General features: G+C 47.3%; 3 protein-coding genes across 8 annotated transcripts; 1 reads left to right on the top strand and 2 right to left on the bottom strand.

The window, feature by feature from the left end:
- Positions 1–7,582: 7,582 nt before the first annotated feature.
- TTLL5 (tubulin tyrosine ligase like 5) lies at positions 7,583–49,118 on the bottom strand. 2 transcript variants are annotated; one of them, XM_073608887.1, is made up of 31 exons: positions 48,976–49,118; positions 40,577–40,683; positions 40,362–40,444; positions 40,177–40,283; positions 35,683–35,813; positions 33,830–33,912; positions 32,469–32,538; positions 30,846–30,930; positions 25,514–25,615; positions 23,900–23,991; positions 23,713–23,820; positions 23,543–23,624; positions 22,400–22,461; positions 22,231–22,310; positions 22,043–22,150; positions 21,476–21,567; positions 21,271–21,333; positions 20,709–20,827; positions 18,408–18,597; positions 18,224–18,332; positions 18,007–18,153; positions 17,508–17,599; positions 16,927–17,033; positions 16,597–16,686; positions 16,178–16,480; positions 15,677–15,843; positions 13,418–13,542; positions 11,337–11,454; positions 8,101–8,195; positions 7,949–8,019; positions 7,583–7,876 (listed from the first exon to the last, which is right to left on the bottom strand). In XM_073608887.1, exons 1-31 carry the CDS (start codon positions 49,065–49,067, stop codon positions 7,764–7,766), a joined length of 3,393 nt encoding a protein of 1,130 aa, XP_073464988.1. In that variant the 5' UTR covers positions 49,068–49,118; the 3' UTR covers positions 7,583–7,763. The 2 variants fall into 2 exon arrangements, with proteins under 2 accessions (XP_073464988.1, XP_073464989.1); XM_073608888.1 differs by having other exon boundaries at positions 16,178–16,477.
- On the top strand, positions 49,110–57,211 carry ERG28 (ergosterol biosynthesis 28 homolog). Its single transcript, XM_073608892.1, has 5 exons — positions 49,110–49,261; positions 51,635–51,807; positions 52,040–52,130; positions 52,214–52,332; positions 56,973–57,211. The coding sequence occupies exons 2-5, from the start codon at positions 51,675–51,677 to the stop codon at positions 57,062–57,064; spliced, it is 435 nt and encodes a 144-aa protein (XP_073464993.1). The 5' UTR covers positions 49,110–49,261; positions 51,635–51,674; the 3' UTR covers positions 57,065–57,211.
- FLVCR2 (FLVCR choline and putative heme transporter 2) lies at positions 57,164–101,065 on the bottom strand. Of its 5 annotated transcripts, none has more exons than XM_073608889.1 (12): positions 97,448–101,063; positions 96,778–97,374; positions 82,421–82,562; positions 80,926–81,066; positions 77,440–77,507; positions 74,917–75,020; positions 74,545–74,655; positions 74,155–74,260; positions 69,877–69,988; positions 60,393–60,448; positions 58,320–58,389; positions 57,164–57,399 (listed from the first exon to the last, which is right to left on the bottom strand). In XM_073608889.1, the coding sequence occupies exons 2-12, from the start codon at positions 97,348–97,350 to the stop codon at positions 57,341–57,343; spliced, it is 1,542 nt and encodes a 513-aa protein (XP_073464990.1). In that variant the 5' UTR covers positions 97,351–97,374; positions 97,448–101,063; the 3' UTR covers positions 57,164–57,340. The 5 variants fall into 5 exon arrangements, 3 of the variants coding, with proteins under 3 accessions (XP_073464990.1, XP_073464991.1, XP_073464992.1); XM_073608891.1 differs by lacking the exon at positions 57,164–57,399 and adding an exon at positions 59,779–59,879 and having other exon boundaries at positions 58,347–58,389; positions 97,448–101,064; XM_073608890.1 differs by lacking the exon at positions 58,320–58,389.
- Positions 101,066–124,952: the final 23,887 nt, after the last annotated feature.

The following is a 124,952-nucleotide window of genomic DNA, read 5'->3' as shown; positions in this document are numbered from 1 at the left end:
AGCATGTCAGGGCTATACAGTGTATGTGATGAATGGTTGCAGTGTGTGGTGAGACTGTGGAGGACATTAGAGGGCAGAGACGGATGTTACAGAGCTATATAAATGTTTAATATTAGTGTAATTTTGATGGGGTATTAGAATGTAAGTTCCTTTAGTGCAGAGACTGATGACAAGGTTCTTTGTACAGCACTACGGAATATGTCTGAGCTATATAAATGTACAAATATAGTGTGTGATCATGGTGGGCAGGGCTGGTGCTACCACTAGGCAAACTAGGCGGCTGCCTAGGGCGCCCGCCCACTGGTGTTCCTATTCTCTTCTCTCTGCAGCAAGCAACTAAGTCTCAGCATCAGCAGGCAGTTGCAGCTCCATTCACACATTGGGGTTGATTTGCTAAAACTGGAGAGTGCAAAATCTGGTGCAGCTCTGCATAGAAACCAATCAGCTTCAAGGGTTTATTGTCAAAGCTTAATGGGACAAGCTGAAGTTAGAAGCGGATTGGCTACCACGCAGAGCTGCACCAGATTTTGCACTCTCTAGTTTTTGTAAATCAACCCCATAGTGTCAGAGGCACAGCGCTGATGGAAAACTGTGTCTTTGTCCAGACTCCCAAATGAATGGAAGCAAGCAAACATTCATTGATGGGCGCTGGTAGGCTGCATTTGAGGGGTGCTTGTAAACCTGCATTAATGGGTACTGGTGAGGCTGCATTGATGGGTGCTGGTGAGGCGGCAGTGATGGGTGCTGGTGAGGCGGCAGTGATGGGTGCTGGTGAGGCGGCAGTGATGGGTGCTGGTGAGGCTACATTTGATGGGTGCTGGTGAGGCGGCAGTGATGGGTGCTGGTGAGGCGGCATTGATGGGTGCTGGTGAGGCGGCATTGATGGGTGCTGGTGAGGCTACATTTGATGGGTGCTGGTGAGGCGGCATTGATGGGTGCTGGTGAGGCTACATTTGATGGGTGCTGGTGAGGCGGCATTGATGGGTGCTGGTGAGGAGGCATTGATGGGTGCTGGTGAGGAGGCATTGATGGGTGCTGGTGAGGCGGCAGTGATGGGTGCTGGTGAGGCGGCATTGATGGGTGCTAGTGAGGCAGCATTGATGGGTGCTGGTGAGGAGGCATTGATGGGTGCTGGTGAGGCGGCAGTGATGGGTGCTGGTGAGGAGGCATTGATGGGTGCTGGTGAGGAGGCATTGATGGGTGCTGGTGAGGCGGCAGTGATGGGTGCTGGTGAGGCGGCATTGATGGGTGCTAGTGAGGCAGCATTGATGGGTGCTGGTGAGGCTGCATTGATGGGTGCTTCATTACAAAGGTGGGGTATACATGGGCAGGGAAAAGGGGGTGGAGCCAAGGGGGGAGCGTCAAAAAGAGGTTTCGCCTAGGTGGGTGTCAAAAATCCTTGGACCAGCCCTGATGGTGGGATATTAGTGTAAGCTCCTCTACTGCAGTGCCTGGTGTGCATGGAACTGTGTTCTTTGTACAGCACTATAGCCTACAGTGGTGGCATGTGCTCAATTTTCTTGGGGGGGTGTCCGCCCCCAGCCAGCTCCCCCCCGTGTCTCCTCCTGAGTCCTGGTGGTCGCTCCTCCTCCCAGCTAAATCAGGAGTTAGGAGGAGAAACAGGAAGACATCAGCGAATATTAATTTGCTATTGTCACACAACTGAGTGGGCTCGAGGCGCAGTGCTCCGTGTCCAGAGCCCACCCTTGTTGAAGCCTAACTAGAGCCTCAGGCTCTAATCATGTGATTCTAACAAAAAAAAAAAAAAACCCTATGGAATCCATGCGTCTGGTACCCTAAATGTAGATTAGGGGCTGGGCGCCAGGATTAGGGGGGCGGCGCCCCTGTGCCCCTAATGGAACATGTCAGAGCTATATATACACTATATATGTGCAAATATAGTGTGTGACTATGGTGGGATATCCTTTAGTGTAGAGACTGATGACAAGGTTCTTTGAACAGCACTATGGAATATGTGTATAGAAAAGTGCAGCGCGGGATAATAAACCAATGGTTTTACCAAGTGAACATAATATATAAATTTACATTAAAGTGACATACCGTATTTATCGGCGTATAACACGCACTTTTTTCCCCTTAAAATCAGGGGAAAATCGTGGGTGCGTGTTATACGCCGATCCCCGCTATTTTGTGATCTATCGGAGCGATCGCCGCGATTGCCGCCGACATTCACATAGCATGTATTTTTAAATATGGCGCCACGGAGTTCGGAGGGACTCGGCGGCGCTCGTTCAGCTGAACGAGCGCCGCCGAGAACACAGTGACTGGGCGGAGCCAAGATACACATAGCCCAGGGTTCTCGGCTCTTCTCGGCGCCGTTCACAGTCCCGCCCAGTCCCGCCATTGGACCTCTGTTATGTCCATCATAGGGACTGGGCGTGACTGTGAACGACGCCGAGAACCCTCGGCTATGTGTATCTCGGCTCCGCCCAGTCACTGTGTTCTCGGCGGCGCTCGTTCAGCTGAACGAGCGCCGCAGAGTCCCTCCGAACTCCGCGGCGCCATATTTAAAAATACACACTAAACTTGTGTATGTCGGCGGCACTGGGGACAAGGCTGCACTGACCACTGGGGACAAGGCTGCACTGGGGCAAGGCTGCACTGACAATTCTGCACTGGGGCAAAGCTGCACTGACAAGGCTGCACTGGGGCAAAGCTGCACTGACAAGGCTGCACTGGGGCAAAGCTGCACTGACAAGGCTGCACTGGACACTGGGGCAAGGCTGCACTGACAAGGCTGCAGATGGACACGATAAGGCTGCATTGATGGGCATTTAAATGTAAGTTTTTTTCCTTAAACTTCCCTCCTAAAGGTTTTTTTCCTTAAAATTCCCTCCTAAACTTGGGGTGCGTGTTATACGCCGATAAATACGGTATGTATCATAATCAAAAATATCAAGTGAAATAAAATATCAAGTGAAAGTAAAAAAAAAGGGGGAAACTCCAAACATAAATTTATGTGTTAAAGAAATTATGTGTATAAATGTAAAAAAAGTTCATAAATGAAGGTGTCCCCAATGGAGAAACTTCAATACAGGAACCAGGGTCTATTATCTCCGCTTGTACTGCCTGTCAACTTATAGTAGACAATGAAGGCTTACCGGAAAGCCTGCGACCGCCCTTCTCAGGGGGGTCAAAACAGGCTTAGTAGAAAATGCAGGAACACTGTTAGGGATTCCCAGGTGACCATCTGGCATCAGTCAGGAGAAGCTTCCATGATTCATTAACAGGAAATGAGTGCCGTGCACCAAATGGATTACCAAAGAGGCAAGAGTGCACCAATGGGCGACCGTTGAGACAGGAACTGCGCACCAATGGATAACGACAGAAAGTGGAGTGAATATGGGATCTGTGCTTACCATTAACCAGCCACTATATGGCTGATGACCTGGACATGTTTCTTTGGTAGGCCCCCCAGCTGAGATCTCAATGTCTACACAAAGGCTCATTTAGCCCCAGGAACAGAGCCCCTGCACAGGAGTCTCCTCCCGCAAGACTGGACCCAGGAACTCTGCACTCTGCTGCCAGGCCTCTGACTATTAATGGTCTCTCCCTCCACCTTCTGGGCACACCTACCCCCCAGAATTGCCCGGAGTGCCAAGAATATTCAGGCTGATTGATTGCCCTACTCTCCCTCCGACTACAGTATACTTCTAGAAGTCTGTAGAAGACGAGGGGGAGTAGAAGAACAGCAGCCTGTGAAACACTGAACAACCTCAAAGGAGAAGTGTAGTCAAAGCTAATTTGGCTATTCTTCTCCTATAAATCACAAGAATGCAATTCATTCTACACTCTTGTGATTTCTTTTCAGCCATCAGCTGACATCACAGAGCCGGTCCAGGCTCTGAAAAGATCCCGACCATATGATCGGGATCCACCTAGAAGTCTGGACTGACAGCTGGCTCAGCCTCTCAGTGGTCTGCTGAGAACCTGAGCCAGCCTCTCCCGTCCCTCCACAGTGAGCCCAAAAGGGGGAGGGGGAGGCAGAGCAGAGAGCCAGAGACTGACAGTGCCCAGCTCTCTGCTCACAGAATGCTGAGAACTGAGTGATCAGCGGTCTTTGATCGCTCAGTTCTCAGTGGGGACCCAGCAGGGAAACTTGTCCTGAGGGATATTTATACAGTCTAAGAAAAAATGGTTTGGGCTGGTAGTGTGTCGGGATTCATAATAAGAGAGTAATACTGCAGCATGCACCAGTTTTACATCAGTTCAGAGTCTTTGGTGTGAATGGGATCCATAGTACAATTTTGCAGCAATTGTTTTCCTGCTGGAAGATGGAGAAGAGCAAAACTCATTACAGGAAGTTCTTGGCCATCTTCTTATGGGACTTGTCCTGTTTCTTGTTAAAGTCCCTACAGATGTGGATCACGGTATAAGGCTATTTAAACAGATCCACTGACGTTTTGTTGTACAATGAGTCCAGGCAGAAGTTCCTTCATCCAACATCCGCTGGAAGTCTCCGTAAAATGCAGAGAGTGCTGTGTATGTACTGCGTAATCACCAGCAAGTAAAACTGCTGGCACGTTTCCCCCTCCACCCCAGATAGTAAATGCCAGTCCCCTTTCATTGGGCTTTGTCCTTTCACAATCACTGGATAGGTCTGTGCAAATTGTTCTGACATCTAGGCCTGTGTGCTGACACCAGACATACGGCCATTGTCTATTCAGGGGGGCCCCCTTTATCAGCTCCACCTGGAAAACTACATTTCCTCTAACAGAGCCTTCCTTTAATGTCATCCCAAGATGTGATAATTGTCCCCAGCTCTGTACCCCTAACAGCCCCCCTCCATCACATTGTACTGCCAACAGCCTCTCTCTGCACCCCTAACAGCCCCCCTCCATCACTCTGTACCTCTAATAGTCCCTCTTCCTGCATTACTCTTTACTGCTAGCAGCCCCTCTTCCATCACCATGTACCACCAAAAGCCCCTCCTCCATCGTTCTGGAACCCTAGCAGTCCCTCCTTGATCACTGTGTACTGCTAACAGCCCCTGCTGCTTCATCCTATACTGCACCCCTAGTAGTCCCTCCTCCATCACTTTGTACCCCTAACAGCCCCTCCCCTATCACTCTGTACCCCTAACAGCCCCTCCTCTATAACACTGTATCCCTAACAGCCCCTCCCCTATCACTCTGTATCCCTAACAGCCCCTCCCCTATCACTCTGTACCCCTAACAGCCCCTCCCCTATCATTCTGTACCCCTAACAGCCCCTCCTCTATAACTCTGTATCCCTAACAGCCCCTCCCCTATCACTCTGTACCCCTAACAGCCCCTCCTCTATAACTCTGTATCCCTAACAGCCCCTCCCCTATCACTCTGTATCCCTAACAGCCCCTCCCCTATCACTCTGTACCCCTAACAGCCCCTCCCCTATCATTCTGTACCCCTAACAGCCCCTCCCCTATCACTCTGTACCCCTAACAGCCCCTCCCCTATCATTCTGTACCCCTAACAGCCCCTCCTCTATCACTCTGTATCCCTAACAGCCCCTCCCCTATCACTCTGTACCCCTAACAGCCCCTCCCCTATCATTCTGTACCCCTAACAGCCCCTCCTCTATAACTCTGTATCCCTAACAGCCCCTCCCCTATCACTCTGTACCCCTAACAGCCCCTCCCCTATCATTCTGTACCCCTAACAGCCCCTCCCCTATCACTCTGTACCCCTAACAGCCCCTCCCCTATCACTCTGTTCCCCCAACAGCCCCTCCCCTATCACTCTGTTCCCCCAACAGCCCCCCCCTTATCATTCTGTACCCCTAACAGCCCCTCCTCTATAACTCTGTATCGCTAACAGCCCCTCCTCTATAACTCTGTACCGCTAACAGCCCCTCCCCTATCACTCTGTACCCCTAACAGCCCCTCCCCTATCACTCTGTTCCCCCAACAGCCCCTCCCCTATCACTCTGTTCCCCCAACAGCCCCTCCCCTATCATTCTGTACCCCTAACAGCCCCTCCCCTATCATTCTGTACCCCTAACAGCCCCTCCTCTATAACTCTGTATCGCTAACAGCCCCTCCTCTATAACTCTGTATCGCTAACAGCCCCTCCTCTATAACTCTGTACCGCTAACAGCCCCTCCTCTATAACTCTGTACCGCTAACAGCCCCTCCCCTATCACTCTGTACCCCTAACAGCCCCTCCCCTATCACTCTGTTCCCCCAACAGCCCCTCCCCTATCACTCTGTTCCCCCAACAGCCCCTCCCCTATCATTCTGTACCCCTAACAGCCCCTCCTCTATAACTCTGTATCGCTAACAGCCCCTCCTCTATAACTCTGTACCGCTAACAGCCCCTCCCCTATCACTCTGTTCCCCCAACAGCCCCTCCCCTATCATTCTGTACCCCTAACAGCCCCTCCCCTATCATTCTGTACCCCTAACAGCCCCTCCTCTATAACTCTGTATCGCTAACAGCCCCTCCTCTATAACTCTGTATCGCTAACAGCCCCTCCTCTATAACTCTGTACCCCTAACAGCCCCTCCTCTATAACTCTGTACCGCTAACAGCCCCTCCCCTATCACTCTGTACCCCTAACAGCTCCTCCTCTATAACTCTGTACCGCCAACAGCTCCTCCTCTATAACTCTGTACCGCCAACAGCCCCTCCTCTATAACTCTGTACCGCTAACAGCCCCTCCTCTATAACTCTGTACCGCTAACAGCCCCTCCCCTATCACTCTGTACCCCTAACAGCCCCTCCCCTATCACTCTGTTCCCCCAACAGCCCCTCCCCTATCACTCTGTTCCCCCAACAGCCCCTCCCCTATCATTCTGTACCCCTAACAGCCCCTCCTCTATAACTCTGTATCGCTAACAGCCCCTCCTCTATAACTCTGTACCGCTAACAGCCCCTCCCCTATCACTCTGTACCCCTAACAGCCCCTCCCCTATCACTCTGTACCCCTAACAGCCCCTCCCCTATCACTCTGTTCCCCCAACAGCCCCTCCCCTATCACTCTGTTCCCCCAACAGCCCCTCCCCTATCATTCTGTACCCCTAACAGCCCCTCCCCTATCATTCTGTACCCCTAACAGCCCCTCCTCTATAACTCTGTATCGCTAACAGCCCCTCCTCTATAACTCTGTACCCCTAACAGCCCCTCCTCTATAACTCTGTATCGCTAACAGCCCCTCCTCTATAACTCTGTACCCCTAACAGCCCCTCCTCTATAACTCTGTACCGCTAACAGCCCCTCCCCTATCACTCTGTACCCCTAACAGCTCCTCCTCTATAACTCTGTACCGCCAACAGCCCCTCCTCTATAACTCTGTACCGCCAACAGCTCCTCCTCTATAACTCTGTACCGCCAACAGCTCCTCCTCTATAACTCTGTACCGCCAACAGCTCCTCCTCTATAACTCTGTACCGCCAACAGCTCCTCCTCTATAACTCTGTACCGCTAACAGCTCCTCCTCTATAACTCTGTACCGCTGACAGCCCCACCTCTATAACTCTGTACTGCTGACAGCCCCTCCTCTATAACTCTGTACTGCTCCTTCATGTCAGCTATCCCAGCATTGCCTATCCAGGAATATGATCTGGGCACACAATACAGGGTAAAATATAAAATAATTTATTTCCTCTGTACAAGATATAAAATTAATATTTACAGTAAATGAAGCAATCACAGTACACGCGGTATAAACAGACTATGTAGCAGCTGACCAGTCTTGTTTGGAAGGTCTGAGAGGTAAGTCCCTGAACACAGCGCCCTACACCCAGCAATGACTCCCGAGCCTCACGTCGGGCACACCGCTGCATCCCTCCTTCGCTGGGCTCTGCCTGATGTCCTGGCAGGGGCTACTGGTGGTCTGGATCGGGCAAATATAACCTGAGGTGGTTCTGAGGCTCCTGGAAGAGACAAGGCAGTTAAGTTTCCGGTTGGGGTATAATCAGGACTGGACAAAGAGATGGATCCCTTACCTTGTGTGAGCATTCGTGTGTCCGCGCTGAGCACAGGTGCCGCCATGTTCTGTCCCTCCAACACGGATACTCTGCAGAGGAAACATTCCCCATTAGCTGAATACAATAATACCTACATATCCCAGCTATACGAGGCTGGCCTCAGTACCCACCGGACAATGCGAGAGGCTGACAACTTTCGGGCCACATACGTCTTGTGACTGGACGGAGGAGCTGGCTGTAGGTGGCCGCTGTGCTGACCTGGAGGCTGACAGGATGTGTATATACATTATAATTCATGGAGGGTAATGGTAAGTACACATACACTATATTATACATAAAGGAGGCCGGTATGTACACATATACACTCATCGGCCACTTTATTAGGTACACCTGTTCAATTACTTGGTAACACAAATTGCTAATCAGCCAATCACATGGCAGCAACTCAATGCATTTAGGCATCTAGACGTGGTGAAGAGGACTTGCTGAAGTTTAAACCGAGCATCAGAATGGGGAAGAAAGATGATTTAAGTGATTTAAAAAAACTGCTGATCTACTGGGATTTTCACACTCAACTATCTCTCGGGTTTACAGAGAATGGTCCGAAAAAGAGAAAATATCCAGTGAGCGGAAGTTGTGTGGAAGAAAAATGCCTTGTTGATGTCAGAGGAGAATGGGCAGACTGGTTGGGGATGATAGAAAGGCAACAGTAACTCAAATAGCCACTCGTTACAACCAAGGTATGCAGAATACCATCTCTGAACGCACAACACATTGAACCTTGAAGCAGATGGGCTACAGCAGCAGAAGTCCACAACGGGTGCCACTCCTGTCAGCTAAGAACAGGAAACTGAGGCTACAATCCCCACAGGATCACCAAAATTGGACAATAGAAGATTGGAAAAAAGTTGCCTGGTCTGATGAGTCTTGATTTCAGCTGCAACATTCAGATGGTGGGGTCAGAATTTGGCGTACTCATGAAAGCATGGATCCATCCTGCCTTGTATCACTGGTTCAGGCTGGTGGTGGGAGTGTAATGGTGTGGGGGGATATTTTCTTGGCACACTTTGGGTCCCTTAGTACAATTGTACAGATTCATAGCAGCAGGAGCCATTGGTTCCCCTGCTGTCAATCAAAAGCTGTGACATGGGAGCGGGGGATGGGACCGAGTCCTGCTGTCTGTGTCAATAGACGCAGCAGCAGGTCTCGGGAGCAAGCCCATACGGGTGCCCCCAGAAAAAGCAGCTTTCTGTGGGGGCACTTGATGAAGAGGAGGGGCCTGGAGCACCAGCGGGGCACCCCAGAAGAAGAGGATCGGAGCTGCTCTGTGCAATACTATTGCAAAGAGCTGGGAAGTATAACATGTTTGTTCTTATTTTTTTTTAAATCAAACGTTTACAAGCACTTTAATAAACAAGAATGTGTGTGAAAGGTGTAGTCTGTTATGTGGGAACAAGCAGGGCTCTGGGTTTTTTTTTTTTTGCTCCAAGTAAGCTTGCTAGGACTAAATAATGAGATTGTCTTCTGGAATTTCACAGTTTTGGATGTCCATGGGTTAGATAGGTGGGTCTGGCCGGTAATATTGAGGAGTGTGTCAACTAGGGATGCACCAATACCATTTTTTTTTTTTTTACAATGAGTACAAGTATCGATACTTTTTTTTTAGTACTCGCCGATACCAATTACCGATACCTACTGCAACTGTTTTGTTTTAACTTCAGCTGTCAGCAATGGTACAAAGCATTGAAAAGTTATTTAAAAAATGTAATAAATTGATTTTTTAGCGCTTTTTAAATGTTAAATATATGTTAATATATATGTGTAAAAATATTCACTAACAAAGCAAACAAACAAAAAAAAAAAGTTTTAATTGTTTATCGTTTATAAAATAGACGTGAACAAAAGAAAAAAAAGCAGGAAAATAATAATTAAATGGAGGAAAATAGGGAGTCAATTAAGGCTTATTAAGGGGTTAAACAGAGGAACATTTGTTCATCCCTTCGATCTGCAAATGAAGAAACAGAAATATACAAAAAGAAACAATGTTTCTTTTTATTTTAGTGTTTCAGCGGTTGAGCAATGTTGTTTATATATATATATATATATATATATATATATATATATATATATATATATATATATATATATATATATAAACATTGACGGCTTTTTTTTTTTTTTTTTTTGACAGCTCCAATTACCGGACTTCTTTAACACAGGGGAGACCCACTGACAGCTCAAAGAACCGAGCCTGAAAGTATCGGTTTCAGGTATCGGTGCATTTGCACAAGTACCGATACTAGTATTGGTGCAACCCTAGTGTCAACTGTTAATCAGCTTCTTTGCATACATGATAAAAATGGTATAAATACATCATTAAAATGTAAACAATCGAACACTTTCCTTTTGGCTCTTATACGTTCAATAAACTTGAATTATATTTTCATCACACATGACGGTGGTCTGGGTTCCTCTATGACAGATATCACCACTGCTACAAAGTACCATCACAGGATAGATTTAGGGCAAAATATAAGAGGATCTTCTACTGCCTGCAAATATGAAGAATTACTGTCTACTTGCGGATGATTTTAATGCTGTGGTGGTGTTGGAGGCTTCCAGTTTAGGCTCATATGAGGCTTTGAGAAGCCTATTGTATCGCAGTCCAGTTTCCTCTCTCCCATTGACTAATGTATGAAAACGTTGTTGAAAGCTTGGTCTCTCCTGGACACGTTTCTCCACATACTCCCCTTTGGTTTAACCCCGGGTTGTTGGAGTTTCTGTCCATTCCTGATCCACAAATATGGGCTTTGAGGGCCATAAAATACTTAGACCAGATTTGCTTAGAGGAGCAGTTGCAAGCCTTTGATAGTTTAAAGCAAGCCTATGATCTGCCTAGCTCAGACATGCCTTTCAAACACAATTTGATGAACAGCCAGTTGCTCTATATACCTTGGTCCTGGAAAATCTACTTAGGGACGAGTCCAGGATAAAGCCCCTATCTACTATATACAAGGAGTGACTTCCCTCCATTCACGTTGGACATGAGCCCCTTAAAACGAAGTGGCTCTCTGATCTCCCTGAGCTGGATGAAGAAGACTGGGAGGAAATGTGGGAATGTTCCTATTCTCAGTTGGTGTCTACTAGAGATAGACTGATCCAATTTAAGATTCAGCACTGAGTTTACCTTACTCCTGTGCGATTACATAGAATATATCCGTCAGTCCCTGCTACCTGCTGGAGGTGCTTATCAGACTCAGCGGACTTCATTCATATTTTCTGGCGTCTCCATTAATCCAGGTATTTTGGACGGCTGTAATTTCTGTCATCCTCTCGGTCGGTCACTGCTATTCAAGTACATCTTTAGGACACCAATCTGTGGTGTATACTTAGAGGGTGAACTTACCTGGTCCCCACTCTGACTCCGCCCTGATGGAGGCCGATGGTTAGTGCCAGGTAGGTGAGGGTAGGTGTTGGTCTCCACCTCTGAGTCCCATGCCAATTGCACCCTTTGAGTCCCATCCCTGAAAAAGACAGAACCGTGTGATAACTGAAGCATGACATGTAAGCCATGTGCTCCTGTGTCAAGTGTACGGAGTGTGATATGTGGGCCATGTGCTCCTGTGCTCATTGTACTGGGGGCGACACCTGAGCCGTGCTCCTGTGCTCAGTGTACTGGGTGTGACATGCGAACCGTGCTCCTGTGCCCAGTGTACTGAGTGTGACATGTGAGCCGTGCTCCTGTGCTCATTGTACTGGGTGTGACATGCGAACCGTGCTCCTGTGCCCAGTGTACTGAGTGTGACATGTGAGCTGTGCTCCTGTGCTCAGTGTACTGAGTGTGACATGTGAGCCGTACTCCTGTGCTCAGTGTACTGAGTGTGACATGTGAGCCGTGCTCCTGTGCCCAGTGTACTGGGTGTGACATGCGAACCGTGCTCCTGTGCTCAGTGTACTGAGTGTGACATGTGAGCCGTGCTCCTGTGCTCAGTGTACTGAGTGTGACATGTGAGCCGTGCTCCTGTGCTCAGTGTACTGGGTGTGACATGCAAACCGTGCTCCTGTGCTCAGTGTACTGAGTGTGACATGTGAGCCGTGCTCCTGTGCCCAGTGTACTGGGTGTGACATGTGAGCCATGCTCCTGTGCCCAGTGTACTGAGTGTGACTTGTGAGCTGTGCCCATTCCCAGTGTACTGAGTGTGACATGTGAGCTGTGCTCCTGTGCTCAGTGTACTGGGTGTGACATGTGAGCCGTGCTCCTGTGCTCAGTGCACTGAGTGTGAGATGTGAGCCGTGCTCCTGTGCCCAGTGTACTGGGTGTGACATGTGAGCCGTGCTCCTGTGCCCAGTGTACTGGGTGTGACATGTGAGCCGTGCTCCTGTGCCCAGTGTACTGGGTGTGACATGTGAGCCATGCTCCTGTGCCCAGTGTACTGAGTGTGACTTGTGAGCTGTGCTCCTGTGCTCAGTGTACTGGGTGTGACATGTGAGCCATGCTCCTGTGCTCAGTGTACTGGGTGTGACATGTGAGCCGTGCTCCTGTGCTCAGTGTACTGGGTGTGACATGTGAGCCGTGCTCCTGTGCTCAGTGTACTGGGTGTGACATGTGAGCCGTGCTCCTGTGCTCAGTGTACTGGGTGTGACATGTGAGCCGTGCTCCTGTGCTCAGTGTACTGGGTGTGACATGTGAGCCGTGCTCCTGTGCTCAGTGTACTGAGTGTGAGATGTGAGTCGTGCTCTTGTGCTCATTGTACTGGGTGTGACATGTGAGCCGTGTGCTCCTGTGCTCAGTGTAAAGGGTGACATGTGAGCCTCGTGCTCCAGTGCTCTGTGTGCTTTGTGCATATCTCCCAGATTAGTGTTAGGATGTCATCTGAAAGCTGAAGTGCTGATGCATCTTAGATAAGAATTTAAGGGTGTGATCTGGGTGATGTATTTCTGTAATTAGGGTGTGACCTGGGTGTTATGTCCCTAGAATAAGGGTGTGATCAGGACGCAGTGTATCTGTTTTAGGATGTTATCTGGGCCTCATATTGCTGGAATTATTGTGTGATCTGAGTGTTGGGTCTCTGCAAATAAGCCAACAGTACCAGCCAAGATTCTAACCACGTGTTGGCAGGCTGATTGTACCAAAATTGATCAATCCATCCCCTCGGTACAACCAGTATGTTGGATGTTTCATACGATTGTTGCCAGCAGCTATAGCCGCCAGCGATAATCACTGTGTGTTCTCCCGGCGGCAGGGACGGCTCCCTGCACCCCCCAACCAGAACAGCACAATAGCTTTGCGGGAGACATATCCCCATCAACACCCATGGTTGCAGGAAGGAAAATTACACCGTGTATGGCCAGCTTTAGGGTGTGATCTGGGTGATTTTGTCTCCAGATTTAGGGCGTGATTTGAGTGTTTTGTATCTCTTAGCCTGTTAAGAGTGTTGTCCTAATGTTGGTGTTGTGTTGTAATGGTATTGCTTAGATGGTCCTTACCTGGCTCCAGGGTTGGAGTGCTCAGCGGCTGTGTGGATTGCTGTGCCCGAGAGGGGACGGAGTGCAGATCCTAGACGAATCCCACCTCCGGTGACGGCTCTGCTGGCAATGTTCAGGTTGGTGAGCTGAGGGAGAGAAGTTTATATTAACACAAGTAAGGTGGAGCAAATAAACAGAGTAATAGCGGGAAGCCATAGAGTAGTCGAGATATCGCTGGAACTGAGGAAGGATCTCTGCAAGTCTTGTCCTGATTAGTGATCAGTTATTTGTACTAACAGACTTATGGGTTAATATATGTACATAATCTTGAGAGTGATCCCTAATAGGTTAATATGGATACAGACACATTAGAGACTGGCACTGAGGGGGTTAATGCTGGTGTGGAAAGTGGGCTCTATGTACTGGAGGAGCCACCTCACTGCTGTTGGTGTGAGCTCCTGTGGAGTGCCACGATGTGCAGGGACTGAGCATGTTCCTTTGAAGTGCAGGGTGATTGAGGAGATGGTGTGTGTTCCTGTGAAGTGCAGGGTGGTGGAGGGGATGGCGTGTGCTCCTGTGGAGTGCAGCGTGGTGGAGGGGATGGCGTGTGTTCCTGTGGAGTGCAGGCTGGTGGAGGGAATGGTGTGTGTACCTGTGCAGTGCAGGGTGGTGGAGGGATGGTGTGTGTTCCTGTGGAGTGCAGGGTGGTGGAGGGATGGTGTGTGTTCCTGTGGAGTGCAGGGTGGTGGAGGGGATGGGTGTGTGTTCCTGTGAAGTGCAGGGTGGTGGAGGGAATGGTGTGTGTACCTGTGCAGTGCAGGGTGGTGGAGGGAATGGCATTTGTTCCTGTGGAGTGCAGGGTGGTGGGGGGATGGTGTGTGTTCCTGTGAAGTGCAGGGTGATGGAGGGAAAAGCGTGTGTTTCTGTGGAGTGCAGGGTGGTGGAGGGGATGGTGTGTGTACCTGTGCAGTGCAGGGTGGTGGAGGGATGGCGTGTGTTCCTGTGCTGTGCAGGGTGGTGAAGGGAATGGTGTATGTTCCTGTGGAGTGCAGGGTGGTGGAGGGAATGGCATTTGTTCCTGTGGAGTGCAGGGTGGTGGAGGGAACGGCATTTGTTCCTGTGGAGTGCAGGGTGGTGGAGGGGATGATGTGTGTTCCTGTGGAGTGCAGCGTGGTAGAGGGGATGGCGTGTGTTCCTGTGGCGTGCAGGGTGGTGGAGGGATCGTGTGTGTTCCTGTGGAGTACAGGGTAGTGGAGGGGATGGTGTGTATTCCTGTGAGGTGCAGGGTGGTGGAGGGATGGTGTGTGTTCCTGTGCGGTGCAGGGTGGTGGAGGGGATGGTGTGTGTTTCTGTGGAGTGCAGGGTGGTGGAGGGATGGTGTGTGTTCCTGTGAAGTGCAGGGTGGTGGAGGGATGGTGTGTGTTCCTGTGCGGTGCAGGGTGGTGGAAGGATGGTGTGTGTTCCTGTGTGGTGCAGGGTGGTGGAAGGATGGTGTGTGTTTCTGTGGTGTGCAGGGTGGTGGAGGGATGGTGTGTGTTCCTGTGGAGTGCAGGGTGGTGGAGGAGATGGTGTGTGTTCCTGTGAAGTGCTTGGTGGTGGAGGGGATGGCATGTGTTCCTGTGAAGTGCAGGGTGGTGGAGGGGATGGTGTGTGTTCCTGTGCGGTGCAGGCTGGTGGAGGGGATGGTGTGTGTTCCTGTGCGGTGCAGGGTGGTGGAGGGGATGGTGTGTGTTCCTGTGCGGTGTAGGGTGGTGGAGGGGATGGTACGTGTTCCTGTGGAGTGCAGGGTGGTTGATGGGACGGTGTGTGTTCCTGTGCGGTGCAGGGTGGTGGAGGGGATGGTGTGTGTTCCTGTGCGGTGCAGGCTGGTGGAGGGGATGGTGTGTGTTCCTGTGCGGTGCAGGGTGGTGCAGGGATGGTGTGTGTTCCTGTGGAGTGCAGGCTGGTGGAGGGGATGGTGTGTGTTCCTGTGCGGTGCAGGGTGGTGCAGGGTGGTGGAGGGGATGGTGTGTGTTCCTGTGCGGTGCAGGGTGGTGGAGGGGATGGTGTGTGTTCCTGTGCGGTGCAGGGTGGTGGAGGGGATGGTGTGTGTTCCTGTGCGGTGCAGGGTGGTGGAGGGTGGTGGAGGGGATGGTGTGTGTTCCTGTGCGGTGCAGGGTGGTGGAGGGGATGGTCTGTGTTCCTGTGCAGTGTGCAGGTTGGTGCAGTACTGGGACTGGAATCTGGCACAGCCAGGGCACACGCATCTTAATAAGCAGTGCAGTCAGAGATGTTAGTTACCTGCTGGGTAAACTGTCTTAGCTGAGTGAGGTTGTTTCTGCATGCTTGTTTCTCTGCCAGCCGCTGCAATGATGCGGTCACTGCACCCACATTATAGGGGTCTTCCAGCCCTTTCAACGATCCTGCAGAGTTACAGCGTGTCCGTAGAGCACTTGTCTGGGCACTGGCTACACCAAGGAAGATAAAAGGGGACATGTGAGGAGAATGCAGGAAAGGGAAAGAAAAGAGTATGTGGTGTAAAACTGATGGTGCTGACATACTTGCATTACAATGGTGCATTGATAATATAATCACTATAATGTAATGCTATAACTGGGAGCTGTATGAAAAAGTCAGCACTTTGAGCTGCATCTATGAAGCAACCAATTACATTTCAGCTGGTATGCTTTTTGGAAAACAAGTTGGAAAATAAAGCATCTGACTGGTTGTAATGGGCATCAGAGACAATGCGTTTCTCTACTAGGATGTAGTAAGATTGCAGCACACTAGTGAGGTACATACCTGGTCGGGATGAGCTTGGCCGGCTTAGTCTCTGGCTGTAGATTTGGGCAGCACTCTGGAAGGAGGAGAAGGCTCCCAGGGTACAGGTTTGGGACCAGGGTACAGGCTGGACCCCGGGGCCAATGCTGGTAGAATGAGCAGAGTTGGAGGAAGTGTACAATCTGCTTCCTGTGGAGGGAGGACAAGACTGACGTTGATGTGATGGGGACCTGACCACTGATGTGGCACTACCCTCTGATAAGACACTGGTCACAGGAAGACTGGCAGCAGAGATATCAGCAGTCTCAGAGAGCCCGGCTCCTGCTGAGAGAGAGGCAAAAGGGGATTTTAGAAGAGGGGGCCAGCAGTTCAGGGTGTGACTGACATCCAAGAGAAAATGATCTTGTTGTATGGGGTAATATGACAATGTAAGAGCTCACCTGGGACACTTCTAGACTGACTGCCTTCCTGCTGCTGGAGGTTCAGACTGCCATTTTCTGGTCTTCTGTCCATCACACCGTCCAGAGTGCCTGCAAAGGAAGACATGTTAGAAGAGAAAACTGGACAAGTAGTGGATGGGACTATGAGTGGATAGGACAATCAGTAGAAGAGACAATAAGTGGATGAGATAATTAGCAAAAGGGACAATCAGCATAGAGGACAATAGGCTAAAGGGGACAATCAGAGCTTCGGGCAACCAATGTCATCTGTGCACCATAACAATGAGAAGCCTCCCTGTCCCTTCATGAGAGAACTCCTCTATCACTCACCCGGCTGCCTCCCTCCTTTTGGCACACTGGCTGACCCGCCCAGGAAGACACTTGCAGATTTGTTCTTGTGGGTATAAAAGGTAAGAACCTCCTCTAGGTCACACTCACTGAAAGACATGGCACAGCCTCAGAGAGCATACAAGTTGACACATCACAACCTTACAGAGCATGCAGGATGACATGGCACAACCTCAGAGAGCATACAAGTTGACACATCACAACCTTACAGAGCATGCAGGATGACATGGCACAACCTCAGAGAGCATACAGGGTGACATGGCAGTGGCACAATCTCAAGCAGCATTCAGGATGACACGGCACAACCTTAGAGAGCATGCAAGGTAACACAGCACAACCTCAGAGAACATGCAGGATGACATGACACAACCTCAGAGAACATGCAGGATGACATGGCACAACCTCAGAGAACATGCAGGATGACATGGCACAACCTTAGAGAGCATGCAGGTTGACACGACACAATCTCAAAGACCATTGTGGGTGACATGGTAGAAACCCAAACAGTATGCAGAATAACTCAGCTGAGCTCACAGAGGCCACAGTAAGCCAATTATTATTACCTAGCTTCAGATATGAAGGCCTGAAAATCCTCAGGATCCACACCTTTACCTGCACCATCTGAGGAGTCTGGGGAGCTCATCTCACGTGTCTCCTATAAGAAGCCACAACATGAGTGACACAAGAGATACAGAGCATGGCAAGGAGTACAAGACTGGCTACATAGGGAATGCTGGGTATTCAATGTAGAGTACACTATACATTGTAGAACATGGAACAAAATTAGGAGAAGCCTTTGCACAGTAACAGTACCTAATACAGTACAAATAAAAGCATTCCGGATAAAAAGGAACAAGAATTCTATATAATGATTATAGTATACCGGAAAGAATTCTCAGAACATAAAGCTTCAGGTGCTAAGGACAGGAAGAACAGGATTCTGGGTACACAGGATAAGATACAGGAGTGTGTTGCGGGTACAAACGGTGGAATTCAGTGGAGTATTTTAGGTACACAGAGTGGGATACAATAGAGGATTCAGGGTTTTGAACACATGGTCACCTGGTTGTACAGGGTAATGAAGTCACCCAGCTGATTAGCCAGCAGTTGACGCCTCTCCTGGAGCGGTACAGAACGGCCTGGGAGCGTCACACTGACAGATCTCTGCAAGTTACTGGCTGCGCGCTGCAGAAACCTCAACACCAGCTCCTGCAATATGCAACATGAGTCAGGCAATGCCACAGAAATGTTTTATACTTTACCGACACCAGCCACTCACCATCTGCTCCTCCTCTTTGGGTAGAGGCTTTTCTGAGTCCTGCTGTCTCTGGAGGCGGCTCTGCACCCGCTGCAGGTAAGTGGAGAAGGCCCAACGAGCCTGAACCTTGCTGCAAACACAGATCATCATAAGTGTGGGAAGACAGAGTACCATCCGTAATCCGCCAGGTTTTCAGCAGACATACCTCAGGTTTTCCCCTCTCTGTAGGATCTCCAGGATGCTAACCCGAGGAGGGGGTGGGGGAGGGGAAGGGGGAGGAGGCACTGTCTGCTGCTCCAGGGATGGAGGATCCGGCATCTCATCCACCTCTTCTTCCTCAGCTTCATCCTCCTCTTCCTGCTCAGTTGTGGAGCCCTCTGGGGGGTGAGACAGCCCTGTTATAGATATAAGCAATAGATCAGTATACAGGAGAACGCTGTAACAAACAGTTACTCCAAGTAATTTAGGGGGAGGAGCATGCAATATTTAATCACTACAAGGTGTAGGAGGATAAGCCCATGATATGCCATTTGTGTTACAGATGTGGGGGAGGAACTAGCAGCACAAAAATATTATAGGAGGCGCAAAAAGATGAGCCTATGATATCAGAAGCCTGTGATACCCAATCTTAATAAGAACTTTGGGAAAGGAGCCTGTGATAGCCAATCTAAAAAAGGAATGCAGTGGGGGAGCCTGTGATACCCAATCTCAATCCGAACAGAGGATGAGCTTGTGATACCTAATAACAATAAGTGCTGCAGGGGAGGAGCCTGGAATACCCAACCTTCATAAGAACTGCAGGGGAGGAGCCTGCAATACCCAACCTTCATAAGAACTGCTGGGGAGGAGCCTGCAATACCCAACCTGCATAAGAACTGCAGGGGAGGAGCCTGCAATACCCAACCTGCATAAGAACTGCAGGGGAGGAGCCTGCAATACTCAACCTTATTAAAAACTGCAGGAGAGAAGCCTGTCAAACTCAATGTCAACAAGAACTGCAGAGGTATGAGCTTGTGATACCTAATAACAAGAAGTACTGCAGGGGAGGAGCCTGTGATACTCAGTCTCAATAAGAACTGCAGGAGAGAAGCCTGTCATACTCAATCTCAACAAGATCTGCAGAGGTATGATATTGTGATACCTAATAACAATAAGTACTGCAGGGGAGGAGCCTGTCATACTCAGTCTCAATAAGAACTGCAGTGGCTGAGCCTGTGATACCCAATCTCAAAAAAAACTGCAGAGGATAAGCATGTGGTACCCAATAACAATAAATACTGCAGGGGAGGAGCCTGCAATACTCAACCTTAACCACTCGCCAACAAGCCGCCATCGTTATACTGCCGTTATACTCTTTTAAGAGATATAGCAGGAGCCTGCCTGCGCCCGCTGCACGGCGGGGGAGCTGATGCACGTGGCCGGAGGCCGCGGTGTCTGCCGGCCACCCGCGATCGCTCCGCAGAGAGCCAGAATAGGGATCTGTTGATGTAAACAAACAGATCCCCATTCTGCCAGGGGAGTAGAGAGATCGTCTCTAGTGATCAGGAACAGCGATCTCTCTCCTCCTCCAGTCAGTACACTCCCCCCACAGTTAGAAACACCTCCCAGGGAACACATTTAACCCCTTGATCACCACTGGTGTTAACCCCTTCCCTGCCAGTGTAATTTATACAGTAATCAGTGCATTTTTATAGCACTGACCGCTGTATAAATGTCAGTGGTCCCAAAAAAGTGTCAAAAGTGTCCGATCTGTCCGCCGCAACGTCACAGTCCAGCTAAAAATCGCAGATCATTGCCATTACTGGTAAAAAAAAATTATAAAAATTCCATAAATCTATCCCCTATTTTGTAGACGCTATAACTTTTGCACAAACCAATCAATATACGCTTATTGCAATTTCTTTTATCCAAAAATATGTAGAAGAATACATATCGGCCTAAACTCATGAAGAAATTTTTTTTTTCAAATTTGGGATATTTATTATAGCAAAAAAAGTAAAAAATATATTTTTTTTTTCAAAATTGTCGGTCTTTTTTTGTTTATAGCACAAATAATAAAACACGCAGAGTTGATCAAATACCACCAAAAGAAAGCTCTATTTGTGGGGAAAAAAAGGACGTCAATTTTTTTTGGGTACAAAGTCGCACGACCGCGCAATTGCCAGTTAAATAGCACAAAATGGCCTGGTCATTAAAGGGGGAAAATCTTCAAGTCCTTAAGTGGTTAATAAGAACTTCAGGTGAGGAGCCTGTGATACCAAGTCTCAATAAGAAATGTGGGGAGGGAGATTTTTCACAACCAATATCAATAAGAATTATAGAGGAGGAGACTGTGATGCCTAATATCAATAAGAACTGCAGGAGAGGTACACCAGATACTTTGTCTTTCTGTGAACCCAATTGCTCAGGGTCCCACAGAAAAGTAAAACTCCTAAAATCCTATTTGCAAGTAGGAAGGTTTATTGGTCACTTATGTACAGGGCAGCCCAGCTGTGGCTCTACTTACCGGCCCGGCGAACCGAACCATGTTTCCTGGCCTTACGCATCTGTAGTGACAGCAATTTGCGCTCATACAAGGCAGCATGCAGCTTGGGTCTGGTGTCACACTTGTGATTAATGCCCATCCTGTAGGAGAGAGGGAGACAGTCACACTGTGCATGTCTATGAGGTGAATAGGGGACAGTTACACTGTGCATGTCTATGAGGTGGATAGGAGACAGTTACACTGTGCATGTCTATGAGGTGGATAGGAGACAGTCACACTGTGCATGTCTATGAGGTGGATAGGGGACAGTCACACTGTGCATGTCTATGAGGTGGATAGGGGACAGTTACACTGTGCATGTCTATGAGGTGGATAGGAGACAGTTACACTGTGCATGTCTATGAGGTGGATAGGGGACACTTACACTGTGCATGTCTATGAGGTGGATAGGAGACAGTTACACTGTGCATGTCTATGAGGTGGATAGGAGACAGTTACACTGTGCATGTCTATGAGGTGGATAGGAGACAGTTACACTGTGCATGTCTAAGGAATGGACAGGGAGAGCCAGGCTCATACTTACCTGTCCGGGAAAAGGTGAGTGGCGAGCATGTAGTTCATTGATGTTTTATGTTCCAGGAATGAGCTGTATCAATAGGAAAAAATAATATGATTATTATCATATTATTAGTATTAGTATTATTACTAGTATTAGTATTAATATAATACGTTTATTTACCTATCATGCCAGGATGATAGATAAATAAACGTATTATACTAACACTCACCCATAAAGTGACCATGTGTCATGTCTGGGGAAAATACGAACATAACTCCCCCTCCTCGATTCTTCTTCCTGGACTCTGTGCAGTATTTTTACCTGGAAACACAAAGCAGTTATTTGTAATTCTCGATATCTGTTCTTATACTGCATGTATGGACTCTGCACAGTACCACTTTTTTGTCCCGTATGTTGGGTGCAATTCTCAGTATTTCTTCTTATTCTGTATGTATGGACTCTGCACAGTACTACTTCTCTTGTCCTGTATGCTGGGTGTAATTCCCAGTATCTCCTCTTATTCTGTACGTATGGACTCTGCACAGTATCACTTCTCTTGTCCTGTATGCCGAGTGTGATTCTCAGTATCTGTTCCTATACTGTATGCATTAACTCTGCACAGTACCAATTCTCTTGTCCTGTATGCTGGGTGTAATTCTCAGTATTTGTTCTTATTCTGTACATATGGACTCTGCACAGTACCACTTCTCTCATTCTATGTTAAGTGTAATATTGTACACAAATTGCAAGGACAGAATTAAACAGACAGACAGGTGTCCATCACAGGAAAGCTGACCTCTTCAGTAGAAAGCCCCAGGGTGCAGCTTGTGCGATTTCCGCTCTTGTCTCTGCTCCCAGCTTGCAGGCCCATTTCAATGTCACTGGCAGATAGGGGGCGCTGTGTCTGTGAAGGTAATCATTTACCTTTATATAAAGTATGTTGACGGGGCACCGTTTTGATTATTTTTCTCCCACGGCTCTTACCTTTGCTTTAGGAACTCGCTTGTCATGCAGCATGACTCCTCCACGGCCCGGCCTCTGCAGGGGGTCCTGACACTCCAGTCCTGCACAATCAGCACTGTTATTCATCACACCGACAAGAACAACCCCCCCCCCCCCATCATGGACAATAAAGCCGCTATATTATACTCACCAACCAGCGTCAACATGTCTGAGATCATGGAAGCCTTCACTTTTAAATCCAGAGGAGCATCACTGCAGGTACAGCAAGGAAATTACTACTAATCAGTGCTATAGAGAGATACACACTTGGGGCACTGTGCAATCACAAGAGTAACAATATAGAGAGGCGCACACTGGTCAGCTTGGGGCACTGTGCAATCACCAGGGTAACATTACATAGATATTCACGCTGACCAATACAGGGCACTGTGCAATCACAAAGATAATGTTATACAGAGAGACACTGACCAGCAGGGGGCACTGTGCAATCACCAAGGTAACAATACATGGAGACTCACACTAACCAATAAGGGGCACTGTGCAATCACAAAGATGATGTTATACAGTGAGACACTGACCAGCAGGGGGCACTATGCAATCACCAGGGTAACATTACATGGAGACTTACACTGACCAATACGGGGCACTGTACAATCACAAAGATGATGTTATACAGAGACTGACACTGACCACCAGGGGGCACTGTGCAATCACTGGGATTGAGGGGTTGATTTACTAAAACTGTAGAGTGCAAAATCTGGTGCAGCTGTGCATGGTAGCCAATCAGCTCCTAACTTTTGCTTGTTCAAAAGACCTTGAAGCTGATTGGTTTCTATGCAGAGCTGCACCAGATTTTCCACTCTCTGGTTTTAGTAAATTAACCCTAGAAGCTTACGCCTGGTACACACTATTAGTTTTTCTTTTTTTTTTTAAACTGTCAGCCTTGGTCGAAGCTGGTGTACTAATGATCCAATGTTAGTACAGCAAACCCCCCTAGCTGAACTGTTGTGTTCTGACAGGGAGACGCCCCCCCTGCCAGAACACTTTGATCAGCGATCTCTGCCATTGGCTGAGAGTGCTTAACGGCTGCTGGTTTTGCAGCATGCTCAACCCAACAGAAGCTGTCAAAAACCTCCGGCTTCAGTTGGACAGGCTGCCATACACACGGACAGAACGTCGGCCGTTTTTTATTGAAACGGGCATTCGGCCCATGTGTATGGGGGCTTTACAGTCACCATCAGGGGGCACTGTGCAATCACCATGATGATGTTACACAGATAGGTTCACACTCACCAGCCAGAGGCACTGTGACATCACTAGTATTCATACTCACCAGGCCAGTGACGGAGATAGATTAACTTCCAAAAGCCAGGGCTTCATATTGCTGTCAATCAGCACATCAAAGCCATAGAGCTCTGCAGTAAAACTACACAGAATCAGTATTACAGCCCAACGCAGGAGGGCAGCACCACCATTTCTCTCAAAGGGAGGGCATACACTCACCAAAGCAGTTTCCTCTGTTGGCAAGGAGGGATTTACAAGCAGCAGCAATCAGAAGTTCCCCAGAGATAATTGTTTTAATGATCAAATCCTCCACCTGAGACATGAGGCCTGAAACAAGAATATCCAGCATTAGAACCAGATTGGTGTCATATGAGGGTCAGGGGAGGTTTGGGGACTGTCGTGGTACCTGCAGTGTCCTTCCCTTCCTGTTTTAGGTATCGAAGCATTGCGCTCATACTCCATTTATTCCCATAATCCTCCACTTCTGGGTCATCGCAGCTAAGAAAGGACAGGATGAGAGTAAAGAAACAATAGAGGAGGAGAATATAATATAACACATAGGGGTTGATTTACTAAAAGCAAAAAGACTGTGCACTCTACAAGAGCAGTTGCTCCAGAGCTTAGTAAATGAGCAGAAGCTCAGGGGACTTCCATCATCCAATCATGTGCAAGCAAAAATGCTGTTTTATTCTTTTTCTTGCACATGATCGGGTATTCTTTGCAAAGTGAAGCTTTACCTCATTTATTAACCACTTAAGGACCAGCCTCGTTTTGGATTTTAGGCGTTTACATATTTAAAACAGGTTTTGCTAGAAAATTACTTAGAACCCCCAAACATTATATATTGTTTTTTTTTCTAACACCCTAGAGAATAAAATGGCAGTCAATGCAATACTTTTTTCTTATAAGCGCACTTTTTTTGGAAAAAATTCACTTTTTTGAATAAAAAAAATAAGACAACAGTAAAGTTAGCCCAATTTTTTTTTATAATGTGAAATATGATGTTACGTCAAGTAAATTGATACCCAACATGTCACGCTTCAAAATTTCGCCTGCTCATAGAATGGCATCAAACTTTTACCCTCACAAATCTCCATAGGCGACATTTAAAAAAATTCTACAGGTTGCATGTTTTGCGTTACAGAGAAGGTCTAGGGCTAGAATTATTGCTCTCGCTCTACCGGTCGCGGCGATACCTCATATGTGTGGTTTGACCACCGTTTTCATATGCGGGCGCTACTCAAGTATGCGTTCGCTTCTGCGCGCGAGCTCGTCGGGACAGGGGGGTTTTAAAAAAAAAAATTTATTATTTTTATTATTTATTTTACATGATTTTATTTATTTTTACACAGTTTAAAAAAAAAAATTGTGTCACTTTTATTCCTATTACAAGGAATGTAAACATCTCTTGTAATAGAAAAAAGCATGTCAGGACCTCTTAAATATGAGATCTGGGGGTCAAAAAGACCTCAGATCTCATATTTACACTAGAATGCAAAAAAAAAAGTCATTTAAAAAAATGACATTAAAAAATGTGCCTTTAAGACGTATGGGTGGAAATGACGTTCTGACGTCGCTTCCGCCCAACAGTGTCATGGAGACGAGTGGGCACCATCTTAGCCTCACTCGTCTCCAGGCACAGAAGGGAGACAGATGCGATCGCCTCTGCCGCTACCGGCGGCTCCGGTAAGCGGTGGAGGGCACCAGATTGCGGCGGGAGGGGTACGAATCCGCCACAGAGACCACTTTTATCTGAAAGCCGACCGCCGCACGAAAACGGGGATACCGGGGTTATGGCAGCTAGCTGCTGCCATAATGATAGCCGCCACAGTTTGGACTTACATTGGCGTGCGGCGGTCGGCAAGTGGTTAATTTCTGGAGCAACTGCAGTTGTCCTCTGCAAAGTGCACAGTCTATTTGCATTTAGTAAATCAACCCCAAAATCTGTATATACACACACATGTACATACCAACACATATACACTGTATAATGCATGTATATTTCTGGAGCCTCAGGTACCTGACATAGTCACCGCTCTTCTTATTTACACTGTAGTTGGTAAGGTGCATGAACTGGTTTTTGATGTGTTTGGCTGTTCGGTCATAGCGAACTGTGGCAAACCTGCGTAAAAAAAAAAAAAAGGGGGGGGGGGGAGTTCACTGTCAAGCTATCAAAAACAGGATTCTTGTACTTAGGGCAAAAACTTTCTCTTGAAGTTTATTGAGGGAGGAAAGAATTCAGAAACAGGTTATACTGCTGTCTACACTGTTTAGCCTGTCCCGTATAACCCCTTCTCTACCCAGCATGCCTCTGTTTTGCGAGATAGCAATATATGGGTCCCAAGAAAACACTAATTCCCTTCCACAGGCGGTGGTGTCAGCGCGGGGCATTGATAGTTTCAAGAAACTATTAGATAAGCACCTGAACGGCCACAACATACAGGGGTATACAATGTAATACTGACATATAATCACACACATGGGTTGGACTTGATGGACTTGTGTCTTTTTTTGACTTCACCTAATATGTACTATGTAGCTATGTAACTAAGAGTTGGAAACTAATCTTTTTTTACAGTCCGGACATCATAAACGCAGTCCAACTGAGGGGTGGGCAACAGCCAATGACAGCACCAATTACATTTAGAGCAGTATCTGCATGCCAGAGTTGTCTGAAGGAGCCAACTCCCAAATCAAGGATAAATAGGGAGAAGTCCTCTGTAAAGCGGAGGAACTGCCATGATCAAGGGGAGGACAGAAGATCAACCCAATGTTGACGAGGACATCCAACAAAGGCCTGGTCAATACACCGGTTCCAGAAGGAGCCCCCAATTAAGCAGGAATAGTCTGTGCTGGTGAACCAGACGAAAGTTCTGTCTGGGACTTCGTTTTTTAATCAAAGGATCATCTATATCAGTGGTCGCCAACCTTTCGCACCGAATGGACCACTAAACTCACAATTTTGAATCCCACGGATCACTAACATGAATTTTACATGTCTTATACACACAATGCTCCGGCTCTCTGCCCCCCTCCTCCTGGATCACACTGCTGCCTTCAGGGCTGTACACATGGGCCGAATATCACGTGGTATCGGCCCGGTTCAATAGAAACCAGCTGACCTTCAGCTCATGTGTTGCAGCCGGTGAGACAGAAGCTGGCCCAACTTCCGGCTTCTGACGATGGTGCATGACCGAAAAAAGCCTGCTGACTGGCATCCGATCAACACTCTCATCCAGTGGCTGAGAATACTGACCGGTGTGTTCTGGCAAGAGGCGGTTCCCCTGTCAGAACACAATAGCACAATAGCTCAGCAGGGAAGATCGCTGTAGTAAGATCGTGTTGTTTTTACAGGATCTCCTCCCGAGCTCTTCAGTACTTTTTAGTTTAGCCCGCTGTGTTGAATGAAAAACAAAAGTACAGCATGTACCAGGCCTCATAAACACAATACTCCGGCTCTCTGCCACCCCTCCCCCTGCCCCACTCTGCATCACACTGCTGCCTTATACAGACTCATTATTGGATCTCACCTCCTTATCCAGCAATATGCTCGAGCTCTGTGCTCCCTCCCACAGTCTGATCAGCGCTGCCATTGGAAGTCCCCTTCTTCTTCACCTCCTGCTCTCTGCACTACTCCCGGCTCCTCCCTCTGAGTTCACAGGAGCCGGAACTACAGAGGAGTCATCAGGTATCAATGTGCACTGACAGTATTGACTGTTGGGGTGCATTAAAGTGCTTGTAAACTCAGAAAAAAAAAAACTGCAAGACAAAGGCATAATGAGCTAGTATGCATCACATAGTAGCTCATTATAAAAAACGTACCTTAGATCGAAGCTGTTGCAGCAGTCCCCTACATCGCTGTGACCGGCAACATGTCTCCCAGAGTTATTTCTGGGTTCACAGGCTTCGATTGGCCGGAGCTGCGATGACGTCGCTCCCGGTCATGGCACAGCTCCTGAAGAAATAGCACGAGCGAGCCATTTCTTCAATGCACATGTGCCGATGACGTCGGCACATGCGGATACAGTGAATATCTCCTAAACGGTGCAAGTTTAGGAGATATTCACAGTACCTACAGGTAAGCCTTATTATAGGCTTACCTGTAGGTAAAAGTGGTAGTACAGGGTTAACAACCACTTTAAGAAACAACAATGGTTATACATCCGCCACAGGACCATCAGTGGTTTACGGACCACTGGTTAGCAACCACTGTTGTAGATGTCTCTCCTTGAGCTCAGATACCCAGATGCCAAAGGAGAGGCTGAAGGTGACAGAGTCCACAAGAGAGACCATGGCCATAGAAGGGCGTTTCCCAGACACCCCACAAGCCCAAAAGAGAGAGGAAGGGGTAATTTCTATTACAAGTAAGAAAGAGGGAAAGGGCCCACCTAAAAGGTACCGCCTCAGTGGGGGCCTAAGTTGAACCACCTTGCCTGTTGATAAAGTTATGAAGCCTCAGACCCACGCAAGGTCTGCAGGGGTAAAGACCAGCCTAAGGGCCCAGACAGCGGGAGTCCAGAAAAAAAAACACTTTGGGAGGGTCTCCTTAGTGTTCTGCAAAGGAGTTGCCAAGAGAAGCCACTAGGAGGTAAAATCCAGTGCTTGGAATGGATACTTCTGGGGGATGCTAAATGGACAAAACTTTATGGAACAAAAGAACCAGCTCAAGAGGATTCTTGTCAACCTTGTAGATCAGGAGATTCATTGGGAAAGGGATGGGACTCATGGGTGGTAAATAATATGATAAACAGTACCCGAAGATAGAAAACTCCCCTTTAAGTAGGGGTGCAAGTTCAAGAGGGATACAATTATGAAGAGAAGTTCCTGCCAAGGGAGGAACGAGAGTGTGGGGAACTCAAACAGGACTTGGCTGATTGGGAACATTCCTCTTAGGACACTGATGAGGAACAACTGAACAAGATTTTTATTCTCAGGAATCTGGCTTGATGCCTCCAAGGGATGACCTGAGCACCCAAATGCTGGCGAGGTACACTGGCCAGGGACCCAGTTGAATGAATAAACAGAAAAACAGCCCCACATTTAAGCTCTGCAGTCTCATTGAAAAACCGGAATTTGAATAAGCACATGCAATGGTTGCAGTAGAAGAAGGAGTAGGATGGGGTTCCTCTGAATCACCTCTCTCCTACATTATGGCAGGAGCATGGACGGAGGAAACCTGTGGCAGTGGAACCATACTCTGTGACTCTGCGACATATTGCATCTGCTCAGCAGTATTGCAACTAGGTACAAAGAGAGGCCAGGCAACAGGTACAGATGATGGTTTCAGGCAAGCAGTGGAAAAAGCCCAGAGACCCACGTGGTGCTTCAGGAGCAGCAGCAAGATGGTGCTTCCTCTGGGCTGAATTGAGAGAAAAAGAGCATGGAATACGTTGAGCACTCCACCGAACTGATATCAGTACTCATTCCTTCTGCCTTTATTACAGTAAACCGACAATAGTGGAACATTTAAAAAGACCCCCCAAAGGTGCAGCAGTGAGGTAGCTCCTGGGGCTTAAGCCAGACAGGCCTTACTTACTTAAACCATAGAGGATTTATTTTATTTTATATCAGCCAGATAGATGGCTGATCAAAAAAAAACAAAAAATAAATGGATTCCCCCATCCACACATTCGAGTCCTCCCCTCTGTGCCATTGTATTCTCACAGCGGTACTCCCCCTGCTCCCTGCTGTGAGAATTTACTGATCAGCGCTGCAGCCAACTGGCTGTATCTGTTGATTGAATAAAAGTGTCCAACTGTCCCAACTGAGAGGAGCGGATCACTAAACTGACTCCTTTTGAATGGGAATGGCCATAAATGGATCAATATTTAGTCAGTTCCCGCTGAACCGGATAGATTTCAATCCATCTATGGCCAGCTTAAGTGAGTCTTCAGAGACAGGGACACACCTGGGGCTCTGGACTTGGAAAGTGTTTTGCAGCTAACACAGTAAACGCAGGTCTGGCAAGGGCCATAATGGAGAGCCTAACACCTGAAGGTTACATTCCAAGCTAGTCCTGCATGTCCAGTCCAGCGGGGTCCACATATGGCCTCCAAAGCTAGTGCTGAGAAGCTGCCGATCCGGATAGCTGCTTTGTAGAGACGAATCATAACAGAAGTCACCGAGTTACAAACAACACCAGTATTGTGGTGAAAATTGTTATTAAAAAGTCTTCAAGATTGGAAGGCTAGCAAAAAAAGATTCACATTTTGCAGTTGAAGAAAAGGCATCCCACCTCCTAGATCACAAAGAAAACGGAGACATGCTGGTAGTGAAGGGGCTATTCTGAGCCAGGTTACTGTATTTTTGTTTGCCAGTGTCCCAACCACCGATAGGCGGCAGCATAACCCGGCTGTAATAGAATTCCTATGTCCCTTGTAAATTTATCCCTATCCCACCTTTAGGACCTTCCCCAATTTTATATAAAATAGGAGTGTTTGCTTCCTCTCTTTTTCACATAGTTATGTTAATGTTTGGTCAGTACAAAGGTTGCTTGGGGCCTTTGAGTAGTAGTACCCATTTAGAACAGTCCCAAGCCGGTCACAACTTCACTCAGTGGGGGGGAAATTTACTAAAATTAGTGAACACAGAACCTGGTGTAACTGTGCATATTAACCAATCGGCTTCTAGTTTTTTTTGTCAAAGCTTACTTGAACAAGCTGAAGTTAGAAGCCAATTGGTTTCTATGCGCAGCTGCACCAGATTCTGTGTGCACCATTTTTAGTAAATCTCTCCCAATATACTGTATCCATAATCATGCACTTATTGTTATTTACAATGCCAATTGCTGAGTCTACTGATACACCATGTATTTGCCTGTATTTAAAATGGTGGAAATGTTGGATTTAAAAAAAAAAAAGAAAATAAATATTGTTGTGTCCCTCAATGGATAATAAATAAAGAAGGCAAGGGGTGAAAACTACAGAAATAAAAAGCAGGCACTTTGCTGTGTGTGGGGCTTCAGCTTATGTAAGAGTGGTGTGAACAGCAAGCTTTGGCGAAGCATTTGCAGAGCTTTCAGCAGGCTTTGTTGAAGCTTTTAAAGTACCATTTAACTCCAGTTTGTATATGTAAAACACAGATCCTAATGGGAGTGCTGAATCCCACTTTAAGAAAGCTGCTAGCAGGCTTCAGCAGGCTTTCAAGAAGTTGTGAAGCCTGCTAGTAGCTTGTTGAAAGTGGTCATCAGCAATCCCAGTAGGATCTGTGTTTAGCATTTACTAACTAGAGCTGAATGGTACTTTAAAAACTTCAACAAAGCTTGCTGAAAGCTCTGCAAATGCCTTTTCAAAGCTTGCTGTTCACACTGCTCTGATACAAGCTGGAGCTTGTGTGAAACTTGCCATACTTACCTAGTAAGCCCTTCTTCATACAGATAAATGATTAGAGGATCGTACGAGGTGATCAGCACATAGAGGCGGACATCAAACTTAAACCCTAGAGGGGGGAAAACACAGTGAGTTGGGACAGCCGGCTACTCCCCTCCTCACTACCTGCTTACCTACTAGAGCTCTGATCATATGACCCCAGCTCAGATATCACCTATATACCACCCACCCAAGGATCGTTTCCTCATCACCTGCTCAGAGGATTATAAGAACCCTACTCACTTCTACACTACCCGCTCACCTTCCCACCACCCAGAGGATCTTATGACTCCAGCTCATACCTCACATACAGTATATACCACCCACCTGAGGATTGGATGAGGCCCCCCAGCTCATCTCCTCATCACCCCCTAGAGAATCATATGACCCCTGCTCACCCCTCACCTATATACCACCCACCCAAGCATCGTATCCTCATCACCTGCTCAGAGGATTAAAAGAACCCTACTCACCTCTACACTACCCACTCACCTTCCCACCACCCAGAGGATCTTATGACCCCAGGTCATGCCTCATATACAGTATATACCACCCACCTGAGGATCGGATGAGGCCCCCCTGCTCACCTCCTCACCACCCCCTAGAGGATCAAATCACCCCTGCTCACCCCTCACCTATATACCACCCACCCAAGGATCGTATGATCAGGATATGGTGATGATCATATGACCCCAGCTCTGATCATATGACCCCAGCTCACATCTCACCTATATACCACCCACCCAAGGATTGTATTCTCATCATCTGCTAACCTCCTCACCCCCCCCCCAGAGGATCATATGACCCCAACTCTGATCATATTACCCCAGCTCACCCCTCACTTATATACCACCCACCCAAGGATCGTATAATCACCACCATATCCTCCAGGATTGTATCCTCAACAACCACCAAAAGGATTATAGGGACCCTACCTCTACACCGCCTGCTCACTTTCTCACCACCCGGATAATCATATGACCCCAGTTTACCACCTCACCTAATATACCACCCACCTGAGGATCAGATGATGCCCCCCGCTCACCTCATCATCCACTAGAGGATCATATGATCCCTGCTCACCTATATACCACCCACCCAAGGACCTATTACACCCTCCTTCCTGCTCACCTCCTCATCACCAGCTCAGAGGATCATAAGAACCCTACTCACCTCTACACCACCCACTCACCTTCTCACCACCCGCCAGAGGATCATATGACCCCAGCTCACCAATCACCTATATACCACCCACCTGAGGATTGGATGACCCCCATCACTCACCACCTCATCATCCACTCAGAGGATCATAAGAACCCTACTCACCTCTACACCACCCACTCACCTTTTCACCACCCACCAGAGGATCACATGACCCCCAGCTCACCCCTTACCTATATACCACCAACCTGAGAATTGGATGACCCCATCACTCACCACCTCATCATCCACTCAGAGGATCATAAGAACCCTACTCACCTCTACACCACCGCTCACCTCCTCACCACCCACCAGAACATAATTTCACCCCCACAAAACCTCTTCGCCACCTGCATCCTCCTCCACATACAAACCCTCTACCAAAATATGAGGGCTTCTGACACTCACCATCTATGAGTAGAGGGTTACTGACGTAACGAGACACCAGAATATTGTCTTCCAGGCTTATCTGTGAGGGCTGGAAGGGAGACAGAAAGTTGGGCGTCAGTGCAAAACAGGAAAGAGACGCATACTGCAGAACCTGTTAACATATATCTTAAGGCTAAACTTTTTTTAGTTTTGGATAGAGTGGAGAGGGATTAGAACCCCTGTCAGTTTTTATTGAGGTCTGTGTACCTGTTAAGGAGATTTGCCCTCTCTATGGCCTCTTGCACACGGGAGTAAAAAATGCCACATTTTTCACTGATATAAAAATTTGATGTATTGTTGTCTATGGAACAATGCATACAGCTGAGTAAAGATCAGTAATACAGCCATATGTGTGCACCCCAAAGCTCAAACACATATGTGTGTCCATGTGTATCTATACTGACAGTGTCAGTAGGGCAGTGGACAGTGTCAGTAGTATTTATTTGTATTATTTTATTTTTTATTATTTTACTTTTTTTTTTTTTTTTTACAAGTTTTTTAGGAGCCCAGTTAGTGGTAAAATAGCAGGGGTTTAAACAGTGGAAATCTGCACCACACAGGGTGATTAGTGTGTGCCCAGGCACATCTGGCACACCCTGTGCGTATGCCTATGAATACAGCATTGAGTACAGAGCAGTAAAACAAAAATAGAACATTTTACATTTGAGTTCAGTAAATTATATGTATATAAGCACGTTTTACGCGAGTATAAATGAGTATATTACAACTCTGGCAATGAAGAAGCATTTTATTAGTCTATACCGTTACGCACCTTTACGCAAGCCTATACTCAAATTAGTCAAGGTCTTTACACACAGACTGTTTACCATTATTGAAAGTGAAAGTAAAAGAAAATCCTAAATTTTGGGTTGTCCCCAGAAAAGTAAAAAAAAGAGGGGAAATCTTTCAACGGGGACGCTAGTTCTGGTGACCTGGGGGTTCCCACGAAATTCCCTTAATTTGCAGGGGCTTCCTCTCACTTCCTGTTTGGCTATGGGACAGGAAGTGAAGGGAAATCTCCACAATGAGACACAGATAGCGAAAAAAAAAATCTGGCAGTGGTAAAACCCTCTCTTGCTCTATCCAAAATGAAAAAAAAAAAAAAAAAAAGGTTTGAGGATTTTCCTGTCCTCAATAACTAACAACCACAGTGAAAAATCCAAGACACAGGGGTTGGTACACAACATGGAATGCACACTAAGAACAGAGAGAGACAGCTTGGGACGCACAGATTTCTATGACAACTCAACAGAGAGAGAGACGAGAGGGAAGAGCACGGAAGACAGGCATTAGGAGAAAAAGGCCCACAATAACTAGACAATATTGTTACAGTGACATACAGAGTTCACCAGATAGACTCCCCGTCCTCTGGATGATGCCACTGGCTTTACAATCCAAGGGCCACGATCCTTAGAATAAGCATCTGCAGAAAGAGACACTGATGGAAGATTTCCTCACAATTTCTATGTATAAAATCAGATTCCCCATACTCTGCGTCCCCAGCTACTATTACAGTGCCTTGAAAAAGTATTCACACCCCTTGAAATTTTCCACATTTTGTCATGTTATAACCAAAAACGCAAATGTATTTAATTGGGATTTTATGTGATAGACCAACACAAAAGTGGCACAGAATTGTGAAGTGGAAGGAAAATGATAAATAGTTTTCAACATTTTTTACAAATAAATATGTGAAAAGTGTGGTGTGCATTTGTATTCAGCCCCCTTTACTCGGATACCCCTAACTAAAATCTAGTGGAACCAATTGCCTTCAGAAGTCACCTAATTAGTACATAGAGTCCACTTGTGTGTAATTTAATCTCAGTATAAATACAGCTGTTCTGTGAAGTCCTCAGAGCTTTGTTAGAGAACCTTAGTGAACAAACAGCATCATGAAAGCCAAGGAACACACCAGACCGGTCAGGAATAAAGTTGTGGAGAAGTTTAAAGCAGGGTTAGGTTATAAAAAAATATCCAAAGCTTTGAACATCTCACGGAGCTCTGTTCAATCCATCATCCGAAAATGGAAAGAGTATGGCACAACTGCAAACTTACCAAGACATGGCCGTCCACCTAAACTGACAGGCCGGGCAAGGAGAACATTCATCAGAGAAGCAGCCAAGAGGCCCATGGTAACTCTGGAGGAGCTGCAGAGATCCACAGCTCAGGTGGGAGAATCTGTCCACAGGACAACTATTAGTCGTGCTCTCCACAAATCTGACCTTTATGGAAGAGTGGCAAGAAGAAAGCCATTGTTGAAAGAAAGTCATAAAAAGTCCCGTTTGCAGTTTGCGAGAAGCCATGTGGAGGACACAGCAAACATGTGGAAGAAGGTGATCTGGTCAGATGAGACCAAAATTGAACTTTTTGGCCTAAAAGCAAAACGCTATGTGTGGCAGAAAACTAACACAGCACATCACCCTGAACACACCATCCCCACCGTGAAACATGGTGGTGGCAGCATCATGTTATGGGGATGTTTTTCTTTAGCAGGGACAGGGAAGCTGATCAGCGCTGTTGGGAAGGTGAATGGAGCCAAATACAGAGCAATCTTAGATGAAAACCTGTTAGAGTCTGCAAAAGACGAACTGGGGTGGAGGTTCACATTCCAGCAGGACAACGACCCTAAACATACAGCCAGAGCTACAAGGTTTAGATCAAAGCATATTCATGTGTTAGAATGGCCCAGTCAAAGTCCAGACCTAAATCCAATTGAGAATCTGTGGCAAGACTTGAAAATTGCTGTTCACAGACGCTCTCCATCCCATATGACAGAACTTGAGCTATTTTGCAAAGAAGAATGAGCAAAAATGTCACTCTCTAGATGTACAAAGCTGGTAGAGACAACCCCAAAAAGACTTGCAGCTGTAATTGTAGAGAAAGGAGGTTCTACAAAGTATTGACTCAGGGGGACTGAATACAAATGTACCCCACACTTTTCACATATTTATTTGTAAAAAAGTTTAAAACCATTTATTATTTTCCTTCCACTTCACAATTATGTGCCACTTTGTGTTGGTCTATCACATAAAATCCCAATAAAATACATTTACATTTTTGGTTGTAACATGACAAAATGTGGAAAATTTCAAGGGGTATGAATACTTTTTCAAGGTACTGTAGTGGAATATCTCTATCTTGAGAAGTATTCCACAGAGTCTTCTCATAGTACTCAATGGATGGCGACACTCACTACAAAAATCCTGGTATTCTCCAGGGAGCAGATAAGTCCGGGGCAGCAGGCTGAAGTTGCATACACCATGCGTTTGCTGCATACGCTGTACATTCTTATACAAACGATCCTTGCGGGTCAGCTCGTAGGACCTGAAACACACAAAAGTGGATGAGAACACGAGACTCCAGCTTTCTGTCTGCCTGGATAACCAGCACTTTGGAAACAAATAGGGATGTATAATAAAGGATTAATGGAGATTGTAACACTGAGGGTCATGACGCCTTTTCTCTCTCTGATATCCCATATCATTTCTACTGTTCAGCCTCCATAAAATTGTTCAGGTGGCGGCAGGGGTCCCACAGCCAGGAAAATTACATTCAAATATAGAAAGATGGCTGCCCGACATTTCTCCAGCTTTATTATCAGGGCTCTTTTTCAGCTGGAACGTGGGGGAACGCAGTTTGGGCACCTCCAGCACTGAATGTATGTAATGGCAGGGGATAGTAGGGTGTGCTGATGGGTCCAATTATGCCAGCTGCCGGGGGATCTATACCCTCCCCAGCAATGACCCACTAGCAACATAAGACCCCCCCCATCTTATGTTGCTGAGGGGTCAATAGTTGCTGGGAGCGATCTACTGTTGAGGAGAGTTCTATTGTTGCTGGAGGGTCTATTGATGCTGGCTGTTGGAGGATCTATTGTTGCTGGTGGGGTCTATTGTTCCTGGGGTGGGTCTGTTGTTGTGAGGCGATATTTTGTTGCAAGCGGTCTATCAACTTGCTAACCGCTGCGCGCTGATATATGTCGGCACAATGGCAGCGGTGGGCAAATGGGCTTACCTGTATGTCCCCTTTAATTGGCGGGGTTAGCGGGCGTGCGCGTGCAGCGTGACCGTGCCCACGGGACCCGTGGACTCGATGTCCGCCGGTCTCCTGGCGATCGTGACACGATCGTGTCACGGAGCCGCAGAATGGGGAAGGCATGTCCCTGTTCTGCCTTGTGACATGACAGAGATCACTCCTCCCTGTCATTACTAATAAAAAAAATTATAATAAAAATTGCATAAAACTATCCCCCATCGCTGCCATTACTAGTAAAAAAATAAATAAAAAACACCATAAATATATGCCCTATTTTGTAGACGCTATAACTTTTGCGCAAACCAATCAATATATGCTTATTGCGATTTTTTTTACTAAAAATATGTAGAAGCATACATATCGGCCTAAACTAAGGAAAAAATTCGTTTTTTTATATATTTTTGGGGGATATTTATTATAGCAAAAAGTAAAAAATATTGCTTTTTTTTCAAAATTGTCGCTCTTTTTGTTTATAGCGCAAAAAATAAAAATCGCAGAGGTGATCAAATACCACCAAAAGAAAGCTCTGTTTGTGGGAAAAAAAGGACGTCAATTTTGTTTAGGTGCAACGTCGCACAACCGCGTAATTGTCAGTTAAGGCGACGCAGTGCCGAATCGCAAAAAGTGCTCTGGTCAGGAAGGGGGTAAAATCTTCCGGGGCTGAAGCGGTTAATGTTGCTGGGGGGGGGATCTATTATTGTTGAGGGTGTCTTTTACTGCAGGGGGGACCTATTTATGCTTGGGGGGGCTACCGTTGCTGGCTGCAAGGGATCCATTTTACTGCTTTTCTTATTATAATCACCAAATTCCATGCAGACTACTGAGCACCACAAAGCGATACTTGGTTCTGTTTAATCTAAAAAAGAGGTGGTACTGGGAGGTGGGTTGGGGTGGAAACAAGGCATGGTGCTTGGAGGTGGGTAGAGAGCAGAGACAAGGGGGGCCTTGGGAAAGGGGACTTCAGCACCAAAAAGTCCTGTTTATTATTCTGATACAGAGACGGACAAAGAACTTCCTCACTACCCGCTCACTTCCTTCTAGAGACAAAGGCAGCAACACGGTCCTAGGCAAGGTAGTAGCTTTGGTCCCTTATCCCTTTGACTGACATTGATAAGGATTGGAACATGCATGGTTTGAACGGGCCCCACCAGACACCAACTGCCTGAATACATTATCTCTTGTGAGAGGCAGGTGAACAGCTTTTATTCACTGGTTTCAAGTGATATTAAAAGGTAATTCAATTTTTTTATTTTTTAAATAACAAACATGTTATACTTGCCTGCTCTGTGTAATTGTTTTGCACAGAGCAGCCCCGATCCTCCTTTTTTTGAGGGTCCCCTGACAGCCCTCCTGTCTCCTCCTCTTCACCGAGTGCCCCCACAGCAAACCGCTTGCCATTGCTCGCTCCCGAGCCGCGCTCTATGGGGTTCATTTACTAAAACTGGAGAGTACAAAATCTGGTGCAGCTCTGCATAGAAACCAATCAGCTTCCAGGCTAACCACTTCTGCCCCGGAAGGTTTTACCCCCTTCCCGACCAGGCCATTTTTTGCGATACGGCACTGCGTTATTTTAACAAATTGCGTGGCCGTGCGACGCTGTACCCAAATAAAAAATAAAAATAAAATTGACGTCCTTTTTTCCCCACAAATAGAGCTTTCTTTTGGTGGGATTTGATCACCTCTGTGGTTTTTATTTTTTGTGCTATAAACAAAAAAGAGCATCAATTTTGAAAGAAAAAAACAATATTTTTTACTTTCTGCTTTAAAACATACCCAATAATTTTATTTATTTATTTTTTTAATCTAATTTCTTCATAAATTTAGGCCAATATTCTGCCACACATTTTTGGTAAACAAAATCCCAATAAGCGTATATTGGTTTGCGTAAAAAAGTTATAGAGTTTACAAAATAGGGCATATATTTATGGCATTTTTAAATATTTTTTTTATTAGTAATGGCGGTGATCAGCGATTTTTAGCGGGACTTCGACATTGTGGCGGACAGAACGGACATTGAACTGACACTTTTTTGGGAACCAGTGACATTATTACAGTGATCAGTGCTAAAAATATGCACTAACACTGTATAAATGACACTGGCAGGGAAGGGGTTAACATCAGGGGCGATCAAGGGGTTAAGTATGTTCCCTGTTTGTGCTTTCTTACTGTGGGGGCTGGGGGGGGGGGATGGGCTCATTGCATGGACACAGTGAGCTGTGTTCCCGATTAGCAGGAACACAGGATCACAGTGTCCATGCCTGACAGAACGGCAGTCTGCCTTGTTCGCCGTTCTATCTCTGTAGGGAGTGATCACAGGAGGCCGACGGACATCGCGTCCCCCGGACCCCCTGAATGGCTCCCCCTGTGTCCAATTAGCGCGCGATCGCGCCTCTGGTGGCACGCCCCCCCCAGTGGTTATTGAACAAAGTCACGTACAGGTACGTGATTTTGCGCAATAGAGCCAACCTGCCACAGTAAAAATGCGGTAGGCGGTCAGCAAGTGGTACTAAAGTCTCGTTTTTTTTTTTTTGTAAAAATAACAAACATGTTATACTTACCTGCCCTGTGTAATGGTTTTGCAGAGCAGGCCAGATCCTCCTCCTCCCAAATTGCTATGGGGCACCTGAGCCAAGCTGCATCTCCGTGTGTCCATTCAGACATGGAGAAGCGACCTGGCCCCACCCCCCCTCTCTCATTGGCTCAGTGACTTTGATTGACAGCAGCGGGAGCCAATGGTGGAGGGAGAGTCCCGGGCAGCCGTTTCAGCCAACCAGTCTTGTGCAACATCGCTGGATCGAGATTGGGCTTAGGTAAGTATTAGGGGGGCTGAAGCCCCCCCCCCAACACTTAACTGATCCCCATCTAAATCCAGAGATGTTGCATGAGAGCCTCGATTGTCCAAGACTCCCCTCCTGATTGGCTGAGACAAAGCAGCATCATCTGGATCACGATCAGGCTCAGGTAAGTAAAATGAGGGGGGGGGGGGCGTGCACACTGAAGGTTTTTTACCTTCACCCATAGAATGCAGGAGCATGAAAGTTGTAGCTGGTCCAACTGGACATCCCCTGGGCCAGGAGCGCCAGCAAGGGAGCCAAGAAGAGGAGGATCGGGCCTGCTCTGTGCAAAACCATTGCACAGTGCAGGTAAGTATAACATGTTTGTTATTTTTAAGCAAAAAAAAAAAAAAAACTTTCATATGTTAATTAAACAAGCTGAAGTTAGAAGCTGATTAGCTACCATGCACAGCTGTACCAATTTTTGAGATTTTGCACTCTCCAGTGTTAGTAAATCAACCCCATAATGTCCATAAGACATACAGAACTCTCTCCTCACTGGCTGTGATTGACAACAGCGGGAGCCAATGGCTTCTGCTGCTGTCTCTCAGCCAATGAGAAGGCAGAGACCTGGGAGAGAAGCTGCTCTTGTGCACGTCACTTGATCACAATCGGTCTCATGTAAATAAAAAAAGGGGAGGGGCGTGGGAGCTGCATACTGAAGGTTTTTTTTACCTTCACCCATAGAATGCAGGAGCATGAAGGTTGTAGCTGGTCCACCTTGACATCCCCTGGGCCCTAGGCTGCTGCCTAGTTTGCCATGTGGATGATCAGGCTCTGTTATGATGTCACACTATTAATTCCCATCATGCTCATACCTAGGAAAGTGGTTGACTCTCTGGAAGCTCGCCAGATTTCGCAGGAGATGTGGCTTTATGTGTGATCCTGTCCACATGAGGTTAAAGTCGTTACTATTGGCATTGGCCTGGGAAAGGAGACAAGATGTTATTAAAGGACGGTGGTGATGAGGATTACAGAGGATATACAGACGTGTGTGTCTCACCTCCTGGAAGCCATGAGCAGTGAGAATGTTGCGCACCAGTCGGCTGTCTGTACGCACCATCTTGAAGGCCAGGCGGTAACGTTCTGGGGAAGAGAGAGAGAGGTGAGAGATGTCAGGGAACACAAAAAAAAGCTTCAAGGATCCTGACATGGGGACCATGGACTGTTTGGGGCGTAGATCACATGCCTAGGCACTGACAGCTCTGCTGTCCTTACCTCCCACAGTGCGCCATGACGGCTCTTTGGTGAGGATGGCCTCCGGGTGGAAGACGATTATGGGGACTCTGCGAGACGTTCCAGTCCAGAGGATGCGGGGGGATTCCCTAGATGGAAACACAGCAGAGGCAGTGAGACCCCCCGACACTCAGAGATGGCAAATGCACAGAAATTCAGGGACATCGCTGATAAAGAGAACATTTGTTTGGGAATACCTAACAGATGGTGACAGAGAATTAACCAGGGAAGAGGAGGAAAGCACAGGACAAGCTGATCCCTTAATAGGAAGAGTCAGCAGCCCTGATGTTCTCTCCTTTAGAACAGTCAGTACTAGGCCAGCTTCATTAGGGCCTGTGCACACAGGTATCTGTGTGTATCAGAGCTGCCTCTCCCTAAAAAGTCAATATGAATGCAAAAGCAGCTGAAGGCGTTCAGATGGCAAAACATTCTGGATACATCTGAAACAGGTCTTTTTTTTTCTAGCAAGAACGCGGGGGGGGGGGGGGGGGACGCAGTTCCGGCACCTCCAGCACTGAATGTATGCAGTGGCAGAAGATAGTGGGGTGTGCTGAAAGGTTCAATGAAGCCAGATGCCAGGGGATCTATTGTAACAATATGAATAAATGTATAAGCGGCGCACAATCAAAACAATTTAAGAATCTACAATAGCAAATTACAGATATAAAGTGCAAAGTGTATGTGCAATATAACCAACAAGTCCAATAAAATTAATAAATTCAATAGTCTATATTCAGTAGAAAAGTGCAAAAAAATTTTCAAAAGAGAGCAATGTGCAGATAATGCAGAATTACTTCAATGATCAATGGCGAACGTGCAAAAATAAAGTGCAGTACTTTAGTTGAAACCATTGAGAAAGTTACGTGATCTGTGACGCAACTCGTTGGGAAGGAGCCAGGTGACGTACTACTTCTGGTCGTGGCCGAGACCGGTAGTTCATGAATAGATCGATGCTGACCACTGAAATTTTATGTGAGTTACTACTTTTAATATAAGCTTTAATTTATTAAACATATAAAATACAACGGAGTCATCAACGTTTCATTATTGAGGGTGTAGGGTGGCTGGTTTAGCCTAAGAGCATAACGTTTTACAACATCTGAGTTTAAGTCAAACAAAAATCAGAAAAACTGGGGAGACATGAGGAAGGGAGTGGGGGGTTAGCGGGGCACCAGGGTTATCAGGTGAATTTTCTATCGAGTGTAACCATCAAAGTGCAGAAAAAACGTTAGCTAGAGGAAAACATAACAACAGGTTACAAAGGACGTGTTGCACTTTGAATTGGTCTCCATTGTTGGCCATATAAACCATAGAGGGGAAGAGAAGGATATAGGAAACTCAACTGCAGGCAGGGTTTGGTACATTGCACATCACTATTAACAGGCCTCTTCAGTTTCAGTGAGGGCTCCGCTAACTCCAACATCGCAACTTCCAGGCTAGATGGCACAGGGTCTGAGTCTGCAGTATATTTTTGCCACTGTGCCCAGGTACCGTTAAAACGTTCGCTCTTGTCCCTGCACCTCGCCGCCCACTCCTCCGCCTCTCTAATGTCGTCCACCTTCTTAAGCCACTCTGTTATAGTAGGAATCTGTGGGCATTTCCAATAGAGAGGTATAAGCCGTTTAGCAGCGTTTAAGAGATGAGGGAGTGCGCTTTTCTTGTAGTGGCTCAGAGGAAGGGCAGGGAGGTGCAGGAAAAAATGAGCTGGGGAAAACAGGATTTCGATCTGCAGAGCATCTTTTTATATAGGTGCGGGCTTCTAGCCAGAAAGAGCTAACCACTGGGCAGTCCCACCAAATATGGAGGAGTGTGCCTTTCTGGCTACAGCCACGCCAAAAGCGGTCTGTGACTGAGGGGTAGATACGTGATAGAGCTGCAGGTACTCAGTACCAACGGGTCAGAAGTTTGTAGTTAGTTTCCTGTGTCTTGGAGTCTATGGAGCTGGAGTGTACGAGTCTATATCTATGTGTGACCTTTGTTCAGCTGAGAACTCAACTTCCAGATCGCGCTCCCATTCCCATATAAAGGCCGGTTTGGTGACAGCAGGGGCTGATCCCAGAAACTGATATAGTTCGTCAATAAACAATCATTCAACTCAAGTGAAGTAAGAGTGTCTAGCCCCTCTTATAGAGGCACCATGGATCGCAATGAAGTGTTGGAGCTGTTTGTGTCTCCACCAGTCCATTGGAAAGCGTCCATGTCTGTCCCTCAAGGTCTCTAGGGGGATTAACTTGAGTTACTACTTATGATTAAATGTGTTTTATTTGAATTACTACACTATGGAGATCTTGTTTCCTTTCTTATGAGTGTTTAATCGAGGAGAGTGGAGGAGCCCAAGGAGTATTTATTTATCCAGAAGGAATATATTATATCCTCATCCATTGCCATTTTCCTATACCGCAACCTCATGAGATACTGCAAGGAGTGGATTTCTTAATGGTCTGCAGTGACCTGAAGCACCATAGGACCCATTGGGGTCTTTCTTTGAGGAGAGAGGCTGGGGCACACCTGTGGTGGAGGAGATGTTAACCACACATTACTAATATATATATATATATATATAGTCCTATGCTGTAAGGAGGTGTTTTTCTTAGGCAAATGCCGGAGACTCAACACAAGAAGAACGTTTGTTCTCTAGCGTTTTAGAATTCTCCCATTAAAATCAATGCAATTTGGTCCACCACAAAATGGCCGCCAGCCGGATCCCTAATTACAGGGATGGGGATGCTAGGAGCAGAAGCTGTTTGCAGAGACGTCTGCGGGTACAGAGTCGGTCTTCACAGTTGTTCCCGCACCGATCATTCCCGGGAGATCGGGAGGCGTTTGCGGGTGTGCGGGAGCCGCCGCAGAAATGCAGGAGACTTGAGATGTCTGCAACAGACAAAGCAGAACCAAGCTAGGTCTGTAAAAACAGCTAATGTCGGCCTGGCAGGATGTCAAGGCCTATCGTAAAACTGTCACCCTCTCAATTCAGAGAACCAGCAGATACCGGTCGTAAACACCTTAGTGCACATAAAGCTTAAAGCGGTGTTCCGCCCAAAAAAGAAAAAAAACTTAAAAAGCCACACATACTGCAGCTGCTGGCTTTTAACAATAGGACACTTACCTGTCCTGGAGTCCAGCGATGTCGGCACCGCAACTGATCTTTCCATCAGCTGTCGGGTGCTGCCGCCGCTGCCATTGCGGGTAAGGGTACGGGTTGGGTGGTAAATGGTTTGTCTCAAACCTCTAACTGACATATTTGTTGGACAGTTTGGTCTGTTAAAGGAAGTTGAAAAACAACAGACTTGCTGGCAGGATCATCAGGTGAAAAAAAAGAAAAAAAGAAAACGAATGCAGCCATCACATCTAAGAATTGGTAAGATGTAATATATTACATTTTTGTTTTTGAGTTTAATATTGCTTTAATACAGCCATTGGACATATTGGGGTTCCCTGACCCAAATGTATCTTTATGATATCTCTGGACACCCAGGAAGGGAAGACGGTGGCTCTCTGTGATGATAATGATGGTTGGATATCGATTATTACCAGAGAATTACTGTGTGTGGTAATTTCAGAGAGGAAGACATAAAGCCCAATCTCGGCCATCACACTGTTTAGCAATTGGCCTTTCAGGTACATCCTATTATTAATGCAGAGCCCTTCCAGCCTATCAGGGAGGAGATGCTGCATTAGACTTCAGCCCTAGATTGACTTGCAACGTCTTGGACCTGCAAGGCTTTGGACCGACCCTCAGAGCCCTGTTATTCTCCCATAGCCTCCGACATATCCGCAGAGCCCGAAGCAGACCTGCAGAGCCCCGGACAGATCCCCAGAATCCCGGACAGATCTCTAGAGCCTCAGACAGATCAAGCAGGCTCCGGACAGATTTCCAGAGTCCCAGTCCAATCTCCAGAGCCTGGACAGATCTCAGAGTCCTGGACAGATCCTCAGAGTCCTGGACAGATCCTCAGAGTCCTGGACAGATCCTCAGAGTCCTGGGCAGATCCTCAGAGTCCTGGGCAGATCCTCAGAGTCCTGGGCAGATCCTCAGAGTCCTGGACAGACCTGCGTAGCCCCAGACAGCATTTCAGAACCCCAGACCGATCTCAGAATTCCAGGCAGATCTGAAGAGCCCTTAATTGACCTCCAGAGCCCTGGAAAGATCCGAGAATCCTGGACAGATCTCTAGAGCCTCAGACAGATCAACCAGGCCCTGACCAAACAGACCCCAGAGTCCAAGTCAGAACTCCAGAGTCCTGGACAGACCCACGTATGTATCCCCAGACAGCATTTCAGAACCCCAGACCGATCCCAGAATTCCAGACAGATCTGAAGAACCCTTAATAGACCTCCAGAGCTCTGGAAAGATCCCAGAATCCTGGACAGATCCCCAGAATTCTGGGCAGATCTCTCGAGCCTCAGACAGCTCAACCAGGTCCTGACCAGACAGACCCCAGAGTCCAAATCAGAACTCCAGAGTCCTGGACAGACCCACGTACGTATCCCCAGACAGCATTCCAGAGCAACAGGAAGACCTTGAGAGCACCAGACAGATCCCAGAATCCGACAGATCTGAAAAGCCCTAAATAGACCTCCAAAGCCCTGGAAAGATCCCAGAATCCTGGACAGACCCACAGAGCCTCGGACAGATCTGCAGAGCCTTTAACAGACATGCAAAGCCCCGGATAACTATAATATTCTTCACCCTCGTATAGTATTATTCATCTCCTGCTACAGATTCCAGAATCCGGGACAGATCCTCAGAGTCCCGGACAGATCTGTAGAGCCTGGCTAGATCCCAGAATCACGGACAGATCCGCAGAGCCCGGGACAGATCCGCAGAGCCCGGGACAGATCCGCAGAGCCCGGGACAGATCCGCAGAGCCCGAGACAGATCCGCAGAGCCCGGGACAGATCCGCAGAGCCCGGGACAGATCCGCAGAGCCCGGGGACAGATCCTCAGAGCCCGGGGACAGATCCTCAGAGCCCGGGGACAGATCCTCAGAGCCCGGGACAGATCCTCAGAGCCCGGGACAAATCCTCAGAGCCCGGGACAAATCCTCAGAGCCCGGGACAGACCCGCAGAGCCCGGGACAGACCCGCAGAGCCCGGGACAGATCCGCAAGTCCAGAACAGATCCGCAGAGCCGGGACAGATCTCCGTGCCCGAGACAGATCCGCAGATCCCAGAACAGACCTGCAGAGCACGAGACAGATCCGCAGAGCACAAGACAGATCCGCAGAGCCCGAGACAAATCTTCAGAGCCTGGGACAAATCCGCAGAGCCCGAGACAGATCCGCAGAGCCCGAGACAGATCCGCACAGCCCGAGACAATTCCGCAGAGCCCAGGACAGATCCGCACAGCCCGAGACAAATCCGCAGAGCCCGGGACAGATCTCCGAGCCCAGGACAGATCCGCACAGCCCGGGACAGATCCGCACAGCCCGGGACAGATCCGCACAGCCCGGGACAGATCCGCACAGCCCGAGACAAATCTGCAGAGCCTGAGACAAATCCGCAGAGCCCGGGACAGATCTCCGAGCCCAGGACAGATCCGCACAGCCCGGGACAGATCCGCACAGCCCGGGACAGATCTCCGAGCCCAGGACAGATCCGCACAGCCCGGGACAGATCCGCACAGCCCGGGACAGATCTCCGAGCCCAGGACAGATCCGCACAGCCCGGGACAGATCCGCACAGCCCGGGACAGATCCGCACAGCCCGGGACAGATCCGCACAGCCCGGGACAGATCCGCACAGCCCGGGACAGATCTCTGAGCCCAGGACAGATCTCTGAGCCCAGGACAGATCTCCGAGCCCAGGACAGATCTCCGAGCCCAGGACAGATCCGCACAGCCCGGGACAGATCTCCGAGCCCAGGACAGATCCGCACAGCCCGGGACAGATCCGCACAGCCCGGGACAGATCCGCACAGCCCGGGACAGATCCGCACAGCCCGGGACAGATCTCTGAGCCCAGGACAGATCTCCGAGCCCAGGACAGATCTCCGAGCCCAGGACAGATCCGCACAGCCCGGGACAGATCTCCGAGCCCAGGACAGATCCGCACAGCCCGGGACAGATCCGCACAGCCCGGGACAGATCCGCACAGCCCGGGACAGATCCGCACAGCCCGGGACAGATCTCTGAGCCCAGGACAGATCCGCACAGCCCGGGACAGATCCGCACAGCCCGGGACAGATCCGCACAGCCCGGGACAGATCCGCACAGCCCGGGACAGATCCGCAGAGCCGAGACAGATCCGCAGAGCCGAGACAGATCCGCAGAGCCGAGACAGATCCGCAGAGCCCGGGACAAATCCGCAGAGCCCGGGACAGATCGCAGAGCCCGGGACAGATCGCAGAGCCCAGGACAGATCCGCACAGCCCGGGACAGATCCGCACAGCCCGGGACAGATCCGCACAGCCCGGGACAGATCCGCACAGCCCGGGACAGATCCGCACAGCCCGGGACAGATCTCTGAGCCCAGGACAGATCCGCACAGCCCGGGACAGATCCGCACAGCCCGGGACAGATCCGCAGAGCCGAGACAGATCCGCAGAGCCGAGACAAATCCGCAGAGCCCGGGACAGATCCACACAGCCCGGGACAGATCTCCGAGCCCAGGACAGATCCGCACAGCCCGGGACAGATCTCCGAGCCCAGGACAGATCCGCACAGCCCGGGACAGATCCGCACAGCCCGGGACAGATCCGCACAGCCCGGGACAGATCCGCACAGCCCGGGACAGATCTCTGAGCCCAGGACAGATCTGTCCCGGGCTCGATCTCAGAGCCCAGGACAGATCCGCACAGCCCGGGACAGATCCGCACAGCCCGGGACAGATCCGCACAGCCCGGGACAGATCTCGGAGCCCAGGACAGATCTCCGAGCCCAGGACAGATCCGCACAGCCCGGGACAGATCCGCACAGCCCGGGACAGATCCGCACAGCCCGGGACAGATCTCTGAGCCCAGGACAGATCTCCGAGCCCAGGACAGATCCGCACAGCCCGGGACAGATCCGCACAGCCCGGGACAGATCTCCGAGCCCAGGACAGATCCGCACAGCCCGGGACAGATCCGCACAGCCCGGGACAGATCCGCACAGCTCGGGACAGATCCGCACAGCCCGGGACAGATCCGCACAGCCCGGGACAGATCCGCACAGCCCAGGACAGATCTCTGAGCCCAGGACAGATCTCCGAGCCCAGGACAGATCCGCACAGCCCGGGACAGATCCGCACAGCCCGGGACAGATCTCCGAGCCCAGGACAGATCCGCACAGCCCGGGACAGATCCGCAGAGCCCGGGACAGATCCGCAGAGCCCGGGACAGATCCGCACAGCCCGGGACAGATCCGCACAGCCCGGGACAGATCCGCACAGCCCGGGACAGATCCGCAGAGCCGAGACAGATCCGCAGAGCCGAGACAAATCCGCAGAGCCCGGGACAAATCCGCAGAGCCCGGGACAGATCGCAGAGCCCGGGACAGATCCACACAGCCCGGGACAGATCTCCGAGCCCAGGACAGATCCGCACAGCCCGGGACAGATCCGCACAGCCCGGGACAGATCTCCGAGCCCAGGACAGATCCGCACAGCCCGGGACAGATCCGCACAGCCCGGGACAGATCCGCACAGCCCGGGACAGATCTCCGAGCCCAGGACAGATCCGCACAGCCCGGGACAGATCCGCACAGCCCGGGACAGATCTCCGAGCCCAGGACAGATCCGCACAGCCCGGGACAGATCCGCACAGCCCGGGACAGATCTCCGAGCCCAGGACAGATCCGCACAGCCCGGGACAGATCCGCACAGCCCGGGACAGATCTCCGAGCCCAGGACAGATCCGCACAGCCCGGGACAGATCCGCACAGCCCGGGACAGATCCGCACAGCCCGGGACAGATCCGCAGAGCCGAGACAGATCCGCAGAGCCGAGACAAATCCGCAGAGCCCGGGACAAATCCGCAGAGCCCGGGACAGATCGCAGAGCCCGGGACAGATCGCAGAGCCCGGGACAGATCTCAGAGCCCGGGACAGATCCGCACAGCCCGGGACAGATCCGCACAGCCCGGGACAGATCCGCACAGCCCGGGACAGATCCGCACAGCCCGGGACAGATCCGCACAGCCCGGGACAGATCCGCAGAGCCCGAGACAAATCCGCAGAGCCCGGGACAGATCGCACAGCCCGGGACAGATCCGCACAGCCCGGGACAGATCCGCACAGCCCGGGACAGATCCGCACAGCCCGGGACAGACATGCAAAGCCCCCGGATAACTATAATATTCTTCCCCCTCGTATAGTATTATTCATCTCCTGCTAAAACAAACTAATATATTTCCACAATACACCCCACCTGACCACATTCACCCCCCATATATTGATATTCACCCTCCGGCCTCCTCCTCCTCCTCCCGGCATAGTCGGCTCGGCATCTCTTTTCGCTTCTCCGTTACCACAACAACAGCACCGCCATTCGTCATTTCCGAGTCCCGCCCATCGCCGCTGGTTGCCGTGGAGAGAGGGCGGGGCGCCGAGCGTTGGTCCGAGCTCCACGAGCTTCTCTTTCCGCCAGTCAGACGAGGCAGAGGGAGCACGTGACGGGTAGAAGGCGGGGCTAGCCTTGACAGCTCGGACAATGAACCTCTGCTGAGCGAAGCCGGAGAGTCGCTGAGAGGTGAGAAAGGCGATCTTATATATTATAGGAGGGTATGAGTATAGTATTGAGGGGTATTATAGGGGGGTATGGGTATAGTGATGAGGGTATTATAGGGGGGTATGAGTATAGTGATGAGGGGTATTATAGGGGGTAGGGGTATAGCGATGAGGGGTATTATAGGGGGTAGGGGTATAGTGATGAGGGGTATTATAGGGGGTAGGGGTATAGTGATGAGGGGTATTATAGGGGGGTATGGGTATAGTGATGAGGGGTATTATAGGGGGGTAGGGGTATAGTGATGAGGGGTATTATAGGGGGGTATGGGTATAGTGATGAGGGGTATTATAGGGGGTAGGGGTTTAGTGATGAGGGGTATTATAGGGGGGTATGGGTATAGTGATGAGGGTATTATAGGGGGGTATGAGTATAGTGATGAGGGGTATTATAGGGGGTAGGGGTATAGTGATGAGGGGTATTATAGGGGGTAGGGGTATAGTGATGAGGGGTATTATAGGGGGTAGGGGTATAGTGATGAGGGGTATTATAGGGGGTAGGGGTATAGTGATGAGGGGTATTATAGGGGGTAGGGGTATAGCGATGAGGGGTATTATAGGGGGTAGGGGTATAGCGATGAGGGGTATTATAGGGGGTAGGGGTATAGCGATGAGGGGTATTATAGGGGGTAGGGGTATAGCGATGAGGGGTATTATAGGGGGTAGGGGTATAGCGATGAGGGGTATTATAGGGGGTAGGGGTATAGTGATGAGGGGTATTATAGGGGGTAGGGGTATAGTGATGAGGGGTATTATAGGGGGGTAGGGGTTTAGTTATGAGGGGTATTATAGGGGGGTAGGGGTTTAGTTATGAGGGGTATTATAGGGGGGTATGGGTATAGTGATGAGGGGTATTATAGGGGGGTATGGGTATAGTGATGAGGGGTATTATAGGGGTGTATGGGTATAGTGATGAGGGGTATTATAGGGGGGTAGGGGTATAGTGATGAGGGGTATTATAGGGGGGTATGGGTATAGTGATGAGGGGTATTATAGGGGGGTATGGGTGTAGTGATGAGGGGTATTATAGGGGGGTATGGGTGTAGTGATGAGGGGTATTATAGGGGGGTATGGGTGTAGTGATGAGGGGTATTATGGGGGTATGGGATGATGGGTATTATAGGGGGTATGGGTATAGGGATAAGGGCTATTAAAGGGGGTATGGGTCTAGTGATGAGGGTATTATAGGGGGGTATGGGTATAGTGATGGGGAATGGGTATAGTGATGCGAGTATTAAAGGGGGTATGGGTCTAGTGATGAGGGTATTATAGGGGGGTATGAGTATAGTGATGAGGAGTATTATAGAGGGTATGGGTATAGTGATGAGGGGTATTATAGAGGGTATGGGTTTAGTGATGAGGGGTATTATAGGGGGGTATGGGTGTAGTGATGAGGGGTATTATAGGGGGGTATGGGTGTAGTGATGAGGGGTATTATGGGGGTATGGGATGATGGGTATTATAGGGGGTATGGGTATAGGGATAAGGGCTATTAAAGGGGGTATGGGTCTAGTGATGAGGGTATTATAGGGGGGTATGGGTATAGTGATGGGGAATGGGTATAGTGATGCGAGTATTATAGGGGGTATGGGTGTAGTGATGAGGGGTATTATAGAGGGTATGGGTGTAGTGATGAGGGGTATTATAGGGGGGTATGGGTGTAGTGATGAGGGGTATTATAGGGGGTATGGGTGTAGTGATGAGGGGTATTATGGGGGTATGGGATGATGGGTATTATAGGGGGTATGGATATAGGGATAAGGGCTATTAAAGGGGGTATGGGTCTAGTGATGAGGGTATTATAGGGGGGTATGGGTATAGTGATGGGGAATGGGTATAGTGATGCGAGTATTAAAGGGGGTATGGGTCTAGTGATGAGGGTATTATAGGGGGGTATGAGTATAGTGATGAGGAGTATTATAGAGGGTATGGGTATAGTGATGAGGGGTATTATAGAGGGTATGGGTTTAGTGATGAGGGGTATTATAGAGGGTATGGGTATAGTGATGAGGGGTATTATAGAAGGTATGGTAATGAGTATTATAGGGATAAGGGGTATTTATAGGGGTATATGGGTATAGTGATGGGGGATATTATATGGGGGATATTATAGGGATATGGGTATAGTGATGACGGGTATTTTCAGGGGATTAGTATGGTAGAGGGTTAGGTAGCAGGGGGTATTTGCAGAGGAATGGGAAAGGTGGGAGGGGGTTACCTGAGGGATGAGTAGGATGGGAAGAGTTGTTTTTGGGGGGATGGGTAAGTTGGGGTATTGGGGTGAGCATTGCTCAGACGAATGATTGTGTGACCCCGGTCCATGTTCTGCCCCCCCCAGCTGACGGCTGATCAGAGTCTGCAGGGTGTCGGTGGCCAGTATGAGTCGCTTCCTCGCTGTCCTTCGCAGTTGGCTGATGATGGTTTCCATTATTGCGGCTGGAAACACTTTGCAGAGCTTCCGCGACCACAGCTTCCTGAGCGATAAATTATACACGGGGAGGCCGAGCCAAGGTAGGAGAATGTCCGCCTGCTGCCCCACCTAATGTGCCTGCACCCTGTCCCAACAATCACCTGTGTGGGACCCAGAGTCACTGGTATGGACGCTGTTTGGCTCTCTTGATATAGTAATAGTGCAGTACACATAATCAGCCTGTCCCCTTAGGTGGCGCTGTACTTGCATGCAGTTAGCGTGTTCTCTGATGATGATCCCATCTCTCCACTATCCTCTTTCTTTTCCTCTCAGTGAACGGCCTGCAGGCTCGCACCTTCGGGATCTGGACGCTGCTCTCGTCTGTGATTCGCTGCGCATGTGCCATCGATATCCACAATAAGACGTAGGTTTGACATTCTCTGCCTGCTTGTTGTCACCTCTATGTGGTGTCACCTTCTCTGAGCTCCATTTTGTTTTTCCCTACAGACTCTACCACCTCACCCTGTGGACTTTTATCCTGGCGCTGGGCCACTTCCTGTCTGAAGTCTGGATCTATCACACTGCTCAGATGACCATTGGAGTCATGGCGCCGCTTATGGTCGCAAGTGAGTAACTAATGTCCCATCCTTCCTACTGTCACACTGCTGTCCCAGTTACACCATAGTGTGTGGTCTGTGTGTAGCCTGCGGTCTGTGTGTTTGCCGTGATCTACGCGCAGGAAAGCAGCCCACCCAAAATCACCAGCACATACAGAGAGAACATCACTTGACGCATTGTGGAAGCAGAGAACAGCAAACATATGTCTCGCAGAATGCAGGTTGGTGGCAGAGAAGGAGCATTTGGGCTTGTATGCATTAGGGGGTGTTATGGGGGTATAGTGGTTGGGGGTATTGCTCTCAGGTGTGAATGAGCTCTTAGGCTCTGTTTTGGCTGAGAGTAAAATTATCTCACTCCCTGGGGAGGAGGAGGAGGAAGAGGAGGAAAGCCCAGCACAGGGATGGTGACATCTCACTACCTGGGGAGAAGGAGGAAAGTTCAGCACAGGGATGGTGACATCTCGCTGCCTGGGAAGTAGGAATGCCCAGCACAGGGATGGTGACATCTCATTACCCGGGGAGGAGGAATGCCCAGTACAGGGATGGTAATATCTCAGTGCCTGGGAAGGAGGAAAGCCCAGCACAAGGATGGTGACCTCTCACTACCTGGGAAGAAGAATGAAAACCCAGCACAAGGATGGTGACCTCTCACTACCTGGGGAGGAGGGAATGAAAGCCCAGCACTAAGATGATGACATCTCACTACCTGGGAAGAAGGAGGAGGAAAGCCAAGCACAGGGATTGTGACATCTCACTGCCTGGGAAGGAGGAGGAAAGCCCAGCACAAGGATGGTGACATCCCACTGCCTGGGGAGGAGGAGGAGGAAAGCCCAGCACAGGGATGGTGACATCTCACTGCCTGGGGAGGAGGAGGAGGAAGAAAGCCCAGCACAAGGATGGTGATATCTCGCTACCTGGGGAGGAGGAGGAGGAAAGCCCAGCACAGGGATGGTGACATCTCGCTACCTGGGAATGAGGAGGAAAGCCCAGCACAAGGATGGTGACATCTCACTACCTGGGAAGGAGGAGGAGGAAAGCCCAGCACAGGGATGGTGACATCCCACTGCCTGGGGAGGAGGAGGAGGAAAGCCCAGCACAAGGATGATGACATCTCACTGCCTGGGAAGGAGGAGGAGGAAAGCCCAGCACAAGGATGGTGACATCTCACTACCTGGGAAGGAGGAGGAGGAAAGCCCAGCACAAGGATGATGACATCTCACTGCCTGGGAAGGAGGAGGAGGAAAGCCCAGCACAGGGATGGTGACATCTCGCTACCTGGGGAGGAGGAGGAAAGCCCAGCACAGGGATGGTGACATCTCGCTACCTGGGGAGGAGGAGGAGGAAAGCCCAGCACAGGGATGGTGACATCTCGCTACCTGGGGAGGAGGAGGAGGAGGAAAGCCCAGCACAGGGATGGTGACATCTCGCTACCTGGGGAGGAGGAGGAGGAAAGCCCAGCACAGGGATGGTGACATCTCGCTACCTGGGGAGGAGGAGGAGGAAAGCCCAGCACAGGGATGGTGACATCTCGCTACCTGGGGAGGAGGAGGAGGAAAGCCCAGCACAGGGATGGTGACATCTCGCTACCTGGGGAGGAGGAGGAGGAAAGCCCAGCACAGGGATGGTGACATCTCACTGCCTGGGGAGGAGGAAAGCCCAGCACAGGGATGATGACATCTCACTACCCGGGGAGGAGGAAAGCCCAGCACAGGGATGATGACATCTCACTACCCGGGGAGGAGGAAAGCCCAGCACAGGGATGATGACATCTCACTGCCTGGGGAGGAGGAGGAGGAAAGCATGGAACAGGGATGGTGACATCTCATTACTTAGCAAGGAGGAATGCCCAGCACTAGGACCAAGAAGCTAAGCTACTAAGAAGCTCCTCCCAGCCACCAATTACATCCCAGCCTGCCTAGAGATGCAAGAAGTAAACTCCTCACATCCTGTGAGGTGCTGAGTACAGGCTGGATGCAGAGAGATCAAAGAAGTCAGATTATAGCACAGCTGCAGTGTTTGCTGGGACTAGATCTCTTTATAACAACTGGCTAAAGACTGGGGACACAAGAGTATATATATTCTGAAAGTTCACTTTTTAGTTTTTTTAATTTAATCTAAAAGCATTGTTTGAAGAAAGTTTAGTACATTTGCTGTACCATATTTCCATTATTATATTATATAGACAGATCTATAGATTCTTCCACTAGCAGTTATCATGGAATGTGATTTAGCATTCCTTCCCAATGACTGCTAAGATAAGCTCATCTAGCCTTAGGCAGGACATACACGGTTTAAATCTCCTGCTGAACTGTCTGAGATTCGAACGATGTATGGACTGGCTGATTGTACCAAAGTAATTGATCAATCAACTTGGATACAACCAGCCTGCCAGATTATTTTATGATTATCGATAGATCGGCCAGAAATTTGTCTATCGACTTCTGAACTGGCCAGATTTCGATCCATCAGTGGACACCTTAAGGTTGGCTATAAACGGTTCGAATCTCGGCCGGTTTACCAGGAACGAGCCGATATTCAAACCGTTAATGGGCAGGCCGAATGTACCAAGTTGATGGATTACAATTAGCCTGATGAATTCTCTTGCGATTATCGCTAGCAGCTGCAAGCAATAATCGCTGTCTTCTCCCGGCGGGGACCTCTACCCCCCCCTGATCGATCAATTTGGTACATTCAGTCTGCCCATTAACGGTTCGAATCTCGGCCAGGTTCTGCTAAACCGGCTGAGATTCAAACCGTGCATGGCCGGCCTTAAGGTGGCCATTGATTGATATTGGGCTGGTTCAGAAGGCACCAGACAAATTTCAATCCATGTTTGGCTACTGCAGCTGAACAGAAGTCGATCTGTCGATTGATTTCTGTTCCAGCGCCCTGTAGGGTAAAAACCTCTCGATGTGTGTATGCAGCTGATGGCTGCGGCAATGATTTGTGTGTTCTGACAGTGGGGGAGTCTTCCTGCTATCAGAATACAATAGCGCAGTGGGAGGATTCCCCCATCAGATGTGTGATAGGGGGATCAGTTCAGTTTTTTTTTTCATTCAGCCAAACTGAACCAAGTACAGTCAGCTTTATAGAGAGTGTTATGGGTTAGAGGTGAGTCGTGGGCTGACGTAATGGTTGAAGGCAGAACATGGCATGTGATAGGCTGGCGGTGGGACATGGCATGGGCCAACTTGTGACTGGCAGGAGGTGGAGTGCAGCCTGGGTTGAGATGTGATGGTCTGAAGGTGAGCTATGCCTTGAGCTTGTGACAGTAGGGATGTGGCATGGGCTGATGTGACTGGCTGGAGGTGTAATGTGGCCCAGGCTCATGTGTGACAGGCTGCCGGGAGAACATGGCACAGGCTGCCGTGTGACGGGCGGGACGAGGCGCAGGCTGCCGTGTGACGGGCGGGACGAGGCGCAGGTTGCCGTGTGACGGGCGGGACGAGGCGCAGGCTGCCGTGTGACGGGCGGGACGAGGCGCAGGCTGCCGTGTGACGGGCGGGACGAGGCGCAGGCTGCCGTGTGACGGGCGGGACGAGGCGCAGGCTGCCGTGTGACGGGCGGGACGAGGCGCAGGCTGCCGTGTGACGGGCGGAACGAGGCGCAGGCTGCCGTGTGACGGGCGGAACAAGGCGCAGGCTGCCGTGTGACGGGCGGAACGAGGCGCAGGCTGCCGTGTGACGGGTGGGACAAGGCGCAAGCTCACTTAACAGGCAGGGTGTGACGCGGGCTGAAGTGCATCAGGTAGGATAAGATGCGGGTTGACGTGTGACAGGCGGGATGAGATGCGGGTTGATGTGTGACAGACGGGGTGAGATGCGGGTTGACGTGTGACAGGCGGGATGAGATGCGGGTTGACGTGTGACAGACGGGGTGAGATGCGGGTTGACGTGTGACAGACGGGGTGAGATGCGGGTTGACGTGTGACAGGCGGGATGAGATGCGGGCTGACATGTGACAGGCGGGGTGAGATGCGGGTTGACGTGTGACAGGCGGGGTGAGATGCGGGTTGACGTGTGACAGGCGGGATGAGATGCGGGTTAACGTGTGACAGGCGGGATGAGATGCGGGTTGACGTGTGACAGGCGGGATGAGATGCGGGTTGACGTGTGACAGGCGGGATGAGATGCGGGTTGACGTGTGACAGGCGGGATGAGATGCGGGTTGACGTGTGACAGGCGGGGTGAGATGTGGGTTGACGTGTGACAGGCGGGGTGAGATGCGGGTTGACGTGTGACAGGCGGGATGAGATGCGGGTTGACGTGTGACAGGCGAGATGATATGCGGGTTGACGTGTGACAGGCGGGATGAGATGCGGGTTGACGTGTGACAGGCGGGATGAGATGCGGGTTGACGTGTGACAGGCAGGCTGTGGCGCTGGTTGACGTGACAGGCAGGGTGTGGCGCTGGTTGACGCGTGACAGGCGGGATGAGATGCGGGTTGACGTGTGACAGGCAGGCTGTGGCGCTGGTTGACGTGACAGGCAGGGTGTGGCGCTGGTTGACGCGTGACAGGCGGGATGAGATGTAACAGGTGGGATGCAACATGGACAGACACAACACATTATGGTTATGTGAGGCGGGGGATGAGCACAGATTCATCTGATGATGTGATAAGTGATCTGTACTATTCTCCTTCCCTGCAGGTTTCTCCATACTGGGCATGCTGATCGGATTCCAGTACCTGGAGGAGGTTATACCGAACCCCCCAGCTACCTCCATCAAGAAGAGAAACTGACACCAGAGACCCATCACCCTGTCATGTCCCCGGGCCCTCCCATCAAAAGGTGCCAAAAGAAATCAGGCGGAGTGCAGAGGGACAGAACATTCCATAATGTGCCATTTTTCTTCATATAATTTTTATTTAAATAAAGAGAAGACATTATCTGGGTGTCCTTGTCGCCATATGCCCGATGATTGTGCATGCTCCAGTCTTTGGTAGTCCAGCCCTGAGTCTTGAAGTCGGTGGGGGTCCTGCCCTCAGGCGTCCTGGGGAAGCAGAGGATTTGGCCCCTCACAGCTTTCTGCTGTTGTCATGGTCACCACCACCTCCGCTTGTTGCTGTACGGGTGCCTGGACGAGAAATAAGATGTCTTAATTCTTGCACGGTACCTGAAACATCACCCCTCACCAACCACCACCAAAGCGGTGCCAAACCAAAGCCATAGGATTATTATCAGCGGGAAGGGGTTAGTGCACATTGCATGCCACACACAGACACCTCCCCATACAGACAGACCAAAGTTAACGGAACAGACCCCTCGGTTACCTCCCTCCAATTGTACCACTGGGGTCTCCAGACCACCATAGACAATTTCCAGCAGCCGGGATTTTTGGGCTGTTCACTGACTTTATATGCTGATTTTCAGCAGCCGCTGGAATCTGATAGATTACTGGGTCCTCCTTCCATCCTGGAGGAGTTTCTTCTTGTCTGAAAGGTAATGGTCATGGGCGTCTGCAGGTAGGGGCAAGGGGGGGCAATTGCCCCCACCCCCTGGAAACGTCAAGAAGGTGTTTCACTTTTCACTTTGTATAGGCTGTTTTCATCAAGATCAAAATATGGCCACAACAGATGTATTGCAATACATTGCAATATAAAAAGATGTACATTCTCTAGGCTATATGTATATGAGCATGGACTGGGGGTATGCCTGGCCTGAGTAACTTCCAATACAAAGTGAAGCTGAAGGAAAGATATGTGTGTTATATAAGTGATAATTCAGCATCACTTTGTATTGGAAATTACTCAGGCCAGGCATACCATGCCCATATAAATATAGCCTAGAAAATGTACATCTTTTTATATTGCATGGGTGACCTTAAAATGATGCCCCTCCCCCTGAAAAAAATTTCTGCGGACGCTCATGGTACAGGTGTCCCCAGCTATTAAAATTAGGGCTAGGATTGGAGTTGCACTGGAGGGGACTGTTCCATGATGTACAATCTTCACCACAGAAGGTGAAATAATAGAAGCTGTTCAACACAGCACTTACCTTGCAGCAAGCGGTCACATACCGCACCATACCCATACCGTATGTCCACAATGGGGCTTTCTTGCAGAGGCTGCAATAATACAAGCTGTCAGCAGAGGGCGTTCTGCACCATTCACCCCACAATGGCAGCTTTGTCAGAGGCTGCCACAAAAAGGAGCTGTCAGCATAGGAAGCTCTGCACTGTTCACCTGCCTAGACTGACAACTTTCAGAGGCTGCAACAATAGAAGCTGTCAGCAGAGGGTACTCTGCATCATTTACCCAGCACTGGCAGCTGTCGGAGGCTGCAACAACATGAGCTGTCAGCAGAGGGTGCCCTACACCAGCTATTCTCTACCATGATTCTGTGAAACCCTACAGTTCCTCCAGAGGTTTCTAGGGGTGACCCATTGACCCCCCCATGTTCTGGTGCCTGCACAGTTCCAGGTTAAGCACCACTTGGTTAGTTGCATGACACCAATGATCTTTTTTAGCTTGCTGTAAGGACATTCTTCACACTGACCACCAATGTAAGGGGCATTTCTTAGTAGGGGCTCACTAAGATCTGAAAATTGTTATAAGGATAAAATGGTTGGGAAAGGCTGCCCTACACCAGTCACCCCATACTGGTGGCTCTGAGGCTGCAACAATATAAACTGTCAGCAGAGGGTGCTCTGCACCATTTACCCCACACTGGCTACTTTTGCACAAATCAGAGACTGTGATTGGATGTTTTTTTTTTTTTTTATCAATGAATATTTCTCTTGTGTGTGTGGATTGTGCTTGAAATACTCCATATTCCCATCGCACGCGTTCCTGGAGAAATCTCCAGCGTTTTGGGTTCTGGATCAGAAAGCCACAATGAGGATATTTGCCAGCACACCATGGATCATCAAGTAGAGTCCACACGGTTTTTAATAAAGCATAATCACATCGCAAAAAAGTTGGTGCAACGTTTTGTTGTCTTGTAGGACCCCTTTGTCATTAATGTTCACATGCCTGACAAAACGGTCCTGCGTGACTCTGAAACGTTGCACTAACTTTATTATGATGTGATTATGCTTTATTAAAAACCATGTGGACTCTACTTGATGATTCATGGTGTGCTGGCAAATATCCTTGTTGTGGATTGTGCTTGATTCTCCCTACACGGCTAAGGCTGGCCATAGACGGAGCAAATTCCACTCACGGGTTGCAGAAAAAAAAAATTTGCTTGATTCCCCCATCAACACAGACAGTGCTGATGCGGAAATCCCTCCGGGCGGGTCACTGCCTTCTCGATCGATCAACTTCGTACATTCAGCTTGCCCATTAATGGTTCGAATCTTGGCTGGTTCCTGCTGAACTGGCCGGGATTTAAACCCATGTATGGCCGGCCTAACTCTGGGCTTTTGCAGTTCAGTCCAGAGAATCCCTGCAGCCTTTCTGGAGATTACTCTCTGTGCCCCTTAAGCAACTTGTCTTTATTATTGAATCCTTACCCTACAACACGGACTGTCATTGGATTCTTCAGCCACGTCTACAGTCATTAGGCAGAGAGCTGTATTATTGTGGAGCATCCAGTTCCAGGTTCCGTGTCATTCTATTGCCCGATAAAAGACTTGGTTGAGGAACACAGACAGCATTTTACATGCATGCAATCCCTATCATCCACCTGAGTCATAGTTTTAGTTATGAGCAGATATTGTTGAATGACGGTTGGCAGCCCATAGTTTGGAATATACAGTATATATGTGACCTCAGCGTACAGAAATCTGGAGCCGCAGAGATTTATGTGAGTTGGGTGAACTCACTACAAATATATGACTAAGGCAGATGGGTGTTAAATCGGAGGATGTTCTCCATCTAGAACCAAACTTCGGGCCTCTGCCCTAGTTGATTTACTCCAGGATGCAGAAAAGTCCAGGATGTAAGCTGCAGGTCACATTTTCCATATTAGAACTTGATGTCATCAACCATAGAGAGTGCCCTTTCTATAATAAAGCCTGCAGCACATTCTGCTCAAGAATGGCTGGGATTTGTAGTTCCTTAACCGAAAACTGCCTACAACATACAAGATAGTACTGTGCATATCAAAGGGTTACCAGATACTTACTAAATGCATTGCCTCCTGATTGGCTCTCTGTCTGCGGAGGTCTGCCTTAATAAACCCTGCAAGACAGATTTGTGTAAATAGAGAAGCAATATTGTGGGTGTCATAGACATTATATAAGGGCAAAGGGTCATAGGGTTTTCGTACTTACCATAAAAAAAAATTTAAAAAAAAACATTTTTTTGATGTCCATAGTAATTCAGAAATTTGGGTTATACTGCCTCCTAGAGGAGGACTTGCAAACAGAAAAATGGTAACGTGAACCCAAGTATAACCCCCTTCTCTAACCAACATGCCTTTGTTTTATGGTAAAGCATGGATGGGACCTGTCAATGGACTTCAAGAAATGGATTTTTACAATAAGTACAAAAATCCTATTTCTTTCTTGTCCATTGAGGGACACAGTAATTCAGATACAATCTGGAAGTCCAAAAGCAGTGCGAGTGAGGTGTGAGCAACACAGTAGAAAACACTAACTGGCCTAAGAGGACTGGGGAGCCTGCAGGCCAGAAACCACCTGAAGGACCAATGTCTCATTCTGCATGGATGAGGTTGAAACCCTCTACTGGATAGGGAGAGTCTGCCAACATGACCATGGGGAGAGCACGAAGGGTCCATTTGGCACTGCAGAAAAGGATAAGAAAGATCACCACCAGAGGGGAATGACACATGGAGTCAACCTGAGCCTGTGAGAAGTTGATTAACCAGAACCCAACAAACACAGGTCGACCAAAATGAGACTCCCAACTGGGAAGAAGGTACAACCTAATGTGCTTAATAGAACACAACACTGGAGATAATCCCTGCAGGAAACAGGTGTTAAAGAGGACCAAACACAAAAGAAAGGTCCAGGTAAACAAGACAAGGTGGTTTACATTGGAAGGCCAAAGGCCTGTCATGCTTGCCCCTTAGGGCCAAGGGAATAAAACTATGTGACTAAGGGAGGCTGCCTAGCTAGACAACCAAGCTTGCTAAGTTAGATACACCAAAGAATGTACTTTTTTTAAAACAAAGAAGTTTATTTAGATTTTCACAAAACAAACAATCTATTTCGGGTTAGACTTGAATACAGACAACATACATAGATCTTTTGCATAACTTAGCAGAGGAAAAGAATTAACAGCAAAAGCATTTTCAAGTTGACATGAGCTTTTTGTTAGACATTTCAGAAAATATTACAAACAAACTCATTAAGGGTACTGATCTAAGGTAGGGGTGCGAGGGATCTTGCCGAACATCCTGAGGTGATTCACCCCAATCTCACATATTCAAGGAGAGACCTAGAGACCCATATGTGGGGGGATGGGGGGGGGGGGTGGGCAGTGCCAGGTATAGTGGGTAATGATCCACCCTCCTCAGTCAATAGTCAGGTGCTTTGCCTTCACCCACGCTGCCCAAATCTTCTCAAACTTTTTGGGACAGTTTCTTCCCATGTATGTCATTTTATTTAGTGGCAACGCGTTTGGTGGGTGGTTGGGATTGATTCCACTGCAATAGGATTCCTTTCCTAGCATATAGTGTGGTGTAGAAAATAAATAGTTTCTTTCCCCATGTGACTTCAAGAAAATCACAGATACCCAGCAGAAGAGGTATTGGGCTATATGGGACTTGCATTCCCCCTACAGAGTTAATATCAGTAAGTATACTTTTCCAAAATTCCACCACTCCAGGGCAGGACCAGACCACATGAAAAAAATCGGCATCATCTGAGCTACATCTAGGGCATCTCACTGTTCTATCAGGGTAAATTCTCGCCAGGCGTGTTGGAGAGTAGTATGCCCGATGGAGAAATTTCAATTGCATAAACCTATCCCTCGCCGAAATTGCCAGGGGCAGATATTGCTGAATTCCCTCTTCCCAATCCCCATCCGCTAACTCCGGAATATACAACCGCCATTGCTCGCATAACTGGGAGACTTTAGATGTGTCTCGGGTCGCAAGCATATTATATAGTGTGGACAGTGTTTTCCCACTATCCGGATCTTTGAGCGCACTTTCCACTGGTGACTCTTCCAGAGCCAGCGGACCGGGGAACTGGGACCGGAACGCATGTCGCAACTGATGGAACCTAAAAAACATATGATTCGGCAGATCTCTTTCTCTTTTCAGAGCTTTAAAGGAGATTAGTTGTCCCTGGGATACTATATCCCCAAGGGTTGTAACTCCGTGTCTGGCCCACACGACCGGATCGGGGATGGAACGGAAATGAGGCAGACGAGGGTTGCCCCATAAGGGAGTCGCTGGGGACCAGTCACTAGGTCCCGAGAGCTGTTTACGAACTGTATCCCACACCTTAAGGGTCGCTCTCATGGGACGGGTCACATGCAGATTTGATCTAGGGCCTCTATGCACCAGATTCCTCAGCTCCGCTTAGGAGCCGAGCAACGCCGCCTCCGTGGTGGAAGCAGGGTTGGCCGGTTCTTCTGAGAACCACTATTTTACAGTCACCAATACCGCCGCCCAATAATATTTCAGGAAGCAAGGCAAGGCCAAACCCCCCAAGGTCCCTGGTAGTTGTAATGTTGCCCTAGCTATTCTAGGAGTCTTCCCATTCCAAATGAATGAAGTAATAATACTGTCCAAGTGTCTAAAGAAGGTTATCGGTATGGGGATCGGGGTTTGTCAGAATAGATATGTAAACTTGGGCAGTACCAACATTTTTATTAAGTTAACACGGCCAACCGGGGTTAGTGGTAAAGATTTCCATGTGTTACATCTTTGGGATAGATGGTTGACCACAGGGTTTAAGTTAAGGCTGATATATTTTTTTAAGTCTTGATGGATTTCCACCCCTAGATATTTAAACTGGGGAACCCTACACAGCTGCCCATCCGTCTGTAGGGGGACGGACCCAGCCTGTAGAGGGAACAATACTGACTTTCCCCAGTTTATACATATGCCAGAGAACCTCCCAAACCTATTAATTACCGGAAGGGCCTCCTGTAGGGAAGTACCATCATCTTTAAGGTAGAGTAAGGTGTCGTCAGCATATAACGACACCTTTTCTTGTATGGGTCCCCTCATAATCCCCCAGACCTCAGGTGTGGCTCGAAGAAAGGCGGCCATAGGCTCTATCGCCAGGGCAAAAAGACCCGGCGATAGCGGGCACCCCTGTCTAGTTCCCCTGCCCAAAGGAAAGGTCGGGGAGAGTACCGTGCCTGTGCGTACTCTTGCCGTGGGGGCCTTGTACACCATCCTGACCCAGGAGATAAAGACCGGACCAAACCCGAATCTGCGAAGGACCTCCCAAAGGTAGCCCCACTCCACAGAGTCGAAGGCCTTCTCCGCATCAAGAGAGGCCACAATTTCGTCCCGAGCATCTCCCTCCCCAGAGGCCAGGACCGCATACAACCTACGAATGTTTATGTCCGTGCCTTTACCAGGCATGAAACCTGATTGGTCTTCATGGATAAGGGTAAGTATTATTTCATTCAGACGCTGGGCAAGAATCTTAGTCAGTACCTTTGCATCCGAATACCAAAGAATGTACTTAATAGCCCACAAGGGCCTGAGGAAACCCTCCAGGCCACAAAAAAAAAAAACTCAGAGTTTGATCCGACAAAGTCAATACGACAGAAGGATAAGGGTACCAGAAGACACAGCCACAAGGGTTGGCAGATGTGATAAACTCGGACTTAGCCACAGACATGAGAGATAGGGACCGCCAAAGGACTCAGAGGTTGAAGCTAAATGTTGTCACTGATACTCCTAGTGGACCCTGGTGCCTGCATAAGAAAGCTGCAAGCCCTGCCTACTCCTTAACCACATCTATGGTTCTTGAAAGCTCCTGATCCCCGCAAGTCCAACAAATCATCAAAAGCTACAAAAGCAAGACATAAGTGCTAAGAGCATTCTCCTGAATAAGGACTAGAACAAAGGAAGTATCTTGTGGCCTTCCTCCAGGAGGCTGCTGATCAGCCAGGGAGGGAGGACCAATCCACTGGTAATGAGGTCCCATAAAGTAACCTGGACAAGCTCCGCTGTCAGCAAAGAGTACCTGCAGTAGCGGGCTAGGGTGCTGTACCTGCTGTCAATCCAGAGGGACAGCATTTTCCAGAGAAGGTCTTTGCGCACTGTGAAGGACATGAGGTGCAGCCAGGTGCACACATTGCTCCCCTTAAAGCAGACCGTAAAGTTGAGAAGAGACAGATTCAAAGGTAACACCCATCTGAAGGACCATTCGAGCAGAACGAACATACTTGGCATTGACCTGCAACGTTCCCTCTTAGAGACTATGGTATTGTAACACTTATACGGTGTCCAACAGAATCCAAATAAAAAAACTTAGCCAAGGTGGGGTACTCAGATGTGAAGAGACTATTCAGAGGGAACAAACGGTAGTCCCGTGGATGGAGTTTATCCAGCAGCTGAAATGCACCAGATACAGTAGAAAGAGCCTATCCTAGTGACCTGAAGAGGCTAAAGGATTACACCAAGGACTATCAGGTGTGGGCCTTTTCAGGGATGGCTTGATTTAAATCACTATTAAAAAGGCTTGATTTAAATCAACTCGATTTAAATCATAATTTTTAAAGAGCAACTGTCATCTCTGTCCCGCAGCGGCTCCTCCTCTGACCTGATGACTCACCGACAGTCCCATTGACTTTAATGGGATGGCTGGTGATACGGCAGTGACACACCATGGTGAGGGAAGTGGCAGCAGCGGGTGAGTGGATGCCCACTAACAGGCGCTGCCATGATGGATCTGAAATGACAGATGCTCTTTAAATGTAAGGACTTATTCTTGCTGGTAGAGCAAGCATATTTAATATGTGCAAATAAAATGAAGGTTTCCTATTTAGAATAATAAGCTGTCAGGTTAGTAAAACAGCGATATCAGAACAGATTCAATCATACAGTTTGTAGTGTACATAGGTTTGTAAAACAATGGGATAAAGGAATATTCCTGAACTTTTTTTTTCTTATAGTTACTGTGAAATTGTGTGAATGCATCCATGCAGTGCATGTTATCTCAGCTTGCTGAGCTTGGATTGATTGAGTGAGTTTACCAAAAATGTAAATATTGCAGAATATACAGCCTCATGCTACATGACTAAGTTCCATTTCATGCTGAATAAACAAAATTATTAATGTATCCTAAATAGAAAACTATCAGATACATTTTTACTCCAAAAGCATTTTATTAAAATAAATTTGATAAAAATAAAAAAAACCTGGATTTAATTTTAAAAAAAAATCTGATTTTTTTAATTTTTTTTTTTAGAAATCATCGATTTGTATCCACCCTGCTTAAGCTGGACCACCTTACTCCCTGGTGACGGGTGGTCACTAATGCTGTAACTCAGCAAGCCCCGACCTGAGTGACTCTTATAGGAGTCAAGTCCTTCAGAAGGGTGCCGACTACAAGGATCCCCAGGGCTGACTCTCTTTACAGGACACCTAAGCACCGCACAATGGAGATGTCAGGAGAAGGCACCAAGCTGAGTATAAAAGCCAATGCTCCGAGAAGCAAGGGTAGTGTCCCAGCTACACTGATGATCCAGATCCTTGTCCAAGAAGGCAGGAGGTGGAGCTGACCCTGGTCAACCCTGTAGATCAGGGAGTCCATCCATAGACAGAATGATCCTGAGCTGTATCATGTATCAGAAGGGGCTGTTTGTGTCTCAGAGACAGGGCTTTCTTGAGGAAGGGAGAAGGGTTACAAAATTTCATGAGGCCTGGGGCAAGGGACCCGTGGTGGGAAGAACCCGGTTAGAGATCTTGAGCAGAAGCACAGAGGAAATGAAAAGAAGCAACAGCAGCAGTGGCGGCTGGTGCTCCATTTTTTTTTTGGGGGGGGGGGGGGGGTTGGCAAACAAACCACACCAATATTAATTCGATATTGTCACATAACCAGGTGGGCTCGGGGCGCAGTATTTTGCTCCCTGAGCCCACCCTTTTTGAATTACAACCTTAGGCTCTAATCATGTGCTAAAAAAAAAACAAAAAAAAAACATTGAAATCCATGCATTCGGCGCCCTGCATGTAGATTAGGGGCCGGGCGCATGGATTAGGTGGGAGGCACCCCGGTGCTTCTAATGGAGCAGTCGCCACTGAACAGAAGCAGGCGCCAAAGTCAATAAATTAGTCTGAGGTCTAAAGGGGGGCTCCTTGCACCTTCTGGAGAGAAGAGCGGCCCCTGGATGCACAATCAGCCCCCCACTTAAAGAAGTAGGGGCACATTTTCTTTCAGCGGGTTAAACAGAGTTTGAACCCTATGGACCAGGCGAGAGTCAGACTCAAGGGGCACCTGCTGCATAAGTATATGCAGGAGAAGGGTGAGATTCAACCAACCATTCCCTACAACTTCTAGGTTGGGGGTCGAAGAACTCTCGGACCTTCAGTGTCATTACTAAACACAGTGTCCAATGCATGGGGGAGGAGATGATGCTCCCCTAAGGCTAATGGAGTCAAATACTCTCTGGACATGTCATCAGTATCTCAGTTGCCAAACACATAGCCCTGTGCATCTGTATGGACATCAGACCCATATAGGATATAAGTTTAAATGACTGTAACAAGCCATCACAACTAAAGCATAAGGCTCCAGACAGTTGCTCCCCCTGCTCTCTGAAACAGGAGTCCATCCCAGCTGAGCAGAGACTCTCATTGAAGGAACCTAACCCACTTTGAGAAGGTCTGATAGATAAAGGTCGCTGTCATCACATGACGGAGGGCACAACCAGCCAGCTCAACTGACATTTGAGAGGGATTCTAAAAGGTAAGCACACCCTCTACCTGACTGGTGGTGTTCCTATTTAGGTTGCACACTAGTTTATTTACAGCAGGAACACTCCAGCTTATTGAACTTCTTCTCAAATGGGAACATTCCCAGCACACTCACAAGTGGGGCACAGGAACCTTCAGGGTGCTTCTAGTTTATATAGAGAAATGCCTCATATAGAAGGTGTAATGGGATACTCTTTGCAGCTCCAGGACCTGGCTGGAGACAGCAGGCTGATCCTCCAAAGGCATGGTAAAATGCACTGTATCAATAGGGTCCGACACAACCCCCTGTAAACATGAGTCCTTCAAAAACATTCTCTTTAGAAGAAGACTGTTGGGAATCTGAGTCAAAGATGGTTTCCAGAGGGTCAGAGAGAAACTCTGCAGGGGATGTCTCTGGAGCATTTCGAGACACTTGGTGCTCAATGTCCACAAAAAGTTGAGCATACATGGTCAAAAAGTTCTGTGTGCACATGGAGGTCCCTAAAGATGAAGCTGCGGAATCAGCATAAAATGATCCAATAACAGTGTGGTACTGAGTTCCTTATTGCAACTTCTGGTTCCTTCAGAGGGTACCGAGTAGTTGCCCTCAGAATATAGTATGGGTTACTGGCAGGACTGTCTCCTCTGTCTTTTTGTGTAGAGATGTTGTGCCAATGTAGCAGTAATGTAACTAGGCCCAAATTGTGAGGCAAGGCCTCAGATACAAACTCAGGCAGCTGATGCTGATGGTCACACAGCTGAAGGTGACCAGGTCATTGTAGAATTCCACAAAAGCTTGCAAGCAGGAGCAGTAGCGGGATGATCCTTTCTCTTATGCTGAGTGGCGGGGCAGAGAGCACAGTACTCCACACAATGGATGATGGAGTGAAAGTGTGGCAGTGGTGGGAATTTTGAAAATGTACCGAACAATGTTGAAGAATATTAGAATGTGAGGTAGCTCCCTCTGGTTGGGTTTCAGCCCAACCAGCCTTACTCACTAAGTGACTCTTTAGAAACCGGGCCACACCTGGGGCTAAGCCATGACTCCAGACCTAAGAAAACACACAAAGATCTGGAAAGCACCACAATGCAGATCCCTGTGCTGAAAGGTCACATTTTAGGCTAGCCCCACACATCCAGTGAGGTCCAGGTAGCTGCTCTCTTAAATCTTGATTGAAGTCTGCAGAAGGAAAATCCATGAGTAAAAAAATAAAACAAAGCAAAAAATGGTTATTTTTTTTTCCAGCAGATAAGCTGGGGAAAAGATGTGCATCATATTAGGACACTAGTAAAAAACAAATGAATGCTGTGTGTGTGTAGAGGAGGGGGTTATTCTGGGACTGGCTTACAGTTTTTCTGTTTGGCATTGTCCAATCCTGCTGAAAATGGTAGTATAACCTGACTGTATCTGAATCCATGTGTCCCTCAATAGGCAAGGAAGACATTAATATTATACAGAATTTATATAGCACCAACAGTTTGCACAGCACTTTTCAATGTACGTAAGACCATGCAGTTACAATCCAATTCAAGACAAGAGGGTTAGGGGAGCCTTGCTTGTGAGAGTTTACAATCTAAAAAGGGAAGGGCAAATGTTACAAAAAGGTAATGACTGTGTGGGGATGAGTTGATGGAGAAGGTAGAAGTTTCGTTGTTAGGTAGAGGTGGGATAGGCTTCCCTTGAAGAGATAATTTTTCAGGGATCACCTACAGACGGACAGAGAAAGAGAAAGCCAGAAAGACTGTGGTAGGGAGTTCCAGAAAATGGGAGAGGCTTTGGAGCAGTCCTGGAGGCGAGCATGGGAGGAGGTGATGAGGGAGCTAGAGAGCAGGAGGTCTTGGGAAGAGTGGAGAGCTAATTGGGTGATATTTTAAGACAAACTTAGTGATGTAGCTTGGGGCAGAGTATTTAGTGGTTTTGTATGCTGTTAACCCCTCCCTGCCAACCGCCTCCCGTCCCTTTAAGAGTTCTGAAAGCGGAGGTGGGCCTTTGGGTCATGTGACCGCTGTGATTGGCTGTCACAGCAGTCACGTGATCGGAAAGCTCCCGGTTGCAAGTATGCATCGGGAGCTTACCAATCCCCTCCGGCTACCATGCTGGGATCGTGCAGAGAGCGCGCTCTCATCATGCCAAGTTGTTGACACAGGACTGCATATATGTGGCCGCTCGGCTTTAAGGCCCACCCACCGAGAGGCCACATATATGCATACTATGGGCGCCAAGGGGTTAACCCACGGATAAGCAGAAGCCAGTGGAGGGATTGGCAAAAAGGGGTAGCAGACACAGAGCAGTTGGGTAAGGTGGATGAGTCTGGCAGCAGCATTCATGATACATTGAAGGGGGGATAACCTGTGTAGAGGTTGGCCAATGAGGATGGGAGGCATCAGATAAAGAGATTAGTGGGGAACAACGCTTTAGTCTCCATTGCAGTGCAGCACACCACACAATTTCCTTTTTTCACTCCATTTTATTTGAAGTGCAGAAAAGGGACACTTCATTCATGTCACTGCATAGCAACGAGGTGCACCGTGCTGCTGTACAGTGACATGCGATCCAGCCTGGAATGCTGCAATAAAATGCAGCACGTCTGCATTTTATAACATATCACTGCAGAGGAGCTCCAGGTTGCATTGCTGCAGGCTGCATTGTAAATAGGACACATAGAAAACAACTGTTTTCAGTGTGTCCTGGCGGCAACTGGCGATCTTACAGGGGGGAAAAATGTGAGTCACTGCAGCATGTGTGAAATGGCCCTAAGTGCGGCAGGGGATTACATACCTGTGATAATGGCACCAGCCAGCAGGAAGCTGCACAGAAAGAGGTTTCCAGCCCGAACACTAAATCTCTCCAAAATCTGCCCTTGTGCTGTTGTGAAGATCAGTCCAAACACCTGCATGAGACACACAGACCATGAAACATACATACTGCAATACTGCAAAACATACATACATACATACTCCAGCCCTGCTGGATGATACATGATAAATGGTTTTCAACATTTTTTACAAATAAATATGTGAAAAGTGTGGTGTACATTTGTATTCAGCCCCCCTGAGTCAATACTTTGTAGAACCTCCTTTCGCTGCAATTACAGCTGCAAGTCTTTTTTAGGGATGTCTCTACCAGCTTTGCACATCTAGAGAGGGACATTTCTGCCCAGTCTTCTTTGCAAAATAGCTCAAGTTCTGTCAGATTGGATGGAGAGCGTCTGTGAACAGCAATTTTCAAGTCTTGTCACAGATTCTCAATTGGATTTAGGTCTGGACTTTGACTGGGCCATTCTAACACATGAATATGCTTTGATCTAAACCATTCCATTGTAGCTCTGGCTGTATGTTTAGGGTCGTTGTCCTGCTGGAAGGTGAACCTCCTCCCCAGTCTCAAGTCTTTTGCAGGTTTTCTTCTACGATTGCCCTGTATTTGGCTCCTTCCATCTTCCCATAAACTCTGACCAGCTTCCCTGTCCCTACTGAAGAAAAGCATCCCCACAACATGATGCTGCCACCACCATGTTTCACAGTGGGGATGGTGTATTCAGGGTGATGTGCAGTGTTAGTTTTCCACCACACATAGCGTTTTGCTTTTAGGCCATAAAGTAAAATTTTGGCTTCATCTGATCAGAGCACCTTCTTCCATATGATTGCTGTGTCCTCCACATGGCTTCTCACAAACTGAAAATGGGACTTCTTAAGGCTTTCTTTCAACAATGTCTTTCTTCTTGCCACTCTTCCATAAAGACCAGATTTGTGGAGTACACGACTAATAGTTGTCCTGTGGACAGTTTCCCTCACCAGTTTAGGTGGACAGCCATGTGTTGGTAGTTTTGCATGTTAGAAGAGTATGAGGGATGAATGTAAGGCAATTGTGACCCTAAAAAAGATACCATCCCATAAAAAAAAACAATTACCAAATGAGAACAAAAATGGGGTGGGACCTTACATGTACCTTGCATGGAAATTAAAGATTTGTTTTTTTTTTAAGCCTTTTGGTATGTGTATTTATTGGTAGGTTTGCAGTTGTGCCATACTCTTTCCATTTTTGGATGATGGATTGAACAGAGCTCTGTGAGATGTTCAAAGCTTGGGATATTTTTTTATAACCCAACCCTGCTTTAAACTTCTCCACAACTTTATCCCTGAAGGTCTGGTGTGTTCCTTGGCCTTCGTGATGCTGTTTGTTCACTAAGGTTCTCTTACAAACCTCTGAGGGCTTCACAGAACAGCTGTATTTATACTGAGATTAAATGACACACATGTGGACTATGCACTAATTAGGTGACTTCTGAAGACAATTGGTTCCATTAGATTTTAGTTAGGGGTATTGGAGTAACAGGGGCTGAATACAAATGCACACCACACTTTTCACATATTTATTTGTAAAAAAATGTTGAAAACCATTTATCATTTTCCTTCCACTTCACAATTATTTGCCACTTTGTGTTGGTCTATCACATAAAATCCCAATAAAATACATTTCATTTTTTGGTTGTAACATGACAAAATGTGGAAAATTTCAAGGGGTATGAATACTTTTTCAAGGCACTGTAACTGTCCCTGTCCTCTGTAGACATAGCATCAGCCATACCTCCTTCTGAGAACGCCACCTGAATACCTCTCATGCTGATCCTCTGGCTTTAATACTTTCTGAGTATTAAATCTTTTGACCTATTTGACCACAAATCCTGATCCTGAGAATCTGCATCTGGCCCAGGTTGTCACAGTCAGATCCTGGTTAATCTTCTACCACTCATTAGTGCGAGTCCTAGACTAATTACACCTTGCAGCAACAACAGTTAGGCTACTTATTGACCAATAATGAGCCAGCAGAGTCCATCACAGTGTACAGATCGATTGGGGAGATGCAAGCCCTGAATCCAGATATATTCTACACAACGTGGTACAAAGCGTGTCCTTGAAGCGGAGTTCCACCCAAAAGTGGAACTTCCGCTTATTTGATTTCTTCCCCCCTCCGGTGCCACATTTGGCACCTTTCGGGGTGGGGGGACCTGTTTTTGACCGGTCCCTGTCCTCACTTCCAGGAGACAGTGCCACCACGGCGTCCCTCAGAAGTTCGGCCCCCGTACTCCTTCCTCCGCCGCCAGGCCAATCAGAAAGAGCTGCACGCTTTGTGCATGCACAGTAGGGAACCTACTGCAGATGGTGGCGGAAGAACCCGACAGTCGATCCAAAGATCGGCCGGGGCGCCGACGTCGTGGGCTTCCTGGACAGGTAAGTGTCCATATAGTAAAAGTCAGCAGCTAACAGTGTTTGTAGCTGCTGACTTTTCATTTTTTTTCCCCCAGGCTGGACCGCCTCTTTAAAGACACCAGGCACCAATTTTATAACATTTAAAGAAAAACACATAAAAATCAAAGTGTTTTAGGTGATTACTTGCAGCGTTTTTATTTTTTATAGCGCACTCCCTCCTTGTACATCATAGTGCTCTCCTCTTTTGGGAGTGTCTTATTGTATGTGCTGGCCCAGCCCCTCCGCCCCTCCCCTCACCTCCTTACATACACTTTTATCTAGCTGCCAGGGGAAGAGTAAAGGCGAATACTATAGATTATCGCTTTAGTAACAGCGTCTGTTGGGGCCCCTGACATCACATTCAAGATGGTGGCAGCCAGCAGCGGTCTCAGGCTTTCAGATATCTACAGGCTTTTACACGTAAAAAATATGCATTAAATTTAAATGGATACATAACCTTATGGGAAAATTGTTGTTGAAATGAATGGTCTGGTGATAAGGTCTCTTTAAGGTCTCTTTCTGTTTCCATACAAATAAAGACTGTCCTCTCATTAACCAGGACAGGAGTGGCAGTCCCTGGGGACCACATTGGGTGGTGCCTTTCCTCATGTCTCGGCCACTCATATTTCAGATGAAGAAGGGGTTTTTGCCATTGCTTTTTAGAGGAGCATTTAGCAATCTCTGAAAAGTTTAAAGTACAAAGCAGGCGATTGTTACAGAGTTCATGGAATGTCTGGAACGTTGAGAAATTCTTAATCCTTTGTGTGCAGGCGGTATTTATGAGCCATCATTGAAGGTGCATGTGAGCACCAGGGCCGAATAGATCGGGTTGACTTCACACTCGTCATTTCTTAGGACACAGTTTAAGATGGAGAGGTATTTTTGGGGGAGGGGGTCATAGTTCCCTGGGGGGGTCTTTATTGGAAGAAATCTAAAAACTGGAGAATAATGATTCGCCTTCTGCACACCATCCTCCATCTAACACCATTCTGGCCCACGCACGATACAGACATGATGTGATCAGAGGAACCATACGTGTGCACAGCCTATTGCATTAGGGTGTGCACCCCAAAGCTAAAACATATTTGCGTGTGTGCGCATGTGTATATGCAGTATATTGACGGTGTCACCAGAGCAATGGATGGTGTCAGTAGGGCAGTGGACAGTGTCAGTAGTTTTGTATTTATTTATTTTTTTTAATTTTTAAGAGCCCGGTTAGAGGGCTTTGGTGAAATATCAGGGGTCTAAACAGGGGGACTCTGCACCACATAGGGTGTTCCCAGGCACACCTGGCACTCCCTGTGCGCATGCCTAGGAGAGCAACAGTGACGTATGAAGTGTCCAATCAGACATCACCCACCAACTGAATAGACAGGCCCCAACTGTGCTCCATTGATACTTCCACCACCCCGGGGGTCCTCCAACTGTTTTTGCCACTCCTGGGGACTCTTACGTCTTCCTGCTACCCCTGAGGGCTCCTCACTGATTCTATCATCTCTGGAGGCTCTTGACTTTTCCTGCCACCTTGAGGGTCTCCTAACTCTCTCTGTCACCCCAAAGGGCAGTTCACTCTCTCTGCTAAAGGGTCCACTGACTCTTCCTTTCACCACTAGGGGTCCCTAGCTCTTTCTACCATCTCTGGGGGCCACTGACTATTTCTGCCACCTCTGCAAGCCCCTGATTCCTCCCTCACGCCGGTGGCCCCTAAGTCATCCAGCCACATCTAGGGGCTCCTGACTCTTCCCATCACACCTGGGAGCTCCAGGCAGGTGCACACCTATACTATCACACACACATTATACACACTTACTTGTGCAGCCACATTGAGCAGACCTGATGATGTTCCTTCTGATTCCGGATGAGTTAATTCTGCTGCAAACTCGAAGCCCAGAGGGAGATAGCCCGTCATAAAAAACCTGGATGATCCAAAACAGATGTTTCATGGTCATAGCACCCAGAAAGTGACCCCCTATCCATATGCTGATGCTGCCTGTAGGTGAGAGACCACCAGGTCCCCACACAGGGTTGAACCCTCTCATTTGACAATTTATTGGACAGTTCCGCCACCATTATCCTCCTGCAGACACTGTACATCACAGAACATACTGTATAGGGGGGGGATCAGCTGCCACAAAGATTGAGCTACACTGGGGAGCCCACAGCCAAACAAATAATATATTAAAGCACCCTCCGTACTCACCCCAGACACCCAGCCGTGACAAAGACCGCCCAGAGGAATTCGAGATCCAATATAAATGTGAAGACCACCATTCCAACCAACGATAGGACATAGACAGCCAGCGTCGTCTGTCTGAGAGATACAGGAGTGAGACACTATAAGAGAGACCTAGGAGAGAATTACTCCGAGGAGTGTTGACGGGGGGAACAGGGAGGAAAACCTAGGAGAGAAAGTGAGACATGGGGGGACTGAAGGAGAAAGAGTCACGGCAGAAGGGGGGGGGAGTTGACAGAGGAAGACAGGAGGGACAAAAAGACAGACAAAGGGGGTAGGAGAATGGAGAAAGGAAAAAAAAAAAACACACAGGACACCATAGGCCACCATCTTGCTCACTTGTATGTCTTGGTTCTGTCCAACCAGAGCCCAGTGATAAGAGCACCACACATCCCAGCGATGGTGATTGTCAGTCCGATGCGGCCGGCATTCACCTCCTCCCCCTGTTCAAGCAAGAAAGTAAAAATTGTGGGCACACGGGGGAACATGAGCCTGGCACACACAGGAGGGCAGTAAGCCTGCTGCACACGGGGACCACAAGCCTGCTACACACAGAAGGGCTGCGAGCCTGCTACACACAGGGGGGCAGCGAGCCTGGTACACACAGGGGGGCAGCGAGCCTGGTACACACAGAAGGGCTGCGAGCCTGCTACACACAGGGGGGCAGCAAGCCTGGTACACACAGAAGGGCTGCGAGCCTGCTACACACAGGGGGGCAGCGAGCCTGCTACACACAGGGGGGCAGCGAGCCTGCTACACACAGGGGGGCAGCGAGCCTGCTACACACAGGGGGGCAGCGAGCCTGCTACACACAGGGGGGCAGCGAGCCTGCTACACACAGGGGGGGCAGCGAGCCTGCTACACACAGGAGGGCAGCGAGCCTACTACACACAGGAGGGCAGCGAGCCTACTACACACAGGAGGGCTGCAAGCCTGCTACAAATTGGACAGTAAAGCTGGTACACATTGGACAGTGAGCCTGACACAGGAGGGCTGTGAGCTTGGTACACACAAGAGGGCGGTGAGCCTGGTAAATATGGGGGCGTGAGCCTGGTACATAAGTGGTAGTGAGCCTGCCACACATGGGACACAGTAAGCCTGGCACACACAGGGCAATGAACCTAGAACATATGAGGCTGTGAGCCTTCCACACACACACACACGCACGTGTTCCTGAGCCTGGTACACATACAGTATCTCACAAAAGTGAGTACACCCCTCACATTTTTGTAAATATTTTCTTATATCTTTTCATGTCTCAACACTGAAGAAATGCCACTTTTCTACAATGTAAAGTAGTGAGTGTACAGCTTGTATAACAGTGTAAATTTGGTGTCCCCTCAAAATAACTCAACACACAGCCATTAATGTCTAAACCGCTGGCAACAAAAGTGAGTACACCCCTAAGTGAAAATGTCCAAATTGGGCCCAAAGTGTCAATATTTTGTGTGGCCGCCATTATTTTCCGGCACTGCCTTAATCCTCTTGGGCATGGAGTTCACCAGAGCTTCACAGGTTACCACTGGAGTCCTTTTCCACTCCTCCATGACGACATCACGGAGCTGGTGGATGTTAGAGACCTTTCGCTCCTCCACCTTCCATTTGTGGATGCCCCACAGATGCTTAATAGGGTTTCGGTCTGGAGACATGCTTGGCCAGTCCATCACATTTACTCTCAGCTTCTTTAGCAAGGCAGTTGTCATCTTGGAGGTGTGTTTGGGGTCGTTATCATGTTGGAATACTGCCCTGCGTCCCAGTCTCTGAAGGCAGGGATCATGCTCTGCTTCAGTATGTCACAGTACATGTTGGCATTTATGGTTCCCTCAATGATCTGTAGCTCCCCAGTGCCGGCAGCACTCATGCAGCCCCAGATCATGACACTCCAACCACCATGCTTGACTGTAGGCAAGACACACTTGTCTTTGTACTCCTCACCTGGTTGCTGCCACACACGCTTGACACCATCTGAACAAAATAAGTTTATCTTGGTCTCATCAGATCACAGGACATGGTTCCAGTAATCCATGTCCTTAGTCTGCTTGTCTTTAGCAAACTGTTTGCGGCCTTTATTCTGCATCATCTTTAGAAGAGGCTTCCTACTGGGATGATAGCCATGCAGACCAATTTGATGCAGTGTGCGGCGTATGGTCTGAGCACTGACAGGCTGACCCCCCACCCCTTCAACCTCTGCAGCAATGCTGGCAGCACTCATACGTCTATTTGCCAAAGACATCCTCTGGATATGACGCTGAGCACGTGCACTCAACCTCTTTGGTGGACCATGGCGAGGCCTGTTCTGAGTGGAACCTGTCCTGTTAAACCGCTGTATGGTCTTGACCACCGTGCTGCAGCTCAGTTTCAGGTTCTTGGCAAACTTCTTATAGCCTAGGCCATCTTTATGTAGAGCAACGATTCTTTTTTTCAGATCCTCAGAGAGTTCTTTGCCATGAGGTGCCATGTTGAACTTCCAGTGACCAGTATGAGAGATTGAGAATGATAACACCAAATTTAACACACCTGCTCCCCATTCACACCTGAGACCTTGTAACACTAACAAATCACATGACACTGGGGAGGGAAAATGGCTAATTGGGCCTAATTTGGACATTTTCACTTAGGGGTGTACTCACTTTTGTTGCCAGCAGTTTAGACATTAATGGCTGTGTGTTGAGTTATTTTGAGGGGACAGAAAATGTACACTGTTATACAAGCTGTACACTCACTACTTTACATTGTAGCAAAATGTCATTTCTTCAGTGTTGTCACATGAAAAGATATAATAGAATATTTACAAAAATGTGAGGGGTGTACTCACTTTTGTGAGATACTGTAAGACGCACACATGGGGCAGGGGGCACTTACCGGGTAATGTTCTAACACCATGCGGTTCAGTAAGGTAGATAGGGAGTAAAATGCACCTGTGTTCAGCCCTAAAAAAAAAAAAAAGAAATTATATCAGAATAAGACAGCAGTGAGCAGAGGACCAGTGCTGCCATCCATCTACCCAACCACCAACTCACAAAGCGATTAAGTAATTAATATCAGAGGCTACTCCTGGTATCAGAGTGGTTAAAGAGGACCTGTCTTCTGCACTGCAGGTAACATCAGGAAACTAAGGCCTGATTCACACCTATGCATATTTAGTGCTTTTTGCATTTAGCAGATTTGCACTACAGTCCATTTAACATGGTTTCCTGTGAAACACGTTCTGTAGTACAAATCTGAAAAATGCAAAAAGCACTAAAAATGCATAGGTGTGAATCAGGCCTTAGGTGTTAATTTACTAAAGACAAATAGATGGTACACTTTGCAAAGTGGTGTTGCACTCTGCAAGTGCAATTGCTCCAGAGCTTAGTAAATGAGGTAAAAGCTTCACTTTGCAAAGAGTACCCAAGAAAAATTTAAAAAAAAAAGTATTTTTGCGCGCACATGATTGGATGATGGAAGTCATCAGAGCTTCTGCTCATTTACTAAGCCCTGGAGCAACTGCTCTTTCAGAGTGCACAGTCTATTTACTAAATCAACCCCACAGTGTTAACACAGTGTTAAGAAAACCGCAGCTACAAACATTCAAGCGCTCACAGCACTGCAACCTTGCAAGGATTTAGTACCTCATGGTGGGCCTCCCACAGCCCATATTTCCAGTAGCTTCATGGTCATCCTCAGGCTTCCATTTGGCAGCCTCACCATCATCCCCAGGCACATTATCTGGCAGGGTCATGGTTAACAAGTTCAGTTCAGATCATAATTTGGGCAGAGCAGATGAACATTTTTTTTCTATTCTTGTCCATTAAAGCTGAACTCCATACACATACTCCAAATACAGCCCCTCAGCCCCCTCCCTCTCTGGAAAGCATGACCCAGCAGGAATCTCTACCCAGGAAAGGTGTTGCGGAAGGGTGTGTGAGTGACAACAGAGGAGCATAGAATTCTAATCATCCCCAGCAGCTTCCCTTATCCCTAAGCACACATAACAGAAAAGTAACCCAACAAGTAAACACGAGCTGCAGACAGATAGCAGGTTGATCCACCCCATGCGTGGTAGTACACATTGCATAATGACTTTTAGGACTCTGAATCAAAAGACAGATATTGTAACAGAGGCCCCATGCTCAGTTTGATTCACAAGCTCAGTGGGTCAGAGCAAGACTCTGCAAGGTACTATTGGGCATGCTTGGAGCCTCTGCTCCAGTTGTTGAGCACAAAAAGCTAGGAAGTCGAGAGTGAATATGGAGGTCCTTGTGGAGGAAGGCATAGGCCACATTGAATGGAGCTGAGGAAGACTCTGATGAAGATTACCCTGAACAATAGAGGTTTCCAAAATCACAAGGGGAGCATGGGTCGAGGTCATCCATGGTAGTGGGACTGTCCTCTGTGTGTCTTTGGGAAGGCATTGTAGCAGTAATGCAACAATGCCGAATGTGAGGCAAGGCCTCAGGAACTTATAAACCTAGGCAGATGGTGCTGATGATGGTTCCAAGTGACCAATCACTGCAGGAGGGCAGTGGAATCAGATCAGAGATCAGATACAAGAGCAAAAGCAGCAGCAGGCTGCTGCTTCCTCTAGGCCACATTATGTCACATATGTCAAAAACCAGGCCCGCAGGCCAAATCCAACCCACCAGGCCTTGTCATGTGGCCCACACATCCAATTTTGCAGCCGGAATGTGGTAGACCTCCATTCTGTGACTTTTGGCGCTTACTCTCCACTCCCGATCCTGTCACTTGTAAACACAGAAGCCTTTTGTGTTTACAAGGGACAATTTTGCTATCAGTAGCTGCCAGAACAAACGTCTATCCCCACCATGGCAGGGCATGGTGGGGCTAGATCTTCAGAATCTGAGAGAGAGAGAGAACATTTTCTCTGAAAGGTGAAGCAGAGCCACCAACACAGGGAGCTACTAGAGCTGGGCCAGGTAGGAGAGAGTTAACGAGGAAGCTTTGGGGGTTGGGGTTGCACACTGTGCATAGTGCACCCCTAAACCCTGCACTCTGTGCACAGCACACCTCTGAACGCTGCACTCTGTACGTAACACTCCTGAACCCTACATTCTGTATATAGCTCACCCCTAAACCCTGCACTCTATGCATAAGGCACCCCTGGGAACTGCACTCCCTACAAAGCACACCACTGAACCCTGCACATAACGCACTCCTGAACTTTGCACTCTGTACGTAGTGCACGCCTAAACTTTGCACTCTGTACGTAATACACTCCTAAACCAAGCATTTTGTGTGCAGTAGACATGTGCAATTTGTTTGGTTCCGAATTCGTTAATTTTGGAAATATCTGAATTAACGAAAACCCGTTTACCAAATTTTTCTGAATATTCGTAAATTGGAATATTCATAAATTCGAAAATCCCAAAATCTGAAATAATAACTAATAATAACTTAACAAACATCTACTAGGTGGTCGCTCCACTAGGTCACTCTGCACTCTTTCCTGCCATTCAGCCTAGAGCAGGTATGTAAAACTCAATATCATTGCGGGCCGCATCAGCACTTACATGGGCCAATTGTATCTGGGGTGCGCTGCGCACTAGACATGTGCACTGCCGAAAAATCGTTTTAGTTTTCGCTTCATTCATTTTTAATTTTTTTTTATTTTTTCGGATCATTCGTTATGATTGCAATTCGTAAATTCGTAACTTCGAAAATCCAAAATTAAGAAAGAAAATCGGATGATCCCTCAGCATTAACCCTTACCGCAGCGAAACCAGTGGTGCTGAGGAATTTGAAAAGGTGTCCAGCTGTACAAATGGTGAGGCAGCTCCTGGTGCTTCAGTCAAACCATCCTTACTCACTAGGTGAGTCTTCAGAGACAGGGTCACACCTGAGGCTGTGCTATGGTTCTGGACCTGGAAAGAGCTCCACAGTGAACACAGTATACAAAAGGTTGGGAAAGCACCATCATGCAATGCCCAAGGTCACATCCGGGTTAGTCCCGTACATCCATTTCATTGGCTTCCAAAGCTGGTGCTGAGGATATGCAAATTCAGATAGCTGCTATGCAGAGACCAGCTGAAGCAGTGGTATAGCAGGGAATCTTGATTGAAGACACAGAGGAAAAAATTCCATGAAGCAAGGAAAGCTAGCAAAAAAATGTTTGTTTTTTTCCCATACATTCTGCCTCAGTAGTTGGATTACCCCCTTCATATATTTTGGCTCTATAGTTAGATCCCCCCTCCTTACATTCTGTTGACATAGTTGAGCATGTGACATTACAAATAAGAAAAATATGACAGAACATTGACATTAGTACACACTGAGCTCCTCAGCCCAACCACATCACTCCCTAATGACCCTTCCAGCTGTCATGTGACCCACACCGCTCTCAGCACTCACCGTATGAGACAACCAGCAGGATGAAGTTTCGGTTCTTCAGTAGCCGCAGTATGGACTGTTTATAGGAGTACTGACCCGCGGGAACAGAGAGCAGAGCAGCCTGGGCCAGGGTTGGTGGTTGGGGGGGAGCCTCCTGGAAGACTGAAAACAACACACAGTTTATTACAGTCTCAGCACTAAACATACGGCTGTCACTACACGACTGCTATTTCAGACACAGTTGTCTCTACATGTCTGCTATTCCAGATACACAGCTGTCACCACATGTCTGCTATTCCAGACACACAGCTGTCTCCACATGTCTGCTATTCCAGACACACAGCTGTCTCCACACGTCTGCTATTCCAGACACACAGCTGTCTCCACACGTCTGCTATTCCAGACACACAGCTGTCACCACATGTCTGCCATTCCAGACACACAGCTGTCTCCACACGTCTGCCATTCCAGACACACAGCTGTCTCCACACGTCTGCTATTCCAGACACACAGCTGTCTCCACACGTCTGCTATTCCAGACACATAGCTGTCTCCACACGTCTGCCATTCCAGACACACAGCTGTCTCCACACGTCTGCTATTCCAGACACACAGCTGTCTCCACACGTCTGCTATTCCAGACACATAGCTGTCAACACATGTCTGCTATTCCAGACACACAGCTGTCTCCACCGGTCTGCTATTCCAGACACACAGCTGTCTCCACATGTCTGTTATTCCAGACACACAGCTGTCACCACATGTCTGCTATTCCAGACACACAGCTGTCACCACACATGCCCTTTTCCAGACACACAGCTGTCCCCACATATCTGCTATTCCAGACACACAGCTGTCACCACACATCCGCTTTTCCAGACACACAGCTGTCACCATATTACTGCGATTCCAAACACACAGCTGTCCCCACATGTCTGCTATTCCAGATGCACAGCTGTCTCCAAATATCTGCTATTCCAGATGCACAGCTGTCCCCACATGTCTGCTATTCCAGACACACAGCTGTCTCCAAATATCTGCTATTCCAGACACACAGCTGTCTCCACACATCCGCTATTCCAAACACACAGCTGTCTCCACATGTCTGCTATTCCAGACACACAACTGTCTCCACACATCTGCTATTCCAAACACACAGCTGTCTCCACATGTCTGCTATTTCAGACACACAACTGTCTCCACATGTCTGCTATTCCAGACACACAGCTGTCTCCACACATCCGCTATTCCAGACACACAGCTGTCTCCACATGTCTGCTATTCCAGATACACAGCAGTCATTACACATTCGTTATTTCAGACACACAGCTGTCTCTACAATCCAGCCATCTCAGACACAAAGCTGTCTGTACATCACCGCTATTCCAGATACACTGCTGTTACTACACCTCTTCTACTCCACACACACACAGCTTTCACTAAACCTCTGCCATTCCACACACACAGCTTTTTTACACCTCAGTTATATGTGAGTAGTCCTCGGGTTGATGCGCACCGAATATTACCAGGATGAAGAGGAGGCTGGCGACAGCTGCAGTTCCATAAAACATGATGCTGATGTGATACGATAGCCGGTCTATATCTTCAATGTTGGGGATCAGGACTGGTGGCAGGAGGAAGCCCACTGCGACACCTAACTGGAGCAAAGAGGAAGACATCACCACCATGAACTGCCACCATCATAACTATCCCACTGCAACACCCAACAGAAGTAATGGTGAGATGTCACTGGCACGAACTGCCACCATCATAACTGTCTTACTGTGGCATTGAACTAGAGCAAAGAGTAAGAGGTCACTGGTACAAACTACAAAGAGAAATGTTGAGATGGGTTTGAGCAATAGGGTGGGCCCACTTCCAAGATAATTTGAACAAGCGGAAAAAATTCCCCCTTCACTGGACTTTAATGGCCCAACTTGTTAATAGTGCAATAACAGTATAGTAGAGCAAAGAAAAAAAATCAGAATGATATATATAAAAAGTATATATTTTTTTTTTAACAACGGATAAAAAGATAGATGTATTCACAACAATGGTGGCTGGTGAACATGTAGGTCAACATAACATAACAAAACTATTAAGGTATAATACTCATGGGTCCAGGACTACCATGATGTAACCACCATGGCGAATGTCAATGGGCAACACCCGACGCGTTTCAGAGTCCCTTCTTTCTTCAGGGGTGTGTACATTGATAGAGCATATTACTCTTATAATGGAATGAAAAAATAATAGTAATAAAAAAAAAAAAATACATCACAGCAAACACTAAAGTTGCTTCCATTAATTTCTCATAATTTGTACAGGATTGGACTTACATGTTGACATAAGTTTGTAGAGAACAAAAGCAACAGCCACAGAATAGTTAAAAATCCCGCCTTGACTACTGCAACTCTCTCCTTAATGGCCTACCCTTACGCAGGCTATCCCCCTTCAGTGTATTATGAATGCTGCTGCTAGACTAATACACCTCACTAATCGATCTGTGACTGCTGCCCCTCTCTGCCAATCCCTTCACTGGCTTCCCCTACCCCACTGTATAAAATTCAAAATGCTAACCACAACATACAAGGCCATCCACAACATCGCCCCCATCTACATCACCAACCTCATCTGCAGATATCGCCCAAATCGTGCCCTCCGCTCCTCCCAGGACCTCCTGCTCTCTAGCTCCCTTGTTACCTCCTCTCATGCTCGCCTTCAGGACTTCTCCAGAGCCTCTCCCATCGTCTGGAATTCCCTGCCCCAGTATGTCCGATCAGCCCCTATCCTGTCCACCTTTAGGAGATCCCTAAAAACTCACTTATTCAGGGAAGCCTATCCCACACCCGCATCTATTAACTTTTGTATCACCACCCCCTCCCTTTAGAATGTAAGCTCTACGAGCCGGGCCCTCCTGTATTGAAGTTGAGCTGTCCTCCCTCTACATTGTAAAGCTCTGCGTAAACTGTTGGCACTATATAAATTGTGTATAATAATGTCCATCCAAGGATCCAGGGAGACCAAAATAGCTCACAAAACCAGCAGAGTCCAAGTGAAAACCAGCGAGACCAGGCAATGGAACACCTCCAAAGAGGCGGAGGCAGGCAGGAATATATATAAACCATGCCAAGGTCACAATCTATACAAGAAAAAATTAAAAATAAAATAGAAAAATAGTATATGGAAATATAATAATCTACAAAATAATAACAACAGACTAAGATATATATGTGGCAACAAGTGCAGACATACAGTATCTCACAAAAGTGAGTACACCCCTCACATTTTTGTAAATATTTTATTATATATCTTTTCATATGACAACACTGAAGAAATTACACTTTGCTACAATGTAAAGTAGTGAGTGTACAGCTTGTATAACAGTGTAAATTTGCTGTCCCCTCAAAATAACTCAACACACAGCCATTAATGTCTAAACCGCTGGCAACAAAAGTGAGTACACTCCTAAGTGAAAAATGTCCAAATTGGGCCCAATTAGCCATTTTCCCTCCCCGGTGTCATGTGACTCGTTAGTGTTACAAGGTCTCAGGTGTGAATGGGGAGCAGGTGTGTTAAATTTGGTGTTATCGCTCTCACTCTCTCATACTGGTCACTGGAAGTTCAACATGGCTCCTCATGGCAAAGAACTCTCTGAGGATCTGAAAAAAGATTTGTTGCTCTACATAAAGATGGCCTAGGCTATAAGAAGATTGCCAAGACCCTGAAACTGAGCTGCAGCACAGTGGCCAAGACCATACAGCGGTTTAACAGGACAGGTTCCACTCAGTACAGGCCTCACCGTGGTCGACCAAAGAAGTTGAGTGCACATCCTCAGCGTCATATCCACTGCCACTGCCACTGCCACTGGAGTCCAGTGGCAACCTGTGAAGCTCTGGGGAACTCCATGCCCAAGAGGGTTAAGGCAGTGCTGGAAAATAATGGTGGCCACACAAAATATTGACATTTTGGGCCCAATTTGGACATTTTCACGTAGGGGTGTACTCATTTTTGTTGCCTGCGGTTTAGACATTAATGGCTGTGTGTTGAGTTATTTGAGGGGACAGCAAATTTACACTGTTATACAAGCTGTACACTCACTACTTTACATTGTAGCAAAGGGTCATTTCTTCAGTGTTGTCACATGAAAAGATATAATAAAATATTTACAAAAATGTGAGGGGTGTACTCACTTTTGTGAGATACTGTATATCTTAGTCTGTTTTATTATGTAAAGTAGTGTAGTGGGTAGCACTCTTGCCTAGCAGTAAAAAGGGTTTCTGGTTCGTATCCCAACCACGACACTACCTGCTTAGAGTTTGCATGTTCTCCCTGTGCCTGTGTCCAAAGACATACTGGTAGGTTAATTGGCTTCTGTCCAAAATTGTCCCTAGCATATGAATGTGAGTTGGGGACCTTGGATTGTGGGCTCCTTGAGGGTAGGGACCGATGTGAGTGTGCGATATATGTGTGGAGCGCTGCATTAATTGTCTGTGCTATATGGGTACCTTAACCACTTCAATACCCGGCCATAGTAAAATGACGTCCTCTACTTTGTGCAGGGATATCTGAATGATGCCTGTAGCTACACCGCTGAAGAAAGAAGGGCTCTGAAACGCGTCGGATGTTGTCCATGGACATTCGCCATAGTGGTTACATCATGGTAGTCCTGGACCCATGAGTATTATACCTTTATGGTTTTGTTATGTTTTGTTGACCTACATATTCACCAGCCACCATTGTTGTGAATACATCTATCTTTTTATCGATTGTTAAATAAAATGTACTGTATATACTTTTTATATATCATTCAGATTTTTTATTTGCTCTTCTATGCTGTTATTGCACTATTAACAAACTGGGCCATTAAAGTCCCATGAAGGGGGATTTTTTGCCACTGGTACGAACTACCACCCTTGAAAGGATCTGTTTTTGGAAGTAGATGGGGAGGGAGTCTTTACTGTAAATGGCCATTCACGTTTATGTCTTACAGTATTGCATTGTAATGTGAGTTACCATTACGAATAACACCCTGAGACATTGGTAAAGTATTGGGCAAAACACACATGTCATGTACTGCCATATGCTGTGTTAAAAAAGGGTCTTGAATAATTTTCTGGCAGTTGTCGAGTGTTGACAATCCTTCTACACCAGGCATGTCTAAAGTCCAATTGCGGCCCGCATTCCGGTTTAATGCGGCCCACCTGGTAATTTGTATTTGTATATATGTATATATGTGTATATATATATATATATATATATATATATATATATATATATATATATATATATATATATATATATATATATATATATATATAAATCAATTTTTGGGGCCCCCAGGGAGGGGGTGGGATGAGTGCCGTCAGATTACATACTGGAGAATCTCTTGTTTACTCAGCGGCCTCTGTAATAGGAAGTCCCGTCTCCTGGGCTGGCATTGGACGACTGTTCTGTCTATCATAGGAGGCGGGACTTTGCATTAAAGAGGCCGCCGAGTAAACAGGAGATTCTCTTGTATGTAATCTGTTGGCGCTCGCCCCCCCCCACCCCCTCCCTGTCCCCTCCGAGGCTGCAAATGGGCATCGATCAGGCTGCACTGATGGCAATGGTGAGGCTGCATTCATGGGCACTTACCCTTGTAATAGAGCTATATGATCACCTGCAACTCCATTTTGTAATCTCCCCTCCATTGTAAAAGCTTGTTTATAAAGAATGTAGGTGCCTTATCTTACACTTCTTTTTCGTTAGAGTTTTGGACCTTTTTGCTTAAGCCAACTTTTAATTAAAACTCTCACTGTATGACTCATTGTGTTTAGACCGATTCTCAGTAATCTATGCAGATAAGCTATCTTTGTAAATTCCTTTCAGCTGCCTAAGGCCCTTTTCACATGGTCAGACCGTTCAGGTCTGCCTGTCAGTTTTGACGGCGGACCTGAACGGGCGCTCCATGTTAGCGTATGGAGCGACGGATGTCAGCGGAGACATGTCCGCTGACATCCGACCCCGTCCGATCCGCTAAAAGCAGACGGATGGCTCTACGTCTGGATCCATCGCTGGCGGATCAGGTGAGATCTGATGAAAACGGACATGCTGTCCGTTTTCATCCAATCCCTCCATAGGCAGCAGCGGCACCTGACAAGCCCCTCCCCACTCAGTGAGCAGAGAGGGACCTGTCATCCGCCGGACCTGGCTCAGCGGAGATCAACTGAGAGATCTCCCGCTGAGCTGGCGGACCGAGGCGGGCTCCGTGGAAACGGAGTCCGCCTCGTGTGAATGAGGCCCAAAACTAATGATGAAATAAAATTTCTCTGTAGAAGCCTGGTTAACCCCTTAGAAACTTAGGAGCGAGTTTACCCCTCCCCTCTTGTGTTTTAACTCACATATAAAAGATATCATCTTAATAAAGAGTTCATGAAAAATATAAATATAGCGCTCGCAAACATAATAAATAAAATGTGAAAAAATATATATAATAAAACAACACAAACTCCAAAATAAATAACTCAAGGTGCTCCAATCCAAAATGAAGAGAAGAAATGTGCTTGAGAAAATTCAGGTGCACAACACCCCCTTGTGTATCCCCACCCACCAGATCCACATGACCCCCAGCTTTTCAGTCTGGTGGGTCAGTAAAGGCTTAGTATGGATGTCTTGGAGATGGCGTATAAGAAATCAGGTCAGCAGATCCAGGGTTCCTTGGTGAAGAGTTTGAGCCAGATAGACACGTACACGTCTGACGCTGTTTCCGGGAATACTGATGTTAGTTCCGGTCGTTTGGAACGCACACCACAAACATCGGTTTTATACAATCTGCTCCATGCTTAATGCTTGTTTTGATCACATTTTTTGTAAGTACCCATCTTTGTTCAAATAAACCTGTTTTTGATGGTACTTCACTATTAGTTCCTTTTTTACTTCTGGGTACGTGTCTATCTGGCTCAAACTCTTCACCAAGGAACACTGGATCTGCTGACCTGATTTCTTATACGCCATCTCCATCGCCATCTACTAAGCCTTGACTGACCCACCAGACTGAAAAGCTGGGGGTCATGTGGATCTGGTGGGTGGGGATACACAAGGGGGTGTTGTGCACCTGAATTTTCTCAAGCACATTTCTTCTCTTCATTTTGGATTGGAGCACCTTGAGTTATTTTATTTTGGACTTTGTGTTGTTTTATTATACAGTAGGGCAAAAAAGTATTTAGTCAGCCACCAATTGTGCAAGTTCTCCCACTTAAAAAGATGAGAAAGGCCTGTAATTGTCATTATAGGTATACCTCAACTATGAGAGACAAAATGTGGAAACAAATCCAGACAATCACAGTGTCTGATTTGGAAAGAATTTAATTGCAAATTATGGTGGAAAAAAAGTATTTGGTCAATCTCAAAAGTTAATCAGTAGTTTCTTACGAAGCCACTCCTTCGTTGCCCGGGTGGTGTGTTTGGGATCATTGTCATGCTGAAAGACCCAGCCACGTTTCATCTTCAATGCCCTTGACGATGGGAGGAGGTTTGCACTCAAAATCTCACAATACCTGGCCCCATTTATTCTTTCATGTACATGGATCAGTCGTCCTGTTCCCTTTGCAGATAAACAGCCCCAAAGCATGATGTTACCACCCCCATGCTTCACAGTAGGTATGGTGTTCTTTGGTTGCAACTCAGCATTCTCTCTCCTACAAACATGACGAGTTGTGTTTCTACCAAACAGTTCTACTTTGGTTTCATCTGACCATATGACATTCTTGCAATCCTCTTCTGGATCATCCAAATGCTCTCTAGCAAACCTCAGACGGGCTTGGACATGTACTAGCTTAAGCAGGGGGACACATCTGGCACTGCAGGATCTGAGTCCCTGGTGGCGCAGTGTGTTACTGATGGTAGCCTTTGTTACGTTGGTCCCAGCTCTCTGCAGGTCATTCACTAGGTCCCCCCGTGTGGTCTTGGGATTTTTGCTCACCGTTCTTTTGATCATTTTGACCCCGCGGGGTGAGATCTTGCCTGAAGCCCCAGATCGAAGGAGATTATGAGTGGTCTTGTATGTCTTCCATTTTCTAATTATTGCTCCCACAGTTGACTTGTTCACACCAAGCTGCTTGCCTATTGCAGATTCAGTCTTCCCAGCCTGGTGCAGGTCTACAATGTTGTTTCTGGTGTCCTTCGACAGCTCTTTGGTTTTCACCATAGTGGAGTTTGGAGTGTGACTGTTTGAGGTTGTGGACAGGTGTCTTTTATACTGATAACAAGTTCAAACAGGTGCCATTAATACAGGTAATGAGTGGAGGACAGAGGAGCCTCTTAAAGAAGAAGATACAGGCCTGTGAGAGCCAGAAATCTTGCTTGTTTGTAGGTGACCAAATACTTATTTTCCACCATAATTTGCAAATAAATTCTTTCAAAAATCAGACAATGTGATTGTCTGGATTTGTTTCCACATTTTGTCTCTCATAGTTGAGGTATACCTATGATGACAATTACAGGCCTCTCTCATCTTTTTAAGTGGGAGAACTTGCACAATTGGTGGCTGACTAAATACTTTTTTGCCCCACTGTATATGTTTTTTTCACATTTTATTTACTATGTTTGCGAGCGCTATATTTATTTTTTTCATGGTTTTCGATTAGCACTTTTGTATAGCAGCTGCAATTTTTTAATTTCACTGATTTATTTTTGTCACACCAATAGCGCGAGTTTATATATTTAGTATATATATATTTTTTTTAAATAATAAAGAGTTCAGACTCACTTTGCACATGAAAGCTGCCTGTAGTGTGTGTGTCAATGGGGTCTCCAGAATTCTGATGGGGTTGCTGTGGATTACCAAAGGGAGGGTGGTCGGCTGTCCAGTATGCTATCCTTTCAACCCTTATTTTGCTTCACAATTCTTATTTTAAAAAATGTAAGTTTTTTCCCTGGAACTTCCCTCTTTAAGTGAAGGTACGTGTTATATGCCGATAAATATGGTATATCCAAATAACACGCCCAAGCTCATCCTCAGTCCTGAGTGGCGCTCAGGGATTAGTTGGGGCCCCAAAAGATAAATATATATCCAAATAACACGCCCAAGCTCACCTCTTCACCACACACAGCCACAAAGGTAAGAGAATTCTTGTTAGGCAGTGTATTAGTGCTCGGACGAACACACTTATGCCGCGTACACACGGTCGGATTTTCCGGCAGGAAATGTTTGATGGGAGCTTGTTGTCGGAAATTCCGACCGTGTGTAGGCTCCATCGGACATTTTCCGTCGGAATTTCCAACAAACAAAATTTGAGATCTGGATCTCAAATTTTCCGACAACAAAATCCTTTGTCGTAAATTCCGATTGTGTGTACACAATTCCGACGCACAAAGTTCCACGCATGTTCGGAATCAAGCAGAAGAGCCACACTGGCTATTGAACTTCATTTTTTCTCGGCTCGTCATACGTGTTGTACGTCACCGCATTTTTGGCAATCGGAATTTCCGACAAGATTTGTGTGACCGTGTGTATGCAAGACAAGTTTGAGCCAACATCTGTCGGAAAAAAACATGGATTTTGTTGTCGAAATGTGCAATCGTGTGTACGCGGCATTAGACTGAATTTGAATGATTCAAAGAATGGCAGGCAAAATGGTCAGCCCTCACGCATGTTCACTTCATTAACCGCATCTGGACCAGCCGCTGCGTAACTATACGTTGGCTCGCGGAGTCCGGATAGCAGGCGCGCGTGCACACTGCACAGCGGGGGTGCCGATTCTCATGGCCGACAGTTGCCATGACCGCCTGCCACGAGCGATCGTGAGCAGGAGACACAGAACAGGGACGAGTGTGTGTAAACACACACTTCCCTGTTCTGACAGGAGTGACAGATCGTGTGTTCCTATTAGCTAGGAACTACGATCCGTCACTTCCTCTAGTTAGTCCCTCCCCCTTCAGTTAGAATCACCTCCCAGGGAACACAGTTAACCCCTTCCTTGCCCCCTAGTGTTAACCCCTTCACTGCCAGTGACATTTTTACAGTAATCAATGCATTTTTAATCACACTGATCGCTGTATTAATGCCAGTGGTTCCAAAAATGTGTCAAAATTGTCTGATGTGTCTGCCATAATGTCGCAGTCACGATAAAAATCGCAGATCGCTGCCATTACTAGTAAAAAAAAAAAAATAATAATAAAAATGCTATAAATCTATCCCCTATTTTGTAGACGCTATAACTTTTGTGCAAACCAATCAATATACGCTTATTGCAATTTTTTTTTACCAAAAATATGTAGAAGAATACATATCGGCCTAAACTGAGGAAAAAAATAGTTTTTTATATATTTGAGGGATATTTATTATAGCAAAATGTAAAAAAAAAAATGTATTTTTTTCAAAATTGTCACTCTTTTTTGTTTATAGCGCAAAAAATAAAAACCGCAGAGGCGATCAAATACCACCAAAAGAAAGCTCTATTTGTGGGAAAAAAAGGACGTCAATTTTGTTTGATTACAATGTCGCACGACCGCGCAATTGTCAGTTAAAGCGATGCAGTGCCGAATCGCAAAAAGTGCTCTGGTCAGGTAAATTCAGGGAAATTCTTCCGGGGCTGAAGTGGTTAAATCTGGCCCTCTTTGTAAAAAGTTTGGACACCCCTGTTCTACACTGAATGTGCTGGCCTAATGCAGAGCACCTTTATGGGTGACAAATCATAGGATATCACAAGTAATTTAAAGTGGTTGTAAATCTGAAATATGAACAATATGTAACATTAAATATTAACAAAGTATATCACTCTATAGCAGGGGTCTACAAACTTTTGAAACAAAGGCCAGTTTACTGTCCTTCAAACTTTATGGGGACCGGACTACGGTCAGTGGGAGTAGAAAATGCACTGACATAGGCATTACATAGTAACATAGTAGGTGAGGTTGAAAAAAGACATCAAGTCCAACCTATGTGTGTGATAATATGTCCGTATTACATTGTATATCCCTGTATGTTGCGGTCGTTCAGGTGCTTATCTAATAGTTTCTTGAAACTACCGATGCCCCCCGCTGAGACCACCGCCTGTGGAAGGGAATGCCACATCCTTGCCGCTTATACAGTAAAGAACCCTCTACGTAGTTTAAGGTTAAACCTCTTTTCTTCTAATTTTAAAGAGTGGCCACAAGTCTTGTTAAACTCCCTTCCGCAAAAAAGTTTTATCTCTATTGTGGGGTCACCAGTACGGTATTTGTATATTGAAATCATATCCCCTCTCAAGCATCTCTTCTCCAGAGAGAATAAGTTCAGTGCTCACAACCTTTCCTCATAACTAAGATCCTCCAGACCCATTATTAGCTTTGTTGCCCTTACTTGTACTCGCTCCATTTGGTGCCCAGAACTGGACAGCATACTCTAGGTGCAGCCAGACCAGAATCTTGTAGAACGGGAGAATTATCTCTGGAATTAATCCCCTTTTTAATGCATGCCAATATTTGCTTTGTTAGCAGCAGCTTGGCATTGCATGCCATTGCTGAGCCTATCATCTACTAGGACCCCCAAGTCTTTTTCCATCCTAGATTCCCCCAGAGGTTCTCCCCCCAGTGTATAGATTGCATTCATATTTTTGCCACCTAAATGCATTATTTTAAATTTTTCTACATTGAACCTCATTTGCCATGTAGTCGCCCACCCCATTAATTTGTTCAGATCTTTTTGCAAGGTTTCCACATCCTTCCGAGAAGTTATTGCCCTGCTTAGCTTAGTATCGTCCACAAATACAGAGATTGAACTGTTTACCCCATCCTCCAGGTCGTTTATGAACAAATTAAATAGGATTGGTCCCAGCACAGAACCCTGAGGGACCCTACTACCCACCCCTGACCATTCCGAGTACTCCCCATTTATCACCACCCTCTGAACACGCCCTTGTAGCCAGTTTTCAATCCATGTACTCACCCTATGATCCATGCCGACGGACCTTATTTTGTACAGTAAATGTTTATGGGGAACTGTGTCAAATTATTTTGCAAAATCCAGATACACCACGTCTACGGGCCTTCCTTTATCTAGATGGCAACTCACCTCCTCATAGAAGGTTAATAGATTGGTTTGGCAAGAATGATTCTTCATGAATCCATGCTGATTACTGCTAATGATACCGTTCTCATTACTAAAATCTTGTATATAGTTCCTTATCATCCCCTCCAAGAGTTTACATACTATTGATGTTAGGCTAACTGGTCTGTAATTCTCAGGGATGTATTTTGGGCCCTTTTTAAATATTGGTGCTACATTGGCTTTTCTCCAATCAGCTGGTACCGTTCCAGTCAGTAGACTGTCAGTAAAAATTAGGAACAATGGTCTGGCAATTATTTGACTGAGTTTCCTAAGTACCCTCGGGTGCAAGCCATCTGGTCCCCATGATTTATTAATGTTAAGTTTCCCAAGTCTAATTTTAATTCTGTCCTCTGTTAACCATGGAGGTGCTTCTTGTGATGTGTCAAGAAGATAAACATTGCAGTTTTCGTTACTGATGCCCCTCGATTCCCTCGTGAAGACTGAGGAGAAGAATAAATTCAATACCTTCGCCATCTCCCCATCCTTTGTAACCAGATGTCCTTCCTCATTCTTTATGGGGCCAATATGGTCTGTCCTCCCTTTTTTACTGTTTACATACCTAAAGAATTTCTTGGGATTTTTTTTTGCTCTCCTCCACTATGTGTCTTTCATGTTCTATCTCAGCCGTCCTTATTGCACCCTTACATTTCTTGTTGCATTCTTTATAAAGTCTGAATGCTGATGATGATCCCTCAACCTTGTATTTTTTGAAGGCCTTCTCCTTTTCTTTTATATGCATTTTTACATTGGAGTTAAGCCATCCAGGACTTTTGTTCGCTCTTTTAAACTCATTACCCAATAGGATGCATTGGCTAATGCCCTTATTTAATATACTCTTAAAGCAAACCCATCTCTCCTCCGTGTTCTTTGTTCCTAAGATTTTATTCCAATTTATGCCTTCTAGCAAGGTTTGTAGTTTAGGGAAGTTGGCTCTTTTGAAATTCAGTGTATTCCCCTTATGTTTCCTATTTGTGTGATTTGTACTGAAGCCAATTGACCTGTGATCGCTGTTACCTAAATTGCCCCGTATTTCCACATCCGCGATCAGGTCTGTATTGTTGGTAATCAGTAGATCCAGTAACGCTTTATTTTTAGTTGGTGCGTCTACCATCTGACCCATAAAATTGTCCTGCAAGACATTTAGGAACTGGCGAGCCTTAGATGAATGCGCGGTTCCCTCCACCCAGTCTATGTCTGGATAATTAAAATCCCCCATTATGATAACACTTCCCATCCTTGCTGCTAATCCAAATTGTGATAGGAGATCTGTCTCCCCTTCCTCCCTTAGGTTAGGGGGCCTATAGCATACTCCCAGTATTATTTTCCCCTTAGCTTCATCCCTTTGGAGCTCTACCCATAAGGATTCCACCTCCTTCCTAGCTCCCTCAGTGATGTCATCTCTCTCATTCACTTGTACATTATTCTTGATATATAGGCATACCCCTCCCCCTTTTTTACCCTCTCTATCCTTGCGATAAAGGGTAAACCTTGAATGGTTGCCAGCCAATCATGAGAGCTGTTGAACCAGGTCTCTGAAATTCCCACAAAATCCAAATCCTCCTCGTACAACAGTATCTCTAGTTCACCCAACTTGTCCGCCAGGCTCCTGGCATTGGTGAACATGCCACATAGTTTAGATCGGTCGCATATTATCCTCTTATTGGGTGTTCCGAGATTGCAACTAGGACTTGCTACTATACTTACCTTGGGTTTTTGTGCTTTGGTCAATCTACCACTAATGCCCCCAATACTACCCTCCGGCATATGTTCCACGCTGACTATCTCTACCTCTGGGCCCTTCCCCCCCATCGCCTAGTTTCAAAACCCCTCTAACTTTTTGGCCATTGTGGTCAGTGGGAGTAAAACATTTTTTACATAATTGGTATCAGTGGGAGAATTACTTCCCCATTTCTGATATCGGTGGGAGAAAATGGTACCCCATTGCTGGTGTCAGTGGAAGGAATAGTGCCCCAACGGCTGGATAAAGGCAAGCAAGGGGCCACATCTGGCCCACGGGTCGCAGTTTGGAGACCCCTGCTCTATAGTGTGTACCTTTAATTAAAAGCACCAGTGTCATTTCTGTCTGCTGCCTCTTTCCTCTGGCATCAGCAGTTTTCCTGACAGCAAGAGATAAAATGTGACAGGGGAGGGAGCTCCAGCACACAGCTTGTGATTGACAGCCTCAACTCTGTTGCTGTGTGCTCTGTGAAGGAGGGGGTCCCTTTGTTCCAATCAGCTCTCAGAGCTCTCCTCACTGAACTCTGCAGTGTGTAAATTCAGCTCTCCACCCCCTGCTTTCTGAGAGCTTAGATAAGCTTTAAAAATGTTAGACTTTGAATGGATGAAGAGAAGAGATGGCTGCAGATAAATAGGTACAAATTATGAAAAGATTTGTTTCATCTCTGTGTATCATCTGAGGCCAGTAAGGGTTTATAACCATTTCAATGCACCCATAGGTGTGCACAACTTTTTGCATTAGGTTGTGCACCCCAAAGCTCAAACACACCATGACTTTCTCTTCAGCCTCAGCTGCCCTGGACAGTGAATGAATGGGGAGTGCTCTATGCTGAGATGCTTCCTGTTCATTCACAAACTGAAGCATACTAAACAGTTTAGTATGCTTCAGTTATGAATGAACACAGTGAGTGACAGGTACCGATCGGCCAGACAGCAGAATCTGGACTGCATGGGGTGATTAGGGTTTGTTCAGACACATCTGGCACACCCTGTGCGCATGCCTATGAGTGCCACCTCTCTAAAATCTATGCAGAATCCTCTGCAAGTGTGTTCACTGTGTTCATTTAGAAAAGTAAGGGGCAGGTAAACTACATATTTACTAGCCTCTTCCCCCGATCCCTATTCTGAAACATCCCCCAGAGCAGCCGGGGTAGAGGAGAGGTGCAAAGCTAGTAGAACTGCTATAGGGAAAAGGTGCAACACAGGGCGATTCCACAGGTAGTGATTAGGGTGTGCCCAGGCACACCTGGCACACCCCCTGCGACGGACTTTGGTGGATTGTGTGTAGGCAAGTCCGTTCATTCAGAAAGTCCGTCATAAAGTCCGTCGAAAAGTCCGCCGGGCAAAGTCTGCCGTAAAGTCTGCTCGTGTGTATGCGGCATTAGAGTGAATATGAATGGTGTCACACAGGATGATTAGGTCACCTTGCATTAGGTGGCATCTGTAACTGCAATTACCGGAGAACAATGTCAATCTAGAGAAGCCCCCACTCCCCAATATGCAGTGCATGATTAGCTTTCCCTGATGGATTTTCAGCCTCGATAAAGTATCTCCAGCCAGACTTTTCTTTTAGTTTAGGAAGACATGCTGAGAGTTTTTATTTGTGGTTGTGTCCCTGTTGGGGAGATTCTCTATATGTCCTGGTGCGACTGAGACAAAAATTGATGGGAAATTTAAAATTTTACAGTGGGCACCAGAACAGGAAATGAGAGAAGATCCTCCAATGGGGACATCTGTTCTGGTGACAACTGGTAGGGGTTTCTTTTGCTTCCTGTTCACTGTCCAGTACAGGAAATGAATGGAAATCTCTGGGAAAGGGAAACGGACAACAAAAGATAAACAAAATGCGGTCTAACCATTCTCTGCTCCATCCAAAAATAAAAAAATAAAAGTTTTGGCTAGAGATTTACTTTTCACATGTGATTTCCCATTCCCATTCTGGAGAAGCCGAAGATCTGTGTCCTGTGACTGGGATTATCATACACGTCTAATTCTGAACACTGGTTAACGCTGTGAGTGCCAGGCCCCCATCACCCCATGGGCCCCCTTCACACCCCAAGTCATACCTGGTTCCCGAACACCCCAACAGAGCAGGCGGTGGAGACTTCCGATGAGCTGAACCACACAGAGGCAATGTGTGATGGCATTCCCAGGATAAAGACCTGCGCTGTCGCGCACACCAGCTGTCCGAAAAGCGTCACGCCATACAAGTCCGGTCGGGCACTGCCTATCTTAATCCAAGCCCCCACACAGTTCAGGCCAGAGCCGATGAGGGCAATGATGCGCAGACCGCGTGTCTCCAGCAACCAGGTGACTGGGAAGATGAGCGGGATGTACGCCAACATGTAGGACATGGACAGCCAATCGATGGTCAGGCTGCTAACCCCATAGTACTTCATGAAGATATTACTGATAATGCCGTACTGGAGCCACTGGAAGGCATTACACAGGGAATATGAGCTGAACAGGAGGACCATGAACCAGCGGCGGGTGTACAGCTTGGTCCCCTGACCCCCTGCCGCCATAGGAGACGTCTCGCCATTTCTTAGCCTTTCCTGTGAACAGGAATTCTCTCCTGGGATATCCGGGGAATTATTGGGGTGCAGCAGCTCACCCCTCGATGACTCCTCCTTCGCCATGGTGACACCAGAATCTCACGCCGCCTGTATGAATAAAGAAGAGTCAGCTCTTCTGGCCAGACAACAGAAGATAACCACACCAATCACAGCCACTCACCTGGTCTGTCGTCTCATCGGCTGCCACAGACGATATAAGAGATGACCGTCCAATCCTGAGACATGTCAACCGCATTCCATGCTGACCGCTAACAGCAAATCAAACTGACTGTCACCCCCGAAACTGACTACCCCCCCCCCTTCCTCCCCCGACTTGCACTGTCTCCCCCAACCGACTCTCTACCCCCCACTGACTGTTTTCCCCCCAAACTGACTTCCTCTCCTCCGCACTGTCCCCTCCTCCCCTCCTCAACTGACTGTCTCTTCCTCCACTGTCCCCCCAATCTTATTCACTGTCCACCTCCCCAAACTGACTGTCCTGTACTCCCGCACAACAGCTGTCTCTTCTGATCACTGACTGTCCCTCCTCCACACTGTCTCTCTCCTTTCACTGACACTCTCTATCCCCCCCACTGACGTCCTCTCTCATACCTCCCCCCAGCCTCAGGTTTGCAGGGTCATGTGTCTGTCGCTTTCAGTTCCTCTGTCTCAGAAATTCCACTGTGTGCCACATGTTGCACTTTTCCCTCTTCTTGTGTCTCCGCCCCAAACCGGCGTCTGTCCCTCTCTATGCAAATCCGTCACCCCCCTCCCTGTGTGTCCTCACCCGCTCTATGGATCGCTCTCTGTGAATATCACTCTCCCTCTGGATGTCTCTCTCACTCTCTCTGGATGTCTCTCTCTCTCTCTCTGGATGTCTCTCTCTCTCTGGATGTCTCTCTCTCTCTCTCTCTCTGGATGTCTCTCTACCTCTCTCTGGATGTCTCTCTACCTCTCTCTGGATGTCTCTCTACCACTCTCTGAATGTCTCTCTCTCACTCTCTGAATGTCTCTCCCTCTGGATGTCTCTCTCTCACTCTCTCTCTCTCTCCGGACGTCTCTCTCTCTCTCTCTCTCTCACTCTCTCCGGATGTCTCTCTCTCTCTCCTTCTCACTCTCTCCGGATGTCTCTCTCTCTCTCCTGATGTCTCTCTCTCTCACTCTCTTCGGATGTTTCTCTCACTCTCTCTGGATGTTTCTCTCTCTTACTCTCTCTGGATGTCCCTCTCTCTCTGGATGTCTCTCTCTCACTCTCTCTGGATGTCTCTCTCTCACTCTCTCTGGATGTCTCTCTCTCTCACTCTCTCTGGATGTCTCTCTCTCTCACTCTCTCTGGATGTCTCTCTCTCTCACTCTCTCTGGATGTCCCTCTCTCTCTCTGGATGTCTCTCTCTCTCACTCTCTCTGGATGTCCCTCTCTCTCTCTGGATGTCCCTCTCTCTCTGGATGTCTCTCTCTCACTCTCTCTGGATGTCTCTCTCTCTCACTCTCTCTGGATGTCTCTCTCTCTCACTCTCTCTGGATGTCTCTCTACCTCTCTCTGGATGTCTCTCTCTCACTCTCTGAATGTCTCTCCCTCTGGATGTCTCTCTCTCACTCTCTGAATGTCTCTCTCTCTGGATGTCTCTCTCTCTCTCTCTGGATGTCTCTCTCTCTCTGGATGTCTCTCTCTCTCACTCTCTCTGGATGTCTCTCTCTCACTCTCTCTGGATGTCTCTCTCTCTCTGGATGTCCCTCTCTCTCTGGATGTCTCTCTCTCTCTGGATGTCTCTCTCTCTCACTCTCTCTGGATGTCTCTCTCTCTCACTCTCTCTGGATGTCTCTCTCTCTCTGGATGTCTCTCTCTCTCACTCTCTCTGGATGTCTCTCTCTCACTCTCTCTGGATGTCTCTCTCTCACTCTCTCTGGATGTTTCTCTCTCTCACTCTCTCTGGATGTCTCTCTACCTCTCTCTGGATGTCTCTCTCTCACTCTCTGAATGTCTCTCTCTCTGGATGTCTCTCTCTCTCTCTCCGGATGTCTCTCTCTCTCACTCTCTCCGGATGTCTCTCTCTCTCTCCTGATGTCTCTCTCTCTCACTCTCTCCGGATGTTTCTCTCACTCTCTCTGGATGTTTCTCTCTCTTACTCTCTCTGGATGTCCCTCTCTCTCTGGATGTCCCTCTCTCTCTGGATGTCTCTCTCTCTCTGGATGTCTCTCTCTCACTCTCTCTGGATGTCTCTCTCTCACTCTCTGGATGTCTCTCTCTCTCACTCTCTCTGGATGTCTCTCTCTCACTCTCTCTGGATGTCTCTCTCTCACTCTCTCTGGATGTCTCTCTCTCTCACTCTCTCTGGATGTCTCTCTCTCACTCTCTCTGGATGTCTCTCTCACTCTCTCTGGATGTCTCTCTCACTCTCTCTGGATGTTTCTCTCTCTTACTCTCTCTGGATGTCCCTCTCTCTCTGGATGTCTCTCTCTCTCTCACTCTCTCTGGATGTCTCTCTCTCACTCTCTCTGGATGTCTCTCTCTCACTCTCTCTGGATGTCTCTCTCTCACTCTCTCTGGATGTCTCTCTCTCACTCTCTCTGGATGTCTCTCTCTCTCACTCTCTCTGGATGTCTCTCTCTCACTCTCTCCGGATGTCTCTCTCTCTCTCTGGATGTCTCTCTCTCTCTGGATGTCTCTCTCTCTCTCTCTGGATGTCTCTCTCTCTCTCTCTGGATGTCTCTCTCTCTCTCTGGATGTCTCTCTCTCACTCCCTCTGGATGTCTCTTTCTCACTCCCTCTGGATGTCTCTTTCTCACTCCCTCTGGATGTCTCCCTCTCACTCCCTCTGGATGTCTCCCTCTCACTCCCTCTGGATGTCTCCCTCTCACTCCCTCTGGATGTCTCCCTCTCACTCCCTCTGGATGTCTCCCTCTCACTCCCTCTGGATGTCTCCCTCTCACTCCCTCTGGATGTCTCCCTCTCACTCCCTCTGGATGTCTCCCTCTCACTCTCTCCAGATGTCTCTATCCCTCTCTCTCTGGGTGTCTCTCTCTCTGGATGTCTCTCTCTCACTCCCTCTGGATGTCCCTCTCTCTCTGGATGTCTCTCTCTCTGGATGTCTCTCTCTCGCTTTCTCTGGATGTCTCTCTCTCACTCTCTCTGGATGTCTCTCTCTCACTCTCTCTGGATGTCTTTCTCTCTCTCTCTCTCTCTCTGGTTGTCTCTCTCCCTCTCGCTCTCTGGATGTCTCTCACTCTCTCTGGATGTCTCTCACTCTCTCTGGATGTCTCTCTCTCTCACTCTCTCCGGATGTCTCTCTCTCACTCTCTCTGGATGTCTCTCTCTCACTCTCTCTCTCTCTGGTTGTCTCTCTCCCTCTCGCTCTCTGGATGTCTCTCACTCTCTCTGGATGTCTCTCACTCTCTCTGGATGTCTCTCTCTCTCACTCTCTCCGGATGTCTCTCTCTCACTCTCTCTGGATGTCACTCTCTATTTCTTACTCTGGATGTCTCCTTCTCTGAATGTCTCTCTCCCTCTGGATGTCTCTTTCTCTGGATGTCTCTTTCTCTCTTTCTCTGGATGTCTCTTTCTCTCTTTCTCTGGATGTCTCTCCCTCTCTGAATGTCTCTCTCTCTCACTCTCTCTGGATCTCTCACTCTCTCTGGGTGTCTCTCTTTCTCTGGATGTCGTTCTCTCTCTCTGGATGTCCCTTTCTCTCTCTCCCTGGACGTTGCTCTCTCCCTGGACGTTGCTCGCTCTCTCTCTCTCTCTCCCTCTCCCTGGAAGTTGCTCTCTCTTTGTTTGTCCTCTCTGTGTTTCTTAGAAAGTTTTAAAAACTTGGCAACTACCCAGCCCCACCCACCCAAAGGAACCCTCACCTGGTGTCTTTTACTGCAACACCCCTTCCATATTAGCCAATGACATTAGAGGAGATACACAATCATCCAGATAATATTTTTGAATGTTGTTGAGGTGACGCTGTTGTTGTTTATAATAATTATTATTATCATTGTTGTGGTTGTTGTTACTGTTATTACATAAAGGGAGGTGATATTGTTACATTTTTTAATGAATATTTTTGTTATTATTATTGTTTCTGTTATTACAAAAAGGGGGTGGTATATTATTATTACTACAGTATTATTATATAAAAGGAGATGATGTTATTGTTGTTTTCTGTGATCCTTGTCTGCCCCATCACACTGACCTTTCAGCAATGGCATTTCAGAGGGGCTAATTTCATTTTTTTTAGACTATGCACTCTGCAGTTGCTCCAGAGCTTAGTAAATAAGGGGAAGCTCTTCTGACTTTTACCATCCAATCATATGCAAGAAAAAAGTTTTTTTTTTTTGCATGTGATTGGGCATTTTTTGCACCATATTTACTAAGCTCTGGCGCAACTGCACTTGCAGAGTGAATATTCTATTTGCCTTTGGTAAATTCACCCTACTATGCCTTCTTATTGGCCAGTTCCCACCAGAAAATGAAAGTCAGAGATGAGATTTACTAAAACTGATGCACAGTTTTACAAAATGTTGTGCAGCTGTGCATAGTAACCAATCAGCGTCTAACTTCAGCTTGTTCATATAAGCTTTGACAATAAGCCCTCGTTCACATTGAAGAGATTTGTCATGCGACTTCACAGGTCAAATCGCATGACAAGTCGCAGCCTATTGCCGGCAATGGCACCGCTCCAATCGGTGCGACGCCGACTTTGCTGCACTGCAACGATTTGCAAAAGTAGTTCCTGCACTACTATTGCTGATTTCGGGTGCGACTTCAATAGACATCTGTGCATGAAGCCGCAGAGATGTCTTTCAAGTCAGACCCGAAGTCGCACTGAAGTGCCGATTTGAAATCGCGCGATTGCAGATGAAGTCACACAATTTCAAAGCCGTGTTCAATGTGAACAAGGGCTAAAATTTGGAATATGATTGGTATAGAATAGCTACACCAGATTCTGTGTGCACCAGTTTTGGTAAATCACCCCATAATGAACTTTAATTTTGATTGGCTTCTTTAGACTAAGGCCAGTCATACACAGAGCAAATTACTTCGGACTGCAAGAAAAAAAAATAGCTCGATTCCCTCATCAACACAGACAGTGCTGATGCAGGAATCCCTCCTGCTTTGCCATTGTCTTCTCCTGGCAGTTGCAGGAGGGGGCAGGAGAAGGCAGTCATTATTGCTAGCGGCTACTGAAGCTGCTAGCAATAATCGCAGGTGAAACCCGGCAGTGTAGTTGTACCCAAGTTGATCAATTTATCAACTAGGTACATTCAGCCTGCCCATACACAATTCGAATTCCGGCCGGTTCACAGAGTCGAACTGTGTATGGCAGCAGATGGTGCTATATTTTTTATTTTTCTTATTTTTGGGGGGTGGGGCAGCAAGCAATCCATAACCCGACACCTCCCCCCGGTTGGATGGATCAGCCCCCCCCCCCCCCGGTCAATCGCTCGGTCACCAGCCCCGCACTTAGACCCCTTTCACACTGGGGTGCTTTTCAGGCGTTTAACGTTAAAAATAGCGCCTGTAAAGCACCTGAAAAACGCATCTCAAGCCACCCCAGTGTGAAAGGCCGAGTGCTTTCACACTGGAGCGGTGGTGCACTTGCGGGATGTGAAAAAAGTCCTCCAAGCAGCATCCTTGGGGCAGTGCGGGAGCGGTGCATACACCGCTCCCAAAACGCCCTGCCCATTAAAGTAATTGGGCAGCGCAGCCGAAAAAACGCTATTAACCCTTTCTTTGTCTGCTAGCAGGGGTTAAAGGCACATCACTAACGGCCGAAAAGCACCACTGTCAGGACCTGGGCTTGAACCTGGGACCTCTTCTGTGTCCAGCACTGACTCTTTCCACTGAGTTATCTGGGATGCTGGACACCTTCCTGCCGGATCCATTAGACAACCCTGCCTTGTGTTTTGATTGCTGTTGAACCTTGAACTCCTTGCTCCTCCCATGAACTTCCTATATAAGCCTTGTCTCAGCACTTCCTCTTTGCCAGGTTATTGTGCCTTCTCAGCCAGTGCCTTGCTCTTGTCTTCCCTGCTGCCGTCTGTATTTTGCTATCACTCGTGATGGACCCTTGGCTTGTTCTTTGACTACTCTACTGCCTGATCCCAACCTGCAACTACTCGTTACGGACCTTTTGGCTTGTTTACTGACCACGCTGCTGTTTGGTCCTTATCTGCTCATCTGCTACTGGACCCCGGCTTGCTCACACCCTTGTGGGGCAAACCTGAGGACCGCGACCTGGTACCAGCACACAGATAAATCCATCTCCACCATCGGGAGCTCTGGTGAACACCGGCTAGAACTTAGACTCCGCCCCTCAGGTGAGCCTGTGTCATCTGCCAGGGTGACTGCCTGTGCACCTGTACTGCTGGTCGGTGGTAGTCCTGCAACTGCTATAGCAATTGGTCTTCAAGTCTGACACCTGATCGTGACAGCCGCTAAAACTAGCGGCACTTTACCGCTAATGCCCTCACCGCTCCAGTGTGAAAGGGATCTTACCCCATCAAGGTCGCGAGCAGCGCTTCCTCCGGGCGGCAGCTTCACCCAGCGTGTCCTCCTCCTCGGCTTCATGATGGCTTCCCCTGCGTCTCCTCCTCCTCTACCTCTTCTCCTCCAATACAAGCGCTTCTCTTCTCGGGCCAAATCGGGTCTAAGGACTCGCTTCCTGATTGGCCAGGAGGAGAATCAGGAATATTAATTCACTATTGTCACACAAGTCGGTGGGCTCGGGGTGCAGTGCTTTGCTCCCCGAGCCCACCCTTTTTTTTTTTTAAGCCAATTAGACCCTCAGGCTCTAATCATGTGCTTCCAAAAAAAAAAAAAAAACCCCATTGGAGTCCATGCATGCGGTGCCTTGCATGTAGATTGGGGCCAGGCACATGGATTAGGGGGGCGGTGCCCCGTATTGACGGGCCGCCACTGGTGCATGGCCTGCCTAAGTTTACGCTAGTGTCACAAACGGGGGTTTCATCTGTGTTTTCAAAGGCCTGTCAAATGTATGTGCACCGCAGTAGCCAGTGTTGTTCACATGGTCACGATTGTGTTGCACCACAATTAACCCGATACGTGTCGTTCAGTTGGCTTTACTGCTCCCCAAATGCTTCCATTAATGTGCTGAAAACGCACCACCCTATGGCGTTTACAGGATGTTTGGGTGTGTATTATAATGAGGCCTCCTCGACAACCCCCTTGCACCTCGTTCACAATAAATGCAGCTTTGAAATGGTGCGACTTTATTTGAAATTGCACAATTTCAAAGCCGCATGTCAGTGCGACTTTGAAGACCCTTCTTGCGGCTTCATGCACACGTCTATTTAAGTCGCACCTGAAATCGCCAAAAGTAGAGCGGGAACGACTTTTTCAAGTCTATGCGGCAGTGCAAAGTCGGCGTCGCACCGATTTGAACAATGACACTGCCGACAATAGGGTGTGACTTGTCATGCGGTTTGACCTGTCAAATCTCATGAAAAGTTGCTCAAATGTAAATGAGGGCTTAGGCTGATATCGTGGGGGAGGGGTTTCCTCTGGATGCACACTACTGAAATGTGCCAAGTGTATATAAATGATAAGAATTTCTCTTTTCTCCCTTTTTGGTTTGGTAAATATCATATGGAACGTGTTTTATTATCTGTGTTCAATAAGTGCAAAAAATATCTGTTGATCCTGCCAGAAATTGTGAGCCGATAACTTCCTGCGCTGCACTCTTAACAGTTACATTGTTCCCAGTTCTATCTGAGGACTACAGAACACCTCCTCGCTGTTAGACTCCATTCACTCCTGGGCATTTTGGGATTGCGGCAGAATCGCAGCAGTTCTGCTTGCAAACTCAAAATGCACTACAATCTTAAAGTGCAGGTTTATTGCACGGCAAATCACGTGCTCCTCCTTTTTCGGCAACAAGCTTCACATGTTGTGATTGCCGCAGGATAAATCGCGTGACAATTGCTGCAAAAACAGCACCGCGTTTTACGTGCCATTGAAAATAATGGCACCTAAACGTGTGTGTAATGCGTTTTGAGATTGCAGGCACAATCACAAAAAAATGCCCAGGTGTGTATGGAGATGAGGAGGGGGGCGTCCTGTAGCCCTCTTCTAGGGTGACAACGCTCCTCTTCGTTCGATGCATTAGAGAAAGTGAGCGTTGTCACCCCAGGACAAGAAGTAGGTTACTGGCAGGATCACCAGTTGAGAATAAAAGGGGGGGGGGGAGAAAACAAATGCAACCAGTCTAAGGACTGGTAAGAGGGATATGGTTAATTTCTCTTTTTGAGTTTTTAAGGTGAAGGACAGTCTGAGCCCAGCAAGCCCTCAGCTATGTGTTTATCAACTGGACACAGACAGCAACAACCCTGAGTCCTTTTCCAGGGACGCCGAGCTCCCGGAATGTTCCGATAAGCCTGCACTGGTATTTATTAACCGTGTTCTGATCACTTAAATCCACAATGAAGAAAAGGGAGAGTAAACTGGAGATTAGATACCGCAATCAGTACCCTTCCAGGGATGGCATACACAACCTTTTCAGCTGGCTCAGACGTCACCATGCTAAGAATGTAAACACAGACTCATCAGGGATTGTGCAACTCAAACTACCCTCCCAGAATATACTTGCCTTCACCTTTCCCCCTAACTACAACCACAATAGGGGAGGTCACCCCTATGGACTCTGCACAGTACCACTTCTCTTGTCCTGTATGCTGGGTGTAATTCTCGTTATCTGTGCTTATTCTGTATGTATGGACTTCTGATCGCTTCCACATTTTAATGTTTATGACATGAGATGGACAAGGTTCATGCCAACTCACTATCTATTTATTGTGCTGACAGCTGCTCTCTCCACTGGGATCAAAAGACAGTGCAAAGCAGGGCGGTCACTAGGTCATCACAAACTGTAAGCCCCATGGGCCAGAGTCCTCTGTTGTACAGCGTTAGGAAAAATATCAGTGCTATCTATGAGATAGAGCATTGCAATCATAGTTATAAATTGGTGAGCTGGATTCCATGCAAGTCATTTACACTGGGCTCAGAGTATTGAGGGGCCAGGGTACTGGGGGAGCTGGGGTATAGTGGAATCAGGGTACTGAGGGGTCTGAGACACAGAGGTTCCCAGGGTATAGATAGGTTTGAATTATAGAGAGGCCTAGGGTCCAGAGGGCATTAGAGAAGGGCCTGAGGGGTATAGGGGGCCTACGGTATAGAGTGGATTAAGGTACAAAGGGGGTTAGAGAAGGGCCTGTGGGGACTGAGGGGTGTAGGGAGCCTACGGTACAGAGTAGATCAAGGTACAGAGAGGGTTATAAAGCATTAGCAAACAAGAAACAACGACTCCTGCGCACAGGTGGATCACCATATAAAAGATGCGTCAACACAGGCCTTGCTGCCCTCAAGGATGGGGACAGCTCTGACGAAGAAGGGACGTTCCCTTCGAAACGCGTTAGCTGATTGTGATGTTTGTGCATCTCTCCACGACTTTTGGAAGGCATCGCTCATCCTTAGTTGCATGCTGGCTGTCGGTACACTTTATGCTGTGCCTCCTCCATCTATTGCTTGTGAGTTGTTTAGTTTTACCTTTTTATATTAAATATTTTTTTAAAAAGTTAATGCACAAGGCTGGTGCGCCCTTGTTTTTCTTTTATTAGCGTTATAAAGCAGCCTGGGGTACAGAGGAGGTTAAAGAGAGGTCAAGGGTACTGGGGTAAAGAGGGGATCAAGATAGAGAGGGGTCCTGGGTGCCAAGGTCGTTAGAGAAGTGCCTGGGGTAAAGAGGCCTTGGGTATAGAGGAGACCAAGGTACAGAGGTTAGAGAAGGGCCTGGAGTATAGAGGAGACCAAGGTACAGCAGTTCAAGAAGGGCCTGGGGTACAGAGGAATACAAGGGGCCCAGGGTATAGAGGTGATCTCCTCTTTAACCTCCTCTGTAACCCAGGCTGCTTTCTAACCCTCTCTGTACCTTGATCTACTCTATACCGTAAGCCCCCTATACCCCTTGGGCCTTTTTCTAACGCCCTCTGGACCCTGGGCCTCTCTATAATTCAGGTACAGAGGGGGTTGGAAAGCAGCCTGGAGTACAGAGGAGGTTAGAGAAGGGTCTCGGCCATGGGGGGGGCCTGGAGCAGTGGCGGCCCGTCCATAGGGGGCACACGGGCGCCGCCACCCCTCCCAGCAGTCACAAAAAATAAATAATAAAAAAAGGCCCCTTTAGAAAAAAATGTGCACTGTGTTTGGGCATCGGACACAGTGCATTATGGGAAGCGCCATGTCAATGCAATCACGAGATTGCAGACGAGGCGCTTCATTTGCAGGCATTTGATCTGCTTTGCGGTGCAATCCAAAGCGCCAAGTAGCTTCTGCCCGTAGTATTACTACGGGCGGGAGCTTTGTTCTTCTAGTTAAGAGGCTACTTAAAATGATGTTGGCAGCTCCATGGAGTGCACGGGCCAAGCGGAGCTGCCTGTAAAGTAAGTGAGGCTGCATATGATGGGGCACAGTGAAGCTGCATTTAATGGGGCACAGTGGCAGCGTTTGATGGCACAGTGGGAGCGTTTGATAGGGCACAGTGGCTGCGTTTGATAGGGCACAGTGGCTGCGTTTGATAGGGCACAGTGGCTGCAATTGATGGTACAGTGAGGCTGCAATTGATGGGGTTTTTTTTCAGAATTTTTCAGTTTCAAAATTTTGAGCACTAGCCGCCACTGGCCGGAGGTGTAGAGGGGGTCAAGATACAGAGGGAAATAGAGAGGGGTTCTGGGTACCAAGGGCTTTAGAGAAAGGCCTGGGGTATAGGGGGGATCAAGGTACAGAGGGGGTTGGAAAGCAGCTTGGAGTACAGAGGAGGTTAGAGAAGGGTCTCGGCCACAGGGGGCCTGGGGTATAGAGGGGATCAAGATAGAGAGGGGTTCTGGGTACCAAGGGCATTAGAGAAAGGCCTGGGTATAGGGGGGATCAAGGTACAGAGGGGGTTGGAGAGCTGTCTGAGGCACAGAGGAGGTTGGAAGCAGGCCCAAGGTAAAGTGGGCCCCAGGAAGCGCCGTTTGGTCCCATCTCTAGCTGGTACATGTGTTTTATGCCTTTTGTACATTTGGCAGGAAGACAGGATGGTCATATTTCCATCTACACGCACATCTCAAGTGACTGTTGTCCTCTGGCACAGGATGTAAGGACAGCAAAGATAACATATTGCACTGTCTCTGTTTTAATGCACCAGATGCAAGCTGCCCTGGGAATTGAAAGTTGCAATCTAATTGGTGGATCTGGAGTAATATGGGCAGTTCTTTGATATATGGGGCCTAGTGTGTATGTGCTCCATTTAGGGCCATTATTTGCCCCTCAGTGGGCGTACACAAGTTCTGCTTCCAGTGTCAGAACTTGTATGTCTGGTCAGTGATTCTGAAAGTACTGAAGACAGTGAAAGCCAGGCATTCGGCACTTCATAAAGGAGCTGAGCAATGGCAGCAGACACATTCTTCTCTAGGCGATGCAGGGAAGATGAGGTTGTATCGGACCGTGGCAATTACACCTTACAGGATTTGCATAACTGCTTCTAGGTGTTGCTATATTCCCTCTGGGCAAATGTCACTCTCTGTTTAGTTTAAAAAATACTATAAATCTCCACTGAACAGTAGAAATGCACTCAAGGGTTGAATGGGATGGCAAGCTGATATCAAAGGAAAGTGTGAGAGTGATGCCATGAACAGCAAAGACACACACTGTAGACCTACCAATGATGGTACTTAAACGGAACAATTTGTCTGCTTGTTGACAAACAGATCCACACAAATCCCTGACTGCTGTCCCCTCTGTCCTTATCTTTGAAGAGTAGGTAGGATAACCTGATGTGGTACAGAGGTATAGATCATCCTCTCTATCCTTACAATCAGGGAGTACAGAGGTATAGACTGTCTTCTTCATCCTTACCATAAGAGAGTACAGATTTATTGACTGTCGTCTTTGTCCATACCATCAGGGAGTACAGAGGTATAGACTATCCACTTCATCCATATGTTCAGAGAGTACAAATGCTTAGACAGTCCTCTTCATCCTTACCATCAAGAACTACAGAGGTATAGACCATCCTCTTAGTCCTTATGGTCAGGGAGTACAGAGACATACACAGTCTTCATCCTTAAAATCAGAGAATACAGAAGTATAGACCATCCTCTTCATCCTTGCAATCAGGGAGTACAGAGGTATAGACCGTCACCTTCATCCTTATGGTCAGGGAGTACAGAGGCATAGACAGTCCTCATCATCCTTACAATCAGGGAGTACAGAGGTATAGACAGTCCTCTTCGTCCTTACAATCAGGGAGTAAAGAGGTAAAAACCATCCACTTCATCCTTACAGTCAGGGAGTACAGAGGCATACATAGTCCTCTTCATCCTAACCATCAGATCCGGGAGTACAGAGGTATAGACCGTCCTCTTCATACTTACAGTCAGGGAGTACAGAGGCATATGTAGCACCCTGGGGTTTTTGTCAGGGAGCTCTTCATAAATTTACTTGCCAGGAGTAGTTACCCTGGTCAGTTGTTAGAGATCCATTGATTTCTCCCTAAGCTTGGTCTGGTTGTACTTTTCTCTTCCGCCACTAGGTACTAGTTATGAGAAGGACAACTCAAGGTCAGGTTATGAGTATATGGGGTATCTCAGCCAATGGTCAGGGGTTTTCTTGGATTCCTTGGCCTGCTGGGAGAGCCTATATATTCGGGTGGAGTCAGGTGATCTATGTCATGTGCCACCTGGATGGCTGTCTGGGTGGACGTGTGTCACATGCCCCGGGCTGCTAGGCCAGAAATTGGGCCTATCCCGGGGGCATCTGGCTGCTAGGCTGTGTGAGGGCCTATCCAGGAGTGAGAGAGCAGTGCAGGGATGGGATTGCAGCTTGCAGTCCAACCAGAAGTGATGATTTTGCCGGCTGGAGAACCTGTCAGAGGTAGAAGGTAAGCTGTCGCCACAAAGGAACCAACCACCTTATTACCAGGGACCACAGTGAGTAACTGAAGCAAGTACCGGAGCAGCATTCTCACCAAATGGGCATTAGGGAGAATCGGGAAACTTCAGGCGGTGATCAAGTCAGGGACCCAGCCAGCGGAGGTGACACTTGCAGAGCAGCTTTGTGAGTCAAGTCAGGGACCGAGCTGGTCAGCAGGGGTGAAGCTTGAGAAGTATCTGGAGTGCCAAGCTAGGGACCCAGCAGGGAATGGAGGGTGACGCTTGAGGGAGATCCCACCGCAAAGATTGGAGGCGCTCAAGGGATTCAAAGTCAGTGAATCAGAAGGTCTAGTGAGACACTGGGAGCTCAGTGTTGAAGAACTACAAGAGGCACTTGTAGTGAAGCTGAAGAAACTGTTACGTTGAGTTCGGAACTGATAAAGACTGTTGCCATAGGAGACAGCATTCCTGCATGTGCAGATGTGGTGCCTTGCTGGGGTTTTTCCCTGCACGGCTGTCTTCCTATTGAAGTCTCAGAGTCTGCCAATTGAGTCTACCACTACTTAAGGGTGTCCTGGCCCTAACCCTCTTTTCCCCAAAAATATCAAAAAGGACTGTTAAGAGAAATAAAACCTCTTTTACATCCAAGAAGTGTCTGGCGCCCAATGACTTTCACCATCTTTGCACCCAGTATGCAGAAGGATGTCAGCTATCTTTGGCCTTGAAAGTCCTCTTTAGACTGGAGGAGGCCGGAGACCTTGCTACACATAGATAGTCATCTTCATCCTTATCATCATGGAGTATAAAAGTATACAAAGAGTGTGATCCCATGGGGGGTGATGTGCGGCTGCCTTCCGGGGCGGGGGGTTGGGGTACTTCACCCACCAAATAAGCGGTGAATAACTATCCCACTCTGGACTTGAGCCTCTGAGAAATGATCTCCACCTAGAGGATCGGAATACTGTTAGTGCTCCTCTTATTGTAAAAGTTACCTCTGATCTATGTTTTGGAATTGAATATTAGCATTTTGAATTGTATATGATCTGTTACAATTGACACTTTTGTTACAGTTATACTTTGTTGCCGAGCAGTCTGAAATGCAGTTGTAACTCATTTTTTGTTACACATGAAAATTTAATAAAAATATGTGAAATTAAAAAGTATACAAAGTGTACAGTGGTATAGACATCCTCTTCGTCCTTACAGTCAGAGAGTACAGAGGCACAGACAGTCCTTTTTTGTCCTTACCATCAGGGAGTGCAGAAATATAGAATTACCTCTTTGTCCATATGGTTAGGGGGTACAGAGGTATAGGTGGTCCTCTCCATCCTTACCGTCAGGGAGTACGGAGTCATAGACTGTTGGTAATCCAAATCTCTGAATGTCCAGCTAGGAATTGAGGAACACTGCCTCTCTAAAGGAGCTACTGTAGTGTAACCTCAGCTATATTCCTTTCTGGGTGCGGCATTGAAAGTTACAGACATTAAAAGGTTAGGATTGCAGATATGGTGAAAGATGCAGCCCTGGTAGGTTAGGTTTGGGGAGTTAGGTGTGGCTGATGAAGAGTCACTACAAAGCAGCCCTGAGAGGTTAGGTTGGAGGAGTTAGGTGTGGCTGATGAGGAGGACATACAGGGATTGCACAGCTGAGGAATCTCTCTATTTCTAATGACTGTGCTGATCCCACCTTACTCCACCTCATTCCAACCTCCTAGTGCTGTTGTGACATTCCGTATAAAAGGACAAGGAGGACACTGGTTTCCTACAAATTTCACTCTTTTTTTATCACCAAAAGAAGACGGTATAGAATCCACCTCACAGTATGGCTACATGTCAGGTCCTCTTTACAGGGGTACCTCATTCCAGAGGGGAGTGTTATCCCCACATATTTTGCACTGAAAACGGAGATGTTATTTATTTATTTATTTCAGGTACTTATATAGCGCCGTCAATTTACGCAGCGCTTTACATATACATTGTACATTCACATCAGTCCCTACCCTCAAGGAGCTTACAATCTAAGGTCCCTAACTCACATTCATACATGCTAGGGACAATTTAGACAGGATCCAATTAACCTACCAGCATGTCTTTGATGTTGACAGAAGATACCATCCAGCTCTATCGTCTATGTACATAGAAAAGATTAAAATTTCCACCAGGCCAGACAGGGCAGCAGCCCGAGATTGACTCCATCTCCCTACACAGCACAAGAGCCATCTGCTGCTAGGCTGCCATATTGTACATATAAAGAACATTTTATACTCAAAGACAACCTGTAAAGAGAGCAAGGTGGGGGTGAGGCTGCCAAATATTTTTAAAGGTGCAGGCTCCAGAGATGTCATCTTTATCCTCTAACTTTGCTCTGAAGAGAGTTATTGACTTGGAACAAGCTCCCAGACAGCAAAGTCTGCAGGGTCTGAACTCTCGCCCTGCATGCTTGCTCCATGTGAATGATTTTTTAGTACTAAAGTCAGAAAACGAAGATCATCACCATGTGGCTTTCAGATAGCTGTGGAGCTCCCGTATTTTTTATGCTAAAAAGCCCCTGTTAAGGCAAATGCAGCTTTCATTGCTGCCTTCCTCCCTGACAATGCAAGCGGGTCTGGCTGTCATGTTCTTCCTCTGGTTTCCACACTCTGTGAGCCAACCCAAAGTATGTATAGATCAGGAGTGCTGACTTCACTTGCTGTATGCTTGTTCTAGAGGAGCGATTGGAGCTAGATACAACTAGGAAGATGGCATTGCCTGACACAAGACAGGGATGATGGGATCATATTTTTCCTCTTTACAGGTGTAGCACACCCCCACGTAGGAGCCGCTGGTGACAAGGGATCCCCCACCCTGTACAGCCAGGGACACCAAATTTCCCACAGGCTTACTGAGAAAGGAAACAGTCTATGCAGCTTTGCTTTATTTTTGTTTTTATTTAGGGGTTAATAACTTGGATAGGGATAGGAGTATTATGGAATACCCACTTGACTGGAACAAAGTCTCTTCAGGGACACTTTAACTATATACACTCTTTATGTACACTCCTCTTACTCCAGCACATCACTTGCTTGTAGAAACCCTCAGAACCAGCTGGAACACTGCTATGGCGATCTGACGGGGCACTCAGCCATATCCAGCAAAAGCCCTTTACAGGTAGGGACCGTGGGCCCCTTTGGAGGTGCATAGAAAAAGTCCCAGTGTACAGCTATCTTCTTGTGGCTACTGATCCCAGTACCACTTCTTCAGGCACTGCCAGACCACCGGGCTGCAGCTGCCCTTTTCACTAGCCCTCCTGGCTAATCTTCTACAGTCCTCCCAGACTGAATCTCCAGCTATCCCAGAATGCCACTCCTGAGTCCTCTCAGGCTGTCTCTCAGTTCCCCCAGACTGCTCACTCTCCAGCTACCCGGCTGTCTTCTCCTTGGAGATCTCCCGGACGTGCTCGGTAGCGCCTGCTGTCCTCACTTTTGCTCCCGTACCTCTGGACAGGCCATCTCCTTGTGTTGTCAGAGGATCCTTTCAGCACCTGAGTCTCAGATCCAATCTCAACACCCCCCCCCCCCCCACACACACACACACACAGACTAGGGGGCTATCCTCAAAGGCCTCCGACAGCCTCCTCAGCACTCCATCTAGAGCTTCCACCCAAACTCACACTGCCCCTGCTGGGCTGATCATCAGTTCCTCCTAACCTCCCTCCCATTCTTCTGGAAGTTTCTCCAAAGTTCCAGAAAGTAGAGGGAGGTATCAAAGGTGCTGCCCTATGAGTCATTCAGCCTACCTGAATCACTCACCCTGACCCTGCCAACCAAGCCTAAATTTATCTACACTATAAAAACCTATGTACACTACCTAGGACTGTACACTAGAAGGTGCTACACAGGTGATGGAGGGAGACATATTGTGCAGAGAAGGATTTAGATTATCCACAAAGCACACAGAGGACAATCATTGCCGCCCCCCCCCCCCCCATCTTGGTGGAGTTGGTGTTTGCATTTACAGTATCTCACAAAAGTGAGTACACCCCTCATATTTTTGTAAATATTTTACTATATCTTTTCATGTGATAACACTGAAGAAATAACACTTTGCTACAATGTAAAGTAGTGAGTGTACAGCTTGTATAACAGTGTAAATTTGTTGTCCCCTCAAAATAACTCAACACACAGCCATTAAAGTGATTGTAAAGGCTTGTTTTTTTTTATTATTTAAAATAACAAACATGTCATACTTACCTCCACTGTGCAGCTCGTTTTGCACAAAGTGGCCCCGATCCTCGACTTCTGGGGTCCCTCGGCGGCTCTCGTGGCTCCTCCTCACATTAGATAACCCCCTAGGATAAGCGTTCTCCCTGGGGGTTACTTTGAGGGCGTGCTCTCGAGACCAGCATTCGGCATCCATAGCCATGAATGCCGGACTCGGCCCCGCCCCCTGGTGCCCGCTTCATTAGATTTGATTGACAGCAGCGGGAGCCAATGGCCGCGCTGCTGTCAACCTATCCAATCAAGAGTCGAGACCCCGTGCAGAGAGGGACAGCGTGTCTCCGCCAAGGGAAATACGGGGCTCAGGTAAGAAAAATGGGGGGCTGGGGGGCCGGTGACTGCCATAAGTTTTTTCACCTTAATTCATAGGATGCATTAGGGGAAAAACACAAGGGTTTATAAGCCCTTTAATGTCTGAACCTCTGGCAACAAAAGTGAGTATGCCCCTAAGTGAAAATGTCCAAATTGGGCCCAAAGTGTCAATATTTTGTGTGGCCACCATTATTTTCCAGCACTGCCTTAACCCTCTTGGGCATGGAGATCACCAGAGCTTCACAGGTTACCACTGGAGTTCTCTTCCACTCCTCCATGATGACATCACAGAGCTGATGGATGTTAGAGACCTTGCGCTACTGCACCTTCCATTTGAGGATGTCCCACAGATGCTCAATAGGGTTTAGATCTGGAGACATGCTTGGCCAGTCAGATGGGAACAAAGGGACACCTATTAGCAAAAGAATTGTAAGCATAGGGTACACCCCCTGCCACAACCCCTTAAATGGGAATGATACAAACAAAAGATTAGCTAAACCACAAGTGCTTTTTTTTTAACCACTACATTCCTTTGCTTTTGAAATTTACAAATGCAGCAATTTAGAAATTGGGATGAAAGGTTTAGCACCTTTTGAAAGATAAATAGTGTATTTTATATACAACTATATATAGATCAGACCACAGTGAGGGACAAATAAGAAGGAAAGGGGGACAGAGGGACTTTGTTCCAAATCGGAGACAGTCCCTTGAAATCAGGGACAGTTGGGAGCTATGCAAAACATTTTCCATTGGATATTTAACAGACCAAAAGGGAGCAAATAAGTTCATTGTTGGAGCTTGCATACACTTTTATTGCATCAGCAATCACATAGCAGCTACATATATAAAGCAGTTATCTGTAAGAAGGATGTCCGGTGCCTCTCATGTTATTTCCTCATCATTTCCTGTCCCCATTCACATTACACATCACAGTCTGCTCCACATCACTGCACCAGTGACATCAGTCTCTGCACCAGAGGAGCTTACACTCTAATGACCCCCCTCAGGGTCACACATTATGAATATTATACATTTACATAGTTCTGACATATTCCGCAGTGTTGTACAGTGAACATTGAGCCGGTCACATCAGTCTCTGAGCCAAAGGAGCTGGATTCTATACATGTAGAATGTAGAGTTTTTATCTCAATAAACCAGTGGGTTAAACGAAAAAAAAAATGCAGATCCCCACAAGCGACGTGAATGCAGGGATCTCCCCTGCTCCGCTATTGTATTCTGACAGCGGAGGCTCCCCCCCTGTCAGAATACACAAATCAGCACTGCAGCTATTGGCTGCATGCACTGATCGAATGCTGGTCCTCCAGCCAGACTGTTGACACAGACAGGGTTAAATTGATTGTAAAGCTTTGTTTTTGTTTTTAATAACAAACATGCCTATACTTACCTCCTCTGTGCAGTGATTTTGCACAGAGCGGCCCAGATCCTCCTCTTCTGTTGCCCCCCCCCCCCCCGCTGCGCTCCTGGCTCCTCCTCTTCTCGAGTGCCCCCTCAGAGAGCCGCATTCCATGGGGGGCACTCATGCACGCGTGCTCCAGAGTCCTACTGTTACGTCCATTGACACAGACAGCAGGGCTCGGCCCCGCCCCCTGGCTCCCGTGTCACTGGATTTGATTGACACTAATGGCTCCTGCTGCTATCAATCTATCCAATGAGGACTCGAGATAGCGGCTGGAGCTGCTGTGCTCGTCCTCGTTGCTGGAACGTCCGGGTTCAGGTAAGTAAAAGGGGGGGTTTGGGGGGGGTGCTGCATCATGAAAGGTTTTTCACCTTAACCACTTCTGGACCGCCACACGCCGATATATGTCCTGACTTTGAAGGGGGATATTGTTGTTATGGCAGCAGCTAGCTGCCATAACCCCGGTATCTTCTTGTTCGGCCGGCTGTCTGCTTCAAGATAAAGGCGGTCTCTGTGGCGGATTCACCGCGAGATCACTTTTATCGGCGGCGGGAGAGGGCACCCCCTCCCGCCACGCTCCGGTGCCCTCCGCCGCTTACCGGCGGAGTCGATAGGATGCTTTCACTAGCTGGGCATGGAGACGGGTGAGGGGGAAGATGGCCCCAACCCGTCTCCATGACATTACAGGGCAGAAGCGACGTCAAAATGTCACTTTCGCCCATAGCTCTTAAAGTGCCATTTTTTTTAAATGACAATTTTTTTTTTTTTTCTTATTGCATTTTAGTGTAAATATGACATCTGAGGTCTTTTTGACCCCAGATCTCATATTTAACTGCTTCAGCCCCGGAAGATTTTACCCCCTTCCTGACCAGAGCGTTTTTTGCGATTCGGCACTGCGTCGCTTTAACTGACAATTGCGCGGTTGTGCGCCGTGTCTCCCAAATGAAATTGACGTCCTTTTTTCCCCACAAATAGAGCTTTCTTTTGGTGGTATTTGATCGCCTCTGCAATTTTTATTTTTTGCGCTATAAACAAAATAAGAGCGACAATTTTGAAAAAAACGCATTATTTTTTACATTTTGCTATAATAAATATCCCCCCAAAAATATATAAAAAAACACTTTTTTTCCTCAGTTTAGACCGATCTAATTCTTCTACATATTTTTGGTAAAAAAAAAAAATCGCAATAAGCGTTTATTGATTGGTTTGCGCAAAAGTTATAGTGTTTACAAAATAGGTGATAGTTTTATGGCATTTTTATTAATAATTTTTTTTTTTACTAGTAATGGCGGCGATCAGCAATTTTTATTTTGACTGTGACATTATGGCGGACATGTCGGACATTTTTGACAGATTTTGGGACCATTGTCATTTATACAGCAATCGGTGCTATACAAATGCACTGATTCCTGTGTAAATTACACTGGCAGTGAAGGGGTTAACCACTAGGGGGCGGGGAGGGGTTAAGTATCAAACACAGCCACTGTGCCCATCAAAGCTGCCACTGTGCCCATCAAACATAGCCACTGTGCCCATCAAAGCTGCCACTGTGCCCAAACGCAGCCACTGTGCCCATCAAAGCTGCCACTGTGCCCATTAAACGTAGCCACTGTGCCCATCAAAAGCTGCCACTGTGCCCATTAAACGCAGCCACTGTGCCCATCAAACTCTTGTTATATTGTCCAAACGTTGTGTTAAAGTTTAAACACTGATTATGTTGGAAGTACCAAGAAATATAGCCCTATTGATAATTAGCATTTTTATTCTCGTGCGTGATTGTGTAGACAGGGCCCCAGTGCACTGTATTGCCCTGGGGCCTATTATGCTCTTAAGATGGCCCTGCAAAAGTTACTACTCTGAATAGTTCCCCTGTTTGACTTGATATGATTCCTTTGGGGTATTAATTGTTTAAGGTCAAAGGCCTGCACCGCCTTCTTCATGACCCGCATACCAACACCACCCTTCAGTCTTTGGAAGTTGTGCAAACTGTTGGTTTCCAAGTGAATCCGCTTATACTTGTAATACCACCACTGCGCTCTAAGGAATGTGTAAAGCCAATCCTACAGCTGCCACTTGAAAAAAGAATAAGTTCTGTGATCCGAATTCAAACCTCAAAGAGTATGAGAATGAATAGTGGCGCTAACGTAAAGAACACTAATGCAAATGAATAAATGACATTAGTGTCTAAGTGAAGTGGAGATAAACACTCAATCTAAATGCATACAAGAATATCAGGGTGTGAGTGACGTGACTGAACCAATAAATATCACCCTGTGACAAGTGTTAAATATATGTGTCACTACTCAAAGAAAAATATATAAACAATGAACAAATGCATAATAAATAGTTCATTTGATAATGTGAATTAAAACAAATAAGCTGAATCCGAGTGAGATGAATGTGTCACTTCTCAAAAAAATTATAAATGACTGGTGGAGTTGCATGAAACAAGTCCATATACAATGTGAACAAAAATTAGAAAAAATAAAAAAAAAATATTAATAAAGATACAAAAATGACACACCCCGTGACAACTGTGAAGTGAGTGTATCACTTGTCAAAAACTGGTGAACTAATTGATGAAAAACCAGTCCATGTGCAGTGTGACGAAAAGTTCAAAAAGTGATGAGATTTCCGGTAGGAAAATCAAACTGATTCTTGTAATCTTCCACCACACCTCAGTGACGTGATTCCACTCCCTTCTAAGTTTCAAACTCACCAGCTGTTATAGCCTCACACTCTCGTGTTTGGCCAGAATCGCCTCAACCCACTCACATAGGGGTTAAAATACGATCTCCAGTATCCAATGATGTATAAGCACTCCCCCTGAAGTAGTAGCTCCACATGTGAATGAGAAAAATGCTCCAATAGTGTGATACCATTCAAAAATGTATTAAAAAAAACTCAAAGATCCATCACCATTGTACTCACATGTGTACAAATCACAGCAAGCAAGACGGTAAATCGCAAATCACATCAATGAAATCCATGCAGTGGTTAGAATCAAATGTAACACGGCCACGGCGGACCCAGGGAGTGTGGATACTAGCGAACGTCTCACCCGCTCCTAGACTCGTTCCTCCACTATCCACCGCTCTGTAACCCGTCACTCCGTCCTACGTCACACGTGTTGGATTGCCATATAGCCACGCCCTGACATGTTTCGTCACTGGGACTTAATCATGGGATTCCCATGATTAATCCCATGATTAAGTCCCAGTGACGAAACATGTGGGGGTGTGGCTATATGGCAATCCAACACGTGTGAGGTAGAACGGAGTGACGGGTTGCACAGTGGTGGATAGTGGAGGAACGAGTCTAGGAGCGTGTGAGACGTTCGCTAGTATCCACACTCCCTAGGTCCGCCGTGGCCGTGTTACCTTTGATTCTAACCGCTGCATGGATTTCATTGATGTGATTTGCGATTTACCGTCTTGCTTGCTGTGATTTGTACACATGTCAATGGTGATGGATCTTTGAGTTTTTTAATAAATTTTTGAATGGTATCACACTATTGGAGCATTTTTCTCATTCACATGTGGAGCTACTACTTCAGGGGGAGTGCTTATACATCATTGGATACTGGAGATCAGATTTTAACCCCTATGTGAGTGGGTTGAGGCAATTCTGGCCAAACAGGAGAGTGTGAGGCTATAACAGCTGGTGAGTTTGAAATTTAGAAGGGAGTGGAATCACGTCACTGAGGTGTGGTGGAAGATTACAAGAATCACAGTTTGATTTTTCCTACCAGAAATCTCATCACTTTTTGAACTTTTGGTCACACTGCACATGGACTGGTTTTTCATCAATCAGTTCACCAGTTTTTGACAAGTGATACACTCACTTCACAGTTGTCACGGGGTGTATCATTTTTGTATCTTTATTAATATATTTTTATTTTTTCTAATTTTTGTTCACATTGTATATGGACTTGTTTCATGCAACTCCACCAGTCATTTATCATTTTTTTGAGAAGTGACACATTCATCTCACTAGGATTCAGCTTATTTGTTTTTATTCACATTATCAAATGAACTATTTATTATGCATTTGTTCATTGTTTATATATTTTTCTTTGAGTAGTGACACATATATTTAAACACTTGTCACAGAGTGATATTTATTGGTTCAGTCACGTCACTCACACCCTGATATTCTTGTATGCATTTAGATTGAGTGTTTATCTCCACTTCACTTAGACACTAATGTCATTTATTCATTTGCATTAGTGTTCTTCACGTTGGCGCCACTGTTCCTTCTCCTACTCTTTGAGGTTTGAATTCGGATCACACAGTCTTTGGAAGTTGTTGTAACATAAACTTGGCACATAATAAACAACAGACTATTGCTCCAACCCGTCCACTTTTGTCCATACTGTATTCCTCGGCCACACAGTATGCTACGCTTCTCTCTCCAGTACTTCTGCTTCTTCAATGTTACACTAACCTTCTCCTTTGTATCAAAGTCCTGTGTTCCCCGGTCACGGAAATCCGATAGCAGATCTACTTCCGCCGCTTTACTCCTACTTCCTCCGCCTGATCCTCTTTACAGTCAAGCACTGTGTTCTCCGGTCACAGAAACTTGATGCACTCCGCAGAGATGAAGATCCTCAACTTTAGTTCCTTCCTCTGCGGCTCTTCCATCCCTCCTCCGCGCACACGGCACATCCCCGCATGGGGATGCCCGGTATGTCACCTCATCACGCCATGCTGTCTTTCCTGTGCTCCACAACTTCCCCCTGGAAGCATGTGACCTCAACTTATATAGGAGGCCTGCCCCCTCCCAAAGCAAATTAATGATTGGTCAGAGCCCCCCACATGAGCTGCCTGCCACTCAGGTCTCAAGTCCACCCTCCCTTCCAGAACAATTCCACTGAAAGCAGGAGAGGATCTCTGAGCCAGAATGTAGGTGGCCACACCCCCCACTATACTAACACTCCCATTCCCAAATCAAAACAACCAGGCCTGGAAAAGAAACATAGGCTTGGCTAAATTTACCTGCCACTAGTCCTGCAACTAGAAAAAACACTAATCTAGCGCCTACCTAAAAGTAGAGGGCACTACACATACGTTAGTTAGTATGAAAATGGTGTTCAAACCACACATGTGAGGTATCGCGGTAAAGCGAGAGCAATAATTCTAGCCCTAGACCTCCTCGGTAACTCAAAACATGCAACCTGTAGAATTTTTTAAACGTCGCCTATGGAGATTTTTAAGGGTAAAAGTTTATCGCCATTCCACAAGCAGGCGCAATTTTGAAGCGTGACATGTTGGGTATCAATTTACTCGGCGTAACATCATCTTTCACAATATAAAAAAAAATTGGGCTAACTTTACTGTTTTCTTATTTTTTTAAATTAAAAAAAGTGTTTGTTTTTTTTTGTTTTTTTTTAAAGTGCGCTTGTAAGACCGTTGTGCAAATACGGTGTAACAGAAAGTATTGCAACGACCGCCATTTTATTCTCTAGGGTGTTAGAAAAAAATTGTATAACGTTTGGGGGTTCTAAGTAATTTTCTATAAAAAAAACAACTGTTTTTAACTTGTAAACAACACATCTAAAAAAGAGGCTCGGTCCTTAAGTGGACGGGTTTTACTTCCTTTTTTGTTCCCCGCAAAGTAAAAGCAGAATTTTGTGACACTTACCTGCAAACGAAGCCTGCGCTGTCCCAGCTGGAGGCCGCATCCATGTTCGCCCCTCTTCCTTCCGGGCTCTGTGACTGGCCGGAGTCGCGTGACGTCACTCCCGCGCATGCGTGTGGGAGCTGCCAATCACGGCACTCATTAGTGAAGAAACGATGCGGAGGGCCATTTCTTTACAGCGCATGTGCCGATGACATCAAAGTAAATATCTCCTAAACGGCGCAAATTTAGGAGATATTTACAGTACCTATAGGTAAGCCTTATTGTAGGCTTACCAATAGGTACAAATATCTCAGGGAGGTTTACAACCTCTTTAAGGTGACTACACATTATAAAACTTTTATTGAATTTTCTTTTAGATTTACCAAAACAATATAAATTGAGGTCAAACCTAAACACTTTCAATTTGTATGCAATCAGGCAGACCCTTGCACTACACAGTTAAAGGTAAATCTAAAGGAAATTGAACAACAAAAATTGTATAATGTGTATCCAGCTTTACACATGGACTGAAATGCGACTGGTTCCTGCTGAATTAGCTGAATTTCAGTAAGCGGGTTCCCAAATTTATGTTCCCACCACCGTTACAAACTAATACTATACAATTATACAGCACCAACACATTCTTCACTGTTGTACAGAGAACACTGAGCTAGTCACATCAGCCTCTGCACCAAAGGAACTTACACAATCCCAACCACAATCACACACTATAATTATTATACATTTATATAGCTCTGACATATTCCACAGTGCTGTACAGAGAACACTGAGCCAGTCACACCAGTCTCTATTTCAGGGGTGCCCACACTCTAATGTCCCAAAACAGTCACGCACTAATATTATAATACATTTATACGTAGCAAGGTCTCCGGCCTCCTTCAGTCTAATGAGAACCTCCAGGGCCAGAGATAGCTGACATCCTTCTGTATGTGGTGGGTTGTGAGGCATAGTTAGTGCAAGGAGGATAAAGTTATTGGGCGCCAGACACTTCTTGAATGCAAAAGAGATATTTACTTCTCTTACAAACTTTTTCGGGGGAAAGAGGGTTAGGGCCAGAACACCCTTGAATAGTTGCAAGTTCAATTAGCAGACTCTGAGACTTCAATAGGAGGACAGCCGTGCAGGGAAAGGCCTCCAGCAAGAAGCCATATCTACACGTGCAGGAATGCTGTCTCCTATGGCAACAGTTCCTAACACAAAGCGTAACAGTTCTTTCACCTTCACTACAACTTCTCCTTGTAGTTCTTTCACACACTGAACACCCGGTCTCTCACTAGACCCCCTAATTCATTGTCACTGAATCCCTTGAGCTCCTCCAATTTTCACAGTGGTATCTTCCTCAAGTGTCACCCCCACCTCTCTGCTGGGTCCCTAGCTTGGCACTCCCGATACTTCTCAAGCTTCACCCCACTGGCCTGCTCGGTCCCTGACTTGATCACCGTCTGAAGTTTCCTATGTCCTATGAGTCTGCATGACCCCTGACCCTCTGTCTGGGTAGTGCTGATTGTCCCAAGAAAAAAAAAAACTATCTAGCAATACACAAGAAACTGAGCATGTGAAGAGTGCCTCCAAGGCTCTGTACTATTAGCAGATGGATTGGGGACTGTGGAAAAAGAGGAGGATCAGAGAAGATAGGATCAAACAGCCTTTTTACACAATGCGCAGGATTGACCCCGCAGGTTCCACAGTGAGTATAACAAGCATGTTTTACTGCGTATACATATTTATATATTCTTCCCACTGACACCTTCAAAGAGGCCAATTCCTACCAATGACATCAATGATGGGGCACAGTTCCTCCCAATGACACCAATGAAGGGGCACAGTTCCTCCCAATGACAACAATGGGTCCCAATGACACCAATGCATACCTCCCAACATTTTGAGATGGGAATGAGGGACACCTACTAACAAACGTATGTTGGCATATGACACGGCCCCTGCCACACCCCCTTAAAGAAGAATTAACCAAAAAAAAGGTTAACCAAATCCACAAGGACTTTTTTGTACCACTACTATTCCTTTATATTGGCTTTTAAAATGTACAAATGCAGCAATTTAGAAATTGGATGAAAGGTTTAGGTTCACTCGGAAACACTTTTTGAAAAATAAAAAGTGCATTTTATATACAACTATATGGATCAGACCAAAATAAGGGACAAATGAGGGGGAAAGAAGGACATTGGTCCAAATCAGGGACACTCCCTTAAAATCTGGGACAGTTGGGAGCTATGCTTAAAGTGGGGTAAAACACAAATGTGATATTTTGCAGCTTACCAATCCTTTAGGCTCTTTTTCTTGTATATTCATCTGGAAATCTGCCCTGTAACCAGGGCCTTTTTTCAGGGGGAACTTGGTGGAACTCAGTTCCACCACCTCTGGCTCAGACCCTTGGGGGGGCCTGCTCACCACAATCACTTGTAAACACAGAAGTCCGGTTTCTGTGTTTACAAGTGACAGATCTGCACTCTGTATGTAATGCAATCCTGGTATTTAATGCCCCTTTAAGCCCTCCTACTGTTCGTGAAATTTGACTGACCACACCCACTATTTGATGTGATTTGGAGGGTGTGTGTGGGTGGAGGGGTTTTGAGGGGTCATGGTTGAGTTCCAGCACCTACTGTTCGAGAAAAAAAGCCCTGCCTGTAACACACTTCCTGTCTAAAACCTAGTACACACTGCTAGTTTTTTTTTCGTTCAACCCAGTGGGCTGCTGTTCTATTGTGTTCTGACACGGTCCAGACCAGCTTCCAGCACTCTCAGCATCTGTGCGCTGGTCGGCAGATCATTTTTGGTCATGTACCTTCAACAGAAGCCAGTCAAATGTCTTCTGCCAGACCGGCTGCTGTACACATGGGCCGAATGTCGGACGGTTTCTATTGAACTGGCCAATACCACCCGACATTTGCATACCTCCCAACATTTTGAGATGGGAATGAGGGACACCTACTAGCAAACGTTTGTAGGCATAGGACACGCCCCCTGCCACGCCCCCTTAAAGGGGAAAAAAACAAAAAACAGGTTAATTAAATCCACAAGTGTTTTTTTTTTTTTTTTTTTTTACCACTACTATTTCTTTATATTGGCTTTTCAAATTGAAACGTACAGCAATTTAGGATTTGGATGAAAGGTTTAGCACTGGGAAAC

Source organism: Aquarana catesbeiana, linkage group LG13 (genome assembly GCF_042186555.1).
Source record: "Aquarana catesbeiana isolate 2022-GZ linkage group LG13, ASM4218655v1, whole genome shotgun sequence".
NCBI lineage: Eukaryota > Metazoa > Chordata > Amphibia > Anura > Ranidae > Aquarana > Aquarana catesbeiana.
The sequence above is the reverse complement of the archived record's forward strand: the minus strand, read 5'-3'. Positions and strand labels throughout refer to the sequence as shown.

Coding starts and splice junctions, on each gene's coding strand:
- TTLL5 (XM_073608887.1), bottom strand. CDS start 49,067: ATGACGAATGGCGGTGCTGTTGTTGTGGTAACGGAGAAGCGAAAAGAG. Junction 22,151..22,230: donor AGCGAGTTCCTAAAGCAAAG/GTAAGAGCCGTG, acceptor TTACCTTCACAG/ACACAGCGCCCCCTATCTGC. Junction 13,543..15,676: donor TAAGACAGTTTACCCAGCAG/GTAACTAACATC, acceptor TCTCTCCCTCAG/CTCACCAACCTGAACATTGC.
- ERG28 (XM_073608892.1), top strand. CDS start 51,675: ATGAGTCGCTTCCTCGCTGTCCTTCGCAGTTGGCTGATGATGGTTTCC. Junction 51,808..52,039: donor CACGGGGAGGCCGAGCCAAG/GTAGGAGAATGT, acceptor TTTTCCTCTCAG/TGAACGGCCTGCAGGCTCGC. Junction 52,333..56,972: donor GGCGCCGCTTATGGTCGCAA/GTGAGTAACTAA, acceptor CCTTCCCTGCAG/GTTTCTCCATACTGGGCATG.
- FLVCR2 (XM_073608889.1), bottom strand. CDS start 97,350: ATGGCGAAGGAGGAGTCATCGAGGGGTGAGCTGCTGCACCCCAATAAT. Junction 60,449..69,876: donor GGCTGGTGCCATTATCACAG/GTATGTAATCCC, acceptor TCTGTCTTGCAG/GGTTTATTAAGGCAGACCTC. Junction 58,390..60,392: donor ATCAGGAGGCAATGCATTTA/GTAAGTATCTGG, acceptor GTATTATTGCAG/CCTCTGCAAGAAAGCCCCAT.